Source organism: Oncorhynchus tshawytscha, linkage group LG13, assembly GCF_018296145.1.
Source record: "Oncorhynchus tshawytscha isolate Ot180627B linkage group LG13, Otsh_v2.0, whole genome shotgun sequence".
In the NCBI taxonomy this organism is placed as follows: Eukaryota; Metazoa; Chordata; class Actinopteri; order Salmoniformes; family Salmonidae; genus Oncorhynchus; species Oncorhynchus tshawytscha.
In genome coordinates this window covers 46,676,080-46,820,258 of record NC_056441.1, presented here as the reverse complement: position 1 = coordinate 46,820,258, position 144,179 = coordinate 46,676,080, and the positions used below count along the sequence as shown (strand labels likewise).

The 144,179-nt window shown below is 42.8% G+C and overlaps 3 protein-coding genes across 14 annotated transcripts in view; all 3 read right to left on the bottom strand.

The window, feature by feature from the left end:
* abcc5 (ATP-binding cassette, sub-family C (CFTR/MRP), member 5) overlaps positions 1-32,436 on the bottom strand; it is a 69,801-nt gene extending 37,365 nt beyond the window's left edge. For 2 of the 4 annotated variants that reach the window (XR_002955710.2, XR_002955711.2), the window contains exons 1-15: positions 32,286-32,392; positions 31,404-31,475; positions 31,084-31,268; positions 14,734-14,879; positions 14,271-14,426; positions 13,785-13,929; positions 9,283-9,516; positions 8,740-8,913; positions 8,309-8,456; positions 5,868-6,016; positions 5,337-5,444; positions 2,645-2,947; positions 1,899-1,970; positions 1,047-1,171; positions 656-728 (exon numbers count right to left, since the gene is read on the bottom strand). Coding sequence is in view for 2 of the 4 variants with exons in the window: in XM_024442006.2 (XP_024297774.1) it covers positions 656-728; positions 1,047-1,171; positions 1,899-1,970; positions 2,645-2,947; positions 5,337-5,444; positions 5,868-6,016; positions 8,309-8,456; positions 8,740-8,913; positions 9,283-9,516; positions 13,785-13,929; positions 14,271-14,426; positions 14,734-14,879; positions 31,084-31,212 (1,962 nt within the window). In the remaining 2 variants the exon portion in view is untranslated. Of the gene's footprint in view, positions 1-655; positions 729-1,046; positions 1,172-1,898; positions 1,971-2,644; positions 2,948-5,336; positions 5,445-5,867; positions 6,017-8,308; positions 8,457-8,739; positions 8,914-9,282; positions 9,517-13,784; positions 13,930-14,270; positions 14,427-14,733; positions 14,880-31,083; positions 31,269-31,403; positions 31,476-32,285 lie in introns of all 4 variants that reach the window. The other 2 variants (XM_024442006.2, XM_024442007.2) reach the window with 2 other exon arrangements.
* Positions 32,437-34,518: 2,082 nt separating this feature from the next.
* Positions 34,519-45,260, bottom strand: rpl35a (ribosomal protein L35a). The gene is made up of 5 exons (XM_024442005.2): positions 45,184-45,260; positions 44,677-44,716; positions 39,989-40,141; positions 38,912-39,056; positions 34,519-34,586 (listed from the first exon to the last, which is right to left on the bottom strand). Exons 2-5 carry the CDS (start codon positions 44,685-44,687, stop codon positions 34,563-34,565), a joined length of 333 nt encoding a protein of 110 aa, XP_024297773.1. The 5' UTR covers positions 44,688-44,716; positions 45,184-45,260; the 3' UTR covers positions 34,519-34,562.
* A 17,651-nt stretch (positions 45,261-62,911) lies between these two features.
* On the bottom strand, positions 62,912-140,679 carry LOC112265016 (DISP complex protein LRCH3). 9 transcript variants are annotated; one of them, XM_042295791.1, is made up of 22 exons: positions 140,332-140,677; positions 126,336-126,480; positions 106,361-106,487; positions 106,079-106,184; positions 104,270-104,406; positions 103,988-104,097; positions 99,667-99,760; positions 94,284-94,416; positions 88,957-89,099; positions 87,860-87,936; positions 87,511-87,550; positions 87,106-87,246; positions 86,790-86,837; positions 79,416-79,469; positions 77,213-77,293; positions 76,568-76,645; positions 75,842-75,878; positions 75,470-75,583; positions 74,674-74,774; positions 74,248-74,385; positions 73,867-73,944; positions 62,912-63,986 (listed from the first exon to the last, which is right to left on the bottom strand). In XM_042295791.1, the coding sequence occupies exons 1-22, from the start codon at positions 140,573-140,575 to the stop codon at positions 63,843-63,845; spliced, it is 2,370 nt and encodes a 789-aa protein (XP_042151725.1). In that variant the 5' UTR covers positions 140,576-140,677; the 3' UTR covers positions 62,912-63,842. The 9 variants fall into 9 exon arrangements, with proteins under 9 accessions (XP_042151725.1, XP_042151728.1, XP_042151722.1 ...); XM_042295794.1 differs by having other exon boundaries at positions 62,913-63,986; positions 94,296-94,416; positions 140,332-140,676; XM_042295788.1 differs by lacking the exon at positions 62,912-63,986 and adding an exon at positions 71,933-73,302 and having other exon boundaries at positions 140,332-140,679.
* Between the last annotated feature and the right edge of the window lie 3,500 nt (positions 140,680-144,179).

The window sequence follows — 144,179 nt, the reverse complement described above, 5'->3', positions numbered from 1 at the left end:
TTTAAGTCATTCTAAGGTTTGTATCATTCACTAAAGTTGCCAAATAACTCTAAATCTAGCATATAGGACTTGTTTCAAATGATCACTTTTACACTCAACACAGCCAAATGCATTCTCGCTCCCGGAATGGGACAAATATCCTTTCTATTTTATATAGCTGAGTTCAGGTATATTCAACTTATTATAAAATCATATAATATAAGATAATGGCACGGGACTTATAAGTATATCCTATCTGCTAAATTAACTAGCCTACAGCATGGCACATAGCCAGACAACATACATTAAGGTCAACTCATATTCTGTTCTTCTAAAACACATTGTCCTCATATTATGTTTCTTTAGATCTGCCTAAAATAAATAATGGATTTATTGTGATGGTTTATATTAAATGGATTTATTAGACTTTTTAAAAATATAGATGTTCCAAAAGGCCCTCATTAGTGGCTTGTATGAGGCCTGAATGCCTGGAGGCCTGGAGATGCTAAACGTGTTGATATTAATTTAATTCAATGAATTAAACAATTAATTACTGTAACAAAATGTCATGACCGCCACAACAGCCTTAGTACGGACTATAAAAATTTTTCTCATCTAGACAAAATAAATCCCAGAGTAGTATTTCCATGGTGGATAAACAATTCATAATGCTCACCTCAGTCAGATCGGCGTTGGGCAGGATAGCCAGGTCAGGTCTCAGACAGCATGCACTCAGAACAGCCTGGAACCTGGAAAATACACAGTGGAATTATACTTCAGAGCTACATTGGGTGGAGGAGCGTCTTAGAAATCACTATGTACATGAATCCAATCGATTCTCACAGTAGTATCATTCCTGTGGCCTGTGTGCACCAGTGGTTAGTGCTGTGGAGCCCAGTACCCATGTACAGGCAGCCTAGGCTACCAGTGTAGGCATGGGTTTGAATCCGACCCTCTGCCCTTTTGACTTGCAATCTCACCGAGCTTTCTGGTCTCCTCTTCACTGTCCAACTTCAATGAAATAAAGATATACTTGAACCGCCCCCCAAAAAAAACTGTTCCGTTACCTTTCCTCCTCGTACTCTTTCCCAAAGAGGATGTTGTCCCTGAGCGTGGCATTGAGGATCCAGGCCTGCTGAGCCACATAGGCAAAGTCCCCGTTCACCGCCACCTTGCCCTCCAGCAGGGTCATCTAAAGGTCATAAAGGTCACTACAGGTCATCCGCCAATCACTCACTTGCTCCGCGGTGAAGTTTGCCCCTAAGTACAGATCTAGGATCAGCTTCCACTCCACTAGTTTGAACCTTAATCATTAGTGGGGCAAATGCAAAACTGACCCCAGATCAGCATCTAGGGGCAACTTCACCCTAAAACCATTCACACCCGGGGGTTATATTGAGTGAAGTGAAACGTTCAGATAGAAATGTGAACGATAGACCAACAATTCCCCAGTCTACCGGACAGGGCAATCTTGTGCTCTACATAACACAGTTACGTATAACGTTCAGTAAAGTTGCACCCTCTCCAACATGCCCCAGGGCATCATCCAGCTTCGTCAGCGGGTGTCTATAGAGTAAGGGAGGGCCACAGGGGCTGCAGTGTGTGCCTGTTATTAAATTGGTGTACTCATGGGCCAACAAGAGTTTACACCATATTTCTTACAACAGGGGGCCGTTGCTAAAACAGTACGTTTATCGTTTGCCGTTTGAGCAGAGCGCATATCACTTTATCAAGTTCTCTCAGACGTGAGCTGCACCGTCGGATTCTTAAACATAGAACCGGAGCGCAATTTTACGCTGAGCAGCTCGAGCCTCTCACGGAACTGCTTACAGCCAGGTTTCATTTGAATGAATAGGGGCGCCTAAACGCTCTGCAAAAATGACACGTCCAGTGTAGCAGGCCTGTTAGACGTATTTTACCTGTCCAAGGATGGCAGAGATCAGAGAGGTCTTCCCACTGCCCACGCTTCCACAGATCCCAGTCAGCTTCCCCTGGAGACACAGGGTAGTATGGTGGATATTTGTGTTGTACAATGTGTTACCTCGAAATAACACAACGACAAGGTTCCAGTTTAACAAAGTGTACTATACCGTATGAACACACTACAAGGTAGCCATTCCACTCAAGGCTAGGTCCATTGACAACCAAACTTCCTGCGCAGGCGCACTCTTGACAGAGTGATAGCCCCGTATTAACAGAAATATAGGGATACTTAAAACATGAACTTAAAACAATGTACACATTGGCAGTGAAAAGATGAATCGCAGTGCACAATAAAACTAACTCTAATTTATGATGTTTTCTTACCCCTAGTTTTAGCCTATAAATAGAGACCTGAATTTTCTCTGGTCAGTTAACCACAATAACTCTTCAAACTGTACAGCCCATTGGCCTTTCAGCCACACATAGATACGAAGACCACAGTCTTATTTGACTTTTTGCTGAACATGGGATGCATCCCAAATGGCACACTATTCCCCACCTACTGTACGGGCCCTGGTCAAAAGAAGTGCACTATATAGGGTAGCAAATGGGACGCATCCCATATTCTTTGACCTCCACCACCTGCTTCAAACCCCTGAATGTGTGCACTGTGTACTACTGTACGTGAAATGTTCTCTGTCCTTTCACAACCATACACTCCCGTCCGCGGCTAGTTAGCTACCTGCCGAACGGTGAGGTCCACACAGTGCAGGGTCCTCTGCAGCCGCTGGCTGACGGAGGGGATGGGAGGGATCTCCCCCACCTTCAGCAGACGCCCTGCCTGCTCCCCTGCCTCGTCCTCCTGGGCGGGCCTCCGGCGCCCGTGCCTCTGGGTGGAGCCAACCGAGGGGGTGCCGCGGGGCGTGGGCTGGGCACTGTGACCCGCCGTCTCCCAAGCTAAGCTGGCGCCCATCATCTCCACTGCAACCTGGGGGTTCAGGGGCTTGTCCCGGATCATCTCCACCTCCGCCATCAGGAACAGGCTCTGGTAGGCCAGGGAGAGAGGAGAGAGGTGTCAGAGAACAAGCACACACAGTACAGGCTCTAGTAGGCCAGGGAGAGAGGAGAGAGGTGTCCGAGAACAAACACACACAGTACAGGCTCTAGTAGGCCAAGGAGAGAGGTGTCAGAGAACAAACACACACAGTACAGGCACACATGCATGTAGGAGTCTAGTCATGATGACAATGTCAAGGTCATTGATGTAAAGGTTAAAGCAGTTCAAACCTATCTATTTGGTTTATGTAAAACTCTTTCTTTCCACTGCATCTAGAGCCGCTTGGCACCGCATCGCCCCCTGCCCATAGTTCAGGGAGGTGCTGAATTGCTGTGTGTCTGTGAATGTGTGTTATGAATTAATGTGGGTGTGTGTGTGTGTTTCTCAGAGGATCGAGAGGGGGATTAGGAGAAACACAGCCCCTTCCTGGTCCAGGACAAACACTGTCCTGCCAACATACCCAGACTCAAACACACCCCACTTATATTCCACAGAGCCAACCAGACCAACAGACAGGCAGAACCAACACATCCCACTCACATACCACACAGAGCCAAATGAACAGACAGCGCCAGACAAACAGGCAATGGCAGACAAACTGAGAGTGACAGCCAAATAGACAGCGACAGACAAACAAGCCGGCGACAGCCGAATAGACAGCGACAGACAAACAAGACAGTGACAGAAACAAGACAGCGACAGACAAACAAGACAGTGACAAACAATACAGTGACAGCCGAATAGACAGCGACAGACAAACAAGACAGCGGCGGCCGAACAGACAGCGACAGCCAAACACGACAGCGACAGCCAAAACAAGACAAGCGACAGCCAAACAAGACAGCCAAACAAGACAGCCAAACAAGACAGCAGACGGCCAAACAAGACAGCGACAGACAAACAAGACAGCGACAGACAAACAAGACAGCAGACAGACAAACAAGAATAGACAGCAGTGACAGACAAACAAGACAGCGACAGCCGAATAGACAGCGACAGACAAACAATACAGCGACAGACAAACAATACAGTGACAGCCGAATAGACAGCGACAGACAAACAAGACAGCGACAGCCAAACAAGACAGTGACAAACAATACAGTGACAGCCGAATAGACAGCGACAGACAAACAAGACAGTGACAGACAAACAAGACAGTGACAGACAAACAAGACAGTGCCAGCCGAATAGACAGCGACAGACAAACAAGACAGTGACAGAAACAAGACAGCGACAGACAAACAAGACAGTGACAAACAATACAGTGACAGCCGAATAGACAGCGACAGACAAACAAAACAAGACAAACAAGCAGCGGCCGAACAGACAGCGACAGCCAAACACGACAGCGACAGCCAAACAAGACAGCGACAGCCAAACAAGACAGCCAAACAAGACAGCAGACAGCTAAACAAGACAGCGACAGACAAACAAGACAGCGACAGACAAACAAGACAGCGACAGCCGAATAGACAGCGACAGACAAACAAGACAGCGACAGCCGAATAGACAGCGACAGACAAACAAGACAGTGACAGACAAACAATACAGTGACAGCCGAATAGACAGCGACAGACAAACAAGACAGCGACAGCCAAACAAGACAGTGACAAACAAACAGTGACAGCCGAATAGACAGCGACAGACAAACAAGACAGTGACACAAACAAGACAGCGACAGACAAACAAGACAGCGACAGATCCGAATAGACAGCGACAGACAAACAAGAGTGACAGACAAACATACAGTGACAGCCTGTAAATAGACAGCGGAAGACAAACAAGACAGCGATTTGTTTCAGACAAACAAGACAGCTTCTGTCATTCAAATCAGACAAATCCTGACCTGGAGAATAGACAGCGACAGACAAACAATACAGCTGACAGACAAACAAGACAGCAATACGGTCAATAGACAGCTTTTCTTCTCACAGACAAACAAGACAGTGACAGACAAACAAGACAGCGACAGCCAAACTGGACAGCTACAGCCAAACTAGACAGCGACAGCCAAACAAGACAGCGACAGGCGAATAGACAGCGACAGGCGAATAGTCAGCGACAGGCGAATAGACAGCGACAGACAAACAAGACAGCGACAGCCGAATAGACAGCTAGGACAGACAAACAATACAGCGACAGCCGAATAGACAGCGACAGACAAACAAGACAGTGACAGACAGACAATACAGCGACAGCCAAATAGACAGCGACAGCCGAACAAGATAGCGACATCCAAATAGACAGCGACAGCCAAACAAGATAGCGACATCCAAACAAGACAGCGACATCCAAACAAGACAGCGACATCCAAACAAGACAGCGACATCCAAACAAGACAGCGACAGACAAAGAAAGAAAAGGGGAGAGATCTTACCTTGAACCTCTCCATGGCTACTGATGCTTCTGACAGGGACTTGACAGAGAAAGGGGTGACCTTCAAGGCAAAGGTCATGGCGTTGAAAACAGTCACCACTGTAAATGCCTGCGAGGGGAAGAAAGATCCAATACCGTCCATGATTTGTTTCAGTAGTGCAGACCTGGTTGACCAGCTTCTGTCATTCAAATCATCCATCAAATCCTGTCCTGGAGAACCCCCCCTGTCCTGGAGAACTACCAAAGAACATACCCCCCCTGTTCATAATGTTGCTGTACTTGGGAGGTGAAAATGTTGGCTGTATCAAGCAATATGGTCATCACCTCAACATGCTTTTCTTCTCACTGGCAGGGTTGGAGTGTTGCTTTCAATACTCTCAGATCTACTGTAGTGTCTAGGGAGAATCAAACGGCATCTTATTCCCTATTTAGTGCACCAAAGTAAAGCCCTGGTCAAGTCTAGTGCACTAAATAGGGAATAGGATGCCATTTGGGAGGCAGACTGGGATTGGACCAGAGACCTGGAAGCTACCTGAGCGGCGGTGAGGTCGTAGCCCAGCAACATGTGAGTGGAGAACGTGGCAACGCTGGCGATCACCACGACGATGGGAGCCACGCCCACCGTGATGCTCTGGAAGTAGCCAGTCCTCTCTAGGATGATGCGCTCTTCCTCTCGAATCCCTGCAGGGGCAAATATATCAGTCAGTCAGACAATCAATGAATTAGTCCGTCAGTCGAACAACGAGTCAGTCAGTCAAACAACGAGTCAGTCAGTCAAACAACGAGTCCGTCAGTCAAACAACGAGTCCGTCAGTCAAACAACGAGTCCGTCAGTCAAACAACAGTCAAACAACGAGTCCGTCAGTCAAACAACGAGTCCGTCAGTCAAACAACAGAGTCCGTCAGTCAGTCCGTCAGTCAAACAACGAGTCCCAGTCAGTCCGTCAGTCAAACAACGAGTCCGTCAGTCAAACAACGAGTCCGTCAGTCAAACAACGAGTCCGTCAGTCAAACAACGAGTCCAGTCAAACAACGAGTCCGTCAGTCAAACAACGAGTCCGTCAGTCAAACAACAGTCCCAGTCAAACAACAGTCAGTCAAACAACGAGTCCGTCAGTCAAACAACGAGTCCCGTCAAACAACAGTCAAACAACGAGTCCGTCAGTCAAACAACGAGTCCTTCAGTCAAACAACGAGTCCGTCAGTCAAACAACGAGTCCGTCAGTCAAACAACGAGTCCGTCAGTCAAACAACGAGTCCGTCAGTCAAACAACGAGTCCGTCAGTCAAACAACGAGTCCGTCAGTCAAACAACAGTCCGTCAGTCAAACAACGAGTCCGTCAGTCAAACAACGAGTCCGTCAGTCAAACAACGAGTCCGTCAGTCAAACAACGAGTCCGTCAGTCAAACAACGAGTCCGTCAGTCAAACAACGAGTCCGTCAGTCAAACAACGAGTCCGCAGTCAGTCAAACAACGAGTCCTGCCAGTCCGTCAGTCAAACAACAACGTCAGTCAAACCAGTCGTCAGTCAGTCCGTCAGTCAAACAACCAGTCCGTCAGTCAAACAACCAGTCCGTCAGTCAAACAACCAGTCCGTCACTCATCAGCCAGCCAGTCAAACAACGAGTCCGTCAGTCAAACAACGAGTCCGTCAGTCAAACAACGAGTCCGTCAGTCAAACAACGAGTCCGTCAGTCAAACAACGAGTCCGTCAGTCAAACAACGAGTCCGTCAGTCAAACAACGAGTCCGTCAGTCAAACAACGTCAGTTAGTCAGTCAATCAAACGTCAGTCAAACAACGAGTCCGTCAGTCAAACAACAAACAACGAGTCCGTCAGTCAAACAACGAGTCCGTCAGTCAAACAACGAGTCCGTCAGTCAAACAACGAGTCCGTCCAGTCAAACAACGAGTCCAGTCAAACAACGAGTCCGTCAGTCAAACAACGAGTCCGTCAGTCCGTCCGTCAGTCAAACAACGAGTCCAGTCAAACAACAGTCCGTCAGTCAAACAACGAGTCCAGTCAAACAACGAGTCCGTCAGTCAAACAACGAGTCCGTCAGTCAAACAACAGTCCGTCCGTCAAACAACGAGTCCGTCAGTCCGTCCGTCAAACAACGAGTCCGTCAGTCCGTCCGTCAAACAACGAGTCCGTCAGTCCGTCCGTCAAACAACGAGTCCGTCAGTCCGTCCGTCAAACAACGAGTCCGTCAGTCCGTCCGTCAAACAACGAGTCCGTCAGTCCGTCCGTCAAACAACGAGTCCGTCAGTCCGTCCGTCAAACAACGAGTCCGTCAGTCCGTCCGTCAAACAACGAGTCCGTCAGTCCGTCCGTCAAACAACGAGTCCGTCAGTCCGTCCGTCAAACAACGAGTCCGTCAGTCCGTCCGTCAAACAACGAGTCCGTCAGTCCGTCCGTCAAACAACGAGTCCGTCAGTCCGTCCGTCAAACAACGAGTCCGTCAAACAACGGGTCCGTCAAACAACGGGTCCGTCAGTCATCCAACCAGCCAGCCAATGAATAAGACAGCCAGCCAATCAATGAATCAGTTAGTCAGTCAATCAAACAATGACTCAGTCAGTCACTCATCAACGAGCCAGCCAGCCAGTCAAACAATAAATCAGTCAGTCAGTAAAATAATGGTCGTATCCCATGCATACGACTACAAATGGAAGTCGACAGGAGAGGTACATTTTGCTAATTGTTTATCCCCATAATGCAACACAACTTTGCAAGGCGGTGACCAACGTTGGGCACAGACTTCACAAAACTTAACAACTCGAATGCGCCCAATGAGTCAGCCAGCCAGTCCGTCAGTACCTAGTCTTCATCTAAGAACATTGACCTGAGATTAAAACACCAGATCACATCTGATATTCTGCGAAAATGTTTACATGGAATACCACTCGTCATTCAGTCAGTAATTAATCAACCAGCTAATTGTTCAATTAAATCTCACACACGGCACTTACTGCGCACATCCTGGGAGAAGGCCTTGACCCAGGCATACATCTTGATGAATTTGATGTAGTTGAGTATCTCGTTCATCTTCTGGACCCGACGGTCCGTCACGGCCACGCCCTTCCTCCTGAAGTAGGCCGTCAGCCTCGAACTGAACATCTGCAGCAGGGAACACAGAGAAAGGTTGTCTTTTCACTGTTCTGTGTGTGTGTTTTTGTGTTTGTTAATATCCAAGTCTGCATGCATGTAGAGTACCAGTCAAATGTTTGGACACACCTACTCATTCAAGGGTTTTCCTTTATTTTTTAAAACTATTTTCTACTTGATGTCTTCACTATTATTCTACAATGTAGAACATAGTAAAAATTAAGAAAAACCCTGGAATGAGTAGGTGTGTCCAAACGTTTGACTGGTACTGTATGTATGCAAGTGGGCTGCTCACCATAGCAGGGTAGAAGAGGATAAAGACTGCAGAGCCCAGTAAGGAGGTGGGCCCCAGGATAGCCAGGTTGAAGCCCATCCCCAGCACAGCAATAAGAGGCCCGCCTGCCAGCAGACTGCCCACAGCCGCCGCCTCAAACATCCGCTGGCCGTCATTAGAACACATGTTGATCAACTGCAGAGAGAGCAACAGAGAAAGCGAGAGACACTTTACAGCAGTATAGAACTACACCATCTTTATCTCTTACTCTGCATGCACATGTACTGTGTTGCAAATCATGTGTTTTGGCAACAACAGCAGACTGTTTTGCCCTTGCTAGCATTGTATTAAAGGTGTGTCTCAAATACAATAAAAGGAGTGCTTGGCACTTTCTCAGTCACACTAACAATAAGCAACATCTGAAAACCCGAAACACAGCTTAGTCTAAATGGGAGCTAGCATTATTGTGAGGCTGACCATTATCTCACCCATTTCCCCCCCACCCCACCTGCCCAGTTCTCTTAAAGAAAAAACATTTGCGTGAACCCTGTCTGGTGATCTCACCTGTCCCATGGATTTGTCTCGGATGCTGCGGAGCCGCAGGATCTTGTGGAAGGCCATGGTGAGGATGGCTCCCCGCAGGCGGGTGCCTGTGCGGTAGTTGAGGGCCCAGGTGAGCGCCAGTGACCAGGAGCGGACCAGCTCGGTGCATAGCAGCCCCACGACCAGCAGCAGGCCGTAGGGTAGGTCGGGCTCCGCCTGCTCTGTGTACTCCAACAGCCGCTTCACCACAAAGGCCTAGCAGGAGAAGAGAGGGCAGGAGAGGACGGGGATGAGGAGAGGGAAAGATGAGAGCACAGGCCACATGACTGACAGCAGCACCATGTCCAAGAGACATCTACATAACCACCACTGCAGTCATTATCATGGACATCTACTAAATCAAGACTAGCTAAAGCCGTCATGCCATGACTACCGATAATCATCTGAAGAGGCTCTACTGATTTGAGATAGAATACAATTTTCCTTTAGTTTCAGCTCTCACCCTTTACCTCTGTTGTCCTTTTACTAAGATTTTGATAAGATCCTTTAAAAGAGAACGAGAGAAACAGTGAAAGATTTTGACACGGCTGTTTTTTGGCACAGACACAGAATCCCATTCCAACATATAATTTCCTATTGTTTGCATCATCATGTAAGCGGATCCAAACATTCAGAGATGATACCTTCAGACATTATACCTACAGTCACAGCAGGTATGGGGCCATTCAGTTATGCTTAAAAGGTCTGGAAGTTAACGGCAGCAGACTATACAGACGGAGAGCGACAAAGCATAACGAATAGGGGAAAAAAGTGTTGAATCTCGCACACACATACTGACACACACACATACGATGGACCAACAATCAATTCCACAGTAAAGTGAATCAGTCCACAAACAGGGAGTGTCAGCAAACCTACATTGTTGATAAATGCATGTTTTATTGAAATAGGCAAAAAGAAACCGTGAAACCATGTGTAAACTATTTTTTTTAATTGCACAAACAGCACTCATGTAAAAATAATAATTAGCTGATCAGATCCAACAGGAAAGAGTAACAAACGCAATTCACATTAGAGGCACAAGTTCAGGTCAACAGAGTCTTTTGTAAGGTTCAGCCTCAGTTTTTAATTTATTTACGTTTCTAGTCCTCTGGGTTGAGATAAGTGACATCTCATATTTAGTTGCGTCTCCCCTTAGGTCATTGTCCAAAGATCCAAAGAGGAGGAAGGCCGAAGCCCCTCTGCCCTGCCTCACTGGCACTGATCCTACAGGAATTGTGTTCCAACAGCGGACCAGGCCAACAAGGCTTTTAGTGAGAGGTAGAGTCTGTTGATACAAGTCAAGTACTTTTTTCACCCCCCCCAGCCTGAGAGGTTAAACAGTCCAACAGCACCTCGCATTTAAGGGGAAAACCGGTCCGATTCTCTGAGACACTAATATGAAAGTCTGACTGATCATTTGGGTGAAAGTTTCAGGTTAACAGTAGATTTTTTTATCAGCAATAAAACAAAACAGCGTTGGACATTGGATATAAACATCAAAATAAAAACAATGTTAACATCGAACAGCATTTTACAGTGCATTGTGGTAACCTATCAATTATTTTTATGAAAACATATTTATATGAGAGAGAGAGAGCAAGAGCGAGCAAGAGAGAGAGAAAGCGAAAGAGAGAGAGAGAGCGAGAGAGCGAGAGGGAGGGAGAGCGAGCAAGAGAGAGCGAGAGGCAAAAGCATTTCAGAGAAAGATAACTTTGATCCATCCCTGCATGAGAAACATGCCCTTACCTCTCCGGCTTTCTTCCCCCAGGGTCTCTGCCCGCTTCATTCTCTATTTCTCGCCGAGGGGTTTAAACGGACACCCTGTGGAATCTGAAGAACAGCCTCTGTCACACGCCACCTTGCATGGGGGGAGCAGTGAGCACAAACACTTGTATGCCATGCCCTCACCCCACCCCTAACTGCCCATCCATATTATCTTCCCAGCTAACAAATTTTGGTTTACGTTCTAGGAAGGAAAAAAAATGAAGTTGTGGGAAGGTTCCTGAGCCAACATAACGTTACCAAAACGTTGTAGGCAAATTATTTTTCTAATTACCAAAGGAGAACCACGAGGAAACGTTACAGGAACGTTCTGTGCTAGCTGGGTTGATTTAACCTGGGTGAGAGACACAGGTGTGTTGCTGTGCTGCTATAGTAAGAGCAGATGAGACAGTAGTTGGGTTGCATAATTCCTGAAACTTTCCCAAAGTTCCTAGGTTTTCATGAAAATTCAGTTTCAGAATTTAGCAACCCTTCACAGCACAGAGGTAGTGACGGCTCACTGTGTTCCCTGTGGAAGAGAGGAGGATGACAGAGGCTATCCTAGGAAAAATGGAACTGATTAACCCTAACACCTGGGTCGTGTTCATTAGGACACGCAACAGAAAGCGCTTTGCAACAGAAAACTAAAATTAGCATTTCTTATTGGGCAAGTCCAGGTAGTCCCTCCCTGTTTCTCTGTTTTCTTCCATTTGGTACCTAATGAACACAACCCTTCCCTCTAAAGCACCTGTTCTCATCTAGGACAGTCCTACAAATACCAGAATAACATTAAAAAACAGCTGTAGGATGGACAATTGCAACAAGTGTCATCTATCTATTCACAGAGACCCTCCAGAGGGTGACAGACAGGAGTACAGTTTCTGACTAGGTGTTGTTAACTAAAGAACAAAGATTCACAATTTCCATAACCCAGAACATTTCCTTAACATCTCCTTAAGCCACACAATGGATCCAAGATGCCACCATTGAATCAAAAAGAAACTGAGTGGGACTGGTAAAAACACAAAAACAATACCCTACCCAATAACTCTCCTCCAGTATCCAGTTCATTTGTTTCGAATGAGTCGTCAGTAAGGCAATTTTAAGAGCCCAGTGTAGCCCTTTACACTCATAACCGTATACGGGTTGAAAATGGCAGAGTTGGACACTGTTAAGCACCTAAATTGGAACACAGTGGCTGTACAGTAACTGGACACAGCCCTTAGCCGTGGTATATTGGCCATATACCACAAACTCACGAGGTGCCTTTTTCCTATTATTAACTGGTTACCAATGTAATTAGAGCAGTAAAAATAAATGTTTTGTCATAACCTTTACGGCATTTATAAACTGGGTGGTTCGAGCCCTGAATGCTGATTGGCTGACAGCAGTGGTATATCAGACCGTAAACCATGGCTGTCAGTCAATCAGCATTCACATTCAGGCCTTGAACCACCCAGTTTATAAATGACGTTGGAGCTTCCCAACGCTGTGTGGGTTTTGAATGACAGCCTCTCGGAACTTGAGCACCGCTCACGACAAGAAGTTGGCCCCCACCCATCCCGCTAATTGCGCAACTTTTGAACAAATAAAATAGTTGTCGGAGTGAGGGGAATGCTGTAAATTAAGAGGACTCTGAGGATTATAAATACCGTTTTGTTTAAGCCAAACACCCGTGAGTCCAAATGTGCACTTCACATTTCAATATCATATATAGTGTTTTGATGACTATGTTTGACATGCAGTTCCAAGGTGACGAGACATCATACCATGGGTTGTTCTGAACAGAATGAGCCTAAGTTTATCTATTGTGGAGAAAATTCACTGCAGAATACACACCTGGATGCACTCCCGACTCCTTTCTACGCACACTAAAATGACCAGCTGTTTCTCTGAATTGCCTCGCGAAAGCCTAACACTAAGATCTTATTTTATAACTTAGCTGGTCATGTTGCCAGCAGAACAAGCTATCAAATGATGCCCACCTGACCCGGATTGTGTAAACAGTAATTGTGTGATGGCAGGGATGCAGGTTTGTGTTCCAAACAAAATAAATATAAGTGTGCTTGCTCTAGTTCATCAATGGCACATTTAGGAAAGCTCAAAAATACAATTCTTTGAGTCATAAAAGTGCATTGAAATCATCTAGGAACTGCCCACTTTGGAGAGGTGTGTGGCCCCTTGGAAACACTAGTTAGACCCCTCACTCAAACCCTTGTCATGTTGCATCTTCCCCAACTTTCCCATGAATATTCTTATCATGTTACTGAATGTAACCAGAGTTTTTTCAGACTTTGATATCAACAAATATGGGTGAAAAATACAGTAAATATTAAATGCATATAAAATCAACAGTGTAATGTTTGGATTCAGTCTGGTGTCAGGTGAAAGATTGTGTACTCAACTTTGGTCCAAACTCTTCCCTTTCAATAGCTACCATGCTTATGCTTTTCATATTTCTGTAAGAAACATTTCAATTGAGCCCCATCCATATAGGCCAATTCCCACGACGAGTGTAAAGGGTTAACATTGAGACAGAAGAATCTTAACACATGTAACACTCACCTGTAGGCCTCAGCCTTGATGGAGGGAAGGGGACAGAGGCAGGGGATTGACACACCCTGCTAATAACATTTGAGAGAGCGAGAGTGAGAGAGAGCAAGAGCGAGCTATTGAACGACAAAAGCCTCCCCAGGGGAGGGTGAGATGGCGTTACTTACTGGGCCACTGAAGCCGGCTAGCTGGGTGACCATGAGGCAGAGGATGGAGAGAAGCAGGCGCGTCCGACAGAAGGCCCAGACCACACCGCACAGGGAGGCCTCGTCCCCTTTCACCCTGCGCTCCTCCTCCCACAGCCCGGCCAACCTGCGCACACACAGGCGATCAAACCACAGTCGACCAACAATCACTGGCTGGAACTGTTGTGCCGGAGTCAGGCACCACAAATGGATACAAATCCCGTCTCAGCCTTTTCTCGGTCATCCTCTACATTCTGGTTATCACAGTTCATAAACTGGAACTGTCGAGATCTCCGACCTAAAACCTTGAGACCAAAACTCAGGTGTAACGAGAACAAGACCGGTTATAACGTTGAGAAATAAGACCGAGGCAGAGACCCAGGCCAAGCACAATCGTGGTATTTTTCAATAAACTGTCCTTGGAAGGGTGACCTTTTTGACCCCGTATATACAGCGACCAGTACTGACCTGCGGTGGTTAACCTCGCAGCTCTCAAACTGGGACACAGACCACACGTCCTCCAGCAGTAGCTGGCCTTTGCGGTGGGCGTGCACAGCCAACGGGGTCAACCAGTTGAAGGTCATGAAGGAGAAGAGGCCCGCGTTGTCCACTGGGTGCTCGTGCCTGTGGGGGGGGCGTGGAGTTGTGGGGGACAGATCATTTAGAGAGAGGAATGTCTACACTGGTACAGCAAGAGGAGTCTCCCTCAAGATTTCCTGCTTAGTTATCCCTTGCCACCATGTTGCTGCTTGCTCTTTGGTGGTTTAGGCCGGGTTACTGTAAAGAACTGTGTGACAAATATTATTTTAAAAAGGGCTATTTCAATAGAGGTGAGAGAGCACCTATAACTAGGACCCAGTCTTTCCTGACCACTTGGCCTGACAAGGAACAACTATAGGCCTTACCAACAGTGGTGGTGCTGCTTGCTTACTTGCTGGTGGAGCGGATAGGTTTGAGGACGCCGACGCTGTGTAGGTATTTGCTCCGCACTGCTTCCTCCTCCAGCTCTTTCATGTAGGGAGCGCCACCCTCCAGGGACAAACCGCCCTCTGCCCTTGCTGCCGTCTCCAAAGCATCCTGGGATTGATTGAGATAAATGTATTGTCGATAAGAGAAGATACATTTTAAAACATTGACATGTTGAATTATCAAGAGTTGGATGCATTTAGCTTGTGGCGGATGTTACAGTGCTAGCCATACCACTTTCTCCCACTGAGACTAGAGCCTGGGACCTTTTCATCCAAACACACGTGACCACCTCCTAAAACTTCCTTAGCCAGTTGCGCCACCAAAAGGGATTCAAATTAGCAACAAGTGGATACATCAGGCTCAGGAGTGAGTCTACAAATCCCCATCTGTTACACTTGCACTCATTTATTTTTGTTGCATCAGTCCTAGTTTGATGACAGTAAATTTGATAAATTCACTCAGACATGACTTGAGAGGAAAATACTGGTCGACAGTCATCAAGTATTAGGGCATTAGAGAGCAGAGAAAGCAGAACATTGTAGCATGCATCCCATATGGCACCCTAAACCCTACATAGTGCTCTACTTTTGACCATAGCCCTAGTCAAAAATAGTGCACTAGGTTCTAGTATTGATGTGAGCCGTCCTTAAAAAAGCCCCCCGGCAGATTAAACACGAGAGCCACGGTGCATCCACAAACACAGGTATGATAAAATATGTATTTTTACTGCTCTAACTCGTTGGTAACCTGTTTATACTAGAAATAAGGCCTCCGTGTTGCGTCGTGGGTATGTACAGCCCTAAGCCGTGGTATGTTGGCCATATACTGTTAATTAAAGCTCCCAATTCACCGCTTTATTGACACCGTTTCGATCCGAAACGGATCTTCGTCAGGTCAAAACACAGTGTTCACATCCCAAAAAACATTCACTGCACATGACCATAGCGGATATGATGCACGGAGTGGTATGTGCAGATGAGGATGTGCAAGTAGAAATACCGGTGTACAAAAGAGCATTGATGAAGTACCTCTGCTGTGCCCTGGAATAGAACCACGTCATCAATTTAGCGTTTCCAGAGTCTAATATGGCGCAAGAATGGGTTATTAGGGCTGACAATCACGTTCTTCTAAAAAAATATATATGTACTTAAGCATCAAAAGTAAATGGAATTGCTCAAACCATTTCAACATTTCTTATATTAATCAAACCAGACCACACTATTTTTTTTAAATTGACAGATATCCAGGGGTACACTCCAACATTCAAACAATTTATAAACAAAGCATTTGTGTTTAGTGAGTGCCAGAACAGAGGCAGTAGGAATGACCAGGTATGTTCTCTTGATAAGTGTGTGAATTAGACCATTTTCCTGATACGCATTCAAAATGTAACAAGTACATTTGAGGTCTCAGGTAAAATGTAATGTACATTATTTTCTTTAGGAATGTAGTGAAGTAAAAGTCAGCTAAAATATAAATAGTAAAGTACAGATACCCCTCAAAACAACTTAAGCAGTACTTTAAAGTATTTGTACTTAAGTACTTTACACCTCTGCTAATTTGTGACCTTAATTATTCAATCAAGTACAAGGGAGGAGCAAAAACCCACAGACACTCAGCCCTCCGTGGATTGAGATTTGACAATGTTTTATGGTAACAAAAACACCCTAATTTGTTTTATGATTGGGAAATGTTGGAATTGGGCCATGTCAGTTTCTAAAAGAAATCGCAATAGCAATTTTTTTTCACATTACTGTAAAGGTGTGGCCAGAATGGTTCATCTTTTGCAGTGACTTTTTCAAAACAAGAACTGCATGCCGTGGCCGCCTACAGTGATTTATTATCTATTCAAACCATTTAAAAGTAAATGCTACAGCCCACACTTCTATGCAAAAGACAATCTTGTTCAATTCTTTTTTAATCCATAGATGATTGCGTTTCCATCTCCTGTCTTGGCAACCTGGTCTCAAAGCATTTCGTATTATGTCCGTAAACCCGAGACACTCCATTTAGTATACGTTACGTTTTGTATGGTGTGTATTAATTTGTGGATGTCCATCAACCATTTCATATTATTTGTTACGTATTGGCAAAATTTGTAATCAATTTATAAAAACTTACGAAATGTTACGAATTCTAGCTAGGTGACTAACATTAGCTAGGATAGGAGTTAATGTTACATTTAGGAGATGGGTTAAAGGGTTATGGGTAAGGATATAGGGGAAGGGTTAGCTAACATGTTAATTGGTGCAAAGTAGCTAAAAAGAAGTAAGTTGGTGAAAAGTTGCTAATTAACTAAAATGTTTAAGGTGTCCTTGATGAGATTCAAACTGGGTTGCTTGACATGCACTTTATACGCACACCCATCCTCTCTGACCTACCACCTTACTTAGTTTTTGCCTTAAGTAACCATTTATCTTATGCAACCATACCAAACGTAATTTGCCAATTTGAGTGTCCCGGATTTGCATTTACTATGTTACGTCTAGTCTATGAGACCAGGTTGGTCTTGGTATCAGCTCCAAGTTTAAAGAGGCTATGATGTCATGCTCCTATCTCACAGCAATAATGTAGCTTGGCCATACCATCTAGGCTACCGGTCCACTTCCTTTCGAGCATGCTTAGCATTTGAATGAGTGATGGCGCAATGGTAACCTAATACAGTGCCCTCCTAATTATTGGGACAGTGAAGCATTTTTTTCTTTTGACTCTATACTCAAAGTTTGGATTTTAAATAAAATAATGACTGAGGTTAAAGAATGTAGATTGTCTGCTTTAATTTGAGGGTATTGTCATCCATTTTGGGTGAACCGTTTAGAAATTACAGCATGTTTTGTATATGGTCCCACCATTTTATTGTAAATAAGAATAGAATGTTTCTAAACACTTCTACATTAATGTGCATGTGACCATGATTATTGATAATCCTGAATGAAGACTGAATAATGATAAGTTAAAAAGTTAGATGTACAAATATCCCACCCCCACTCAAAAAAACCTAGCCTCCCCTGTTATTGTAATGGTTAGATGTTAGCATGTCTTGGGGTATGATATTAGTGAGTCTAACTTTCACTCATTTATCACAATTCATGTAGAAGTGTTTAGAACCACGTTCTTATTTCCAAAATGACAATACATTATTTACCATTAATTTCTGTTGGGCACAAAATAATCTGAAACACAATTTAAACAAATAGCAAAAGCATCCAACAAGTTTGTAGAGTCACAAGCTTGATGTAAACATTGCATGCTAGGAATATGGGACCAAATACAAAACTTGACTACTTTAATACACACATTAGTGAATTAGTCCCAAAACTTTTGCTCCCCTAATATGGGGGACTATGTAAAAAAAAAAAAAAAAAAGTGCTGTAATTTCTAAATGGTTCACACAATATGGATGGCAAATACCCTCAAATTAAAGCAGACAGTCTGTACTTTAACCTCAGTCATTGTATCATTTTAAATCCAAAGTGCTGGAATACAAAGCAAAAACTATTTAAAAAATGTGTCACCCTCTCAATACTTTTGTAGCTCACTGTATTTGTTGGGTAGCAGGAATAAACCAGTCGTGATGATTTAAGCTGATAGCCTAATATGTTTCTTTGACTTTTCTATGTAATCTGACCTCCGTACCACTGGAAAATTCATCTGCTTTATCATGACATTTTAATGGTTTTATTAGCCTACCATTATTACAATTCCTGTGCATCAAACACCTCCATTATCCAAAAACAACCATATTTGATTGCGATACAATTCTTCAACCACTAGAAGTTCTGCGTACGCGTGGCCGGAGCTGGGCATGGAGATACGCACATTTTCCCCGTCAAGTTCAATATGAATAAATACCAACCTTTGCAGGAAAACTGATGCATGCAAGGTTTAAAGTAATTTTTGTGTGCACGCAGCTTTGATAAATGAGGCCCCAGGAGACTATTTGTGGCCTCCAGGTCCTTATATGAAGGTCCATATGAGACCAGTTCTTCCTGTCCAGCTCAGAACAGAGCAGGGGTAGCCCATCTCAGAGAGTTGTGCAAGTTTTGAATATGTGACATTGTTGGTGAGCAAGTCAGGGTAAGAACCGCCACAAAAAGCGGCCAAGCGGAGATGCAGAGCTCGTTCAGGCGGAGAGCAGGACGAGAACAATGAGCACCCATGCTGGAGTCAGCCGTACGAGGAGCGTACGTCTCAAACACACACACACAATCACTAAAACACATGTCATGTGACGAGGCAGTATGTAACACTTGTACAACTTTTTTTTTTTGAACCAGCAGACAAAGACAAAAAGGGTCATTTGTTGCACCAGCTGAGCTATGACTCAGCCCTGATTGAGTAATTCTGTCACAGAGGAGGCCTGGGGAACGACTAAGGGACAGCAAAGATGTCAGCTCACACTGCTCAGAGGAGTGAGGGAAACAGAGGGAGGTAGAAATCAGAGAGAGATCATTTTTAAGGATAAATTATTGCAGAATATGGATTGTTTGCTAGATTTGAGTTTCCCTTTACTGTAGTGTGAAAATGCCTTTAATTAGTAAATTATATTAATACATGGCAGTGTTTCCCCTATATGCATTTAGCAGCGGTGCATCGACACAGAGAGAGATCTCTATATACAGTGGGGAGAACAAGTATTTGATAACCTGCCAAATCGGCAGTGTTTCCTACTTACAAAGCATGTAGAGGTCTGTAATTTTTTATCATAGGTACACTTCAACTGTGAGAAACGGAATCTAAAACAAAAATCCAGAAAATCACATTGTATGATTTTTAAGTAATTAATTTGCATTTTTATTGCATGACATAGGTATTTGATACATCAGGAAAGCAGAACTTAATATTTGGTACAGAAACCTTTGTTTGCAATTACAGAGATCATGTACATTTCCTGTAGTTCTTGACCAGGTTTGCACACACTGCAGCAGGGATTTTGGCACACTCCACCATACAGACCTACTCCAGATCATTCAGGTTTCGGGGCTGTCACTGGGCAATACGGACTTTCGCTCCCTCCAAAGATTTTCTTTTGGGTTCAGGTCTGGAGATTGGCTAGGCCACTGGCTAGGCCACCTTGAGATGCTTCTTACGAAGCCACTCCTTAGTTGCCCTGGCTGTGTGTTTCGGGTCGTTGTCATGCTGGAAGACCCAGCCACGACCCATCTTCAATGCTCTTACTGAGGGAAGGAGGTTGTTGGCCAAGATCTCGCGATACATGGCCCCATCCATCCTCCCCTCAATACCGTGCAGTTGTCCTGTCCCCTTTGCAGAAAAGCAATCCCAAATAATGATGTTACCACCTCCATGCTTCATGGTTGGGATGATGTTCTTGGGGTTGTACTCATTCTTCTTCTTCCTCCAAACACGGCGAGTGGAATTTAGACCAAAAAGCTCTATTTTTGTCTCATCAGACCACATGACCTTATCCCATTCCTCCTCTGGATCATCCAGATGGTCATTGGCAAACTTCAGACGGGCCTGGACATGCGATGGCTTGAGCAGGGGGACCTTGCATGCGCTGCAAGGTTTTTAAACCATGACGGCATAGTGTGTTTCTAATGGTTTTCTTTGAGACTGTTGTTCCAGCTCTCTTCAGGTCATTGACCAGGTCCTGCCGTGTAGTTCTGGGCTGATCCCTCACCAACCCCATGATCATCGATGACCCACGAGTTGAGATCTTGCATGGAGCCCCAGACCGAGGGTGATTGACCATCATCTTGAACTTCTTCCATTTTCTAATAATTGCGCCAACAGTTGTTGCCTTCTCACCAAGCTGCTTGCCTATTGTCCTGTAGCCCATCCCAGCCTTGTGCAGGTCTACAATTTTATCTCTGATGTCCTTACACAGCCCTCTGGTCTTGGCCATTGTGGAGAGGTTGGAGTCTGTTTGATTGAATGTGTGGACAGGTGTCTTTTATACAGGTAACGAGTTCAAACAGGTGCAGTTAATACAGGTAATGAGTGGAGAACAGGAGGGCTTCTCAAAGAAAAACTAACAGGTCTGTGAGAGCCAGAATTCTTACTGGTTGGTAGGTGATCAAATACTTATGTCATGCAATAAAATGCTAATTAATTACTTAAAAATCATACAATGTGATTTTCTGGATTTTTGTTTTAGATTCCAGCTCTCACAGTTGAAGTGTACCTATGATTTAAAAAAATACAGACCTCTACATGCTTTGTAAGTAGGAAAACCTGCAAAATCGGTAGTGTATCAAATACTTGTTCTCCCCACTGCACGTATACATACAGTGGGGCAAAGAAGTATTTAGTCAGCCACCAATTGTGCAAGTTCTCCCACTTAAATAGATGAGAGAGGCCTGTAATTTTCATCGTAGGCACACTTCAACTATGACAGACAAAATGAGAAAAAAAATCCAGAAAATCACATTGTAGGATTTTTATGAATTTATTTGCAAATTATGGTGGAAAATAAGTATTTGGTCAATAACAAAAGTTTCTCAATACTTTGTTCTATACCCTTTGTTGGCAATGATAGAGGTCAAACATTTTCTGTAAGTCACAAGGTTCACAAGGTCACAAGGTTCACACACACTGTTGCTGGTATTTTGGCCCATTCCTCCATGCAGATCTCCTCTAGAGCAGTGATGTTTTGGGGCTGTTGCTGGGCAACACAGACTTTCAACTCCCTCCAAATATTTTCCATGGGGTTGAGATCTGGAGACTGGCTAGGCCACTCCAGGACCTTGAAATGCTTCTTACGAAGCCACTCCTTCGTTGCCCGGGCGGTGTGTTTGGGATCATTGTCATGCTGAAAGACCCAGCCACGTTTCATCTTCAATGCCCTTGCTGATGGAAGGAGGTTTTCACTCAAAATCTCACGATACATGGCCCCATTCATTCTTTCCTTTACACGGATCAGTCGTCCTGGTCCCTTTGCAGAAAAACAGCCCCAAAGCATGATGTTTCCACCCCTATGCTTCACAGTAGGTATGGTGTTCTTTGGATGCAACTCCACATTCTTTGTCCTCCAAACACGACGAGTTGAGGTTTTACCAAAAATTTATATTTTGGTTTCATCTGACCATATGACATTCTCCCAATCTTCTTCTGGATCATCCAAATGCTCTCTAGCAAAGTTCAGACGGGCCTGGACATGTACTGGCTTAAGCAGGGGGACACGTCTGGCACTGCAGGATTTGAGTCCCTGGCGGCGTAGTGTGTTACTGATGGTAGGCTTTGTTACTTTGGTCCCAGCTCTCTGCAGGTCATTCACTAGGTCCCCCCGTGTGGTTCTGGGATTTTTGCTCACTGTTCTTGTGGTCATTTTGACCCCACGGGGTGACATCTTGCATGGAGCCCCAGATGGAGGGAGATTATCAGTGGTCTTGTATGTCTTCCATTTCCTAATAATTGCTCCCACAGTTCATTTCTTCAAACCAAGCTGCTTACCTATTGCAGATTCAGTCTTCCCAGCCTGGTGCAGGTCTACAATTTTGTTTCTGGTGTCCTTTGACAGATCTTTGGTCTTGGCCATAATGGAGTTTGGAGTGTGACTGATTGAAGTTGTGGACAGGTGTCTTTAATACTGATAACCAGTTCAAACAGGTGCCATTAATACAGGTAACGAGTGGAGGACAGAGGAGCCTCTTAAAGAAGAAGTTACAGGTCTGTGAGAGCCAGAAATCTTGCTTGTTTGTAGGTGACCAAATATTTATTTTCCACCATAATTTGCAAATAAATTCATTAAAAATCCTACACTGTGATTTTCTGGATTTTTTCTCTCATTTTGTCTGTCATAGTTGAAGTGTACCTATGATGAAAATTATAGGTCTCTCATCTTTTTAAGTGGGAGAACTTGCACAATTGGTGGCTGACTAAATACTTTTTTGCCCCACTGTACATATACATCCATAAATACACATATATACACATACACACACACATATCAAATCAAAGTTTATTTGTCACGTGCGCTGAATACAGCAGGCATGGGTCCTGAGATCCTCAAAAGAGATCCTCACCTTACAGTGAAATGCTTAATTCCAGGCTCTAACCAACAGTGCAAAAAAGGTATTAGGTGAACAATAGGTAAGTAAAGAAATAAAACAACAGTAAAAAGAAAGGCTATATACAGTAGAGAGGCTATAAAAGTAGTGAGGCTACATACAGACCCCGGTTAGTCAGGCTGATTTGAGGTAGTATGTACAGTGCCTTGCGAAAGTATTCGGCCCCCTTGAACTTTGCGACCTTTTGCCACATTTCAGGCTTCAAACATAAAGATATAAAACTGTATTTTTTTGTGAAGAATCAACAACAAGTGGGACACAATCATGAAGTGGAACGACATTTATTGGATATTTCAAACTTTTTTAACAAATCAAAAACTGAAAAATTGGGCGTGCAAAATTATTCAGCCCCCTTAAGTTAATACTTTGTAGCGCCACCTTTGCTGCGATTACAGCTGTAAGTCGCTTCCCAGGGGTATGTCTCTATCAGTTTTGCACATCGAGAGACTGAAATTTTCCCATTCCTCCTTGCAAAACAGCTGGCGAGCTCAGTGCCACTCTTCCATAAAGGGTTGGATGACTGATTGTTGAGCAGTTTGCTGAACAGTTCATCCAGTTTTCAGTTCTTTCCAGCAGATTCTCTGATACTCCTTCCACTTCAATATATGCTTGCACAGTTCAGGTCTTTTTGGACTTTGACTTGGCCATTCATGATGCTCTCTGCGCTTTTAACGGACCTCTGAGACTATCACAGTGCAGGTGCATTTATACGGAGACTTGATTACACACAGGTGGATTGTTGTTACGTTCCCCAGATTATGTGTTGTAGTTTGTGTATTTGCATGTGTTTATTTCAGGAAATGGCTTCCTGAAATCCCTCAAGCAGCTGATTGGTCGACTCCAGGGCTAATTGGAGAGCTGACCCCGCCCCCTCGTCAAGACACAGCTGTCTCCAATTACCCATTCCTTCAGAAGCTATATAAAAGCCAGTGTTCTGTTCAGGAGATCTCTTTTTGTAGAGGATTTTGCTGGAGGTAGATCTGCTAGAGAGATTTGCTGGGAGGTCATTGTAGAGATTTTTCGAGAGAGATTTTGCTAGAGGTTGATTTTGCTGGGAGTTCATTGCTGAGAGTTGGTATGTTTTGTGAGTTTGTTGCTCAGATAGAACTTATTTGATGTCCTTTGTTTCTTAGTTTGTTTGTGAAATTGTTTAATATTCTGTTTCATTTGTTCCCAGGGGGGAAGGGGAAGGCACCTAGGGAGTGCTTAGGCAAGAGGCCCGCGGGCATACATATACCCGTAGCATATTCGCTGTCTAGGCACACTAGGTAAGACCTGGGCGGACCACCCCTTGTATTTTGGTTAGGGCACCAGGTGGTGCTAAATTAGGTAAGTAGTGGGTAGGCAGGTAAGATAGGAGAGGGGGGGGCTTTGAGATTTACTTTATTTGCTTTGGTTCCGTCCAGCCCCTTTTCCCCATATTACCGTGTAAAGGAATAAAGTCCTTGTAAACGGTACCACATTCTGCTTGTTGTCATTTTTACTCGCACCTACAGTCCATACCTTTTTCGCTTCACAGAGAGTTTAGTTGTAGCAGGGTGTTGCGTTCCCTCTTCATAGAGGCGTGCGTAACAATTGTATTGATCATCATTAGTCATTTAGGTCAACATTGGATCATTCAGAGATCCTCACTGAACTTCTGGAGAGAGTTTGCTGCACTGAAAGTAAAAGGGGCTGAATAATTTTGCACGCCCAATTTTTCAGTTTTTGATTTGTTAAAAAAGTTTGAAATATCCAATAAATGTCGTTCCACTTCATGATTGTGTCCCACTTGTTGTTGATTCTTCACAAAAAAATACAGTTTTATATCTTTATGTTTGAAGCCTGAAATGTGGCAAAAGGTCGCAAAGTTCAAGGGGGCCGAATACTTTCGCAAGGCACTGTACATGTAGATAAGGTTAAAGTGACTATGCATATATGATGAACAGAGAGTAGCAGTAGCGTAAAAAGAGGGGTTGGGGGTGGCACACAAAAATAGTCCTGGTAGGCATTTGATTACCTGTTCAGGAGTCTTATGGCTTGTGGGTAAAAACTGTTGTGGGTAATAAAAAAAGCCTTTTTGTACTAGAATTGGCACTCCGGTACCACTTGCCATGCGGTAGCAGAGAGAACAGTCTATGACTGGGGTGGATGTGGTCTTTGACAATTTTTAGGGCCTTCCTCTGACACCGCCTGGTATAGAGGTCCTGGATGGCAGGCAGTTTAGCCCCAGTGATGTACTGGGCCATACGCACTACCCTCTGTAGTGCCTTGCGGTCAGAGGCTGAGCAATTGCCATACCAGGCAGTGATGTAACCAGTCAGGATGCTCTCAATGTTGCAGCTGTAGAACCTTTTGAGGATCTCAGGACCCATGCCAAATCTTTTTAGTTTCCTGAGGGGGAATAGGCTTTGTCGTGCCCTCTTCACGACTGTCTTGGCGTGATTGGACCATTCTAGTTTGTTGTTGATGTGGACACCAAGGAACTTGAAGCTCTCAACCTGCTCCACTACAGCCCCGTCGATGAGAATGGGGGCTTGCTCCGTCCTCCTTTTCCTGTCATCCACAATCATCTCCTTAGTCTTGGTTACGTTGAGGGATAGGTTGTTATTCTGGCACCACCCGGCCAGGTCTCTGACCTCCTCCCTATAGGCGGTCTCGTCGCCGTCGGTGATCAGGCCTACCACTGTTGTGTCGTCTGCAAACTTGATGGTGTTGGAGTCGTGCCTGGCCATGCAGTCGTGGGTGAACAGGGAGTAACGGAGGGGACTGAGTACGCACCCCTGGGGAGCTCCAGTGTTGAGGATGTTGCTACCTACCCTCACCACCTGGGGGCGGCCCGTCAGGAAGTCCAGGATCCAGTTGCAGAGGGAGGTGTTTAGTCCCAGGATCCTTAGCTTAGTGATGAGCTTTGAGGGTACTATTGTGTTGAACGCTGAGCTGTAGTCAACGAATATCATTCTCACATAAGTATTCCTTTTGTCCATGTGGGAAAGGGCAGTGTGAAGTGCAATAGAGATTGCATCATCTGTGGATCTGTTTGGGCGGTATGCAAATTGCAGTGGGTCTAGAGTTTCTGGGATAATGGTGTTGATGTGAGCCATTACCAGCCTTTCAAAACACTTCATGGCTAAGGACGTGAGAGCTACGGGTCTGTAGTCATTTAGGCAGGTTGCCTTTGTGTTCTTGGGCACAGGAACTATGGTGGTCTGCTTGAAACATGTTGGTATTACAGACTCAATCAGGGACATGTTGAAAATGTCAGTGAAGACACCTGACAGTTGGTCAGCACATGCCCGAAGCACACGTCCTGGTAATCCGTCTGGCCCCGCGGCCTTGTGTATGTTGACCTGTTTAAAGGTCTTACTCACATCAGCTACGGAGAGCGTGATCACACAGTCGTCCGGAACAGCTGATGCTCTCATGCATGCCTCAGTGTTGCTTGCTTCAAAGTGAGCATAGAAGTGATTGTTGGGAAAATTATGATTAAATGACTGAACAAATCATTTTAAATGGAACTGTAACTAAGTAAACTTATACTCTGTTTTATTATATCTGATTAACAATTTGAGTTCATAAGAAGGGATTGTGTGATACGGACAAGGAGTAATTAAAGTTAATGAACACCATTCCAACTAGGAAGAAAGAAATGGTTTGTGGATTAAGTAAACAGATAAGGTAGTTATAACCTATGGTTGAACCGACGAAACTGAGCTCTGGGGTGTTTTAGATAAGGCTGTGAGTGCATTCCTAGGTTCTCTGTTTATTAGAACTGTCAGCTAAGTGGTGATCGATAATGTTGATGGGTCAAAAGTTAATTCAGTTACGTTGTGTGACCTGTGTGTGTGTTAGTAAGTTAGAATGAACTATTAAAGTCACTTTGTCCCGGTCGAGAGGAGGGGATTCTGTTAAGCAATGAAATGACGTCATGTTATTGTATATAAACTGTTGCTCGTGGGAACGTGGCAGCGTGCTCCGAGAATAAATTATGTTACCTATTATTGAGAAGACTGGTCTCCGTCTATTTTATGCAAACAAGAATCTTACAAATTCTCATGAAATAGGTTAAGGGAATTCAATTAATGAAAACACATTGGTATAATTAAATTACAGTAACAGTGATTTAGCTCATCTGGTAGGCTCGTGTCACTGGGCAGCTCGTGGCTGTGCTTCCCTTTGTAGTCTGTAATAGTTTGCAAGCCCTGCCACATAAGACTGGCGTCAGAGCCGGTGTCGTATAATTCAATCTTAGCCCTGTATCGACGCTTTGCCTGTTTGATGGTTTGTCGCAGGGCATAGCAGGATTTCTTGTAAGCTTCCGGGTTAGAGACCTGCACCTTGAAAGCAGAAGCCCTTTAGCTCAGTGTGAATGCTGCCTGTAATCCATGGCTTCTGGTTGGGGTATGTATGTACAGTCACTGTGGGGATGACGTCCTCGATGCACTTATTGATAAAGCCAGTGATTGATGTGGTGTACTCCTCATTGCCATTCGAAGAATCCCGGAACATGTTCCAGTCTGTGATAGGAAAACAGTCCTGTAGTTTAGCATCTGCTTCATTTTACTACTTTTTTTATAGACCAAGTCACTGGTGCTTCCTGCTTTAATTTTTGCTTGTAAGCAGGAATCAGGAGGATAAGAGTTGTGGTAGGATTGACCAAATGGAGGGCGAGGGATTGCTTTGTACGCGTCTCTGTGTGTGGAGTACAGGTGATCTAGAATTGTTTTCCCTCTGGTTGCACATTTAACATGTTGATAGAAATTTGGTAGAACTGATTTAAGTTTCGATGACCCCAAGCATACTTCCAAAGTTGTGGAAAAATGGCTTAAGGATAACAAAGTCAAGGTATTGGAGTGGCCATCACAAAGCCCTGACCTCAATCCGATAGAAAATTTGTGGGCAGAACTGAAAAAGCGTGTGTGAGCAAGGAGGCCTACAAACCTGACACCAGCTCAGTTACACCAGCTCTGTCAGGAGGAATGGGCCAAAATTCACCCAACTTATTGTGGGAAGCTTGTGCAAGGCTACCCAAAACATTTGACCCAAGTTAAATAATTTTAAGGCAATGCTACCAAATACTAATTGAGTATATGTAACCTTCTGACCCACTGTGAATGTGATGAAAGAAATAAAAGCTGAAATAAATCACTACTATTATTCTAACATTTCACATTCTTAAATTAAAGTAGTGATCTTAACTGACCTAAGACAGAGTATTTTTACTCGTATTAAATGTCAAGAATTGTGAAAAACTGAGTATTTGGCTAAGGTGTATGTAAACTTCTGACTTCAACTGTATGTATGTGTGTGTGTGTGTGTGTGTATATATATATATATATATATATATATATATATATATATATATATATATATATATATATATATATATATATATATATAAAATAAAATAAATGTAATACATAAATGTATCCATAACTGTAATGTGGTGCAAAGGTGTATTGGGTACTGCTTCAGCAGGAGCTAGCTACCATTCATAGCCACGTTGTAGTCTTCGAGTCCTTGAACTTTTGGTTGTTTACGTACAATTGTTCATCTAGTGGTCAATAATTCTGCTTCTCTGCTCAGAGCCTTTTGAAAGTGGGGCACAGGGCACGTCGTCTCCCCACTATTTCATGAGGAAATAGTTCATTAATAGAGAACGTGGTGTTCTTCAGCTCCCTACCCTGTTGTAACAAGGCAATCTCCATTTTGTAGTGAGTTAGCATAGGTGAGTGGTGGCTTTCAGATTGAACATGGGTGGGCGTGAAAAATACACCCCTTCTTTATGTGAATCAGTTAAAGTGTGTGTATATATATATATATACATATATACACACACACACACACACACACACACACACACACACACACACACACACACACACACACACACACACACACACACACACACACACACACACACACATATATATATACAGTGAAGAGGTGACTCCGGGATGCTGGCCTTCTAGGCAGAGTTGCAAAGAAACAGCCATCTCTCAGACTGGCCAATAAAAATAAACATTAAGATGGGCAAAAAAAAGCAGACACTGAACAGAGGAACTCTGCCTCTAAGGCCAGCATCCCGGAGTCACCTCTTCACTGTTGACGTTGAGACTGGTGTTTTGAGGGTACTATTTAATGAAGCTGCCATTTGAGGACTTTTGTGAGGCGTCTGTTTCTCAAACTTGATAGTCTAATGTACTTGTCCTCTTGCTCAGTTGTGCACCGGGGCCTTCCACTCCTCTTTCTGTTCTGGTTAGAGCCAGTTTGTGCTGTTCTGTGAAGGGAGTAGTACACAGAATTGTACGAGATCTTCAGTTTCTTGGCAATTTCTCGCATGGAATAGACTTAATTTCTCAGAACAAGAATAGACTATGGCTATTCTGAGCATGTAATCGTACCCACAAATGCTGATGCTCCAGATACTCAACTTGTCTAGAGGAGGCCAGTTTTATTGCTTCTTTAATCAGAAGTTTTCGGCTGTGCTAACATAATTGCAAAAGGGTTTTCTTCTAATGATCAATTAGCCATTTAAAATGATAAACTTGGATTAGCTTACACAACGTGCTGTTGGAACACAGGAGTGATGGTTGCTGATAATGGGCCTCTGTACGCCTATGTAGATATTCCATTAAATATCAGCTGTTTCCAGCTACAATAGTCATTTACAACATTAACAATGTCTACACTGTATTTCTGATCAATTTGATGTTATTTTTATGGACAAAAAAAGTTGCTCTTCATTCAAAAACAAGGACATTTCTAAATGACCCCAAACTTTTGAACAGTAGTGAGTATATATAACACTTTGAAAAATACCAAATACACTGACAATAGTGACTGGGAAAAGAATTCAAACATCTCAAACCACATGGTACAAAACAGGAATAGGGTTGAAGAATGTTGCGTTGTAGCGGTGGAGGAAGCCAAGGAAATACCCACCCAGTATCTACTCCTCTAAATCAGATAACATAGGCCAAGGAGGGGATATAGAAAGAGGGGGCATGCCCAGCTTAAATAACCTCAAATAACCTCATAGTGATGTGCAGATTTAATGCCCTGTCATGAAAAAAAACTGTACCTTGTTGTGAAAATCTATATTTAAATCTGCCTGAATGAATGTGGCACATAGCGTGTCAGTTTCATCAAAGCGCTTCTCTGCACGTGTGCCCTCCCCTTCCCAATCACCCACAGCTCACGTTTCTACTCTCACATTGCACAAACAGCCATTATAGCCATTCAGCCAACCCACAGCCAATAGGGTACCTAGTAGTCCCCTGCATCACAGGAAGCAAACATGCTATTGGCTGCCACTGCCAGTGAGGCTGTAAGTGGGAGGGTCTAAATTATGTAAACAATTTAAGCCAGGCAGCAGGGGGATGTAGGGGCTGCTAGAGATAGAGAACAACGAATAATATACTGGTGAGTATGTTGAGAGATCTAGTGTGGTTGAGGACAGATGGAGATTAAAAAAAGGACAGGGAACAAAATAAAATACTTTGAACAATTTACCATGAAAACGTAAGAGAAAACCCTTTCCCATCCTGCTGACTAATGCTGACAGGGAACGAGGAGGGTGGTGGGGGGGGAGTGACAAAAATGAACAAACACAAAGGGTTGAGCACTTAGAGCGACAAAACAGCTGTTCCTCCATTTTAACGGGGAACTGACACAGGTCCTTATCACGGTGGTCCACTCCGCATGTGCATTTGTCAGGATGACATTTGTTTTTCCCAAAAGGGGTCATTCCTCTCCCCCCCCCCCATCATCAAAACGACCCCGCCAAGAGGCGAGAACAGCCACTGGCCCCACTAAACAATTAACATTTAAAAGAAAGATAGGATGATTATGAATAACAGTTCACGACATGCCATAATGAAATGCAATAATGAATCATTTTGTCAAATAAGGTGCCACAGAATTGTTGTGACAGAACTAAGCTTGAGAAAAGACTACGTTATGACTAGGACAACCGCCAACACTTGGGATATTTGAATAATGGCAAGATGTTTAGCTGACTCTTCACAATTCTACAGACCTCTCCCAGTACCTCAACTACATCAACTTCAGGCTCATTTACCCTTATGCCACAAACTAGACAGTGGGTGCTTTAAACTTGGATGCAGAAAACAAACAAGTTAAATAGCATGTGCTTTTCAAAGTATTCAATATTTTATTGCAATTACTCCAACACTCCCAGTCTGAGTGACAAGTTGTGCAGAGAAAGAAACATCTCATTCATCCTGGCCATTATGATAACAGAGCATCACAAACATTCAACTACCACCACACAGACTCACCTGGATCTTGGCGAGCTCCAGCTGGTATGGGGTGACCTCTGTGCCTGGTAAAGTAGTGTCTCTGCTCGGCACGGCCCGGTACACAGGCCCAGGTACCAGGTAGTCCTTTCCCAAATCATGCTCTTTCATCTTCTTTCACCAACATAGGAGCTGACTGGCGTTTCCACTCTGTGCTTTGTTTTCAACTAATTGATATGGAGCAAGGGGAGTCATGTTTGGAAAAAATGGACAATTAGACAATCAGTATTGTTATTAACAACGTTAAGTTGGATTGCTTGGTTGCATTTGCCAGGTTTTTGATGAAATGGTCAGCACCTCACCATCAAATAGGGTATTTTCCAATTAAGGACAGGAACGATGATCCCATCCTATCCATGAGCCTTCTAGGCTGCCTGGTATGGGGTGAGCGAGTGGAGATGGATGACTCAGAAATGCTCATGTTTTTTTTCGATAGCACAGCAATATAACTGGTGATGCAGAGGCTGTACCGGTTACCACTGATACTGTCCCAAATATATACAGATGTTGCAGAGGGGCCAACTGCAAACTAGAAGGGTTATCCTCAAATGTTTTTAGGCCAGCTATTTCCGACATGGATTAGGGGGGTATTTTTGAAAAGCTCGTCTATTTCCAAGCTTTCTTGGTACGCATGTGTCAGATTCCCTGCCCATATATTACAAAAAACATAAGGGTACATGAAGTTCCGGATTATTATTTGTATTAGGGTGGGGGGGATACGTGACATAATCGGAGGATTCAATAATGTCGATGTGGCCATTTGAATTGATACATTTGAGGACATTATGTAAACCAACTTCATAGTGTCATCACACGATTCTTCAATTTGTCCTCTATTTATAAAATCGACATAAAAAACTAAAAGGGAAAACAACAATTTCTTCACGAACCCCGTGACATACGACACCGTTTCGGAATGAGCTGTACAACATGAGCATCGTTGCAAAAGAAGCATCCTCAAATATCTTAAAATCATCAAATTATGTATGGCCGCTTTGGCAGAACCCGATTGACGGAACTAACAATCAACCTTTTCAGGACTATGCGCAAAACGTTTAGGTTTTATAAAACGTAAGCATGCAAAATGTCACTATAAAATATGAAGTCTACCGATTATACAATCTTGTACGTCTAAAAATATATATTTTTTAAGTGAATAAAATGAGAATCTCGTTGACAAATACCTGCGTCTCGTTGTCAGCCAGCAGAACCCGATCAGTGGCCACAGAATAACAATTTATTTATAAAGCTGCTCTTTGATGCAGTCGCTGTGTTACTGTAACGGAAATGTAGTTCAAGAAAAATACCTAATAATTTACGGTAAGAGGTGGCTACAATCCAGGAGACTACAGTTCCCAAGTGCGCTTGATGGCGAGCACAGAAATTGTAGGTGTAATTTATGCTCTGCTATCATCCTGCCCCTGTGGTCTGGATGCTGCATTGGCACATTGAAGTAGAATATTCATTCAACAAATGTTTATTTTTCTATTCCGGGATTTTTCTATTCCATCGGTTGATCTCCTTGGCACAAATTGGGTCCTTGTGCGCTGCATACTTAGGCAGTTTGCCGTTATTTTTACAATTTAAGGTACACGGAAAGACGCAGTCAACAGCATCAACGTTTTGAGTGCAAAAGAGCGTAAATTCACAAACACCGAGTAGTGTATGCCAATTTTAGTCATTAGAATCTATTTAAAAAGTTCTATTTGTCATATTCGCCATGTTGCCCATTTATATTGTGTTCCTTTTGACTCACCTGATGTCCTCCCAACCTGGCCTCAGAGCATTTCGTATTGTTCTGTATGTAAATCCGAGATACTCCATTTAGTATGTCCATCACCCATTTCGTATTATACGTTAAAAATTTGCTAAGCGTTTATGTTACAAATTCTAGCTAGGTGGCTGAAGTTAGCTAGGCTAGGAGTACGTTTAGGAGTTAGGTTAAAGAGTACATGTTAGCTAACATGCTAAGTCATTGCAAAGTAGAAAGTAGTTGAAAAGATTTACATACAGAATACGAAACGCTCTTAAAACCAGGTTGGCTCTATGGGAGCCGCAGTATTCCCCCTTGAAATCATAGTCCTATATGCGATCGAAAACAGGTAGGCTGCAATTGTTAAATATATATCCCATTTGACTGAAACCTTAGTTTCAGCCCAATACATTATGAACTAAATCTTTAGCTAGTCTATTTAGCATTAGGAAGGTCATAATCTCACATTTCTATGCTACAAACGACCCACGCCATTTATCCTATTTATCCTATGTCGTTTTAGAACATTTGACAGTACCTCCAACCGGCCTCACATCCACAGACCACATGTAACCACACCAGCCCAGGACCTCCACCTGCAGGGTTTTCAGACCAGCCACCCGGGACAGCTGATGAAACTGGAGGAGTGTTTCGGTCTGTAATAAAAACCCTTTTGTGGGGGAAAACTCATTCTGATTTGCTGGGCCTGTCTCTCAAGTGGGTGGGCCAATGCCCTCCCAGGCCCATCCATGGCTGCGCCCCTGCCCAGTCATGTGAAATCCATAGATAAGAGCCTAATAAATTCATTTCAATTTACAGATTTGCTTATTTTAACTCAGTAAAATTGTCATCAAAAATACAATATTAGTTTGATTTGGCGTTAAACAGTGGTTTGCTCCTCTTGTAATATTTTCATATGTATGATACCTTTTGAATGTGCAGCTGGGCTTTTTGCCAAGAAATAACATAACGCTGGTCAGCGCATCTGGATTGCAATACAGTAAAGTTAAATTAAATTATGTGCCAAGCTTAGCAATGAAGCAGTGAAAAAAAATAGTTGCTAGTTGTGTCATATTGAAATAATTAAGTGCAGGTGCCAATTGCAAAGTAGAGGTTTGAGTTATGGAGACTTGGCACCCCCATAACAAATCCTGGACGTCCGTGTTTTGTCAATATATGTTTGTATGTTTTTGACACCATAGCCGGCTTTGAAACACTGAGGAACAGAATTTAGATCTGTACACAAAGAATACCCTGTCCGGCATTAAAACATTTGAGGTTTTAAACTAATACTATGAAATAGCCATCCCTGAGGTTTAGAATTGAGACCCTGTTACCAAACTGTGCATATGAAAAATGTATTAGCAAGGCAAAATTATTTCCCCTGATTAAACTAACAAAGACATTGACCTATACCTTTGTCCAATCTTAATTTTCTTTGAGTTTAATCCAGCACTATTCAGGAAGCACAACAGTAACTTGTTTATGTGTAAAAACACTTGACTGGTCAAGAAAGAATGAAGGTTAACTAAACAATAAATATTGTAAAGCCCTGAAAATAACATCATTCGAAAATGTGTTCACCCCTCCCCCATGCCATGCTACCGTAGAGGCCAGTGATGGATTCCCACCCTCCCAACTGCCAAGAGATCACAGAACACCAATTGTGGACCTGACTTGTTTATTGTATGTACACAAAAACAGCACATTACACACGAGATGGGTACAGCATCTGAAAGACAAAAGCAGAGAGAGCAGTGAGTGGAGTTCATAGGCACCAAATCAATACAAACCACAGCAATACAGTGAGTGGGAAATTGGCTCTTCCAGATGTTTTTCCAAGTACTTGCCCAATATGTATTGGTCATGTAGGAAAGGTGGAGAGGGTAAGTTTTAAAATGGGGCCTACATCATTCTTATCACTAAAAACAATCCATTAAGTAGCATTTAAATAAACCTAATGAAAAGGTTAGTGATTTCTTTGCTTTAACTTTTGTAAGGAAAACAGATCCTTTATTTTTCAGCAGTGGGTTTCCCACAGCGTTTGTAGCTTCAGTAGTACGTTGTTTCTCCCCACAACAATAATAAGTAGTGCCCCACGGTGTAACGCTGCCAATGAAACATTTCAAGGAAACTGACGTGCCTTTCAGGGAAATCCTACCCTTTCTCAACATAAAATGTATGATCTACAACACCACCCCAACATCTGAAAACTTCATTTTTTATTAGCACCTCCCAGCTGGCCTCATACACAACCAGTCACTGGACATGTCCGAATACCCATACAAGTGTACTATATACTTCAACTGCATACTCGTTTTGGCGTTTGATGTAGTAGAATTAACTAGTCTTTACCAACTCCCATGCCTTGACAACAGCCGATAAGCAGCGCATATGGGGCGGCAGATAGCCTAGTGGTTAGAGCGTTGGACTAGTAACCGAATGTTTGCAAGATCAAAATCTGCCTAGTTAAATAACTGTAAAATAAATAAAAAATATATACACTCACACAATTTAGTACCCTACAGGGCTTGACAATTAACTTTTGCCACTTGTCCAGAGGACAGAATTTTATTTTTAAAACTTGTCCACTAACCCTAACCCCCCAAAAATGGTCCGCAATACAATTTTTACATCATTGTATGATGCAGGGAACCACTTTCCTACTATTTCACATAGGAAATCAGACAAAAATGAAGGCTACACTCTGCTTATTGGATTTGCATATTCAAGCCTGTCTCAAAATACAACAACTGCCCCTTTAAAACCCCTGGAGTCGATTGATGGACCAGTGCGTCAATCAAAAAAAAAACACTAACAAATCCGTCAGTTTAAGTTAGACATGTTTCTTTGAACGGGCTGTGTCTCAATTCGCATCCGCCAATGGCAGCCTTCCACATCTGCAGTGGAAGGCAGCCGAGCAAAAGCAGTGTTTGTCAGACTGAGGAGTCCTAAAAATAAGCATTTTCACGAAAACGTATACTGTATGAACAGTTTGGCCTACAAAACTATTATGACTACTATATGGAAAATGGGAGACTCACAAACACAATGGTGTCCTCAGTTTTGCTCTATGACCCCCACAAGTGTCACGGGACTCATTTTAAGGTTACAGTTAAAAGAATAATAAATGGAAGTATTGAGGTAGTTTTGTGCCTAACCAAAAAAGGGTTGTTAACCTCTTGAGCTTATGGCTCAATACTGCCCCCGTTGGAGGAAGTGCGTGCCCATAGTAAACTGAAAATATTTTTTTCCAAAATTGCTAATATATGCATATAATAATAATTATTGAATAGAAAACACTCTAAAGTTTCTAAAACCGTTTAAATTATGTCTGTATGTAAAGCAGAACTCTCAGGGCAGCCTTTCTCCCAAACTCTCTTGTCAAGAGAAAAGTTGGGTCAACTTTGACGTCATCGCCCCCACCCTTCCCAGGCAGCTACCGATCTGGGAACAGTATGTATTTGTTCAGCGCGATGTCTGCTTTCAATTGGCACGTTCATTGTTTGAATTTCGCACTCCCTCATCCTTTGGCGGGCGAAAATGCCCGGTTCACTCTCACATACATGCACTCTATTGCGCGCGGCCGATTTGGGGAACGTTCTTTTCCAATAGACACCAGTTGAAGCCGGTTCGTTTGTTTGCGATTATCATTGTTTTACATGATAAAAACATCATTTTGCTCGATTCTGCACTTAGTTTGACCAGTTTAGTCGACATATAATATGTAATTTTGAAGTTTGATTGCGCAAGAGTGCGGGACCAGAAGGAGCAGAAGTTATTTTGGGTGCATTTCAGCTGAAGCTGTTAGCATATGCTAATACAAAGACGCACAACTTGAAACCAAACGATGTATTGGGTAAGTATGACTCCTTCTACGTCTTCTGATCGAAGAACATCAAAGGTAAGGGAATATTTATGTGGTTATTTTGGGTTTCTGTGGACTCCAAACGTAGAGGAGACACTGCTAATATCTGAGCGCCGACTCATAGCATAGACTAGTGAACGAATTCTGTAACGTTAAAAATAAATGTAACACAGCGGTTGTATTAAGAAGAAGTGTATCTTTGTAACTATATGTAGAACATGTATATTTAGTCATGTTTATTGCTTGTTATCTGACGTTATCTGTCCGAGCTATCATAATTTCTCCGGACATTTTGAGTAGCATTTTTTGAAATGTCGTCATTGTAAACAGAGATTTATGGATATTAATGGCATATTATTGAAAAAAAAAAAAATGTACTGTGTAACATGTAATATTACTGTCATCTGATGAAGATTTTCAAAAGGTTAGTGAATTATTTATTTTTTAATCCTACTTTTAAATTTTATATTTTCTGGGACAAAATGGCCGCCGTTTGCCTTTTGTTTCGGTGGTGGTCTAATATAAATGTGTGCTATGTTTTCGCCGTAAAACATTTTAGAAATCTGACTTGCTGGGTAGATGAACAAGGTGTTTATCTTTCATTTGAGCTATTGGACTTGTGTAGGTGTGGAGGTTAAATATGTCTAAGAATATTTTTTCACATTTTGTGTTATGCTAATGAGCTTGAGCCGTAGTCACGATCCCGGATCCGGGATGGGTAGCATCAAGAGGTTAAATAGTGTAAAGAAATTACATTTAAAAAATCCTGAGCTTTCTTATATCTCCTAGATATAGGACAGAAACAAACTTGTTCCTAAGATTATTTGACTGTCTTTTACCATTTATTAATGTTTTATTCAATGCATTTCTATAGACTACAGTAGTAAAAGCCAAATTCAATATTTTATCAAATAATTTTGGGCTACCTAAAGGGGTGCTAAAATTGAACATCAAATAGCTAAACGATCCACAGTATGACCATCTTAAAACAATTCCGTAAAATAATTCCCTCCAAGCTCAAAATTAGCGGCGTTCCGTCGTCCCTGGGACAAAAAAACAACAACATTCGAAAGACTGGAACGACAGATACAAAATTCATAGAACTATGTAAAATTTTAAAAGCAATGAGGCTGATGCAACAGATTAGACAGTTTATCTTAAAGTATTGATCAAGTTTAAATTTCTTCATATTATAAGCCAATGCACACAATGCACACATTGGCTGTGCGAGAATGTTCCAAAATGCAATTAGCAGGAAAACACTGTCCTTCAGTCTCTGGTCATGAGCATTTGATCTAAATGAACCATGCCTCGAGTATGTCGAATGAATCAAGCTTTTTGACATTAATGATAATTAACCCTCCTTACATTTTTCAAACATGACTGGCGTTTAGCCTTCAATCTATATTCTTTCAACATGTCGAGCCCTGCGCTGGTATGGGTATTCGGACATGGCCACTGTCTGCAGCCCAGAACCGGACTGCAGCGAGACTGGGCAGGTTAATAAGCTGCAGGAAACAGTGGGATTCTATCTTTCATAGTCAAAAAGATTGAAAACAAGTTACACAATGATCGAGAGATACTGAAGACATCTAGAGTGCATCATGTGATTTTAAACAACTATGGGCAGGTAAAGTGTAGTAAAGTGATTTGCCTGCTCAAAGGTGGTTAAAAAACAAATGTGCCAAACCAACCAAATTTGGGAAATGAAGCACTTTGCCATTCTACAAGTTATTTGTAATGGATGTTGCATACAAAGTCACATACTTTTCATCCAAAGTTTAAACCAATGAACAGAAGGCCTTTCCCCTGACAAAATATTTTTTAAGAGGGGATCTGGAATTACATGGTAGTTCCTTGAACTAACAAAAGTTAAAGTATATCTAAATTCATTCCTAAAGTACCTCTGATATTAGACATTGTTATTCAAGCCCTACAAAAAGCACACCTGAATTAAGTAATCAAAAGTCTACAGATTAGCTGTGTAGTTTAAAATCGGGTAGGGTTGGATAAAATATTCTACACTGTTGGCTCGCAGCACTTCCTTTGAGCTGTATTAGTTTTTGCTCGAACCCAGCACAGTGCAAAAAAAGGGCTGTGCAGGGCTAGAACAAAACTGGACTGCCTGCTGGGTCTGGAAAAAACCTTGCGCTTATCATCAGCGGAGAGCAGAAGAAGGTACCACTCACCACTCTGACTCTGTGTCCCATGGCCTTTGCTGGGAGGTTACTGCTGAACTTGGCCCGCACCATTCCACTGTTGCCATGAGCACGCATGACTTTGCCCCAGATTACCCGCGTCTTGTTGGGCTTGCCACCAGGAGTCACTGTGTTCCTGATGAGATTGAAGGAGACAGTGAGCAGAATCTGTCTTGTGTCATGGAACTAAATTAAAACAAGAACAAATTAACTAAAAACAAGCTTGCTAGAAGGTGTGTGATGTGCATCCTGAGTGGACGCATGTTAAAGAGTGAGCGAGATATGTTGAAACCTCCTTTGGCTAGTCTTAAGTGCCACTTTGCAGGGTGGGGCCATGCTCCCAGAAGTTCCATGACATGTACGCTGAATGCAAAGTGACAGTGTGAAATATGTTTTTGTCCTACAAATCTTTAGTCTCTGAACAGTTGTGTTTTGTATCTTATCTCTTTAAATCGGTCTCTAATACTTGTTATATTCACTGAGTTGTCAAAGTAGGCTACTATTTCAACATTGTGTCAGGCCTAGTCTATACTAAATCTATTTGAGGTTATCTACATTTTGAAAGTCTCTGAATAGTTGTTTGCATTTTTACAGAAGTAAGAATAGCAGTCAATCAAATAGCCTACTTTGTGTGGGTTTTGAAATAGTTTCTGAATATTGTCCTCTGGTCACATTATAACATTTAAATATTACAAGTATAATATATTTGGTACATTTTAAGTGAGCAATTTAGTGACATTTACTCAAATTGTTATTAAAGAACAGGTTGTGCCAACTTGTAATTGTAATTTGAGAAAATGACCTATATCTTATTCTCAGTAATCTACAGCAGCATTCTATAATTCTATTGGGGTCCTGTTATTTTTGGGAAACTGTGTACATAGCGATTTAAATGTTATGTAAATGCCAGCTGAAAGTACCAGCAGCCCCAAGTCAAAGCAGGTCCACTGAGGCCATGTGACGCACTGGAGGCAGGCCATGGAGGTGGAAACGCAAAAGCCCGTATTTTTGTTAAACTACTGTGTTCTTAGTTGAAATTCGCAATGAAACAGAAGATGTAAAACTTACTTCTTAGCCTTGTAGACGTAAGCACAGCGCTTGCCTAGGTAGAAGTCAACCTCCTCCCGTGTGTACACTCCCTCCACCTTCAACAGGGCGGTGTGCTCCCGCTGGTTCCTTAGGCCGCGCTTGTACCCGGCAAAGATGGCCTTGCTCCACAGTCTGAAATATTAAAAGAATACATAAACCAGAGCACTCAACCGGTGTATCATCAGTCCCACATTCTGGAGCCATAGTAATCCAGTCAGCAGTCAGTCAACCATGTACCCTAAACACTCAGCAGAATCAAACAACTCACAATTAAACAAACTACATTTAAAATTCAGTATAAACTAGCTTGAAACATTTACCTTAGCAACAAAAAAAATCTTGGTCGACAGTCGTTGTCCTGTGCTATTGACCAATCGATTGGTCTAAATGTTTCAACATATATATACAGACACTGTTTCAATCAAATAAAAACAAAGCATCAGACAAGCTTAGTGTAAGCACACTGATTAATGATAATGGACACAAATGACTTAAAAGCCCAATGGTCACACTTAAAAAAGAAAAGGTGAGTGCCTGTGTGACTGGCGCAGGTTGTCTCGTTCTCCTCCCTACTGCAGCTAAAAGGCACCACAGCAAGTGTATATTGCGCTGGCTATGCTTTAGCTAAAACAATTTAAGCCATTTAGTTTGTTTCTTTGGTTATCGAAATCCTTAAATTGGTTTACAAAAAATATTTATTGCCTCAATCCTTGCTCTCTTTACGTGACCAATAGGGCTTGACCTTCAGTGCATTTGGAAAGTATTCAGATCCCTTGCCCTTTTCCACTTTGTTACATTACAGCCTTATTCTAAAATGGATTAAATACATCTTTCCCATCTCTCAATCTACACACAATTCCCCATAATGACAAAGCAAAAACAGGTTTTTAGAATGTGAAATATAACATTTACATAAGTATTCCGACCCTTTTACTCAGTACTTTGGTAAAGCACCTTGGGCAGCGATTACAGCCTTGAGTCTTCTTGGGTATGACGCTACAAGCTTGGCACAACTGTATTTGGGGAGTTTCTCCCATTCTTCTCTGCAGATCCTCTCAAGCTCTGTCAGTTTGGATGGGGAGTGTCGTTGCACAGCTATTTTCAAGTCTCTCCAGAGATGTTCGATCAGGTTCATGTTCTGTCCGGGCTCTAGCTTTGCCACTCCAGCGTTGTCTTGGCTGTGTTCTTAAGGGCATTGTCCTGTTGGAAGATGAACCTTAGGACTGGGGCTGAGCAGGTTTTCATCAAGGATCTCTGTACTTTGCTCTGTTTATCTTTCTCTCGATCCCGACTAGTCTCCCAGTCCCTGAAAAACATCCCCCACAGCTGCTGCCACCACCATGCTTCACCGCAAGGATGGTGCCACCAGAAGTAACTTATGGCATTCAGGCCAAGGAGTTCAATATTGGTTTCATCAGACCAGAGAATCTTGTTTCTCATGATCTGAGAGTCCTTTAGGTGCCGTTTGGCAAACGTCAAGCGGGCAGTCATGTGCCTTTTACTGATGAGTGGCTTCCTTCTGGCCACTCTACCATAAAGGCCTAATTGGTGGAGAGCTGCAACAATGGTTGTCCTTCTGGAAGGTTCTCCCATCTCCACACACGAACTCTGGAGCTCAGTCAGAGTGCCCATCGGGTTCTTGGTCACCTCCGTGACCAAGGCCCTTCTCCCCTGATTGCTCAGTTTAGCTGGGCAGCCAGCTCTAGGAAAAGCCTTGGTGGTTCTAAACTTATTCCAATTAAGAATAATGGAGGCCATTGTGTTCTTGGGGACCTTATATGCTGCAAATATTTTTTTGGTACTCTTCCCCAGATCTGTGCCTCGACACAATCCTGTCTCGGAACTCTATGGACAATTGCTTCGACTTAATGGCCGTTTTTTGCTGTCAGCTCAATATTGAGTCTCAGGTTTGAATACTTATGAAAGCAAGGCAAAAAAATTTATTAATAAATTTGCAAACATTTCTAAAAACCTGTTTTCCCTTTGTCATTATGGGATATCACTAAATTAGTTATAACACAGTAATGTCGACAGCAAAATGGATGCGGAGGACGAGAAACTAACAAGCTAATGTTTACTTGTTGCTCAGGGGGTAAAATGGGAAGTCAGATCTGTGTTAGACATTTGGGGCGGCAGGGTAGCCTAGTGGTTAGAGCGTTGGACTAGTAACCGACAAAGTAACTGACAAAGTACAAATCTGTCGTTCTGCCCCTGAACAGGCAGTTAACCCGCTGTTCCTAGGCCGTCATTGAAAATAAGAATTTGTTCTTAACTGACTTGCCTAGTTAAATAAAGGTTTTTAAAAAACGTTTGACTTAGTTGTGAAAAAAAAAGGTGAAATAAAAAAGGCTAAACTAGTCAAGTCGGTTAAGAACAAATTCTTATTTACAATGACGGCCTACAGGGGAACAGTGGGTGGGCAGAACGACAGAGTTTTACCTTGTGAGCTCAGGGATTTGGTCCAGCAACCTTTCGGTTACTGACGCAATGCTCTAACCACTAGGATACCAGTCTGTTGTAATGTGGGCAACAAGAAATTTTGCAAAGCCTTTATTACAACATAGCAAAGATTAAACAGCCAAATCTGTGGAATTACTTTATCCTAGGCTTTTTGCCACGGAACCAGTAGGCTACTAAACACTCAAACAGGCAACAGAAGCAAGAGCCATCTTATTTCTGTAGATAGTTTGGACACCTACTCATGCAAAGGTTCTTATTTCCACAATTTTTTGTTTAAGGACTATTTGACCAAGGGGTGATGAGTGCTGCATCAGATGATCTAGCCGCCACAATCACCCGACCTCAGCCCAACTGAGCTGTTTTGGGATGAGTTGGACTGCAGAGGTTAGGAAAAGCAACCAACAAGTGCTCAGCATGTGGGAACTCCTTCAAGACTGTTGGAATTGCATTCCAGGTGAAGCTGGTAGAGAGAATGCCAAGAGTGTGGAAAGCTGTCAAAGGCAAAGGGTGGCTACTTTAAAGAATCTCAAATATATTTAGATTTGTTTAAGGGATGCACGATATATCGCTAAGCATATCAGAATCGGACGATATTAGCTAAAAATGCCAACATCGCTCCGATGTCCAGTTTAACGCTGATGAGCAAAACCAATGTCAAAGCTGACGTGCATACCTATATAACGTAGGCCCATGACCTAATAACGCCACGACAAATAGAGCGACATGCGCATCACCGCATTCCTAACCTAGCCAAAAATGTCTGCTGTGTGGATCGAGCAGTCAACAAGTGCAGCAGTCATTTGAAAAAGTAATAACATTTCAGCGAGACAACGCAAAGGCTAAATCCTTTAACGCCAAGATAATGGAAATCATTGCCTTTGACAATCAACCGTTCTCTGCCTAGGATGAGGTTGGCTTTCGCCGAATGGTCGAGCACTGGTACACACTAGCAAGTAGGCGCTATTTTTCAGATGTTGCCCTACCGGTGTCACACAATACTGTTGAAACGCACATCCATGAGCTACTTGGTTTGGGCATCACTGCTATTAGCTTCACAACTGACATTTGGACCAGCCTTTTTGAAATCTGACATGTTGGCTGGATTCACAACAGGTGTAGCATTAATTTGCTATCTTGCATGTGTGATTTAATGAAAGTTAGATTTTTATAGTCATTTATTTGAATTTGGCGCTCTGCATTTTCCCTGGCTTTTGGCCAGGTGGGACGCTCCACATATCCCAGAGAGGTTAACTGACTTGCCTAGTTAAATAAATAAGCATTAGGCTATTGATTATAGACATAAATAAATTGGGGTTTCCACTGTCCTCAATTGTCTTAGACAATTACATGTTGATCACACTGCTTGCGGCACGTGTGCAAGTGTTGCAAAATAAATTAACAAACATATTTTTTCAATCATTGCACCCACACTGCTCGCGAGCGTCTGCCCTACCAGGCGCAAAAATAGAGGTTGCTTCTATTTGTGGCGAAGAACGCACTTGCAAGTCCTGCCTCTCATCTCCTCATTGGCTTTTAGAAGCATTTGCGCACATGCCATCTCCTCATTGGTTATACCCACGTGGGTGACTGAAAGATGAATGGAGGTCAGTGGTGGTAATACACTGTATGGAAGTTAGTTGCCAATCGCCATATAATGTCCAAAAGAAAAAGCCTGGAAGGAGATCTGACTAGAAACAATTCGGTTGACTGTTTAATGTGTGGATTAATAGTCGGTGTATAGGATTTTGTGCATTTCATTTTAAAATAATGTTTATATCCCAAGACAAATTAGCTTACGTAAATTGAATGGTTTTCGACCTGTCCCCAAATTAATATAATTGGTTCAGAGATTGTTTTGATATTTCAACCTGCATGTTGTGATCGCGTTTGGTGTGGGGGGACAAAATCAAATTTGGCACAAGCGTCCGGTTTGGGTAAGCACATTTGTTAGAAAATAATATTTAGTGTTACACCATTCATTTTTACATAATCTATACTATTTCAGTACCACATATCTTGTTGATGGCCTGTGCCACCCACAATGCATTAGTCCACTGAGACAGGCGAGAATCAGACAGGGGTCTTGCTCACCATAGAAAAATATGCTCGACTAAAGAAATCTCGGTCGACCAACAGCCTATCAACCAAATGGGGTCAGCCCTAAACAACTCAGTATCATTAGTGGTAGGCTAACATTGGCTACTCACCTTCCTGGCATCTTGAGTCTATTCCCAGGCACGGAAAAACCTAATGAGAAAAAATGTAATGTAGTATGGTCTCGACGTGAACGTGATAACTTAGAACACTACATAGCTTACGTTAGCTAGCTACAAAAACGTTAAAGACTAGGACATTGACGAGATCTCATTGGGTCTAGATGGCTGTCGCTAACTAGCCACAGTGGCAGTGTTTGTCCGTTAAATCACCAACACACAAAATAAGGGAATACTGTTGTATCCTAATTAACATTGAAATACTTAGGCTAACTAGAGATGCATTTCGTTAACCACATCCCTGCAGTCCGGCGCTTGCCCATTAGTTTCGTAAAACTATCCAAGTTATATCTTTGTCATCACACCCTCTCGGACTCAAAAACCAGACTACATGACAAGCGTAAGTATATTTATCGTTAAAATGACGTACATTTATGCCCAAAGTAGACTTAATAACGTTGACATTTCGATTTTAGAAAATTGACTTTTTATATTTCTCACCTGCACTGTAAGAAAAATGGAGGAAAAGGAAGTCGGAACGGAATGCTGGGAAATGTACGTAGTCGGTGACGACAGAGGCGCATGATTGTGATTGGTATTCCGGCTCTTTTCAGTGAGCCGGCTTGTTCGGCTCAGCTCACCAAAATGAGCCGTCTCTCTTGGCTCTCAAACGGCTCTTTAAAAAAAAACATGTTTTGTATTTTTTCAAGTCAAACAGTTTGGGGTAGTTTGACTATGATTGGTGTTAAACAATTCGAATTAAATTATTAAATGAAAACATACTCTACCTTAACCACAATGTATTTAAAAATGCATTGGTTTGTTATGAAAAAGAATGCTATTAAACATTTGCATTTAATGTATAACTTTTTAATGTATATAAACAAAGTGCGTATAAATCTAACCATTCTAAATGAATACAATCTGAACAGCATAATAGAATATTGCACCATATCAAAGAAAAATACATAACAATTTGCAAAATTGCAGCATCCCACAAATTGAAATAAACGTAAAAAAGAAGGATGCTATTACACATGTGCATTTAAGGTAATTTAAAAAAATGTATATAAACAAAGTGCATATAAATGTAACAATTCAATATGAGTGTGTCTAGGGTTTCTGGTATGATGGTGTTGATGTGAGCCATGACCAGCCTTTCAAAGCACTTCATGGCTACAGATGTGAGTGCTGTGGGTCGTGTTTTTGGGCACAGGGCCTATGGTGGTTTGCTTGAAACATATTGGTAATACAGACTCAGACAGGGACATGTTGAAAATGCCAGTGAAGACACTTGCCAGTTGGTCAGCACATGCTCCGAGTACACGTCCTGGTAATCCGTTTGGCCCCGCGGCCTTGTGAATGTTGCGTCGGAGCCAGTGTAGTACGATTCAATCTTAATCCTGTATTGACGCTTTGCCTGTTTGATGGTTCGTCGGAGAGCATAGCGTGATTTCTTATAATCGTCCGGGTTAGAGTCCCAATCCTTGAAAGCGGCAGCCCTTTAGGTCAGTGCGGATGTTTCCTGTAATCCATGGCTTCTGGTTGGGGTACGAGTGTACGGTCACTGTCGGGACGACGTCATCGATGCACTGATTGATGAACCCAGTGACTGATGTGGTGTACTCCTCAATGCCATCAGAAGAATCCGGGAACATATTCCAGTCTGTGCTAGCAAAACAATCCTGTAGCTTAGCATCTGCGTCATCTTAACACTTCCTTATTGGCCAAGTCACTGGTGCTTCCTGCTTTAGTTTTTGCTTGTAAGCAGGAATCCGGAGGATAGAATTATGGTCAGATTTGACAAATGGAGGGTGAGGAAGATCTTGTACGCATCTCTGTGTGTGGAGTATCGGTGGTCCAGAGTTATTTTCCCTCTGGTTGCACATGCTGGTAGAAATTAGGTAAAACGGATTTAAGTTTCTCTGCATTAAAGTCCCCGGCCACTAGGAGCGCCGCCTCTGGGTGAAAGGAAAGGGGGATACCAAGTCAATTATACAACTGAATGCCTTCAACTGAAATGTGTAACCCAGCCCCTCTGAATCACAGAGATGCGGGGGGTTGCCTTAATCAACATCCATGTCTTCGGAGCCCAGGGAACAGTGGGTTAACTGCCTTGTTCGTGGGCAGAATGACAGATTTTTACATTGTCACCTCGGGGATTTGATCCAGCTACCTTTCGGTTACTGGCACAACGCAGAGGCCATATCACTGTAAAATGCTGCACAGCCAATGCAGACATCAGATTAACCATGAAGAGCCATTAAGTCTTCTGTCTGGTGGTACATGTTCGTCACTGTCACCGACCGGGTAGAAAACATTTTGTAGAAAGTTGTTCCATATGCTAGCTAGTTTGCAACATTGCTGAACATTGAAGATAAAATGGGGGGGAAATTGAATTATGCTCTATACACAAATTATACAACAGGTGGGTCTAATCCTGAATGCTGATTGGTTAAAAGCACATTCCAGGTATCTATTCCACAAATGAACTCTGACGTTAAAATGCATATTTACTCTGTTCTATCGGACTGTGCAATCCACTGTCTCATCAGCCCAGCCAGGCACTTTATATTCACTATAAAAAGCATTTAGACATTCTCACATTTATTTTAGACTAACATTTAGTTTAACAGTGAAGAGTTGTATAAACCTTGCTGTATGTCTCTCGACATTTGCAACATCTCCTTCTGTCCCATAGTAATGAACGTGTCGGGACGAGACAGACAGGCGGGCTGCGTTTCTCAGCTGGTCGAAATCATGAATCTGCTGGCATCATGTTTATGGATATATACAAAGAAATGTCAATTGATTAAAGGTACATTTCAGTTTGAAAAGATTGTGGTCGATGTGGGGCGGCAGGTAGCCAAGTGGTTAGAGCATTGGGCCAATAACGGAAAGAATGCTGGATCGAATCCCTGAGCTGACAAGGTAAAAATCTGTTGTGACACAAATGTCACTTGAAAACAGCTTAAACATTCTGGCTGTACTGTTTTACGTGACTGTAAGTTAGCCATAGTTGGCTAGCTAGCAAGCAATAAGAACGTTTCCAGCCAGTATGGAACATTTAGAACGAACGACTGGGTCGCGTTCATAGATACTGAGCGACAGGGTCGCGTCTCTAGCAACCGAACCGATAGCAGGAACGACCAGCCAGTTTGGGTAGCAACCCTAGATTTGTGTCGGGACTATATTTTGTTTGCTTGCTAGCCAACTACGACTAACTTACAGTCATGTCAAAGTATGAACCTTATCGCCTCTAAAATGTAAATAAAACACTATAAAGAGTTTATATAATGTGTCATTACATACCTATTTGAAGGTTTGTGTCGAATTTGAAATTGGGTTTTTAGGGCAGTGCTAAAGTGATCTTAGAAGTAAACAGCGGCTTTGAGAATGATGATCGCATGCAATGATGACGAAAAAAATGACGAGGTATCCCCCTTACCCCCGTCACTGTCCATTTCTTGTTTTTAAACGATGAGAAGTGCTACACCTGGTGGAGAGAGATTGTAAGAAAGAGATAGTTGCTTTATGCCTGCTGTACGTTACGGCATGTCACGATGTAACGGAGGGTCCGTTTTTTGAACTTTTCTCCAATAGTATAGAGCCATTACCATGTCGATCAACGCTTGAATAGAAACATAGTTCACATCCCAGATTTTGAAGTCAACACAGTTGCTACAGTCCCATTATTTTTCTTTGCAGCCTCGCATGAATGTTGCAGTTGTGCACATTTGTACGGAATGGGGTGAGCCGAGACGAATATATCATCCAAACACCGGCTTCGAGGGCATTATCCCTTAAATAGTCGATGAAGGCATTACAGCTCCTCTGCGTTAACACTAATTTACCAAAGAAAAGAGACGTTTTGGTAAATGTTTAGTGTAAATGTTTAGGACTTGCAGCCCATCATGCGTATAAAAAACTAGAACCAAGTTCTATTTTAGCACCTGGCTACGCAGACGATCGTGAGTTTGGATGACATGATTGATATGTACATTTTATTTTGCATTTTGTCATTGTACTCTTCCTGAACAGACAGACAGCGAGTGTGGATAGTTGTTCAAAGCATTCCATCTTGATGCATGACAAGCGCATTACGAAACATTAGTGCACACATACATTTCGAACGTGCAGGGTGGCACCTGCCACGGCCATTGTGCAGTTCTTTGCGCAGTCTGGAGGCCTCTTCCTTGTTCCTGTAGCCACAGCCATGGAGAAAGTGCTTACACATTGCAAAAACTTTTTTTTTACTCATCTAAAACCTTATCCCATGAACACTCTCAGTGCTGAGGAACTGTTGCGGTATTGAGTCCACCTTAATACTGGCCAATCCTATACACTCTTCACCCACAATATTCAGTGCTTGCTTGATAAAAACCTGTGACAAACCTGGAACTTCCTTCAAATACTTTGGTATTTTTCTGGGTGAATTACCTTGAAGACATACCAATTCTTTCCAAATTACCTCTTTGTATCCAAGACTTTGTTCCAGAAATAGTTGTAAGAGTGACCTTAAATCAAAGAATAATTGCTGCGACTCGTCATGCATTATGCAATACATTTGCAATCATACACTTTGTATGTGCAACATAAAATGGCTTTATCAGTTACTTCACTGTCAAGAAAAAACACTAACTGTATAAATGATCTAGCCTACAAATTGTCACCATGATCAACTAAAGATATTATTAAATGCATTCTACAATGTGAGCCTAGGACTTGTGCAACATTTGTCTACCTACTGTATATGATAAGTCTGAAGTTTGCAATGATTAATACTGGGATTAATAACAAACAATCAAACAACCTCTAGCTATATGGCCTATTGCAGTGACAAAAGTTAGCTGTAGATAGCTATGTTGTTCCAAGGTAGAGCACTTTAATGATGTGGTGATCACTTTCGTTGTTATCACAGCCGATGATGCACCAAAAAATGGTGCTTGTAGCGATTGAATTCCTATATCTGGCGGCTGATCATCTGTCTCAGGGTCCATGAATAGGCTTAGTCTCGACAGACTCTGCTTTCTTCAACAAACACTCATTTGGTACTTCTGGGGGTCGAGACAGCCGGCGATATATTTTTGTTCTAACTCTAGAATTTGCTCTATTACAAACAGGACAGACAATTCTTTCAACGTCATTGGCACTTCTTTTAAATTTGAGTAGAAGATTGGGACAGGACCACACCCTGCTTTTGAAAACCTATCACTCAGTGTGGCAGGTCCCGTTATCTCTTCTAAAGCCAATGTGTAGTCCGATTGCAATAAAGACGATTTACCTTGCAAAAGGTTGTTTGTTCCTGTTACAGCCATACACAAACACGGCACACATCAACATATTTTGATGGAGTTTTACTCTCCGATTTCATAGCCATTCTCATGCACTGTTGCTAAATTTAGAGTGCACCTTTGGTGCTCCATCCAAGCAAGGCATTTGGTTGGTTTGATGTGTTGTGTGGCGTCACTGATTTTCCACCGGGTTTCCACCATTTCTTTGCTGATTTTGTGCTATGGGCTTCCCGTTTCAGGGAAGCCTGTTTTTCAACGAAGCTAGGTGAAATCCAATAGAGCACAGAGTGAGACCCTTTTTATTTTCAAGTAGTGGTGGCAGCATCATGTTATGGTTATGCTTGTCAACGGCAGGGATGGGGGAGATTGTTAGGATAAAAATAAATATTAAAGGAGCAAAGCCCGCCTCAGTCTTCAGAAAAAGTAACCCTGGGATAGTATATAGTATTTTTCAGCAAGACAATTACACAAATGTTAATGCCAAGGACACACCAGAATAGCTCTCCAAGAGGTGATGAGTGTTCCTAAGTGCTCTATTCTCAGTCCTCAGTCAAATTTGCTTGAAAATCAGAGACATGGTTTGCGTATTGCTGTCCATCAATGATTCCCAACCAAATGTAAAATGAGCTTGAACAATTTTGACAAACAATGGATAATACCTTCCTAATATTTAGTTGCACCCCCTTTTACCCTCAGAACAGCCTCAATTTGTCAGTGCATGGACTCTACAAGGTGTAGAATACGTTCCGCATGAATGCTGGCCCATGTAGACTCCAAGGCTTACCACAGTTGTCAAGTTGGCTGGATGTCCTTTGGGTGGTGGACTATTCCTGATACACATAGGAAACTGTTGAGCATGAAAAAAACATGGTGTGCCTGACACCTACTTCCATACCCTGTTCAAAGGCACTTAAATATTTTGTCTTGCCCATTCACACTCTGAATGGCACACTTACACAATCCATGTATCAATTGACTCAAGGCTTAAAAATCCTTCTTTAAACCTGTCTCCTCCAGTTCACCTACACTGATTTAAGTGGATTTAACAGGTGACATCAATTAAGGATCATAGCTTTCACCTGGATTTACCTGGTCAGTCTGTCTGTCATGGAGCAGGTGTTCCTAATGTTTTGTACACTCAGTGGACGTTGCCCTAAGAGTTGAAAATGAAAATAATTCCCAGCTGTAATGGCTGCCAAAGGTGCTTCCAAATCAAATCAAATCAAATTTATTTATATAGCCCTTCGTACATCAGCTGATATCTCAAAGTGCTGTACAGAAACCCAGCCTAAAACCCCAAACAGCAAGCAATGCAGGTGTAGAAGCACTTCCACCAAGTATTAACTCTGGGGTGTGAAGACTTATCCAAGTATGATAAAACATTTTGAGGGGGTATCTTCAATAACTTTCTTTTACTTTGAAAAAGTTGAGTAGGTTATGTAGATCTGTAGGGGGAAAAAAATCTAATTTAATCCCTTTTTAGATTTAATTTTAAGGCAGCACTTGTTGATTGTGCCATCTCATTCTGTTCTGCTTTGAATATCTTTATAGATATGATAGGGTCAGACTACTCATGCTTACACATTGGGCCTGATTGCTGTCTGTGTGTATTGCAGGGAAAAGTTTCTTGAGGGTGTCAGATGTTGATGTCTTTGAAAATCGGGGTGAGAATTAGCCTCTCTGTTTCTCGATCTCGGGTAAATGCATTAAAGGACTGGCAACTTAAATAATATTTGGAGCAAACTCTCTTGATGTCGTCCCTTTAGCGACGGGAGGAAATGACTGCCCACCTGAAAGACCAACTACAGGAGATGAAGGCTAAGACTGGCCTGAAGAGGAAGTATGTGAAGAGCAGCGCGGAGCTGCTGGTGTACCAGGGACAGAAGATCAACACACTGAGAAGCATCTGGAGGATGAGATCAAGGTGTGAGTGTGTGTCTTTGTGGCACTGTCCAGAATAATTCCCTAGCTCCTAAGGCTGTGTTTACACAGGCAGCCCAATTCTGATCTTTTGCCCAATTAGTGGCAACCAAAAGACCAATGGCGAAAAATCTGAATTGGGCTACCTGTTTAAATGCAGCCTAAGCGCCTCATGCAGGGGCGGATTGGCCATCTGGCATATAGATGGGCTGGAATTTTTTTGTTGTTGGGTGGGCTGGTTGACATTGACACAAAAATAAATAAAAAAGGTGAAATGGCAGGCGGCCCATGGGCCTGTTAAGATTTGTTGTGCAGATTCTTGCGCAATTTCTCTGTTATCCTCCATGGGATCGGTGTCCCCCCACGGGACGGTTGAGCTAACATTGGCTAATGTTATTAGCATGAGGTTGTAAGTAACAAAGAAAATCCCAGGACATCGACATATATGATATGGGCAGAAAGCTTAAATTATTGTTAATCTAACTGCACGGTCCAATTTACAGTAGCTATTACAGTGAAAGAATACCATGCTATTGTTTGAGGAGAGTGCACAGTTATGAACTTGAAAATGTATTAATAAACCAATTAGGCACATTTGGGCTGTCATGATACAGCTTTCTGAACAGATATGCAATGGTTCATTGGAGCAGTCTAAAACGTTGCACATACACTACTCCAGTGGCCAAAATCTAAATTGCACCTGGGCTGGAATAATACATTAAGGCCTACATTTCAAAGATGATACAATACAAAAAAAGCATGTTTTGTTTGTTTTATATTTTACCAGATCTAATGTGTTATATTCTCCTACATTAATTTCACATTTCCACACACTTCAAAGTGTTTCCTTTCAAATGGTATCAAGAATATGCATATCCTTGCTTCAGGTCCTGAGCTACAAGCAGTTAGATTTGGGTATGTCATTTTAGGCGAAAATTGAAAAAAAGTTGGATCTTTAAGATTTATTCTAATCTATAATGAGCCTTTGGCTGATCAGTGGGCAACAACCAGCCTACCTACCAAGATGGGCCGGCCTGGTTTTCTAATAGGCCTAGGTCATGCAAACTCACATTCAAATTTAAACAGAGTTTATTAAATGCTTTTTTGCAAATATCTACACATTTCTTGTAGCTATCACATCCTTTCAGATCTACACAAGTGGCTAGGGGCCTGGGGGTGTTTCTGGACAGAGCCTTTGGTGTGACTTGGCTACAGACTTTGTAGTAACTGTGAGGTTTGGCTGTACAGAGATGGTTACCACTACATGTGCATCTGCGTAATCATTGTTCCTCTGTCCTCAGCTACAGCAGGAGAGGTTGGAGGAGAAGAGCAGACTTTCCTCAGAGATGGTTGGAAATTGGCATGACTCGTGAATAGGAGAATAATTGAACTTGTGTGATATATACAGTACCAGTCAAATGTTTGGACACCTACTCATTCAAGCGTTTTTCTTTATTTCTAACCATTTTCTACATTGTAGAATAATATTGAAGACAAACTATGAAATAGCACATATTATTCTACAATGTAGAAAATAGTAAAAATAAAGAAAAACCCTTCAATGAGTAGGTGTCCAAACCTTTGACTGGAACTGTATATTGGGTGTAGTAGGGTGACTTATTACGTTCTTTGAGCTGCCATCCTAAAACTTCTGTAACGCTGTTATTTTATTGAGATAGTCGAATCCCAAAATCAATCCCTAGCCCCTATTTAGGGGCTGGCAACCTTTACAACAAGATTTTTTTTTTTCAAAAGTACACGAGAAACGAGAATTGAAGGAGCCGTACAAGAAATTGATGAGCCCTTGTTTCGAGCAATAACGGCCATCGCTGAGATTCAGCACCACGGACAGCAGCCCATCAAATCACCACAAAATCAGACATTCAGAACCACAGAACATTGGACAGCAGCCGTCAGCAGAGCCATATTTGGCTGTTAGGGGAAGCTGCAACAAGTGGTAATATGTGTTTGTGTGTGCCGCTCCGTCTGGGGGAGAAGCTGGAGGTGTGGATGGAGAGTTATGAGAGAGACATGGACGACAAGCAGCAGGAGATCAACAACCTGGGGAACAACAAGGCTAACAATCTCTTCCAGCTCTAGGAGCTGGCCAAGAAGGTGAGGACAGATCGCCTGGGTCAATTTCATTAGGCACCAAACAGAGAAAAACTGACTGAAACAGGGAGGGTCCACCTGGACTTTTCTAAAAAGAAACGCTCATTTGTTTTCCTTTGCATAATGTGTTTCTATGGTGTGCCTGAATGAATACAGCCCTGGTCTGCATGTTTTGCAACCCATTGCTCTCTGGAGTATACGGTTCAGGGCACTGACACTAGAGAATAAATAGCATAGTAGGCCTAATGTACACTAAGTATACCAAACATTATGAACACCTTCCTAATGTTGAGTTGCACGCACCCAATGATATTGTAGACAATCCTGTGCTTCCAACTTTGTGGCAACAAATTGGGGAAGGTCCTTTCCTGTTTCAGCATAACAATGCCCCCAGGCACAAAGCGAGGTTCATACAGAAATGGTTTGTTGAGATTGATGTTGAAGAACTTGACTGGCCTGCACAGAGCCCTGACCTCAACCCTATCCAATACCTTTGGGATGAATTGGAATGCATTTCGCAACACTCGCAATAACATCTGCTAACTATGTGTATGTGACTAATAAAATTTGATTTGAATGCCGACTGTGAACCATGCCTAATCGCCCAACATCCATGCCCAACCTCACTAATGCTCGTGGCTGAATGGAAGCAAGTCCCCACGGCAATGTTTCAACATCTAGTGGAAAGCCTTCCCAGAAGAGTGGAGGCTGTTAAAAGCAGCAAAGGGGGAACAACTCCATATTAATGACCATGACCTTGGAATGAGATGTTCGATGAGAAGGTGTCACATACTTTTGGTCAAGTGTATATACCCATTGATTCTCTAAGAATAACTTATAAATGTGCATGACTTCATTAACTCCAATGTTTGTAAACATTTTAAATGTAAACAAACACTGTACAAAACATGGTCAACTATATAATTTTGAAATCATGGATGGTCAGTCCTTGCATACATAGCCGTCTATGAATTTGAGATTCGTTACTTCTCTCCAGCCCTATCCTTCAGCTTCTTACTAAAACTGAATGAAAACTGCCGCTTTAAGAAAGTATACCTGTATGGAACTGAAATTGTACACTGGATATTGACTCTGATCTTTCTCCTGTTCCAGTACAGAGACAGTGAGCAGGTGGTCATCAAGGACAGGATGGAGAAAGAGGCCCTACACAGGCAGCTGGAGAAGGAACACATGGAGCGAGACGCAGCCACCAAGGTAATCATTAAACACTCTTTAATAAACATTGGGTCATGGTCAAAAGTAGTGCAAAAGTAGGGAATATGGTTTAATTTGGGACATAGGTTTCCTTGCTAGACAAGTGTGGTTTAAAGCCTATCACATCTAGTGGCAGTGCAGTGTTTTATGCAATCCATCTTTTATTTTATGACACTATTGACAAAAAAACCCATTCTGAATTCAAAGGGGATAACCAATGCCACATTTTTATTCCCTCCTGTTACTGTTTGTTTGTTTAGATGACCGGCTTATTGTTGCTACAGTTGATGTCGGAGTATGGAAGTATGCTTGAGGTCAAAGTCCATTTGGAAGAGCCATTTGTGACCAAGCTTTATCTTCCTGACTGATGTCTTGGGATGTTGCTTCAATATATCCACATACCTTTCCCACCTCATGATGCCATCTATTTTGTGATGGTAAAACAAGTCCTATATCGACATAACCTGAAAGGCTGCTCAGCAAGGAAGAAGCCACTGCTCCAAAATCACCTTAAAAAAGCCTGCATATGGGGACAAAGAATGTACTTTCTGGAGAAATGTCCTCTGGTCTGATGAAACAAAAATGTAACTGTTTGGCCATAATGAACATCATTATGTTTGCAGGAAAAAGGGGGAGGCTTGCAAGCCGAAGAACACCATCCCAACCGTGAAGCACAGGGGTGGCAGCATCATGTTGTGGGGGTGCTTTGCTGCTAGAGGGACTGGTGCACTTCACAAAATAGATGACATTATGATGCAGGGAAATTATGTGGATATATTGAAGCAACATCTCAAGACATCAGTCAGGAAGTTAAAGCTTGGTCGCAAATGGGTCTCCCAAATGGACAATGATCCCAAGCATACTTCCAAAGTTGTGGCAAATGGCTTAAGGACAACAAAGTCAAGGTATTGGAGTGGCCATCACAAAGCCCTGACCTCAATCCCATATAAAATGTGGGCAGAACTGAAAAAGCGTGCGAGCAAGGAGGCCTACAAACCTGACTCAGTTATGCGAGCTCTGTCAAGAGGAATGGGCCACAATTCACCCAACTTATTGTGAGAAGCTTGTGGAAGGCTACCAGAAATGTTTAACCCAAGTTAAACAATTTATAGGCAATGCTACCAAATACTAATTGAATGTATGTAAACTTCTGCCCCACTGGGAATGTGATGAAATAAATAAAAGCTGAAATAAATCCTTCTCTCTACTATTATTTTGACATTTCATTCTTAAAATAAAGTGGTGATCCTAACTGACCTAAGACAGGGAATGTTTACTAGGATCAAATGTCAGTGAAAAACTGAGTTTAAATGTATTTGGCCAAGGTGTATGTACATTTTTGACTTCAACTGTAGATATTTTGGACCGGTTTCCTCCAGCATCTTCACAAGGTCATTTGCTGTTGTTCTGGGATTGTTTTATACTTTTCGCACCAAAGTACGTTAATCTCCAGGAGACAGAATGCGTCTCCTTCCTGCGTGGTATGACGGCTGCGTGGTCCCATGGTGTTTTTACTTGTTCATCTGTACAAACAATAGTACACGTGGTACCTTCAGGTGTTTGGAAATGGCTCCCAAGGATGAACCAGACCCAATGATGAGGTCTTGGCTGATTTCTTTTGATTTTCCCATGATGTCAAGCAAAGAGGCACTGAATTTGAAGGTATGCATTGAAATACAGCCACAGGTACACCTCCAATTGACTCAAATGATGTCAATTTGCTTTAGAAGCTTCTAAAGCAATGACATCATCTGGAATTTTCCAAGCTGTTTTAAGGCAGTCAACCTAGTGTATGTAAACTTCTGACCCACTGGAATTGTGATAGTGAATTATAAGTGAAATAATCTCTGTAAAAAAATGACTTGTCATGCACAAAGTCCTAACTGACTTGCCAAAACTATAGTTTGTTAGCAAGAAATTTGAAGAGTGGTTACCTAAGTGTATGTAAACTTCCAACTTCAACTGCATGTTCCCTCTACCAAGTATTTTCAGCTCTTATTCTCTGAAAGCAAAAAATAAGTCACAATTGTCCCCTCTTTTGTTTATTACACCCCAACAGTCTTATTCCCTGTCTGTCGCCTGCAGATCCAGTCGCGGTGGAGAGGAATGTTAGTACGACGCAGCCTGGGCCCCTGTAAGAAAAGCAAGTAGCCCAAGTCCAATAAAGGAAAGAAAAAGTTACGTTTTCAGGCTTCAGATGCTCCAGTGAAAGTAAACTCCAAAAAAGTATTGATCCCAATACAGACATGTTACTTTTCAGTGGTGAATTCCTGATTACAGACAATCGAAGTTGACACTTGGCCTGTAGTTAAATATATATTCAATGAGAACTGCTGTTTTTCTTTGATCTATAAAGATCTTTGAGAATAAAGTTGGCATGGCTATTTTGAATACGACTACCACCAAGGTCCTCACAGTCCAACAAGGTCCTCACAGTCTACAAGGGCAAGAATGGTAATAAAGAAGCACAATCAGGAGACTGAAATGGAAAACTTTTATTAATGCACTTTAATGATAAAGACATTAATTCCAGAAAATAATTAAGTTTTCGGGGACAATTTCAGCAAACTGTAAAAATGTAAAGACCATGTTACGGTCATTACAAAGGTCCTCTCTGTATGTGGGAAGTAGTACATACTTGTAAACAAATGGAATGCATCTATTTTACTGTACAAATGTCACAGGGTCCAGACCCAGCAGTAGGGTCACATGATTTCTGCTGGAGAAAGTCCAAGTCAGGCAGGGGGAAAAACACTAAAATATCTATACAAAACATTTATATTTATACACCTTTAAACTTCCATTTTCACAACTCAGTCTATCCAAAAGAAAGTTCATGGTAAAAACATACCAATGATATTTTTTTCCCTTCAGAAGCTATGTCGGCAGAATCCCAGCCTACATCGATGCACATCCTTACAGTAAAAGCTATGTAGGCTGCCTACATAGAGATATTACCATTTTAACTTGATTTTCAATAGACCACGAGTTCTGAAAAGGGAGACTGGGAATCTGCCAACAAGAGCCAATTCAATCAGTTGTCCTCGGGTCAGCCCTGACCAGTATTATTGTCAGCTCTGTGGCTAGCACTCCCTCATCCCCCTCCCTGGGAACGAGAGGTTGTGTCTGCCTCAGAACTAAGAGTCAGTCCGTTAACCTGTCTTTCTGTAGGTAACACTGCAACTGAAAATCTTTTGCAATGGATAACAAAAATTAACATTTCTTATTGGACAAAAACAGGTAGTCCCTGTTTTTTTAATCTTCTGTTTGGCACCTAATGAACAGACCAACTTAGCAACGTATGCAGCAAGAGCCACACTTGTGTCCATAAAAAAATGATTGAACCATACACTAAAAACAACTTGATCATGAGAATCGGAAGGGTGTCTTGAACACTGTCAATAGCAAAATCTATAGACCGCTTTGAATCTCATGCAAATTTAGCAACATGTAGTGATAAAAGATGAGTTCCGTGCATGATGCAGACAGTGTCCTATTCACTACTACTTGTCTATGGTCTCAACTCTCCATGTTGAACTCAACTGTGAAGGTGATGAGGTGGTTTGTAAAAAATACAAAAATAAAACAGACTTTTATTTTCTACAAAGTTAGTGTATGTTTAGCCCCAGACCCTGGCCAGCCCCAACCGCTCATCACTAGAGTGGACAATAATAAGTAAGAACCGTTACTTCAGGATAGAAACACGGAGACGAATGCAAAGGTGCAGGCTATGATGTCATGCTGTCAGTCAACCTGCCCATACATAGGTCCTTGATAAGAGACTTGATTGAGCTGCACTCAAGGAAGAACTTGCCTGTAAACACTGGTCTAGGATCAGCTTGAACCAATCCCACTAAAAAACACAAACCTTTAAAGAGGCTTGTTTTGTTAAAGAACTTTTTATTTGACTTGCCCTGGCACAGCACTTAGGGACAGTGTCTACCTACACCCTGGGGTGCGGTGTCCAATTAATGTAGCTACACGAGACTGCAACTCCTTGTGGCAAAACACATAAATTGAAGCTTTATATACGAGTGATTCTACAGAAGTGGTGCAAATTGCAGTCCCACCCCCCAAAAAACTATATATATATAAAAAAAACGTTTTATTTACTTAATGATACTTAATGTATTTCAATCCAAGGCAATAACAAATATAGTTCAATTCATATAGTACAAAGTCATTTTTTATACACCTATTTCTATTGAGTTGGCTGTCCTACACCGATTCCTAAACGTCATGTTTGAAAATAAAGCATTTAAGTAGTTTTTATTATTTCAATAGAACATCTTGAATGGTTCTATTATTACATTGAAAGATACTGATCTCATTTGTACTAAACATCTTTCTATAAAAAATGCTGTCCTACCTTTTGATGTCACTACCGAAACGCACACATTAAAAGACAATAGAATTAATGTACCTTAAGCCACACCCCTACAAGTATCACCAGGTGATGGGATTGCACCCTTCTCCATCATGGCCATATGGTAAGTAGTCCATCTGCAGACATTTTGGAGAAAATGAGTGAGCAAGTTGGTAAATCATCTATTTTGAATTAGTGTCATTAATTACATGTTTGGTGGGATGTACATCTGTCCATATGAAAGAGAGCTATGGGGATTCTTTGAAGTCCGAAACAGTCACAACCAAAACAATTGACACCATATAAACTCAGCAAAAAAAGAAACGTTCTCTCACTGTCAACTGTGTTTATTTTCAGCTAACTTACCACGTGTAAATATTTGTATGAACATAACACGATTCAACAACAGACTTAAACTGAATAAGTTCCACAGACATTTGACTAACAGAAATGGAATGATGTGTCAAACAACAAAGGGGGGTCAGTAACAGTCAGTATTTGGTGTGGCCACCAGCTGCATTAAGTACTGCAGTGCATCTCCTCCTCATGGACTGCACCAGATTTGCCAGTTCTTGCTGTGAGATGCTACCCCACTTTTCCAAGGGACCTGCAACTTCCCGGACATTTCTGGGGGGGAATGGCCCTAGCCCTCATCCTCCGATCCAACAGGTCCCAGACGTGCTCAATGGGATTGAGATCCGGACTCTTCGCTGGCCATGGCAGAACACTGACATTCCGGTCTTGCAGGAAATCACGCACAGAAAGAGCAGTAATGGTTGGTGGCATTGTCATGCTGGAGGGTCATGTCAGGATGAGCCTGCAGGAAGGGTACCACATGAGGGAGGAGGATGTCTTCCCTGTAACGCACAGCTTTGAGATTGCCTGCAATGACAACAAGCTCAGTCCGATGATGCTGTGACACACGGCCACAGACCATGACAGACCCTCCACCTCCAAATCGATCCCGCTCCAGAGTACAGGCCTCGGTGTTACGCTCATTCCTTTGACGATAAACACAAATCTGACCATCACCCCTGGTGAGCCAAAACCGTGACTCGTCAGTGAAGAGCACCCTTTGCCAATCCTGTCTTTTCCAGCGACAGTGGGTTTGTGCCCATAGGCTACATTGTTGCCGGGGATGTCTGGTGAGGATCTGCCTTACAACTGGCCAACAAGCCCTCAGTCCAGCCTCTCTCAGCATATTGCGGACAGTCTGATGGAAGGATTGTGCATTCCTGGTGTAACTCGGGCAGCTGTTGTTGCCATCCTGTACCTGTCCCGCAGGTGTGATGTTCGGATGTACCGATCCTGTGCAGGTGTTGTTACACGTGGTCTGCCACTGCGAGGACGATCAGCTGTACATCCTGTCTCCCTGTAGAGCTGTCTTAGGCGTCTCACTGTACGGACATTGCAATTTATTGCCCTGGCCACATCTGCAGTCCTCATGCCTCCTTGCAGCATGCCTCAGGCACGTTCACGCAGATGAGCAGGGACCTTGGGCATCTTTCTTTGTGTTTTTCAGAGTCAGCAGAAAAGCCTCTTTAGTATCCTAAGTTTCTGTGATCTTAATTGCCTACCGTCTGTAAGCTGTTAGTGTCTTAACGACTGTTCCACAGGTGCATGTTCATTAATTGTTTATGGTTCATTGAACAAGCATGGGAAACAGTGTTTAAACCCTTTACAAGGAAGATCTGTTTAGCTATTTGGATTTTTACAAATGATCTTTTAAAGACAGGGTCCTGAAAAAGGGATGTTTATATAGAGGTCTCGTTTTTGTATCTATGCCATTATGGCGTCTGACAGCATGGGCAGTGCCATTGAGGCTATCTCCATTTTAAAGTTGCATGCGACATGCTCTGCCGACTGAGCTACAAGAGGACCACCATGTGGGTAGGGGACAAGTCCACACTTTATGAAAAAGTGTAGAGTATTGAGATACATATCCAGCAGGGCGATCCAACCATCCAAGACCCCAAACATTAGCATCGATTTAGCCAAAACATAAACGTCTATAATGTACTATGCTCTACTGCAGGGGTTCCCAAACTTTTCACTCAGGCCCCCTTCCAGCATTGGGTAACATCTGTGGCACAAGAACATTACTGACAAACTGTTCACACCCCCCTTGTTGGCTGAGAGAACATTTTTGCCATTTTAAATCCTATTTCCTGCAAATCAATAGTCTAAAAAACATTGCAAAAATATTTTAGCTGACATGGGCTAGTTGATCTGGACATTTCTGACATAGACAGCTCTCTAAAGTCTGCAATGACAAGAGAAACTGCTTTTGCACTATCCACTTTCAAAATGGCACCTTGTGCAATACACTACTACGACTTTAAGGGGTAAGTTGAAAGCCAGACTGAGCCTCCCCCATAAAACACTCAAGACCACAAATTTGGTCCTTATTTGTCATCGTCTCAACTCACTGGGTCTGGATCTTGGGACCAATGTCCTGGTATAAATATCGGTCTTGGCTCCTTGATATTACTTTCGTCTTTGGTTTTCAATTTGAAGAAGACAATGCTGTCTGATCATTGGCTGAACTCCGAACCCATAGCAATACACACCCAGTTCACTACTTTTAAATGGTTGAAGCCCTCAATAGCAATGTCTATACTAAAACAAATTATATCCATCTGAGTCCTCTATTGACACTGAAACAGGTTATTTTGTTAATTTGGTATGCAAATCATTTCTCAAATGAATGTGTAATAAGGTTAATCAAAATTATCACTACTGTGCTGGTTCTCCCTTTTACACTGTGTTCCAGAAATGACATCTAGTGTTAAGGTAAAGATTTCAAATATGCAATACAAAGTGTGAGTAGTGTGTGTGTATGTATATATATCTCCCTGACACATGCTGGAAGACGTGTGCAGAAGGTTTGGGGGAAAATAGGATACAAATTTGCATTTTTTTCCAACCCCCAATTTGCACCACTTCTGTATAATGACCCATATACACTGTGTACAAAACATCAGGAACACCTCTTTCCATGACCGACTGATCAGGTGAAAGCTATGATCCCTTATTGATGTCTCTTGTTAAATCCACTTCAATCAGTGTAAATGAAGGAAGGAGACAGGTTAAATAAGGATTTTTAAACCTTGAGACAATTGAGACATGGATTGTGTATGTGTGGCTTTCAGAGGGTGAATGGGCAAGACAAAATATTTAAGTGCCTTTGAACTGAGTATGGTAGTAGATGCCAGGCACACCGATTTGAGTGTCAAGAACTGCAACGCTGCTGGGTTTTTCATGCTCAACAGTTTCCCGTGTTTATCAATAATGGTTCACCACCCAAAGGACATCCAGCTAACTTGACAACTGTGGGAAGCATTGGAGTCAACATGGGCCAGCATCCCTCAGCCCCAACAAATTGAGGCTGATCTGAGGGTAAAAGGGGGTGCAACTCAATATTAGGATAGTGTTTCTAATGTTTTGTTCTCTCAGTATATATTTGTACACAACATTGTGAGAAAGAATAAAACAGAGATTCCCAGAGCTCCCTCTCTCTTTCTACTCCAGCATCGCTTTTGAATCAGCTAGCTTGTGATTTGACCACATAATAGAAAATGGAGAAGACGGGTTCATTTCATAACAGCCATTGTAAGTGTTGGCAGCATCAACGTGGCTGTTGCTCACATGACTGTGTTACTTAGACAACCGACAAGTTCCTAGTCTCCGAACCCTTCCCCCTACCTGACCCCGCTGACCTGCAAGGATCTGACATGTGACAGTAAAATGAATATGAGAAATGAGATGCAATAATAATAGTAATGGTGTAAAATAAAACAATCCCTGGTGAACATCAGTAAAAGGAGGATGGAGAGAAAAGTGAGAGAAAAGAACTGACTAATATTAGAAAATAAAAGAACCCTCTTCCTTGCCGTCCAAATGACCGTTTGTCTGGAACAATCTCGGTTGTCTGTCTCTCTTTAGAGGCTGCAAGTCATAAGCAGTCTGTGTGGGGACACTGGGGGAAAGACAGTCAACCCTTTCTTTTACCTACTTGTGTTCCCTCTCTCTCTTTCCATTGGGGAAGACCTGTCTGGGAAGGCTGGGGTGCCCCTGTATGGCTGAGGAGGCTGGGGGAAAATGGGGTAGCATTTTTTAGGGTGTCTTTTCTTCACACCCTTGTGCCAGGGGTGGTCGAGAGGGAAAGTCATGTAACATACCCTCGGAGAGGGAGAGAGTGGGTCCTGTGTCTGTCCATCCATGAGAGTGAATGTCGACGAATGTCCGCTGCACTAAATGGCCAGAGGGGTAGTAATGGTCGTGGCGGGGGAAGTTGTGTGTTTGGGCGGGGCCAGCTCCAGGAGCGCACACACCGTCCCGGCCACCTGGGGGAGCCCTCTCTCCTCCAGGATGTGGAGGGGCAGGCACAGCTGGGTCTGAGGCCAGACGAAGAGCACATGCACACACATACATAAAAACACAAACACACACACACAGAAACACACACGCAAGGCAAAAGGAGGATGGAAAACAGGAGAGGGGAGAACAAAAATGGATATGTCAATGGATGGGTAAATAATAATATCAAAAACCACCACCAAAAGATAACAGAAATCATCATCAACAAAAATGTAAAAACATCAAACGCAACATAATGGAAAAGGTGAATGGGATCCAAAGGCATGACCTTGAGGAGAGCATGGAAAAGGAGCAGAGGTGTGATTAGGGACTGGTGCACTGAGATACCCACTGAACAACATATCCCACAGGAGCAAATACAAGTGTGAGTGAGTGAGAGAAAATGTGGTAACACAATCTAAAGTAGCGCAGAGAGAAGACAGACTGCAGAGAGAAAGGAAGTAACACCAAATATTTGGTTGATTTTATTGTGAAAGGAGCTCTGGGAAAGAGTTGAAAGGTCAACAACAGTAGAGATCGGCACGTGGGTACACATCCTCTAACCAAACAGACCACTGACACAGAGAACATACACACCGCTCTTGAGAGCCAAAGGAGACATTACTCCTTGTCATTCAGCATAGACCAACAACAAACTACACACGCAGCCTGCGCCCCGATGGCACCCTATTCCCTATTGAGCGCACTACTTTTAACCAGGGGGCCCATAGGGTTCAGATCAAAAGTAGTACACTCTAAGGAATAGGGTTCCATTTGGAACAAACCCAGAGTCACTTGCTCGCTCTTTCTCAGAATATGTGCTTTGTCTATAGAACAGTATAAGAGCACTCATTGCAATATGCAGTGCCTTCAGAAACTATTCACACCCCTTGACTTTCCACATTTTGTTGTGTTACAGCCTGAATTTAAAACTGATTACACACAACACCCCATGTCAAAATTAGATTTTTTACAAAATAAGTCTGAAATATCTTTAACCCCTTTGTTAATTGCAAGCCTAAAATAAGTTCAGGAGTAAAAATGTCCTTAACAAGTCACATATTAAGTTGCATGAACTCACTGTGTATAATAATAGTGTTGATAATGGTTTTTAAATGACTACTTCATCTCTGTACCCCACACACACAGAATTATCTGTCCCTCAGTTGAGCAGTGAATTTCAAACACAGATTCAACCACAAAGACCAGGGAGATTTTCCAATGCCTCGCAAAGAAGGGCGCCTATTGGTAGAAGGGTAAAATAAAACAAAGCAGATATTACATATCCCCTTGAACATGGTGAAGTTATTAATTACACTTTGGATTGTGCATCAATTCACCCAGTCATTACAAAGATACAGGTGACCTTCCTAACACACAACGCCCCAGGAAGGAAGGAAACCGCTCTGGGATTTCACCATGAGCCTAATGGTGACTTTAAAACAGTTTAATAATGGCTGTGATAGGACAAAACTGAGGATGGATCAACATTGTAGTTTCTCCACAATACTAAGCTAATTGACAGTGAAAAGGAAGCCTGTACAGAAAAATATTCCAGAACATGCATCCTGTTTGCAACAAGGCACTAAAGTAATACTGCATAAAAAAATTACAAATCAATACACAATTTGTCCTAAATACATTACTCTGTAATGCATTCATTACTCTGTGCCACTCCACATATTTTCAAGCATAGTGGTGGCTGCATCATGTTATGGGTATGCTTGTAATAATTAAGGACTGTGGAGTTTTCAGGATAAAAAATAAATGGAATGGAGCTAAGCACAGGTGAAAACTTGGGAGACAAATTCACCTTTCAACAGGACAATAACCTAAAACAAAAGGCCAAATCTACACTTTAGTTGCTTACAAGGAAGAAAGTGAATGTTCCTGAGTGGCATAGATGTAGTTCTGACCTAAATCTGCTTGAAAATATATGGCAAAACCTGAAAATGGATGTCTACGAATGATCAACATCCAATTTCACAGAGCTCACATCTGTAATCGCTGCCAAAGGGGCTTCTAACAAGCATTGGACTTATGTATTGAATACTTACCTAATCAAGATTAGGGTTTGATTTTTCATAATTCCCCCCCCACTTTGTCAGAGTATTTTCTGTAGATCGTAGACAAAAAAATGACAATTAAATCCATTTTAATCCCACTTTGTACGACAGCAAAATTTGTAAAAAGTCACAGGGTGTGAATACTTTCTGAAGGCAGTCCAGTCATATCCTGACACTGATCGTGGGTCAGTTTTCTCTACTAATGGTTAAAGACGAACTGAAACATTTTATTAAGTCAAATGTGGTAAAGAAGCAAGTTCCTACCCTTAAAATAGCTGAAAAAAACATTAGAAAATTGGCTCATTGACTAATGCGTGCCGCCATAAATGACATCTCTTGAATGGTTCATCTGACAGGCAGCCCAGATTACAATGTATGTTAGTAGCTTTATTGAGAATGTTTTCATTTCCAAGCTGCAGGATTAGTTCTCTCTATCTTTCACCCCAGCTGCCAAACCCTGAATCAGATTACCAACCCACCCATGCTAGATTATGGAGACATCATTTATAGATCGGCAGGTAAGGGTGCTCTCGAGCGGCTAGATGTTCTTTACCATTCGGCCATCAGATTCGCCACCAATGCTCCTTACAGGACACATCACTGCACTCTATACTCCTCTGTAATCTGGTCATCTCTGTATACCCTTCGCAAGACCCTCTGGTTGATGCTTATTTATAAAACCCTCTTAGGCCTTACTCCCCCCTATCTGAGATATCTACTGCAGCCCTCATCCTCCACATACAACACCCGTGCTTGCCAGTCACATTCTGATAAAGGTCCCTAAAGCACATACATCCCTGGGTCGCTCCTCTTTTCAGTTCGCTGTAGCTAGCAACTGGAACGAGCTGCAACAAACACTCAAACTGGACAGTTATCTCTACATTCAAAGACTCCCACCATTGACACTCTTACTGACACTTGTGGTTGCTTTGAGTGATGTATTGCTGTCTACCATGTTGGTGTTGCTACCATGGTGGTGAATGTTGTCATGATGTGTTGCTAATATGTTGTATTGTCATGTGTTGCTGCCATGTTGTGCAGTTGTCTTAGGTCTCTCTTTATGTAGTGTTTTTGTCCTACAAATAAATACAAAACAAATATACTGTGCAAGGTGGGCTATCATAGCTAGCTAGCAAGTCCAAAACCATGGCAAGCTCAGCTATCATTGATGGGTCAGTTAGCTACAGTAGCTCGTGATGTTATCAGCTTGCTTCAGTGCAGAATTTTACTATGGATGATTAATTTCACTATGGATACTGGCAGGATCATTTGGTAAATCTCACAACTAGCTGCAATTGATTTAATAGGAGTGGACATCTAACAACCTACATGTCTACAGCTAACATTAGCTTGCATTAACTGAATAGCTAGCCCCTCTAAGGTTTGGCACATCTTAAGTCCCTCACCGTAAGCTCGAAAAGCTATTGCCAGTTTTGTACAACGCGACTCAGACCAGAACATACCGGACCTATTTTTCTCTCCATATCCCCGGATTTCAACCGCAAGCTCTGGACATTTACAACTGGATCTCGCAGATGGCTAGCTGCTATCCATGTGACTATTGGCTTACGTCGATCCCGGAGCAAACATCAATTATTCCGGAGCTAGCCAGCTGAAGACTTCCATCAGTCACTCCTGGGCTACAATCACCGATCCGGACCCGTTTTACTGCCGATGCGGAGGCACACCAGGCCTTCACGACTGGACAACAGACGTTATCTGCCCGAGGGAGTTATCCAACTGGCCCCTCCATCGCGACGTTACCTGAACGCCCATCTGCGGCCCACTAATCGTTAGCTGTCTTATCGGCTGCTATCTGAATAGGTCTATCGGACAATTTTTCTTGGGTCACCATAACTATATCTATTTTGCCAATTGGATTGATCCCCTCTACCACACGGAACCCCACTAATCTACCGACGGAAATGCACGAGGTGGCTAAAAACAGACCTCCATTCTCTGCCAGCCTGCTACCGATGGCCCGGCGAGCTGTCTGAATCACCGTGACCCCAACCAACCTCACTACTCACCGGACCCTTATGATCACTCAACTAAGCATGCCTCTCCTTAATGTCAATAAGCCTTGTCCATTGCTGTTCTGGTTAGTGTTTATTGGATTATTTCACTGTAGAGCCTCTAGCCCTGCTCACTATACCTTATCCAACCTTTCAGTTCCACCACCCACACATGCGATGACATCACCTGGTTTCAATTATGTTTCTAGAGACAATATCTCTCTCATCATCACTCAATACCTAGGTTTACCTCAACTGTATTCACATCCTACCATATCTTTGTCTGTACATTATACCTTGAAGCTATTTTATCGCCCCCAGAAACCTCCCTTTCTCTCTGTTCCAGACGTTCTAGACGACCAATTCTCATAGCTTTTAGCCGTACCCCTATCCTACTCCTCCTCTGTTGATGTTGAGGTGAATCGAAGCCCTGCAGTGCCTAGCTCCACTCCTCCAGGCGCTCTCTTTTGATGACTTCTGTAACCGTAATAGCCTTGGTTGTATGCATGTTAACATTAGAAGCCACTAGGAAGCCATTAGGAAGACCACCAAAAATTCTGAAATCTTCATCCCTAACTACAACATTTTCAGACAAGATAGAACGGCCAAAGGGGGAGGTGTTGCAATCTACTGCAAAGATAGCCTGCAGAGCTCTGTCCTACTATCCAGGTCTGTACCCAAACAATTTGAACTTCTACTTTTAAAAATCCACCTCTCTAAAAACAAGTCTCTCACCGTTGCCGCCTGCTATAGACCACCCTCTACCCCCAGCTGTGCTCTGGACACCAAATGTGAACTGACTGACCCCCATCTATCTTCAGAGCTCGTGCTGCTAGGCGACCTAAACTGGAACATGCTTAACACCCCAGCCATCCTACAACCTAAGCTTGATGCCCTCAATCTCACACAAATTATCAATGAACCTACCAGGTACCACCCCAAAGCCATAAACACGGGCACCCTCATCGATATCATCCTAACCAACTTGCCCTCTAAATACACCTCTGCTGTTTTCAACCAAGATCTCAGCGATCACTGCCTCATTGCCTGCATCCGTAATGGGTCAGTGGTCAAACGACCGCCACTCATCACTGTCAAACGCTCCCTGAAACACTTCAGCGAGCAAGCCTTTCAAATCGACCTGGTCGGGTATCCTGGAAGGATATTGATTTCATCCCGTCAGTAGAGGATTCCTGGTTATTAAAAAAAAAGCCTTCCTCACCATCTTAAATAAGCATGCCACATTCAAGAAATTTAGAACCAGGAACAGATATAGCCCTTGGTTCTCCCCAGACCTGACTGCCCTTAACCAACACAAAAACATCCTATGGCGTTCTGCATTAACATCGAACAGCCCCCGTGATATGCAACTTTTCAGGGAAGCTAGAAACCAATATCCACAGGCAGTTAGAAAAGCCAAGGCTAGCTTTTTCAAGCAGAAATTTGCTTCCTGCAACACAAACTCAAAGTTCTGGGACACTGTAAAGTGCATGGAGAATAAGAACAACTCCTCCCAGCTGCCCACTGCACTGAAGATAGGAAACACTGTCACCACCGATAAAACCACTATAATTGAGAATTTCAATACGCATATACAGTGGGGCAAAAAAGTATTTAGTCAGTCACCAATTGTGCAAGTTCTCCCACTTAAAAAGAGCAGAGAGGCTTGTAAATTTACCATAGGTACTCTTCAACTATGACAGACAAAATTAGAAAAAAAATCCCAAAATCACATTGTGGAATTTTTCATGAAATTATTTGCCAATTATGGTGGAAAATAAGTATTTGGTCACCTACAAACAAGCAAGATTTCTGGAGGACAAAGAATGCTGAGTTGCACAGACCTGTAACTATTTTTCTGCAAAGGGACCAGGAAGACTTCTTTAAGAGTCATTTTTGGTAAAAACTCAACTCAACGTGGCTGGGTCTTTCAGCATGACAATGATCCCAAACACACCGCCCGGGCAACAAAGAAGTGGCTTCTTAAGAAGCATTTCAAGGTCCTGGAGTGGCAAGGTCCTAGCCAGTCTCCAGATCTCAACCCCATAGAAAATCTTTGGAGGGAGTTGAAAGTCCGTGTTGCCCAGCAACAGCCCCAAAACATCACTGCTCTGGAGGAGATCTGCATGGAGGAATGGGCCAAAATACCAGCAACAGTGTGTGAAAACCTTGTGAAGACTTACAGAAAACGTTAGACCTCTGTCATTGCCAACATAGGGTATATAACAAAGTATTGAGATAAACTTTTGTTATTGACCAAATACTTTTTTCCACCATAATTTGCAAATAAATTCATTAAAAACAATGTGATTTTCTCTAATTTTGTCTGTCATAGTTGAAGTGTACCTATGATGAAAATTACAGGCCTCTCTCATCTTTTTAAGTGGGAGAACTTGCACAATTGGTGGCTGACTAAATACTTTTTTTGCCCCACTGTATCTACAGCTGACCATGCTTTCCACCTGGCTACCCCTACCCCAGTCAACAGAACTGCACCCCCCACAGCAACTCGCTCAAGCCTTCCCCATTTCTCCTTCTCCCAAATCCAGTCAGCTGATGTTCTGGCAAAATCTGGACCCCTACAAATCAGCCGGGCTAGACAATCTGGACCCTTCCTTTCTAAAATGATCTGCCAAAATTGTTGCCACGCCTATTACTAGCCTGTTCAACCTCTCTTTCATGTCGTCTGAGATTCCCAAAGATTGGAAAGCAGCTGCGGTCATCCCCCTCTTCAAAGGGGGGGACACTCTTGGCCCAAACTGCTTCAGACCTATATCTATCCTACCCTGCCTTTCTAAGGTCTTCGAAAGCCAAGTCAACAAACAGATTACCGACCATTTCAAATCCCACCATATCTTCTCCGCTATGCAATCTGGTTTCAGAGCTGGTCATGGGTGCACCTCAGCCATGCTCAAGGCCCTAAACAATATCTTAACCGCCATCGATAAGAAACAATACTGTGCAGCCATATTCATTGACCTGGCCAAGGCTTTCGACTCAATCACCACATCCTCATCGGCAGACTCGATAGCCTTGGTATCACAAATGATTGCATCGCCTGGTTCACCAACTACTTCTCTGATAGAGAGTTCAGTGTGTCAAATCGTAGGGCCTTTTGTCCGGGCCTCTGGCAGTCTCTATGGGGGTGCCACAGGGTTCAATTCTTGGACCGACTCTCTTCTCTGTATACATCAATGATGTCGCTCTTGCTGCGGGTGAGTCTCTGATCCACCTCTACGCAGACGACACCATTCTGTATACCTCTGACCCTTCTTTGGACACTGTGTTAACAACCCTCCAGGCGAGCTTCATTGCCATACAACTCTCCTTCCATGGCCTCCAATTGCTCTTAAATACAAGTAAAACTAAATGCATGCTCTTCAACCGATCGCTGCCTGCACCTGCCCGCCCGTCCAACATCACTACTCTGGACGGTTCTGACTTATAATATGTGGACAACTACAAATACCTAGATGTCTGGTTAGACTGTACTCTCCTTCCAGACTCACATCAAACATCTCCAATCCAAAGTTAAATCTAGAATTGGCTCCCTATTTCGCAACAAAGCATCCTTCACTCATGCTGCCAAACATACCCTTGTAAAACTGACCATCCTACCAATCCTCAAATTCGGCGATGTCATTTACGAAATAGCCTCCAATACCCTACTCAACAAATTAGATGTAGTCTGTCACAGTGCCATCCGTTTTGTCACCAAAGCCCCATATACTACCCATCACTGCGACTTGTACACTCCTGTTGGCTGGTCCTCGCTTCATACTCGTCGCCAAACCCACTGGCTCCAGGTCATCTACAAGACCCTGCTTGGTAAAGTCCCCCCTTTTCTCAGCTCGCTGGTCACCATAGCAGCACCCACCTGAAACACGCGTTCCAGCAGGTATATCTCTCCGACTTGCCAAGTTAAATAAAGATTTTTTTTTTTAAAGAAGCTTGTGCTAGGCACTCTACGAATCTATCATATTATGTTTGAAAAGTATTTTCAGAACATCACCTTCAACAAGGTTACATACCTTGTAAAATGTAGGGTGATTTGAGCGTTTCAGTTCCTCTTTAAAGGTTAGGATTGGGGAGGTGTAGCTGATCCTAGATCTGTATCTAGCGGAAACATCTCCCCGGAGCCACAAAATGAGCATTATGACAGAGGGGGGCTGGATCACAGACAGTCAAGGAAATAAAAAGGGGTCCTGTCGGAAACTTGATTGTGCGTCAGCAAAGACTCAAAGGCTAACATGACCCTCACCGACCTGCTCTCTTGATTAGGCTAAAACTTCAGACTGACTTTGTAGCTTAGGCTAAGCTGTGCTAGAGTCAGGAGAGAAGAGAAGCGCTCGGCATTGATTAGTCAGATTACTCGTGGTTGGTTCTTCTCAGGGACAGGAGGAGGGAGGAAGCAGCATGTAGGCTACATTGGACAAGCACTCTGACTTGATTGATGTTATTAGTGCAATGGAAATGGCTTCGGGTGGGAATGTTCCATCTAAAACACACACGTTGGCAGGCGGACAAACTTAAGGCACAGACGGAGGTTCAGTAGGTAGGTACAGTAGCGGACAGTTCAGTGACAACACAGCCACCTCCAGGGTCTCGCTGTCTCTCTCAAATGGGGGAAGTGCCAGTACATGACAGAAGGGTAACGAGGGAGCATTGAAGGTCCACCTTGCCACTCCTTGAGGAGACGCAAGTAACCTTCCCCAACAAACAACTGGAACAACAAAAGATAAAACCTACTATATGGTATTTGGCATATGGAGTTGTGCCCGTTTCAGTGGATGGGAAACCAGGCAGTGGCGAGCGCTCCTCTTTGTTAAGGCAGAGTGGGACAGAGAGGGAGTGGTCCACTCATTCTTGTGTTTTTCCCTTGTTGAGTTCTGCTGACTGCTGTGTCTGAATAGATAATGCTGCAGTGATGGAAAACATCGCAATATGAAATGAGAAGCACAGAGGAGTGCGAGTGGTGTGTGTTTGAGATAGTGTGTGTGCACAAGTGGTAGAGAGTCCGTTTGTTGTGGGACGAGGAATGTGAGGAAGGGATTGTGTTGTCCAGACACAGTTCAGAGGTGGGGCACCAGGTGGCAGTACAGGGCACACAGTACAGACATGATGGACAGATAGAAGAGGGCGAAGCCTGCCAGCTGGGCCGGAGGAGAAGGCATTAGGAGGGGGGGAGGAGCCATGGAGAGCAGGACCCCCAGCGTCCCGTAAACACAGCCTCCCCGGCCATCCAGAACCTCCTCCACTGTGCACAGCCTCTCCTGTCCCACGGGAGGTGAAGTGGGGGAAGAGAATGGTGGAGGAAGGGGTTAGGTGGGGTGGGGGGGGCAAAGGATAAGATCAAACAGATAGGGGAGTTTTGTGTTTGGATGGAAGATGCATTTGAGAGGGAAGCGGAGGAACGGAAAGAGAGAGAGAGAAAGTCACTGTTATTAAGCGGTTTACAAAAGCTATGCAGGTGGCCCGTTTGTCAATTGAGTTAGCTGGAGTCAACTGATAAACAGCAGGGACAGAGAAGTAGGCTAAACTGTTGTTGATACAAAAAGCAGAGTAGTAGAGGGAGTCTGTCTCCCTACTATGAACAAAATATCTTATGATAGAAGAGAAAAACCTGCACTGTCTGAAAATAGCCTTCAGGTATTTCATTCATTTTTTGAGGTCACTGCCTGCTGCTAGCAAATTAAAATCTGAAGAACAGTCAGTCAGTAAAGGTTCTCTTGGATCATATACTTTTTCTAACCCATCACAAACACACAGACGTTTTAGCATGAAGACTAGTGAGTTGAGTATGCCAGTCATTTATTCAACTAGTGTGAAGGTCTTACCTGTGGAACCCCGATCCTGCGACACGCCTCCAGAAAGTTCTCCACGTTCCGCCGACATTTGGCCATCGTCAGTTTGGGCTTGATGGACAGAGACAGAAAGGGGACAATGGTAAGCACAATGACAGCGGTTGTGTCCCAAATGGCACCCTATTCCCTGTCAAGTGCACTACTTTTGACCAGGGCCTATAGGGCTATGTCACAGCATATAGGGAATAGGGCTCCATTTGGGATGTAAGCAGTGTCTGATCATAACCCAAATGCAAAAAGTGTAGTGTTCCTGACAGAAAGACACACTGACAAAGTGTATTCTAAAACTGATATCTCACCAATGCACACATGGTTGGCACGCACAGCACACGCACAAAGTGCGCAAACACTCACCACAGCAGGGGAGGGCACATGGATGCTGGGTACGGATCGTGGCCGCACGTGATTTGCCAGATGGCAGAGGACGACCCCGTCGGTCAGTGCTGCTCCCAGGTCGCTTGGCAAGGACACTTTCAGACGCGACTCTATGTTCTACAAAATAGAGCCGGACACAATTACAGGGGGATCAGCCCATGTCGGGACTGGAGTTTTTCCTGACCTTGTGATCTGACCTGGGCTCATGAAGCATCTGAGAGTAGGAGTGCCGATCTAGGATCAGGTCCCGTGTTCATATAATTGTACTCATTACGATCTGAAAGGAAAGACTGATTCTGGTTCAGCACTTCTACTCTGAAATGCTTTATGAATACGGGCCAAGGAACTCAGTAGAAACTCCAGGCCCTAATGGCTTGTTCAAAAGGGGGGGGAGAATCTGTTCACCTTCCGCAGTTGCTCCACCAGAGCAGCCTCCTCTCCCATGGGGCCTTGAGCCTGGGTAGGGGTCACATCTTCAGGATCTGGCCTGGGGGCGGCACCATCACCTGGCGAGGAAGGCAGAATCAGACAGGCTCAAACATACACACACAAGATCAAAAGCTGGTGAAAGCAGAATGGCTGCTAATCAGTCATCCTGAAGACGAGGAAAGTCCAGCTCTACGGATACAAGTGCATGACCAGACGGCTGGCAAACAATCCAGAAGGCAAACTACAGCAGATAGAACTACAGCAACAGAAGGAACTTGAAGTAATAGAGAGTCGGAACAAAACCAACAGAAAACTGAGCTACGAAACTATAAGCCACAGATGCATGTTAGTCACTGAACCAAACAGACAAAACTCTGACAGAAATCAAAGTCATAGATGGGATCACAAAACCAACAGAGCAGACCAGCATACATAAGTCAAAACAAAAGCAGACAATATCCCCTCCCCTATTTAAAACATAGAAATCTTTCCATACGCAAAATGATCTAATACTACTACCCCCCCTCCCTGACCCCCAAATAAATTCTAAGGGTGTGAAGCATCTATTTTGTTTGACTATCCACAGTATCGCTCAGTGACTGTGCAGGATCCCATCCAGACGTGTCTATCAGCCCAGCTAGTTACCAGAGCAATGTCACATGACACTAAATTGCGACATGCGCATTGCACACTCAAGAGGTACCAACACTCTCTTCTGAAAGCTCCCCAGGCCATGCAGCCAAGATCCAGAGGTTGTAATCCAGTGACATACCTCTCCTCTGCTCTTCCTTCTGGCTGAGGCGAAACAAGAAGCTGTCCGGCCGCTGGGCGGGTCCACAGCAGGAGGGTGGAGTAACAGGGCCGGGGTAAGAAGGTGATTGGAGGGCTGCAAGTAGAACAGGAAGTGAGCAGGTGGGAGAGTGGTAGAGTGAATATGGCGTGTTATAAAACCCTTTCAGATCCACAGGAACGTCTAGGGAGTTGTAGTCAATTTGGGATACAGAAAATGAGTAAGGAGAAGGGAAGGGTGTGTTGGAAGCTGCTCTCGTTCACAGCCATTTACACTCTGGTTTCCCTGGAAGCCAATGGGACTAGCTGCACCTAGCAGTGAAGGGCAGTAGGAATAGTGTGACTGGTGTCTTACCTGTGGGAGACAGGGAGGAGCAGCGATCCTCGCCCTGCTGGGTGGCCAGTCAAGTCCCGGCAGAGAGCAAACAGAGGGAGAGAGAGAGGGTTCATTTCATCCCACTTTCAACTGGAGTCAGGAGTGAAACTCCGGCATTCATGCACATACAGTTCTCTCAACAATACTCAGGTATATATCATGCCTCTGTCAGCACCAGAGATGTAATGAGGGAGAGTAAAGGCCCGCAAATATCACGAGAGCACCTTTTGACACCAACATTAGCGCTGTTAGCATTAGCATTAATCTTTTACTGTTTGGTGTTAACAAACCTATCTTTTACCACTACATCAAAGATGGGCAACTGTTACAGAGAAGAGGGTGGACTGTGGGCATAGAGCCATGGAGCAGACTCTCGCTGCAGGTAGGTAGAGTGGCCCCTTAGGATCAGCTTATTTTATAGACACCTAGTGCTTTCCTAATAGGTGCTCAACGCGTTTCCATTATGCAGGGGAAACTCACCTCATCCACAGCCAAAGTGTAGCTCACACCTGGGTGGTGCCACAGCAGGCACTTTGCACAGGGGAGCGCACCACACATGCACGAGCCAAACTCTAACCATCACCAAACTGGCCCTGGACCAGTGTTTAACAGCATGCTCCAAAATCCAAAGCATAAGGAAATAAAGAGAAAGAGAGACAGAAAAGGGAGGTTGCTCTGAAAAGACGACGCGCAAGGTTGCAGTACCTGCAGTAGACAAGTTGGGGCAATATCGGCAGGATAGGAGAGACACCCATCTATGGACATCCCAGACACAGTAAGAGACTGGGGGGAGGTGGTTGGAGAGAAAGAGTGCAGGAGGACAAAAATAAAAGGAGAAATAAGGAGAGAGACGAGGGAAGGAATGGCAACAGGTGGATTGAGGGATTTAAAAATAAAATAAAACGACAATTGAGGAGAAAGAGTAACAAGGAAGTGTGAAGGAAAATAAAAAGACGTGGAATAATGAGAAATTTATAAGCAGAGAGAGATAGAAAATGGAGTACTGTTCTGTTAATTGAGTGAAGCACAGTGCACACACAGCATGCTGCAGATACAGGCCACAAAACAACAACTGTGTGCATGTATGTGTGTGGGATGTTATGTTTGCAGACAGCCCGTATATCATTTTATATTTCAGTAATTTAGCAGATGCTCGTATCTAGAGTGAATTAAAGGAGCATTTGGGTTAAGTGCCTATGACTTGGTTGATTTGTTTGTTTGTATGTATTGCTGTGCTCCAACAATGTGCGACTGTGTGTATGCTGTGTACACATAGTTGCTCCCTAAATGTGCATGTGAAACAAGTCACATGTGTATATGTGTAGGACTGTAACCAAAGGTGTGTTTCACCTGCTTGTGAGTGCCAGGCTTCCTCTTTATGGTGTTGGTGTCAGTGTCTATCTCAAACACCATGCGAGGCTGGTACTCGCTCTAACAGTGAACCAGCCGGAGAAGGGAGAGAGAGAGAGAGAGAGAGAGAGAGAGAGAGAGAGAGAGAGAGACAGAAAATAAACACATACAGAAAGAGGGGAATCAGAAGAGAAAGAAGTGGAGGAGGAGAAGAGGGGTTAAGCCAGGACAGGTGTAAGCTACAATGCACCAGGAAAAAGGAACTATTTGTTATGCCCTACAGGCATTGGTAAAATGTAGTGCACTATATAGGGAATAAGGTGCCATTTGGGACACAACTCCTGTCTCTGGAACAGGTTAGTGAAAAAGTCAGAAAGCAAGGGGACAGGCAAGGATTCCAACAGCCAGCTGAAACCCAGAACCAAGCAGCAGGTCATCTCATAACTAAACTAACAGCGTTTTCACACGACCGTGCTGACCCAAACCATTCCATGCTGGTGAAGATATTTCCATTTTCCTTCCATGCACCCGATTAGGTATCTGATGCCAGCCCCCTTTTAAAGGGACATTATACAAAAAAAATTGTATTTTGTTCATTAGTCTACTGTTGACAGTCACAAATTGTGCATGTCAACAGTTTAACATTTCAAGACGAAGGACTGGAATGAAAGTGCTCTGACTACTTGAAGTTGCTGTTGTAAAATAAACAAGTCACGCCAAACCAGGCTGTAAATAAGCCATGTGTAACAAAAGCAGGCTGATACTTGGGTTACACTGTACTGTGCTCAGAGAAAAGTGAGCCAGAGGGGTAGAGTTTGGGTCGGAGGAACGTTACTGTGAAAAAGTTATAATACCCAGGGTTGTGTTCATTAGGGCACTTGACAGAAAATGAAAATGTGAGTTTTATCCTAGTCCTACATGGAAGTTCTATCCGCTTTTTTCCATTTGGTGCGTAACGAATACGACCCAGTTAATGATGTCAAACGCCACTTCTTTTACAGTGGCAGTGAATGGCGGAACGCATCGCTCACTGACTAACAGATTGTTAGATGCAATCAGAAAAAACAGATTTCCACACAGGCATATGACGAAACACAGGTAACTGCCAAAATAAAGGAAACTCCAAATGAAAGCGTCTTAGTAGGGCGTTAGGGCACCACGAGCTGCCAGAACAGCTTCGATGCAACTTGGCATAGATTCTACAAGTGTCTACAACTCTATTGGAGGGATGAGTCAGCATTTTTCTAATGAGAAATTCCATCATTTGGTGTTGGAAAAAGCTGTCTTAGGTGCCGCTACAGAATCTCCCATAAGTGATCAATTGGGTTGAGATCTGGTGACTGAGATAAACACCCTTTAAACTCTGTATGCTCCTTTGAGACCCCTCTTTCAAAGTCATCAAGATCTCATCTAACCATGGTAGCCAAAATAATGGGCAACTGGGCATGTTTATACATGACCCTAAGCATGATGGGATGTTAATTGCTTAATTAACTCAGGAACCACGTGTGTGGAGGCACCTCATTTACTCACGTTTCCTTTTTTTGGGCAGTTACCTGAAAGTCCATAGATTCATTCTCGTGTGAATGTGTTTAGCTATATAACCAAACAGTAGACAAGAGTGTTAGACATGGAGGGGGAGGACTATGAAAGGTTATTGGGTGTTGACTGGTGGGTAGATGGTGGATAGAGAGCAGGTGAGACACAGGTCGTGTTCCCATTTCCTACTGTTTTCCTAATGTGGGCACTTGTTTACTCCGCCACAAGGGTTTAGAAGCATAAAGATTAATTTTTGTTAAAAAATATATATATAAATTCCCCCAGAACAGCTTTAGATTGGTGTAAGCATGCCATGGGCTACAATATTTCTTTCCCCAGTTGCTCCCTTTTAAAACAGTGTTATTCAAAGTCGGGGTCGAGACCCTTTGTGTGGCCGACCGGAAACTGCAGTATTATTTCTAAATTAACATGACAGATTATTGTATGGAATGATACGTTTTGAAAAAGATACCTCGAAAAATAAATGTATTTATTGGTTTATTTTCATTTTGATAAGAGATGAAAATGCAATGAATTTAAGGTCATTTGTTGATGTAAAAATCTAAATTGACCACTGTTCTAAAATTAGTGGAGAGAGAGTGAAGTAGTGCACACTTGTTGGCTTAGGGAAGAAGAGAAGGGGAGCACAGCAACGGGGCCTTACCATGAAGAGGGCCGAGTCGTCCGTGTGGGTGGAACGCCTGGAGGGGTACGCGTTCTGGCAGGGAGGAGTGGAAGAGGGGGAATGAGGACAAGAACACACAGGGAAGACAGGAGGTGAGGATGGAGAGGGGGTGAGGGGAGATCGCTAGGATATATAGCCAGGGCTCTATACTAACACTTTCCCCTGGTGGCACAAACATTTTTAGTTGGTGGCACCAGCACATGATGTGGTGGCACCCCCCCAAAAGAATTGTGCAGCGTCCCACAACAGAATACATTTGAGTCAGCATCTTAAGTCATTATAAAGTCATTTACAATGCTTTATTAATTAGTGTCAGACTACAGAGATGGCATTCAATAAATAAGTTACTACATCTAACATGTCCAAGCAGGAATGCATGATAAAAAAATACGGGGATATACAACCCTAAACCAGTGATGGTCAGGAATTTTGGGTTGACAGTTAAGCTACTTTTGTTATATTTTACTGTCACTATAGGGCTCCAGAATTCAGATGTTTTTTTGTCTTGATGTGCTCTAATATTATTGTGTTATAGTATATGCATTGGTTGAAGCTCAATGTTACATACCATCATATCTAAACCAATATGACACCAATGTCGATGAAAATGAGCAAATTAACTTGTTTGGCGGTACACAACACACTCCACGCCTCTGGTCATGATTTGTCCGGCCGTTGGCGGGAACCACTATACCGGATCTTTGACCGTTAGCATTAGGGTCGTCAGACAATTTTTTCCAAAAACATAGCTCAAATTCTAGACGTCGGATTCATACGAGTCCACAGCGTCCATAAAATGAGCATCAGACTTGCCACCTTTCGGATTGAATAGGTTTGTAGGTGCAACCGTTAATGAAACGTATAAGGTATCCAGTGGCGACCCGTCATTCAGGGCATGTGGGGCTGATTTGCTTGTTTTTTTTGGCATTAATACCTGCCACATCAGTTTTCAAACAATTTCAAATAAAAAATAAAAACAAACATTCATTGAGTTCATAAAGCCCCATACAAATTAGTCTCATTTTGGTTTTCTTGAGTAAGGCAGCTCCAAAATGCAGGTGTTTCAGCCTAGCTCAGGGCTTTCAGTGGTGGTGGGGCGGGCCAGCAGAAAATACAGAGCGTTGCGTAGACTCAGTTTTCTACCACTCATGGGACAGTACAAGTCTAAAGTTAGAGCTAGAAAATGTATATTAGAAGTGTCCATCCAAGGAGGCTCAAGGTCATTGGCCACAGAAATTACGTCAAATCACGTTATTTGTACAGTAGCTTTGATTGGACTGATCATGTCAACATCTTACTTTCAAAGTCTTAGCTAGCAGTCATCATCATGAATCAAGTCGACAATCTACTGGCAAATCCTTTTTAATCCTTGTCATATGAAGAGAAATAATGAATAACGAAAACGTATCGGTACTCATCGGCTATTGGACATTAATATTACACAACACGTTGAAAATCGCAAATTTAACAATGAGTGGTTTGGAAGGAATCAGCGGCTAACTGCAAGCAGTGCAAAGCAATCAGTAACATTAGCCTGCTATTCAATGGAGTGGCTGTTGGTGTCTCAAGTTTCCAAAACTGTCAAAATATTGTCTGTGAGTATAACAGAACTGATATTGCAGGCGAAAACCTGAGGAAAATCCAATAAGGAAGTGCTATTTTTCCTGAAAGCTCTCTGTTCCATTGCATGCCTTCCCTCTATTTAAAGGGATAGCAACCAGATTCCTTTTCCTATGGCTTCCTCAAGGTGTGAACAGTCTTCAGACATAGTTTCAGGCTTTTATTCTGAAAAAATGAGTGAGAACGACACATTGCATCAGTGGATGGCTGGGTGCCAGCAGAGTTTTGCATGAGCAACAGCTTGGAGCAGACATTTTCTCTCTCTCTCCTATTGAAAAAGCTACGGTCCGGTTGAAATATTATTGATTATTTATTGTAAAAACAACCTGAGGATTGATTATAAAAAAACGTATGACATGTTTCTATGAACTTTACGGATACTATTTGGAATTTTCGTCTGCCCTGTTGTGACCGCTCGAGCCTGTGGATTACTCAACAAAATGTGGCAACCAAATGGAGGTATTTTGGATATAAAAATAATCTTTATGGAACAAAAGGAACATTTATTGTGTTACTGGGTGTCTCGTGAGTTCAAACATCCGAAGATCATCAAAGGTAAGTGATTTAATTTATTGCTTTTCGGACTTTCGTGACCAATCTACTTGGCTGCTAGCTGTTTGTAATATTTTGTCTACTGAGAGAGATGTCCTTACATAAACGCTTGGTATGCTTTAGCCGAAAAGCTTTATTGAAATCTGACACGCCAGGTGGATTACCAACAAGCTAAGCTATGTTTTGCTATATTGCACTTGTGATGTCATGAAAATTAAATATTTTTAGTCATCTAATTTGAATTTGGCCCGCTGCAATTCAGCGGATGTTGATGAAAATGATCCCGGTAACGGGATGGGTGCGTCAAGAAGTTAATCTAACACCACTGTCCAATTTACAGTAGCTATTACAGTGAAATAATACCATGCTATTGTTTGAGGAGAGTGCACAGTTATGAACGTGAAAAGTATTTAATAAACCAATTAGGCACAATTGGGCAGTCTTGATACAACATTTTGAACAGAAATGCAATGGTTGATTGAATCAGTCTAAAACTGCACATACACTGATGCCATCTAGTGGCCAAAATCTAAATTGCGCCAGGGCTGGAATAATACATTGTGGCCCTTCTCTTGCATTTCAAAGATAGTACTAAAAATATAAAAAGCATGTTTGTTTCTTTATATCATCTTTTACCAGATCTAATGTGTTATATTTGGGGCGTAGGTAGCTAGTGGTTAGCGCATTGGACTAGTAACCGGATGGTTGCAAGATTGAATCACAGAGCTGACAAGGTAAAAATCTGTTGTTCTGCCCTTGAACAAGGCAGTTAACATTTCCACAAACTTCAAATTGTCTCCTTTCAAAAAATATCAAGAACATGCATATCCTTGCTTCACGCCTGAGCGACAGGCAGTTACATTTGGGTAAGTCATTTTAGGTGAAAATTGAAGAAGAAAAAGGGTCCGATCCTTCAGAGGTTAACTCGACTGGATCTGTGTCCACGTAAAATCATGCACATGTCTTTTCATTCTCAATTGCTTTCATTCAGTAGGCCATTGCAAAACAATTCAGTGGGTCATGTGTAGAAAAGGTGACAGTTGTCCCTCCCAGCTGTCCCTAACAATGTCATTCTATTATCCTCAATTTCTCAACTGTAGGCTAGCTAACGACTAACGTCAGATGGATATACAGAAATTCTTCAAGAGAGGCAGTGCCAGCACCTCTGCCGAAGGCCAATCCGGTGAGAAATTAAGATTTGACCAGTTCACACAAACAAATTAAGACTAAGATTAATCACCTATTAAACCTCGAGTTATTGTAAATATGAGTTTAATAACAATACATGTAACAACACAGCAGACACGAATGAGGGAAAGAAGCTGGAGGCTGACAGGGCTGAGGGAGCATGTCTGATGAAGGTTAGTGAGAAAAAATGTTTAAGCTTTAAGTTAAATGTGTACAGCATGTCTTACTTTTGTTAGGCATAAATAAATTATGTTCATGATAACTTAAAGGGTCATGCAGAAAGAGAGAATTCTCTGCAAGGCGGAGATCAACATGCGAGCTGTATAAGTGAGAGAGAGCAAGCATGCCCAGAGAGGGAGGGACAACAAACAGATCCAGAGAGAGAGGGACAACAAACAGATCCAGACAGGGAGGGAGGGACAACAAACAGATCCAGACAGGGAGGGACAACAAACAGATCCAGACAGGGAGGGAGGGACAACAAACAGATCCAGACAGGGAGGGAGGGACAACAAACAGATCCCAGGAGGGAGGGACAACAAACAGATCCAGACAGGGAGGGACAACAAACAGATCCAGAGGGAGGGGAGATCCAGGACAGGGACAAAAAAGATCCAGAGAGGGAGGGACAACAAACAGATCCAGAGAGGAGGGACAACAAACAGATCCAGAGAGAGAGGGACCCAGACAGACAGAGAGACAACAAACAGATCCAGACAGAGAAGAGAGACAACAAACAGATCCAGACAGAGAGAGAGACAACAAACAGATCCAGACAGAGAGAGAGACAACAAACAGATCCAGACAGAGAGAGAGACAACAAACAGATCCAGACAGACAGATCCAGACAGAGAGACAACAAACAGATCCAGACAGAGAGAGACAACAAACAGATCCAGACAGAGAGAGACAACAAACAGATCCAGACAGAGAGAGACAACAAACAGATCCAGACAGAGAGAGACAACAAACAGATCCAGACAGAGAGAGAGACAACAAACAGATCCAGACAGAGAGAGACAACAAACAGATCCAGACAGAGAGAGAGAGACAACAAACAGATCCAGACAGAGAGAGAGAGACAACAAACAGATCCAGGCAGGGAGGGAGGGACAACAAACAGATCCAGACAGGGAGGGAGGGACAACAAACAGATCCAGACAGGGAGGGAGGGACAACAAACAGATCCAGACAGGGAGGGAGAGACAACAAACAGATCCAGACAGGGAGGGAGGGACAACAAACAGATCCAGACAGGGAGGGAGGGACAACAAACAGATCCAGACAGGGAGGGAGGGACAACAAACAGATCCAGACAGGGAGAGAGGGACAACAAACAGATCCAGAGAAAGAAAGAAATGAAGCCGCTGCAGCAACTCCTTCCAGAAATGAGTGATTTAGGGGATAAAGACACTGGGCCCAGACAAGTGAAGCTGAATAGCTACCCCTAAGGTTTTGGTACACAGAAAATGGCATTTCAGCACTGCTGGTTTGAGAAATACAACTGGGTAGAGTACTCTGTTCAAAAAATGCAACTTTCTACTTTCCATGTAGAGTTCGTGGAAAAAACATTCCATTTGATTATTCTGTCAGTAATGGCTGCAAAAATTGGAAAAAGCTTTGTTTATCTTCTGGTAAACATGAAATGGCACAAACACAGAGACAGTGTTGTGGCATGGCAAAGCTACCAGGCAACTAGCAGTCATGGTGCTAGTGATAGTGATATTGCAGAGAGAAGGGAGTATCTGAGGAGAATTGTTGCCGTCACCTCAATGTTAGGAAGACAGGGACTCTCTTTCTGTGCCAATGATGAATCTAGTGAAAGCACAAATAGAGGGAACTTTATTGAATGTATGGAGCTTTTGAAGGAGTTTAACCCTTTCCTGCAAAGGTACAATACTCCATCAAACACGACCAATAAAAATGGACCAATAGAAGTATGAGAGATTCCTTCAGATTTAATGAAACCTTGATTTAACTAGGCGGAACTAATTATTATTTACAATGACGGCCTACACCGGCCAAACCCGGACGACGCTGGGCCAATTGTGGGCCGCCCTATGGGACTCCCAATCACGGCCGGTTGTGATACAGCCTGGATTCGAACCAGGGTGTCTGTAGTACTGAGATGCAGTGCCTTCGACCGCTGCACTACTCGGGAGCCCTAAAGATGCAGGAATGTCCATACGCAGGAACGCCCCAAATTATGGACTGCAATTGCACCGTTCTCCATCTTGCTACTATGGAGGGAATGGTGTAGACTTGAGACCAACTCAAGGAATACGTCATTGCCCTCTTCCGTCAGATGCATTCCACTCCTACATCCCAGGGTGGGGTGGCGGATTGTGTTCCCTGCTGATTGACTGAGCGCCAGGCCACCTCCATGCACTTCTGGTCCCACTGGGACATCCAGCTTCTCCGCTGTGCGATATCAGACCACCGTTGTCCAGGGAAACATTCGGATGACCATCTGTAAATCTCTGCATGTGCCGCACCAGTGCCGTCCCCTTGGCGTATCCCAAGTCGTTTCCACCGAGGTGGATGACCAGGATGTCAGGGGGAGAAGTAGCACAGGCCCTCTGCTGGCGCAGAACACTGAGCAGTTTGTGTCACTTCATGCTTTGCTCTCCGAGCCACCTAATGTGACAGTCAATAATGAGAGTAAATAAATAATGGGTTGGCTACATGTTGATTATTTCTGTATTTTCCAGGAGCTCTCTCGATTGGCTTGTTAAAAGAGTTTACTCCATATTCGCTTCAATGGGTTTCTGTTTTTTCACCTCCCTCTGGAAAATAAGCTGTTAATATGAAATAATTACTAATAACTACATTACTTTGGTTGCCATTTGTCACTGTGTAATTTTACTTTATTTGTATTGGTGTCATGCTGGACAATCACCTAATGTGTAAAAAACCATGGAAATTAAAAACTGTTTGAAGTGAGACGTAGGCATTGGTCTGAAGCCAAAACATGATTAATATGACCACCACAATGCCTTCCCCACCCCATGCTCTACCAGGGGTTTCTAGCACACAGTTGTGACCTACTACAGTAGCTATGTTAGTCTACTGTACTTCAAACAATGTGCATGCAGGTTGCTTAGGATTCAAACCCAATTCATACTCTGAGAAAAGGTGCTCCCACAATAATGTCATCTGTACCGCATTCAGACCCTCCTCCCTTTAATATGGACAACTAGTTGCTCCCCGTATTTGCATATTGCAATGTAATACAATCACAAGAGGCCCACAAGGGGGTAGAGCGAGTGCCCCAACGAAACAGGCTGTACCAGCAGCAGGGCAGACATGATGAGGGTAATGTACTTTATTGTTTAACAAATTCATGGTTTTATCCTCCCATAAAATAGGACGTTTTGATTGAGGTGTCCAGGTAGAATGTGCGACCAATAAAAAACGTAACTCGCACAGCGAGGTTAAAGGGTCGCAAGATGCGACTAAATGGTTGCAGTCTAGAGCTCTGCCTATTTTAAAGAAGGCACAAAAAAAGACGTCTTACTGTTATTGTTAAACGACAATACATTGCTGGGGTCGTAGATGTTTCGTCTTTACCCTCAAGAATCAGTGATGGTATAACTGAAGGGGAGGGAGTGTGAAGGAAGGCAGGTGACCACAATAGGAGCAAAAGAGAGGGGTGTGTGTGTGTGTGTGTGGGGTGTGTGTGTGTGGGGTGAGGTGGAGGATTAATGGAGGACAATTGAAAGGGGGATGACATAGAATTCATGGGGGGAATGAACACTGGACATGACTGCTGAAGAAAATGCGTAGTCATGTTAACAGAGAGCCCCTGTGAAATTGTATTAAAACTTGTGCTTTTTGTTGTTTTTCTAGAACCTTTCATGCCAACACATACATTAACTCAGCATGGCGAGACCTTTAGAGTGAGAGAAAACAGAGGAAAGAGGTGAGAGAGAGCGAGTTAGAGAGAGAGAGAGAGAGAGAGCGCGAGTTAGAGAGCGCAGTGTGTGGACTCACCTCGTTCTCTGTGGGACTCAGCTTGGTAGGACTTTGAGACACTTTGTGCTGTGGAGACCGAGAGACCAGTCTCAGTCATACACAATGCTCTCCAACAGGTCTACTTAGAAAATGCGCTAGAGAATGTCATTCATTTGAGGCCATTCATATTTATCTTTTACTTAAATTTTTTTAAACATAAGGCTACTGCAGACATACACAGCATCAGTGTAAACTCCAATAACGTTCCACCAACTCCCCCACTAAATCCACCACTAACAGAGATACAAGAGCAAGACATAAATCAACAATAAAACTGAATAGTAGTCGGAGGAACCTTGACGTAGGTCATGACGGCGTCCCGCTGCACTGAGCGTGGCTTCTGCCTCTCCTCCTCGTACCGCAGGGCAGCCAACTGGGCCATCCTCCGCACGCGCTCCACACTCGGACCTGCACCAACCCCAGCCCCTGACCCTCTCTGAACACAAAGAGGGAGGGGGGGAGAGAGGAAGGGGAAGGAAACACAGCGAGAGGAGAGAAACCAAGAGAGAGGAGAAAGATGAAGGATGGAAGATAGGGGGAAACAGAGGGAGAGGAGGCGGAACGAGGAAGAGAAGAGCGGAGTTGAAGAGAGGCGGTATCAACATTTAGACAATACATCAAGATTAAAAACATGGTAGTAATTACGTAGTAATAAACAGTATTGGGAGCTGTACCCAGCATTTAGACATACTCTGGTTACCTGATTATGAGAGGTAGAAGAGGTTGGATCATGGACAGTCCTGAGGGAGGGGGGTGGGTGGGAGACAGAGGGAGGAAGGGAGGGGGTTAGATGTGTGATCTAACTAAATACAGATTAGATTAGGGATCTTTATTTAGACTGGAGACTGTATGGTCTGTTGAGCACAGTCATTTGGTAAGTCAATTTGTTTTGTTAAAAACCAAACAGAGACACGACAGTAACGCAGGCTGAGAATCTGCAATAGAGATTGGCTCATGTGTTTGTGTGAGAGTGTTATACGTCACATACAACACTGCTATAGGTCAAGTTACAAGAAAGATAGGGTGTGTGTACACACACGTCTCCCTACCTGTTCTGCAGAGAATTGTGTCGCCTCGGGTCGTCTGTCCTTGAGTCTCTGGAGGAGTTGGACTTGACTGGAGAGCTCTACAAGACAGAGACAGTCATCAATACACCAGCCACGATCTCGCTGTAACGCCACACACCACCAACGTGCACACACAGACGGAGTGTGTTCAGTTTGGTTCAATGTTTACTATGTTGCGTGAAGACTTGCCCTGATTGACACGTTTCCCTAAAACGATGCGCACCATTCTTCAACAGCCTTTTGGAGTTACGTTTGCTCCTGTTTGGAGAGTGCGGCCTGATCAATACAAATTGCAAAACTCATGCAGCACACCATACACTACCGCTTCCTGGTCACCATAATCAGGTTCTTCAACTGGTCATTCAGAACAGTAGTTTCGGTTGAATTATTTAAAAATATATATTTTTTTTTCTCCCTCATGATGTATAATTGTGATCTTGTCTCATCGCTACAAATCCAACGGGCTTGGGAAAGGAGAAGGTCGAGTCATGAGTACTCCGAAAACATGACCCACCAAGCCTCGCTTCTTAACACCCGCTCGCTTAACCCATAAGCCAGCTACCTCAATCTGTTGGAGGAAACACTGTTCAACTGACGACCGAAGTTTGCAGGCACCTGACCCGCCACAAGGAGACGCTAGAACGCGATGGGCCAAGTAAAGCCCACCCAACAAACCCTCCCCTAACCCGGACGACACTGGGCCAATTGTGCGCCACCCTATAGGACTCCCGGTCATCGAACCTCAGGCTGTAGTGACGCGACAACACAACGATGCAGTGCCTTTGACTGGTGCGCCACTCGGGAGGCCGTTTCTGTTGAATTAAACATGGCATACTGTTCTGTCGTGATGAACAGGCCCGCAGCCTTCTACATACAGTCCTGTACTCACTGGCCAGTCTCACGCACAAGCGCACTCATGAACACACACACAGTTGGTCCAGTTGGCGGAGTATGGCGCTTGTACGGGTGAGTGATTCCCACTGGGGTCACCCATACAAACATGTCCAATTGGATGAAAGACTCTGATGAATGGCATATATTCTATTTTATATCACACACACACACACACACACACTTACCTCTCCAGTGATGCGGCGCTCGATGTATGCCATGAACTGGGAGCTGAGGCTGATGGTTTCTGCTACTTCTCCTCTCCTACCCTCCTCTTCCTCCTCTCCTGCACAACTGTCTATAAAGTCTATCTGCTCCAGCTCTCCCTCTACTACAGACAGACACAACAGAAAGACAGATTACCACCAGTTCAAAGTAAAGATGAAGAAAGATGTCGAATATACACTGAACAAAAATATGAATGCAACATGCAACAATTTCAAAGATTTACAGTTCATAAGGAAATTGGTCAGTTGAAATAAAATTAGGCCCTATTCCATGGATTTCAGGACTGGGAATACAGATATGCATCTGTTGGTCACAGATACCTTCAAAATAAAAAGGTAAGGGTGTGGATCAGAAAACCAGTCAGTATCTGCTGTGACCACCATTTGCCTCATGCAGCGCGACATCTTTGCATAGAGTTGATCAAGCTGTTGATTGAGGAATGATGACCCACTCCTTTTCAATGATGTGCAAAGTTGCTGAATATGGAACACACTGTCGTACACGTCTACCTAGAGGATGGAAATATGCTCAATGGGTGACGTCTGGTGAGTATGCAAGCCATGGAAGAACTGGGACATTTTCAGCTTCCAGGAATTGTGTCGAAATCCTTACGACATGGGGCCGTGCATTATCATGCTGAAACATAAGGTGATGTGGGCGGATGAATGGCATGACAATGGGTCTCAGGAACTCGTCACAGTATCTTTGTGCATTAAAATGACCTATGATAAAATACAATTGTGTTCTTTGACCTCTTTTCCCTCCCCATACCATAACCCCACCGCCACATTGGGGCACTCTTTTCATAAAATTGACATCAGCAAACCGCTTGCCCACACGACACCATATGCTGTCTTGCCGGTACAGTTGAAACAGGGATTCATCCGTGAAGAGCACACTTCTCCAGCGTGCCAGTGGCCATCAAAGGTGATTTCCCCACTGAAGTCGGTTACGACACTGAACTGCAGTCATGTCAAGACCATGGTGAGGATGACGAGCACATAGGTGAGCTTTCCTGAGACGGTTTCAGACAGTTTCTGACAAATTCTTAGCTTCTGCAAACCGACAGTTTCATCAGCTGTCCGGGTGGCTCGTCTCAGGTGAAGATGCCGGATGTGGAGGCCCTGGGCTGGCATGGTTACACGGGGACTACGGTTGTGAGGCCGGTTGGATGTACTGCCAATTTCTCTAAAACAACGTTGGAGAGAAATTAATTCAATTATCTGGCAACAGCTCTGGAGGACATCCCTGCAGTCATCATGAAAATTGCCCGCTCCCTCAAAACTTGAGACATCTGTGGCAATGTTTTGTGTGACAAACTGCACATTTTAGAGTGGCCTTTTAATGTCCCCAGCACAAGGTGCACCTGTGTAATGATGTTTAACCTTTTTGGGATAGGGGGCAGCATTTTCACTTTTGGATGAATAGTGTGCCCAGCCTCCTACTCTGTCCCAGATGCAAATATATGCATATTATTATTAGTATTGGATAGAAAACACTCTGACGTTTCTAAAACTGTTTGAATGATGTCTGTGAGTATAACAGAACTCATATGGCAGGCAAAAAACTGAGAAAAATCAAACCAGGAAGTGGGACATCTGAGGTTTGTAGTTTCAACTCTTGGCCTACCGAATACACATTGAGATATAGATAAAGTTGCACTTCCTACGGCTTCCACTAGATGTCACCGTCTTTAGAAACTTGAATGAGGACTCTACTTTAAAGGAGGGGCTCATGGAACCTCTTTGAGTCAGTGGTCTGACAGAGAGCCTCGGTCTCATGATGCGCGCTCCCAACACAGTTACTTCTCGTTCCAGTGCGAAAGAATTCTCCGGTTGGAACATTGTTGATATTTTATGTTAAAAACATCCTAAAGATTGATTCCATACATCGTTTAACATGTTTCTAAAGGACTGTAATGGAACTTTGAGATTTTGTCTGGATGAAGTGCCTGCGCCTCATGAAGATGGATTACTGGGCTGAACTCCCAGCTGCCCACTGCTCTGAGGCTAGGGAACATTGTCACCACCGATAAATCCGCTATAATTGAGAATTTCAATAAGCATTTCTCTACAGCTGGCCATGCTTTCCACATCGCTACCCCTACCCCTGTCAACTGCCTGGCACCCTCCACAGCAACCCGCCAAAGCCCCCACCATTTCTCCTTTACCCAAATCCAGATAGCTGATGTTCTGAAAGAGCTGCAAAATCTGCACCCCTACAAATCAGCCGGGCTAGACAATCTGGACCCTCTCTTTCTAAAATGATCTGCCGAAATTGTTGCAACCCCTATTACTAGCCTGTTCAACCTCTCTTTCGTATCATCTGAGATTCACAAAGATTGGAAAGCTGCCGCGGTCATCCCCCTCTTCAAAGGGGGTGACACTCTAGACCCAAACTGCTACAGACCTATATCTATCCTACCCTGTCTTTCTAAGGTCTTCGAAAGCCAAGTTAACAAACAGATTACTGACCATTTCGAATCCCACCATACCTTCTCCGCTATGCAATCTGGTTTCAGAGCTGGTCATGGGTGCACCTCAGCCACGCTCAAGGCCCTAAACAATATCTTAACCGCCATCGATAAGAAACAATACTGTGCAGCCATATTCATTGACCTGGCCAAGGCATTCGACCCTGTCAATCACAACATTCTTATTGGCAGACCTTGGTTTCTCAAATGATTGCCTCGCCTGGTTTACCAACTACTTCTCTGATAGAGAGTTCAGTGTGTCAAATCGGAGGGCCTGTTGTCCGTACCTCTGACAGTCTCTATGGGTGTGCCACAGGGTTCAATTCTCGGGCCGACTCTTTTCTGTATACATCAATGATGTTGCTCTTGCTGCGGGTGATTCTCTGATCCACCTCCACCCAGACGACACCATTCTGTATACTTCTGGCCCCTCCTTGGTCACTGTGTTAACTAACCTCCAGACGAGCTTCAATGCCATGCAACTCTCCTTCTGTGGCCTCCAACTGCTCTTAAACGCAAGTAAAACTAAATGCATGCTTTTCAATCGATCGTGGCCCGCACCTGCTCGCCCGTCCAGCATCACTACTCTGGGCGGCTCCGACTTACGTGGACAACTACAAATACCTGGGTGTCTGGTTAGACTGTAAACTCTCCTTCCAGACTCACATTAAGCATCTCCGATCCAAAATTAAATCTACAATCGGCGTCCTATAATCGCAAAAATGCATCCTTCACTCATGCTGCCAAACATACCCTCGTAAAACTGACCATCCTACCGATCCTCGACTTCGGTGATGTCATCTATAAAATAGCCTCCAACACTCTACTCAACAAACTGGATGCAGTCTATCACAGTGCCATCCATTTTGTCACCAAAGCCCCATACACTACCCACCATTGCGACCTGTACGCTCTCGTTGGTTGGCCCTCGCTTCATACTCGTCGCCAAACCCACTGGCTACAGGTTATCTACAAGTCTCTGCTAGGTAAAGTCCCGCCTTATCTCAGCTCACTGGTCACTATAGCAGCACCCACTCGTAGCACGCGCTCCAGCAGGTATATCTCACTGGTCACCCCCAAAGCCAATTCCTCCTTTGGCCGTCTTTCCTTCCAGTTCTCTGCTGCCCATGACTGGAACGAATTGCAAAAATCTCTGAAGCTCGAGACTCACATCTCCCTCACTAGCTTTAAGCACCAGCTGTCAGAGCATTTTACAGATCACTGTACCTGTACTTAGCCCATCTGTAAACAGCCCATCCATCTACCTACCTCATCTCCATTCTATTATATATTTATTTATTTTGCTCCTTTGCACCCCAGTATCTCTACCTGCACATTCATCTTCTGCCGATCTACCATTCCAGTGTTTAATTGCTATATTGCAATTACTTCGCCACCATGGCCTATTTATTTCCTTAACTTACCTCATTTGCACTCACTGTATATAGACTTTTTGTTTTCTTTTGTTCTACTTTATTATTGACTGTATGTTTTGTTTATTCCATGTGTAACTCTGTGTTGTTGTATGTGTCGAATTGCTACGCTTTATCTTGGCCAGGTCGCAGTTGCAAATGAGAACTTGTTCTCAACTAGCCTACCTGGTTAAATAAAGGTGAAATAAAATTTTAAAAACACGCTAACAACAAGTGGCTATTTGGACATAAATTATGGACTTTATTGTACAAATCGGTCATTTATTGTCGACCTGGGATTCCTGGGAGTGCCTTCTGATGAAGATCATCAAAGTGAATATTTATGGTGTTGTTTCTAACTTTGTTGACTCCAAAATGGCAGATATTCCTCTGGCTGTTTTTGGTTCTGAGCTCCGTCCTCAGATTATGCTTCTTCCGTAATAAAAAATAAAAAATCTGACACAGAGGTTGCATTGAGGAGAAGTCTATCTTTAATTCTGTGAAAAAAAAGGTATCTTTTATCAATATTTATTATGAGTATTTCTGCAAAATCACCGGATGTTTTGGAATCAAAACATTACTGCACGTAAGGCACCAATGTAAACTGAGCTTTTTGGATATAAATATGCACATTATCGAACAAAACATACATGTATTGTGTAATATGATGTCCTATGAGTGTCATCTGATGAAGATCATCAAAGGTTAGTGATTCATTTGATCTATATTTCTGCTTTTTGTGACTCTTATCTTTGGCTGGAAAAATGGCTGTTTTTTCAACTTGGCTATGACCTAACAATCATATGTGGTGCTTTCGCTGTAAAGTATTTTTGAAATCGGACATGATGGGTAGATTAACAAGATGTTTATCTTTCATTTGCTGTATTGGACTTGTTAATGTGTGAAAGTTACATATTTCAAAAAAATATTTTTTAATTTCGCGCACTGCCTTTTCAGCGGAATGTTGTCAAAAGGTTGCGCTAGAAAGGTTAATCAGCTGCTTGATATGCCACACCTGTCAGGTGGAAGGATTATCTTGGCAAAGGAGAAATGCCCACGAAAAGGGATGTAAACAAATTTGTGCACAAAATTAGAGTGAAATAAGCTTTTTGTGCGTGTGGAACATTTCTGGGATCTTTTATTTTTGCTCATGAAACATGGCATGTTGCATTTATATTTTTGTTCAGTGTATATTTCCACTGATGTATAATATTATTAGCCTGAAATCCAGACCCATTGTGCTACCATTCCACTCCTTGTACTCCGTGTCATATGCCAAAAAGTCTGGCATGACAAGGAGTGGCAGGGAGAGACATGCTAAACCAACAGACTGGTTCCCAAGCTAGAAAACCAGAGAACAATACTGGAGATACACTAGAGTACAGTTCACACACAGACATGCCTTGATTCTCACATGTGCCGTTGGTAACAGGAAGGGAGCCAGTTGTCCTGTGCTCCTCCCTCTCCCTCCGCTGTCTCTGTTCTTTGGTGATCTCTGCCACACGCAGTGGCAGGTCCGGCAACTCATCTGTGGGCTGTAGGTACACAAGGAATGAAAGCGAAAATGGATGGGAGAGGAATAAACACATGAATGGAGAGATTAGCTTCAACATAACTGAAATATTACACTACCTTGCAATCATAGAACCTTTGTGATTGCTCTTTGTTTCCATTCATGATAACTGACGTGTGCACGTGTGTGGTGTCGGGCTGTGATGATTATGGAATTTTGGATAATGTATATCACCACAGTTGTCATAATTGTCATCTGTTAAATGTTTTGCGCTTGTAATGCAACATAATGCATCTTTGACAATTAGCGACAACACAGCTTTGGAGACACCCCTGTCTTAAAATGTAATGGTTTTGACCGCTTGGAACTCAGTCCATCTGTCATTTGGGACACACTAAGAACCTTCAGCGGTGTCATTACATGTAAAAACTTGATATGGAAAAGAGTTCCATGTAGTCATGTCTCTGTGGAGTAGTGTACATTTCCTGGAGTCTGTTCTAGAATTGGGGACTGTGAAGGGACCCGTTGTGGCATGTCTAGTATGCATGGGTGTCTGAGCTGTGTGCTAGTCGTTTGAAAAGACAGCTGGGTGTGGTCAACATGTCAATACCTCTAACAAAGACATGTACTGATGCAGTCAGTATCTTCTCTACTTTGAGCCAGGAGAGGTTGACATGCACAAAATTGATGATCATTTTCTGTGTACATTTAAGGGTCAGTCATGTTGCTTTGTTCTGGGCCAACTGTAATTTGCTTGACCACCACTTGACCATATGACTGGTCCAGGTGACAAAATTAGGGCCTGTAGGACTTTTGTTGATAGCAATGTCAAGAAAGAAAAGCAGCGCTTTATTACGGACAGACTTCTCCCCATCTTAGCTACCATTACATCAATATGTTTTTACCATGACAGTTTGGAACCCAGGTTTACACCAAGCAGTTGTCTACTGTCCATGACGTTGGCCTGGGGATAGGTTTATGACAGTCATAAATACCTCTTCCCCCCCCTTTTTCCTCTCTCTACCCTACTGATATTACATTTGCAAAACCCTTGGTTAACATAGAGATGCAGGGAACATCAGAAGGTGGGGGGAAATTAACTATATTCTGGTAATCTGACCAATTGAACATATGCGGTGGTACTTAATGAATATGATGTCAGTTCGGTTGTCATCTGAGACATTCTCATCAATGATAAGATGACAAACTCTACAGTGGAAAGTCTACACATCAGAGTTATCGGATTCACATGGAATTGTTGTTCAATTTAAATGTTTGAATATTAAATTATTCGTGATGGGATGAAATGTGATTTTAGCTTCTAAAATGTAAGATAGGGCCCTGCTCAATCAGTGGCCCACCCCTGTGAAGGGACATGGGCTATACAACTTTTCAAACACGCCCTCCTCTCCCTTCCTATATAAAGCCTTGACGACAATGTAACCTGCTGTTCCGAGGATGTGAGGACGATGGTCCGATGTCAGAATGGTTCAGATAATAACTACAGAATGAAGCCAACATCAGCTTTGGTTGCAAATGGTATGAACTTTGAACTCTTATTCACTACAGAAGTGATACCTCCTAGCCGTTGTGTTAGCAACAGCAGCTGCAAACGCAGGTTAGGAAGGAACAGACAGAGTAACCCGTCTACCACACAACAACGTTACTACAACGTATCCAATTTATCAGCAGAGACATTCTTCAAAGGACAAAGGACTTGGTTGGGCAACATGGCCTTCCATCTAGAACCAACCTTCCGAAGCGCAGCTCAGAGTAAATATTTATTGCATTTTCCTTGACCAAATGGGAGGTAATTTAGAATGCATCAGAGTGTATTTACGATAGCACAGCTTCTCCCGGTATCCTATAGTCTTCCCGCTCTTTCACTCAAACCCAGCCCCTTTTCTTTTGTGTAACCAGCTGTCATATGTTCCGCCCGCTAAGCACGTTTTCCTTTATGACGTAATTTGTAATCAGTTATGATTAATTATGTGTATATGTAATTCTGTGTGATTAGTTAGGTATTTAGTAAATAAATAATTAAACCCAATTTTGTATTGCCGATTCAATTTGTTAGCCAGGGTTTGTGCAGATAACCAAGAATTTACAACTTTCAGATGAGACAGAATTAAGGTGACGATTAATATCGACTGCTATTGATGTAAAATATTACTAGGTCTTTAAGAGTTTATTCGGAAGAAAACAGCTCTATAAATATTCTTTCACGGTGCCCAGACTCTCAGACTCTCTAGTTAATTACATTTACACGATTAGCTCAATCAGGTAATCAGGGATATGTTTCGTATTGCGTCAAACAACAACATTGACGAATACGCTGATTCGGTGTGCGAGTTCATTAGAACGTGCGTTGAAGATGTCGTTCCCATAGCAACGATTAAAACATTCCCAAACCAGAAACCGTGGATTGATGGCAGCATTCAGGTGAAACTGAACGCGCGAACCACTGCTTTTAATCAGGGCAAGGTGACCGGTAACATGACCGAATACAAACAGTGTAGCTATTCCCTCCGCAAGGCAATCAAACAAGCTAAGCGTCAGTATAGAGACCAAGTAGAATCTCAATTCAAAAGCTCAGACACAAGAGGTATGTGGCAGGGTCTACAGTCAATCATGGATTACAAAAAGAAAACCAGCCCCGTCACGGACCAGGATGTCTTGCTCCCAGGCAGACGAAATAACTTTTTTGCCCGCTTTGAGGACAATACAGTGCCACTGACACGGCCTGCAACCAAAACATGCGGCCTCTCCTTCACTGCAGCCGAGGTGGGTAAAACATTTAAATGTGTTAACCCTCGCAAGGCTGCAGGCCCAGACGTCATCCCCAGCCGCGCCCTCAGAGCATGCGCAGACCAGCTGGCTGGTGTGTTTACGGACATATTCAATCAATACCTATCCCAGTCTGCTGTTCCCACATGCTTCAAGAGGGCCACCATTGTTCCTGTTCCCAAGAAAGCTAAGGTAACTGAGCTAAACGACTACCGCCCCGTAGCACTCCGTCATCATGAAGTGCTTTGAGAGACTAGTCAAGGACCATATCACCTCCACCCTACCTGACACCCTAGACCCACTCCAATTTGCTTACTGCCCAAATAGGTCCACAGACGATGCAATCTCAACCACACTGCACACTGCCCTAACCCATCTGGACAAGAGGAATACCTATGTGAGAGACAGACATATCCTGTTCAATGCTGTTCATCGACTACAGCTCGGCATTTAACACCATAGTACCTTCCAAGCTCGTCATCAAGCTCGAGACCCTGGGTCTCGACCCCACCCTGTGCAACTGGGTACTGGACTTCCTGACGGGCCGCCCCCAGGTGGTGAGGGTAGGCAACAACATCTCCACCCCACTGATACTCAACACTGGGGCCCCACAAGGGTGCGTTCTGAGCCCTCTCCTGTACTCCCTGTTCACCCACGACTGCGTGGCCACGCACGCCTCCAACTCAATCATCAAGTTTGCGGACGACAAAACAGTGGTAGGCTTGATTACCAACAACGACGAGACAGCCTACAGGGAGGAGCTGAGGGCCCTCGGAGTGTGGTGTCAGGAAAATAACCTCACACTCAACGTCAACAAAACTAAGGAGATGATTGTGGACTTCAGGAAACAGCAGAGGGAACACCCCCCTATCCACATCGATGGAACAGTAGTGGAGAGGGTAGTAAGTTTTAAGTTCCTCGGCATACACATCACAGACAAACTGAATTGGTCCACCCACACAGACAGCATCGTGAAGAAGGCGCAGCAGCGCCTCTTCAACCTCAGGAGGCTGAAGAAATTCGGCTTGTCACCAAAAGCACTCACAAACTTCTACAGATGCACAATCGAGAGCATCCTGGCGGGCTGTATCACCGCCTGGTACGGCAACTGCTCCGCCCACAACCGTAAGGCTCTCCAGAGGGTAGTGAGGTCTGCACAACGCATCACCGGGGGCAAACTACCTGCCCTCCAGGACACCTACACCACCCGATGTTACAGGAAGGCCATAAAGATCATCAAGGACAACAACCACCCGAGCCACTGCCTGTTCACCCCGCTATTCCAGAAGGCGAGGTCAGTACAGGTGCATCAAAGCTGGGACCGAGAGACTGAAAAACAGCTTCTATCTCAAGGCCATCAGACTGTTAAACAGCCACCACTAACATTGAGTGGCTGCTGCCAACACACTGACTCAACTCCAGCCACTTTAATAATGGGAAATGATGTAAAATATATCACTAGCCACTTTCAACAATGCTACCTAATATAATGTTTACATACCCTACATTATTCATCTCATATGTATACGTATATACTGTACTCTATATCATCTACTGCATCCTTATGTAATACATGTATCACTAGCCACTTTAACTATGCCACTTTGTTTACATACTCATCTCATATGTATATACTGTACTCGATACCATCTACTGTATCTTGCCTATGCCGCTCTGCACCATCACTCATTCATATATCTTTATGTACATATTCTTTATCCCCTTACACTTGTGTGTATAAGACAGTAGTTTTGGAATTGTTAGTTAGATTACTTGTTGGTTATTACTGCATTGTCAGAACTAGAAGCACAAGCATTTCGCTACACTCGCATTAACATCTGCTAACCATGTGTATGTGACAAATAAAATTTGATTTGAGTTAATTAAGGAGAAATTATTTTATAGAATAGCATGTCATATCACTTTATCCGGCATAGCCAAAGACACGACACCATCTTGTGTGTGTGTGTCTTACCTAGTTGCCTGACCATCTTGTGTGTGTGTCTTACCTAGTTGCCTGAACATCTTGTGTGTGTACTTACCCAGTTGCCAGTTGTCTTACCCAGTTGCCTGACCATCTTGTGTGTGTGTGTCTTACCTAGTTGCCTGAACATCTTGTGTGTGTGTGTCTTACCCAGTTGCCTGACCATCTTGTGTGTGTGTGTGTCTTAACTAGTTGCCTGAACATCTTGTGTGTGTGTGTGTGTGTCTTACCTAGTTGCCTGAACATCTTGTGTGTGTGTGTGTCTTACCTAGTTGCCTGAACATCTTGTGTGTGTGTGTGTGTGTCTTACCTAGTTGCCTGAACATCTTGTGTGTGTGTGTGTCTTACCCCGTTGCCTGACCATCTTGTGTGTGTGTGTCTTACCCAGTTGCCTGACCATCTTGTGTGTCTGTGCCTTACCTAGTTGCCTGACCATCTTGTGTGTGTGTGTGCCTTACCTCGTTGCTTGACCATCTTGTGTGTGTGTGTGCTCATTCTCACCTCGTTGCCTGACCATCTCTTGTCTCCACTGTCCACGCTGTTGAAGCCAGAGTCCAGTGCGCCGTATGGCCGGCCAGGGTATAGCTCCTCCACACTAAGAGTACAGAAGATAAGATCACCTTGAGAACAGGACGTGGGTCAAAACACAACATCAAATGATTTCAGACACTTGAGCTGCGCTGTACTTTAATTTTACTTTAGCAGGGAGTCATGCAGAGATCACGGTTTCTTTTGCAGATGAGCCCTGCATGAACACATCAATAAACAACATTACACTTAACATACCTATATACACAATATATCAACAGGAAACAAAACACTAAAAGCAAAACACAATCATTTGAAACAAAGCAATTTATTGAGTTGCAGTACAAGTGCAAAATCAAGGAAGTCCCTTGACCCAGGTACGGTTTGTGTCACTGAGGAGTGGATATGTCTGTCTGTCAGAGAATGGGGACAGCGATAGTATCTACAGTGCACTTGGAAACATTTTCCACATTTTGTTACGTTACAGCCGCATTCTAAAATGGACTAAATTTAAAAAACATTCATCGGTAATCTACACACAATAACCCATAATGACAATGCAAAAAAATATGTATTTATAAGTATTCAGACCCTTTGCTATGAGACTAAGGTGCATCCTCTTTCCATTGATGATCCTTGAAATGTTTCTACAACTTGATTGGAGTCCACTTGTGGTAAATTCAATTGATTGGACATGATTTGGAAAGGCACACACCTGTCTTTTTAAGGCCCCATAGTTGCATATCAGAGCAAAAACCAAGCCATAAGGTCAAAGGAATTGTCCATAGAGCTCCGAGACAGGATTGTGTTGAGGCACAGATCTGGGGAAGGGTAATAAAAAAATGTCTGCCGCATTTAAGGTCCCCAAGAACACAGTAGCCTCCATCATTCTTAAATGGAAGAAGTTTGGAACCACCAAGACTCTTTATAGAGATGGCCGCCCGGCCAAACTGAGCAATCGGGGGAGAAGGGAGGTGACCAAGTACTCGATGGTCACTGACAGTTCCAGAACTCCTCTGTGGAGATGGAAGAACCTTCCAGAAAGACAACCATCTCTGCAAAACCACCAATCAGGTCTTTATGGCAGGGATATCGACATGATTCCTCCAGATGTGACGCTTGGCATTCAGGCCAAAGATCTCAATCTTGGCTTCATCTGACCCGAGAATCTTGTTTCTCATGGTATGAGAGTCCTTTTGGTGCCTTTTGGCAAACTCAGTGGGCTGTCATGTGCTTTTTACTAATGAGTGGCTTCCATCTCGCCACTCTACCATAAAGGCCTGATTGGCGGTGTGCTGCAGAGATGGTTGTCCTTCTGGAAGGTTCTCCCATCTCCACAGACGAACCCTGGAGCTCTGTCAGAGTGATCATCGGGTTCTTGGTCACCTTCCCGACCGAGGCCCTTCTCCCCCGATTGCTCAGTTTGGCCGGGCAGACAGCTCTAGGAAGAGTCAACTGTGGGCCCTTAGACAGGTGTGTGCGTCTTTCCAAATCATGTCCAATCAATTGAATTTACAACAGGTGGACTCCAATCAAGTTGTTGAAACATCTCAAGGATGATCTATGTAAACAGGAAGCACCTGAGCTCAATTTCGAGTCTCATAACAAAGGGTCTTAATACTTACGTAAAAAGTATTTTTGTTATTTTTATTTGTAATACATTTGCAAAACATTCTAAACCGATTCCGCTTTGTCATTATGAGGTATTGTGTGTAGATTGATGAGGCAAAACATTTATTTAATACGCTTTAGAATTAGGCTGTAATGTAACAAAAATGGGGAAAAGGGGAAGGGGTCTGAATACTTTCCGAAACTCAGCAAAAAAAGAAACGTCCTCACTGTCAACTGTGTTTATTTTCAGCAAACTTAACATGTGTAAATATTTGTATGAATATAAGATTCATCAACTGAGACTAAAACTGAACCAGTTCCACAAACATGTGACTAACAGAAATGGAATAATGTGTCTCCAAACAAAGGGGGGGTCAAAATCAAAAGTAACAGACAGTATGTGGTGTGGCCACCAGCTGCATTAAGTACTGCAGTGCATCTCCTCCTCATGGACTGCAGCAGATTTGCCAGTTCTTTCTGTGAGGATGTTAGCCCACTCTTCCACCAAGGCACCTGCAAGTTCCCGGACATTTCTGGGGGGGAATGGCCCTAGTCCTTACCCTCTGATCCAACAGGTCCCCGATGTTCTTAATGGGATTGAGATCAGGGCACGTCGCTGGCCATGGCAGAACACTGACATTCCGGTCTTGCAGGAAATCACACACATAATGAGCAGTATGGCTGGTGGCATTGCCATGCTGGAGGGTCATGTCAGGATGAGCCTGCAGGAAGGGTACCACATGAGGGAGGAGGATGTCTTGCCTGTAACACACAGCTTTGAGATTGCCTGCAATGAAAACAAGCTCAGTCCGATGATGCTGTGACACACCGACCCAGACGGACCCTCTACCTCCAAATCGATCCCGCTCAAGAGCACAGGCCTCGGTGTAACGCACATTCCTTCGACGATAAACGCAAATCCAACCATCACCCCTGGTGAGACAAAACCGCGACTCATCAGTGAAGAGCACTTTTTGCCTGTCTGGTCCAGCGACGGTGTGTTTGTGCCCATAGGCGATGCTGTTGCCAGTGATGTCTGGTGAGGATCTGCCTTACAACAGGCCTACAAGCCCTCAGTCCAGCCTCTCTCAGCCTATAGGGAACAGTCTGATGGAAGGATTGTGCATTCCTGGTGTAACTTGGGCAGTTGTTGTTGCCATCCTGTACCTGTCCTGCGGGTGTGATGTTTGGATGTACCGATCCTGTGCAGGTGTTGTCACATGTGGTCTGCCACTGCGAGGACATCAGCTGTCTGTCCTGTCTCCCTGTAGAACTGTCTTAGGTGTCTCACAGTACGGACATTGCAATGTATTGCCCTGGCCTCATCTGCAGTCCTCATGCCTCCTTGCAACATGCCTAAGGCACATTCACGCAGATGAGCAGGGACCCTGGGCATCTTTCTTAGTGTTTTTCAGAGTCAGTAGAAAGGCCTCTTTAGTGTCCTACGTTTTCATAACTGTGACCTTAATTGCCAACCGTCTGTAAGCTGTTGGTGTCTTAACGACCGTTCCACAGGTGCATGTTCATTAATTGTCTATGGTTCATTAAACAAGCATGTTTAAACCCTTTACAAGGAATATCTGTGAAATTATTTGGATTTTTACTTATTTATCTTTGAAGACAGGGTCCTGAAAAAGGGAGGTTTGTTTTTTTGAGATAATTATGTGACTGAAGGAAAAGGTGTGTGTGTAAAACTACTAGAGTGACAATGCAGGTCTGGATAAATAAACTTGTGAGTTGCTTGGTTAGCTTATGTAAAGGAAATGTTACTTTGTGCATCTTGTCTTTGGTGTCATAAACATTCCTTGGTTCCTGCCTGTGCCTGGTAAAGATATGAGGGGCTGTCATGACCTCCTCCTTTAAACTATTTGGCAGAAAGCCCAGAACATGTTCTTTAAGTTAAGATAGGAGACGGTGCCAGAAATGCCGGAACCAACTCTATGAAATATGCCTATATAAGGGAACTAAAAAGGACTGGCCTGTTAGTGCTCCTGACAGACGTTCACTATAGTGCATCAAGTTCGTTGGAACCTCTCCAGCGCGCGGATAATAAGCAATGATTCATTTAAGTTTGACTTTGAGTGTCCCTGTGTAAGAATGTCCACAACATCCACCTGTCGCAGAACTTTTTGAATTGGAAGATTATTTGCAAGGACATGTAGTTTTCTTATTGGACAAATTCAGGTTGGTCCCTCCCTGTTTTGACCTGCTTGGTTTCTAGTAAATACACCCCTGGGATCCAGTGAGCTTGATTCATTTTGTATTTCTTAGTGTTTGCAAGGTTGTTGTTATAGTACCTCCCATTCTCAACTCCCTCTTTCAGCTGTGCTCCTCTCATAAACTCTACCCACCTTTCCACCTTCTCTTTTTAACACTCCCTCACTTCCCCATTGATCTCAATTTCTATCTCTCCTCCCCAAACAGTTTCTAGTAAAGTACCTTTAAACATCTACAGAGGGCTCTGAGAAAGCAAGAGCGATTATAGAGCACAAAATATAAAAATGACAAGGGAGAGATAAAAGTAGAGATACTGACAGAAAAAAGCAGGGGCAGGGAGATGTAGAGGAAAGAGTGCCCCCTCTTTCTGCCTCTCTCCAGCTGTTCCTCTGCACACAGCTGCTTCCAGGACAGGCTTCTGCCTTATTATTGGCAGTGGAAGCGTGTGTGTGCAAGTGTGTCTCACCAGGATCCGAAGGGGAGGGGTCTCCTGTCGTAGTCTGGGAGCTCAGGTGGAGTCTTGCTGGCCTCATTGTTCAGATACTTAAATATATGGATCATCCCCTTTATACAAATCTGGGAATGACAGGGAAAGAAACACATTATAGACAATAGAAGGAACAGTTTCACTAGGTTATATTAACACGTGTGGTGCAGGTCAACTGTTTTGTCAAGCTGAGTGTGTATCCTAGTCACTGACTAGGAGCAAAAGGTGTGTTTGTATAGTCAGACTGTGTCCGTGTGTTACCTGTGCAGGTGGGTTCTGTAGTGGGTTGTTGTCCAGCACGATGCTCTGTAGGTGGCGCAGGTTGCGGTAACACACAGGGATGGATGTCACCTTGTTACAAGAGAAGTCCAGACGCACCAGGGGCAACTCAGACAGCTCTGTATGGACATAGGACACACAGGTTACCTTTAATCCCATAGAGTCCATGTCTCCAATGCTTCCATTCTTGATACACACGGGAGACTGTTGAGCATAAAAAACCCAGCAGCGCTGCAGTTCTTGACTCTCAAACCTGGAACCTTCTACTATACCCAGTTCAAAGGCACTTAAATATTTTGTCTTGCCCATTCACCCTCTGAATGGTTCATATACACAATCCATGTCTCAATTGTCTCAAGGCTTAAAAATCCTTAAACCTGTCTTCTCCCCTTCATCTACACTGAGGGGCGGCAGGGTAGCCTAGTGGTTAGAGCCATCATTGAAAATAAGAATTTGTTCTTAACTGACTTAGTTAAATAAAGGTAAAATTAAAAAATTTAAATGAAGTGGGTTTAACAAGTGACATCAATAAGGTATCAGATTTCACCAGGTGTCATATGTCATAAAAATATCATAAATGTCATAATAAGAGCAGGGTACACTGTATACTCAGTGTTAAGTGCCCAAAAAAGGGGGGTTAAATATTGGTCAACTAAATCCTGATCCTTCTTATTTAACCCCCCAATGTGTGTTGTCATGCCAGATTTATCTAATCAAGCAATTATGGTATTTTTTTAATTTCAAAATATACTTGTGTGTGTGGTCCAGGTGGTTGTGTGTGTGTGTGTGTTATTTTCAATGACGGCCTAGAAACAGTGGGTTAACTGCCTCTTTCAGGGGCAGAACGATAGATTTTTACCTGGTCAGCTTTTTTACCTTGTTACAAGTCCAATGCTCTAACCACTAGGCTACCTGCCGCCCCACCCCACTCAAAAGAGAGAAAGACAATCGTTGAACAGTTTTGAACTAATTCATTTCTTCCAAAATTAAGAAGCAGCAAGAGAGAAATAGAGATTGAAAGTGAAAAAAAAAAAACAGCTAACTAATTCGGCCTACTGAAACACCCTGCTCAAACAGAGGGATGCCATGTTAGCTAGTTGGATATGACTATCCAACACAACACTGGAACTCTTCCAAGTCAAGGTAAGCTTTTGGTTTTACTAATGTATTGCCACTGGGGCCTGCCAGTGTAACTGTTTACTGACTGTACACTGTCACAGCATGATTGTATGGGTTGACTAACACTAGTGCTATTAGCTATGTTGACTAAGACGTTACTTTAGCTAATATGGTTAAAACGATGTAGGCTCTGTGCTTAAGTTATGATATGGTTTGGCTTGGTTTGATTTGTTGTGCATTGAAGTCCTCAAGTGAAGCGAAGAAGAAAACAACGTGGCTGTTATGAGAGTGAACTCTATTCATTCCACCGATACTGTTGAAAAACGTTTCTTAAACAGAACGGGGATAAACATACCTGAATTTCTCCAATAGAACCTCGTTTGCAACTGTTGGACTAATGATTACACCCTATATCAGCTAGATGCTGGTAAAAGTGTGCAAAGCGGTATTCAAAGTCACCTCAAATTCTCTCTCAGCCTGTGTGCACCTACGTTGTACTGGGTGAATGGAATATGAATGGGAGTCATCCAACATGCTGTCATAGAAATAAGGCCATGCTCATAAAAAAAAAAATCATCCCCATTTTAAACAGCACTGCACGCCACTGGTGTGTGTGTGTGTTGAGCAGTACAGACACTGCGTTGGGCCAGGTGGTTGAGTGTGTGTGTTGACCTGGGGGCAAGCAGGCCAGGTGGTTGCGACGGATGTTAAGGTCTCGCAGCGAGTCCAGTCGACCAACCTGAGGAGGGAGTGTCTGGATCTCATTACAACTCACGTCCTGGAGAGAGGGATGAGAGAGAGAGGAGAGGAAAGGATGACCTGGTTAAACAGTAATCAAACCACAACACAAAGACTACCAATAAGGGGGTAAAAACAGGCAAATCAACATGGTGGTTTTGACACTAAAACCCACGGTCAATTAAGCCCTAACTGTGTGTGTGTGTCTGTACTGACCAGTTCTGTGAGCTGTAGTAGTTGGCCCAGCTCTTCGGGAAGGGAGACAAGCTTGTTGTTACAGGCAATCAGGACCTTCAACGGCAGACTGCACACCGGGCTGGGCAGGGTCGACAACTGGTTTCGACTGAAATCCGGATGAAAGAAAAACAGGAGAGAGGGCGGAGAGAAATTGTTAGAGAGGTTTTTGACTAAAGCTTAGTAGATTTATGTCCATTCAAATAGTTGTGATGGATGTTTTTTTAAGTGTACTGGCAAGATGGCAAATGTTGATTATTATTAAACAAAGTTACAATGTTCCAACGATGTTCTTGACATTCTTTTGCTATTGTCTGGGAACACTTCCTACCAAACAGGTTGATGTTACAGACCAAAAGTCTTTCAAACCTGTTAATCAGATATGTTGTGACGTTTCTCTATGCCCAAAACAGATCGCTTTAATATTGGTTTATGAATGAACATGGGTTTTGTTCCAAATGACACACTATTCCATATTTAGTGCACTACTTTTATAGTGAATAGGGTGCCTTTGGGATGCTGACAATCTGTTTAAGGCATCACACATCTTCACACAGGTGTGTGTAATATGCATGCATAGGCCGTCTTTCTATGGTTAAGTGTACAAGTGTTATGTCAAATTTGTAAACAGATGTGTCCATCAGAGTTCACTCTGTGTTTATCACCATATGTTCAGGTATGTGAGTGTCAGTGGTGGAAAAAGTACTCAACTGTCATACTTGAGTAAATGTTATAGAAAATGACTTAATTAAAAGCGAGTCACCTAGTGAAGTATTACTTGACTAAAAGTATCTGGTTGTAAATGTACTTAAATACAGTGGTGGAGAAAGTCCTCTACTGACATATTAAAAAAAAATTAAAAAAATAAAAAAGTAAAAGCCATACATCAAATTCTTTATATTAAGCAAACCAGACAGCACAATGTTCTTTTAATTTTTATTTATTTATGGACAGAGGGGGCCACAAACACTCAAACGTAATTTACAAACACAGAATTTGTGTTAAGTGAGTCTGCCAAATCAGTGTCAGTAGGGATGACAACGTGTTCTGTTGATATAGGACCATATTGCTGTAATGCCTGAGCAGTTTGATGGGGTTGAGGTCAGGCTCTGAGCAGGCCAGTCAAGTTCTTCCACACTGATCTTGAAAAAAAACATTTCTGTATGGACCCCATTTTGTGCACGGGGGCATTGTCATGCTGAAACAGGAAAGGGCCTTCCCCAAACTGTTGCCACCATGTTGGAATCACAGAATCGTCTAGAATGTCATTGTATGCTGTCACGTTAAGATTTCCCTTCACTGGAACTAAGGGGCCTAGCCCGAACCATGAAAAACAGCCACAGACCATTATTCCTCCACCAAACGTTACAGTTGGCACGATGCATTGGGGCAGGTAGCGTGATTCATCACTCCAGAGTCCAATGGAGGCGAGCTTTACACCGCTCCAGGCGACACTTGTGCGGCTGCTCAGTCATGGAAAACCATTTGAGGCTCCCGACAAACAGTTCCTGTGCCGACGTTGTTTCCAGAGGCAGTTTGGAACTCGGTAGTGAGTGTTAACACATAGGACAGGCTTCAGCACTCGGTGGTCCTGTTCTGTGAGTTTGTGTGGCATACCACTTTGCGGCCGAGCCATTGTTGCTCCTTGACGTACCCACTTCACAATAAAAGCACTTACAGTTGACCGTGGAAACTCAAGCCGGGCAGAAATTTGACAAACTGACTTTTAATCAGGGCAAGGTGTCTGGTAACATGACTGAATACAAACAGTGCAGCTATTCCCTCCGCAAGGCTATCAAACAAGCTAAGCGCCAGTACAGAGACAAAGTAGAATCTCAATTCAACGGCTCAGACACAAGAGGCATGTGGCAGGGTCTACGGCTGAGCTAAACGACTACCGCCCCGTAGCACTCACATCCGTCATCATGAAGTGCTTTGAGAGACTAGTCAAGGACCATATCACCTCCACCCTACCTGACACCCTTGACCCACTCCAATTTGCTTACCGCCCAAATAGGTCCACAGACGATGCAATCTCAACCACACTGCACACTGCCCTAACCCATCTGGACAAGAGGAATACCTATGTGAGAATGCTGTTCATTGACTACAGCTCGGCATTCAACACCATAGTACCCTCCAAGCTCGTCATCAAGCTCGAGACCCTGGGTCTCGACCCCGCCCTGTGCAACTGGGTACTGGACTTCCTGACGGGCCGCCCCCAGGTGGTGAGGGTAGGCAACAACATCTCCTCCCCGCTGATCCTCAACACTGGGGCCCCACAAGGGTGCGTTCTGAGCCCTCTCCTGTACTCCCTGTTCACCCACGACTGCGTGGCCATGCACACCTCCAACTCAATCATCAAGTTTGCGGACGACACCACAGTGGTAGGCTTGATTACCAACAACGACGAGACGGCCTACAGGGAGGAGGTGAGGGCCCTCGGAGTGTGGTGTCAGGAAAATAACCTCACACTCAACGTCAACAAAACTAAGAAGATGATTGTGGACTTCAGGAAACAGCAGAGGGAACACCCCCATCCACATCGATGGAACAGTAGTGGAGAGGGTAGCAAGTTTTAAGTTCCTCGGCATACACATCACAGACAAACTGAATTGGTCCACTCACACAGACAGCATCGTGAGGAAGGCGCAGCAGCGCCTCTTCAACCTCAGGAGGCTGAAGAAATTCGGCTTGTCACCAAAAGCACTCACAAACTTCTACAGATGCACAATCGAGAGCATCCTGGCGGGCTGTATCACCGCCTGGTATGGCAACTGCACCGCCCTCAACTGTAAGGCTCTCCAGAGGGTAGTGAGGTCTGCACAACGCATCACCGGGGGCAAACTACCTGCCCTCCAGGACACCTACACCACCCGATGCTACAGGAAGGCCATAAAGATCATCAAGGACATCAACCACCTGAGCCACTGCCTGTTCACCCCGCTGTCATCCAGAAGGCGAGGTCAGTACAGGTGCATCAAAGCTGGGACCGAGAGACTGAAAAACAGCTTCTATCTCAAGGCCATCAGACTGTTAAACAGCCACCACTAACATTGAGTGGCTACTGCCAACACACTGTCAATGACACTGACTCTACTCCAGCCACTTTAATCATGGGAATTGATGGGAAATGATGTAAATATATCACTAGCCACTTTAAACAATGCTACCTTATATAATGTTACTTACCCTACATTATTCATCTCATATGCATACGTAGATACTGTACTCTATATCATCGACTGCATCCTTATGTAATACATGTATCACTAGCCACTTTAGCTACGCCACTTGGTTTACATACTCATCTCATATGTATATACTGTACTCGATATCATCTACTGTATCTTGCCTATGCTGCTCTGTACCATCACTCATTCATATATCCTTATGTACATATTCTTTATCCCCTTACACTGTATATAAGACAGTAGTTTTTTTGGAATTGTTAGTTAGATTACTTGTTCGTTATTACTGCATTGTCGGAACTAGAAGCACAAGCATTTCGCTACACTCGCATTAACATCTGCTAACCATGTGTATGTGACAAATAAAATTTGATTTGATTTGATTTTGTTGTAAAGGTGGCATCCAATGACGGTGCCATGTTATAAGTCACTGAGATTAAATAGCAGAATCCACTCATTTGAAGGGGTGTCCACATACTTTTGTAGTGTATTTCACAGTGGTTTAGATGGTACAATGACGCTCAACACCAGGGTTCGTTCATCAACTAGGTTTGGCCTCAGGCCAAATGTTTTCTGAGCTAATAGTCGGTATGTCAGAACATAATTAGCATACAATATTAGCACACTACATTTTTAACACTTCTGACTAGAACATAAATTCAATGCCAATAATTTCGATCTGATTTCACTCAAAATCACCAATGTCTCTATTCAATTATTATTTTGAATACATTGGTGGGGAAAAACAAGTCTACAATACTTTAACATCAACATTCATTAAAAACAATTAGCTTACTAGCAAGAGGAAATCTTAATCTCAAACATCAAAAGGTGGAGAATAAAAATGGAAGTTTAAGGGATGAATGGTTTCAATTTTTGCCTAAAATGACATAACCAAATCTAACTGCCTGTAGCTCAGGCCCTGAAGCAAGGATATGCATATTCTTGGTACCATTTGAAACACTGAAATGCGGAATTGTGAAAGGAATGTAGAAGAATATAACAATAGATCTGGTAGAAGAAAATACAAAGAAAAAAAACAAACGTTTTTTTATTTATTTAAATGCAACAGGAAGGTCCCAGTTCTAGCCATCACTCTGGTTGTAATTCCGATGGTGTCCAAAAGATGACAGCAGTGTATGTGCAAAGTTTCAGACGGATGAGCGAACTACATGACATTTAGTGTGAAGTCACCCAGATACATTTGGGAAAATCGTGTAGGAGACATTTGCATTCATATTACATTTTTCTGAAAGAATATCGTCAAATCTGTATACTTGGACTTTGATTTAGCTTTTCCAGTATTAGTAGCCATATTATAAGTTCAACATTTGCAAAACCAGTTTTCATAACTTCATAACTTTTGCCCAAAAGGAAAAGGTACACTGTCGCACAAGGTTAGTAGCTACATTTTACAACAGATACATGGTTTCCGGATGCTCCCATAAAGCCCAGCTCATTGGCGATCTAGCTAGCGCTGTTTGACCCCGATTGGTGCTTATTTGACACAGTTTTAGTCATTCAGGTGAAGACCGCCTGCGTCATCGGCGTGCCATGAAGGCGTTGCTTTCTGACCAGATATGGTGTTCTATAGGATATACTACACCACTAATGATACAGTGAAGTCTGGTTACGTTCCATGATCTCTGAGGAATACATACAAATGTAATTTGACTGGTTGAAACAACGTTTAGGGTTAGATTTTCAGATTCCTTTCTTTGCAAATGGAACAAGTGGAAATACAAAATCTATGGTGCATGCAAAATGGACCTTTTTAGGATATGAAAAATTATTTTATCCAACAAAACAACACTTCATGTTATCTCTGGGACCCTTCGGATGATAAATAAGAGCAAGATTTCAGAATGTAAGCACACATTTCACCTTCAGAGGTGAATTTATCAAACATATCGCTGTGAAAAGTTGTTGTTACGAGCTCTCCTCAAACAATAAAAGCATGGCATTTTTTCGCTCGAATAGCTACTCTAAATTGGACAGTGAAGTTACATTAACAAGAACTTCAGCTTTCAGCCGATATAAGACACTTATACGTACCAACATTTATTGTTTCTCTAAAATCTGCTATCGTGACAAGGCACTGCATGATTTACAACGGTCCTGTTGACGGGACGCCGATCCCTAACTAGCAAGAGGAAATTTTAATCTCAACTATAGTTGGAGAATAAAAATAACCCCCAATGCCAAACCTGTGGGTTATTTGCAACAAAAATGTTGTTTGCAAAGAATTCAATCTCATAAATCATTATGCATCTAAGCATGGTACTTTCAGTGGTCTTCCCACTCCAGAGAGAGGCATGATGTAGAAAAATGTAAGAGTTAACACACAGAAGCAGAATCCTCCTTTGTGACCTGACTCAACAACAGGTCACAAGTGCCTCCTGGGTTCTAACCCAACACAACATGCCCATCACAGACGTGGAGGTGTTTAAAAAGTGCATGGTGACAGCTTTGGTGGAATTGGCTACGGACAAGTCTATGGATAGCAAAATTGAGACTGTCAAACAGGTGCCCCTGTCTGCATCAACAGCAGGCCGCCACATCCATGCTCTGGTGGATGATCTGCATAGGATTGTTCTGGAGGGGCTCAATCAGGCTGAGCATTTTTCCCTGGCTATTGATGACAACACTGATGTAGCACAGTTGTGTGTGTATATGTCCGTTAATTAGATTATTTTTCCATTTCTTAAAGAACATTAGACCAGTGCCTTTGTAATTTGGAACATGACCATAAATGTGTTAGGGTGCCTGTATAAGTTGTATATTTAAGACACTGAGGAGAGGACGGGGGGCTAAAAGCAAGTCTGGCATTCTGGGATATATGCAATCTGTGTATTATTCTTAATTTGATTGCTCAAGTACCATAACAGATAGTTTTTGCACATCTCCAAATGTCCTCCCACATCTCCTCGTCAATAATAACAGACAATTATTTCTCCCACACCTGCTTGACCACCTGTGTGTCAACAGTAGAAATGGACCTTAAAGCATCATAAAATAATTATTTCAATGACAAGACATCAGGGTTGCCAATGAAGGTGGTGCTCTTCAAAATAGGTCTAACTTGTAGAAAGTGAAAAGAGTCCTACTTTTGGAGTTGATATTTCTCAACCATCTGCTCAAATAACAATAAAATCCTATCAGTAACAAAATCATTTAGTCTGCCTATGCCCTTATTAAGCCAAACATTAAAGACAGCATCCAGCAATCCTGATACAAATATGGGTTGTTAAGAATTGGGGTAAGAGCAGAGGTTAGTTTGGACCTTCCCAAAACACTTTGAACTGCCCTCCTCCATGCTTTGAGTGCATTAAATAGAATGGGATTATTGCAGTAATCTTACACAGATTTGAAGCTTCGAGATGAATATCAAAGCATCAGCATACAAGCTTATTTTTTGACAAACGTCACCAATGAGCAGACCCTGTATAGCAGGCGTTACTCTGATGGCCTCGGCCAATGGTTCCATACTGAGCGCAAATTGGCGAGGGGAATAAGGATAGCCCTGTAAGGTACCCTGGTGTGTGGAGAAGCTATTTGACCTTAGTAAGGATAGCAGCATTCGTTGTTAGTCTTGCATAACATTAAGATACGCCTGACATTATTACATCACCTTTTACAATTAAAAAAATCTAATCAAATGCTATTTGTCACATACACATGTTTAGCAGATGTTATTGCGAGTGTAGCGAAATGCTTGTGTTTCCAGCTCCAACATTGCAGTAATATCTAACAAGTAATATCTAACCATTTCATAACAATACACACTTATCCAAAGTTATGGAATTAAGAATCTATAAATATTTGAGTGAGCAGTGTCAGAGCGGCATAGACTAAGATACAGTAGAAACATGAGATTAGTAATGCAAAATGTAAACGTTATTAAAGTGGTCAATGAATTCAAGTCTATGTATATAGGGCTGCAGCCTTTAACGTGCTAGCGATGGCTATTTAACAGTCTGATAGCCTTGAGATTGAAAAACAGCTTCTGTCTCTCGGTCCGTTTTGATGCACCTGTACTGATCTCGCCTTCTGGATGATAACGAGGAGAACAGGCAGTGGCTCGGGTGGTTGTTGTCCTTGATGATCTTTTTGGCCTTCCTGTGACATCAGGTGCTGCAGGGCAGGTAGTTTGCCCCCGGTGATGCGCTGGGCATTCTGCACAACCCTCTGGAGAGCCCGGAGGTTGCGGGTGGTGCAGTTTCCATACCAGGCAGTGATACTGCCTGAAAGGATGCTCTCAATAGTGCATCTGTAAAAGTTTGTGAGGGTTTTAGGTGCTGAGACAAATTTCTTCAGCAACCTCTCAAAATAAAAAATAAATAAAAACATTTTCACCACAGTCTGTGTGGGTGGACCATTTCAGTTAGTCCGTGATGTGTACACCGAGGAACTTGAAGCTTTACACCTTCACTGTGATCCCGATGTGGATAGGGGGGGTCCTCCCTCTGCTGTTTCTTGACGTCCACGATCAGCTCCTATGTTTTGTTGACATTGGGTGAGAGGTTATTTTCCTGGCACCACACTCCCAGGGCCCTCACCTTCTTTCTCCCTGTAGGCTGTCTCGTCATTGTTGGTAAGCAGGCCTACTACTGCTGTGTCATCTGAAAACTTGATGATTGAGTTGGATGTGTGCATGGCCACGCAGTCATGGGTGAACAGGGAGTACAGGAGGGGGCTGAGAACCCATTATTGTGGGGCCCCAGTGTTGAGGATCAGCGAAGTTGAGGTGTTGTTTCCTACCTTCACGACCGGGGTACGGCCCGTCAATTAGTCCAGAACCCAATTGCACAGGGTGGGGTTGAGACCCAGGGTCTCGAGCTTAATGATGAGCTTTGAGAGTACTATGGTTTTAAATGTTGAGCGAGAGTCAATGAACAGCATTCTTACATTGGTATTCCTCTTGTCCACATGGGATAAGGCAGTGTTCAGTGCGATGGCATTGTCTGTGGATCTATCGTCTGTGGGTCTAGAGTGTCAGGTAAGGTAGGGGTGATATGATCCTTGACTAGTCTCTTAAAGCACTTCATGATGACAGAAATGAGTGCTATGAGGCAATTTTAATTTAGTTCATTTAACTTTGCTTTCTTGGGTACAAGAACAAGGGTGGACATTTTGAAGCATGTGGGGACAGCAGACTGGGATAGGGAGAGATTCCGGACATTTTCAAACACTCCGGCCAACTGGTCTGCGCAAGCTCTGAGGACGTGGCTAGGAATGCCGTCTGGGCCGGCAGTCTTGCGAGGGTTAACACGCTTAAATGTCTTACATCGGCCTCGGAGAAGGAAAGCCCACAGTCCTTGATAGCGGGCCGCGTCAGTGGCAGTGTTATCCTTAAAGCGGGTGAAGGTATTTTGCTTGTCTGGAAGCAAGACATTGGTGTCCACGATGTGGCTGGGTTTTCCCTTTGTAGTCAGTGATTGTCTGTAGTCCCTGCCACATGAGTCTCGTGTCTGAGCCGTTGAATTGTGACTCCACTATGTCTCTACACTGATGTTTTGCATGCCGATTGTCTTACGGAAGGAATAACTACACTGTATTCGGCCATATTCCCAGTCACCTTGCCATGGTTAAATTAGATGGTTCACGCTTTAATTTTTACACGAATGCTGACATCTATCCACGGTTTTAATAGTCAGTGTATACAACATCTCCTATACACTTCCTGATAAACTCACTCACCGTATCAGTGTATTTGTCAATATTATTCTCAGAGGCAACCCGGAACATACCCCAGTCCATGTAATCAAAACAATCTTTAAGCGTGGATTCCGATTGGTCAGACCAGCATTGAATTGTCCTTAGCACAGGTACTTCCTGATTGATTTTCTGCCTATAGAGTAAAATGGAGTCATGATCAGATTTGCCAAAGGGAGGGTGGGGAAGGGCCTTGTATGCATCCCGGAAATTGGAGTAGCAGTAATCGAGTGTTTTCGCAGCTCAAGTACTAGTCATTGTCTTGATAGAACTTCAGTAGTGTTTTTCTCAAATTAGATTTGTTAAAGTCCACAGCTACAATAAATGCAGCCTCAGGATGTGTGGTTTTCAGTTGGCAAAAAGTTCAGTTAAGTACCTTGAGAGCAGTCGTGGTATCGGCTTGAGGGGGGAATCTACACGGCTGTGACTATAACCAAAGAGAATTCTCTTGGGGAGGTAATACGGTCGGCATTTGATTGTGAGGTATTCTAGGTCAGGTGAACAAAAGGACTTGAGTTCCTGTATGTTATCACAATCACACAATAAGTAGTTAATCATAAAACATACACCCACGCCCTTCTTCCCAGAGAGATATTTATTCCTCTCTTCACGATGAACTGAGAGAGCCATGTTTCCATGAAACAGAGTATCGTCAACTTTATTATCCAGACACTTAACAAAATTGAATAATATACTCGGAAGCGGTGGGCGGTGTGCTCGCCTCCCGAGTCGAACTAGAAGTCGACTACCCCTCCTCCGCCAGCGGTGTTTTGGGTCAGTCTCTGGAATCAGTTCAATTGCCCTGTGGGTACAAACAAAGGATCAGATTCCGGAAAGTAGTATTCCTGGTTGTAATGCTGGTGAGGTACCGCCGCTCTGATATCCAAAAGTTCTTCTCGGCTGTATGTAAAAATACAATTATGGGCTAATAATGTAAGAAATTAAAAAAAGTTGAACTAGAATCATGGCAGCCCTACCTGTCGGCACCATTTTGTCAGATATGTGGCAATAAGTCCACTAGTCGTGTGGCTAAGATTTTAGAAAGACATTTCCTATCCATGTACAGAAGGGCAATAAGGTCTGTTGGAGGAACAAGACTCTGGGCATTTCCCCTTTTTGAGAATAAGTGATATGTTACCATCCCTCAGAGTTTGAGGGAGGTCGTCATTTGAAAATGAGTGGTTAAACATATCAAGCAATGGCTCAAGGATTAGGCCTTGGAACTCCTTATAGAACTCACTACAAAACCTGTCTGGTCCTAAAGGCCCTACCATTTGGCAAATTCTCAATTGCAAACATCTCTTCCTTAGTAAGGGGCATTAAGGAGACCGCTGTTCTTCAGAAATAATAGGGAGTTCAATCTTATAAAATAAGTCCTCAATTAGTTTGGGTGCATCATTGTCAGTTCTGAGGCATAAAGATATGCAAAAAAAAATTACAATCACATCCATCTCCCCGACATCCACAAGATCATGTCGAAGGGGAAATGCTACTTTTTCCATTAAGTCAGTCACTTAGTAGCCCATATAACTGCATTATGTAAATACTAACATTATTGTGAGTGCTTATCCAGGGCTATTTAGGTCTCATGCTGAAAGTATTTTCTGTTTGTTCCGTTGTGAAAGGAGGGGGCTATCCCAAGACTTTTCTTTAAAAGATTGTAAAACGCAGGTCAACTAATGATGAATTGTCACGCCCTGGTCTAAGTATTTTGTGTTTTTCTTCATGTATTGGGTCAGGCCAGGGTGTGGCATGGGGTTTTTGTATTGTGGTGTGTTTTGTCTTGGGGTTTTGGTGTGTATGTATTGGGATTGTAGCTAGTGGGGTTATCTAGCAAAGTCTATGGCTGTCTGGAGTGGTTCTCAATCAGAGGCAGGTGTTTATCGTTGTCTCTGATTGGGAACCATGTTTAGGCAGCCATATTCTTTGAGTTTGTCGTGGGTGATTGTCCTTAGTGTCCTTGTTCCTGTCTATGTGTTAGGTTACACAAGTATAGGCTGTTTCGGTTTTCATTACGTTTATTGTTTTTGTAGTGTTTGTATTTAGATTCGTGTCACGTTGTTCATTAAACATGGATCGCAATCTACACGCTGCATTTTGGTCCGACTATCCTTCACCACACCTAGAAAACCGTAACATGAATATTTATCATTACTAGGGAGATTCCAGTAACCAATCATATGAGATGTTGACAGCTATTACAAAATCAGTTATAAGCTGCATGACGAGCAATTTATTTTTAGAATTATTGAGTTTTGATTGGCTATCTTAGTCCCTCTCCTAACGTTCTACACCAGTGGGCGCCAACATGTTAAAAAGGAGCTAGAACGGAATGTGAAGAGCTACCGCCATTCTATGGAAGAAAAACTACGTTTCAAATCGTTGTGAGAAGTTATAAAAACTGGGTTGAGGGATAGATTGACACCAGGATATGGTGAGTTTTCATAAGGAGAACGAGCTACTGGCGATTAGGCTAGCTAAGCTATTGCTAGCATTTTGAGAGTGTTCATACTGAACCAAGCATAGGCACAAGCCATTAACATTTAGGCTAGCTCAGTTATCGATCAATCAATTGAAATAGCAAACGTGTATAGGTGTAAGCTCTAGTCATTTGCATTGCCCAGGTTAGTTTAATGTTTAGTTCATGTGAACCTAGTGCTGTAGTTTAAGTGTAAAGCATTTTGACTAAGTTTAATTTTTCATTCCTGTAAGCGATAAAAGCGCTATATTCATGTTTATATGAAAGGTACTCATGGAAAATATAGTGTGTGATCCTGTTTGTAAAACAGGTTAGGTTTTTTGAGCGTGGATTCAGTTCCACCAAGGATGGTGAGCCACCAGAACCCAGGACATCCAAAAATCTATTGCCCTTATCCTTGGAGGACAACGAATTTGCACTGCCACACTACAGTGTGGTAGGATTCTTTGTTGCAAGACATCATTACACCATCCCATGGGACTGTCGTAAGCCCATTTAAGCACCAGCGTTTGATATGTACAGTCACTCACATTTGATTCCATCTCATAGTGGTTTATAAGTCAGTATTTCTGAATTGGGTTGTGTTTTTCTGTGGATTCATGTGAATTGTATTTCAATTCAACTTTGAACATTGAAATCTGAGATACCCTCAAGATTATAATCGAGTTGGCCTTCTGAGTGGTGCAGTCTAAGGCACTGCATTGCAGTTGGTAGATGTTCCACTTGAGATCCTGATTTGAGTCCAGGTGCTGTCGCAGCCGTCCGCAAAACGGCAGACCCATTGGGCGGCGCAGGGATGTCCTTGTCACATCGCTCTCTAGCGACTCCTGTGGCGCATGCACGCTGACACGGTTGCCAGGTGTACGGTGTTTCCTCCGACACATTGGTGCGGTTGGCTTTCGGGTTAAGCTGGCATCGTGTTAAGAAGCAGTGGTTAAGGAAGCATGGCTCTTGACCTTCCCCTCTCCCGTGTCCGTACGGGAGTTGCAGTGATGAGACAGGACTGTAACTACCAATTGAATACCACAAAATGGGGGAGAAAAGGGGTAAAAAATAGAGTTGAGTGCACACTAGTAAACTATAGGCGGGATTAAGGCTGCACATTTTGGGGAATATTCAGAAGTGTAAACTTTCCATGGGAATTAATGGGAATATATGCAAATTAATATTAATAAAATGTAGATTTTTTTTTCATTTGATATATTTACCATATCATACTGGGGCGGCAGAGTAACCTGGTGGTTAGAGCGTTGGACAAGCAGCCAAAAGGTTTTTACCTTGTCAGCTTGGGGATTTGATCTTGCAACCTTTTGGTTACAAGTCCAACGCTCTAACCACTAGGCTACCTGCCACCCGAAATATGTTGGCACGACTGCCATATTGCATCTTCATCCCAAAGCCCTTGCTTAGAAGTGTAATTAACCAGACTGCCAAGAATCTTGCCCTCATCCAGCCTCATCTAGACATGGTAGTCATGACAACCATAGGCCTTGTTGATATATGTGCCAGCATACTTGGGGTCCAACATGTACTCTGCGGCGTGTATGGGCTTCAGGCAGAAGTCTTCAGAACTGCAGTTTCCTCTGCTTGGAGGAACAGTGAATTGGATAGGGCAGTACAGATTTCTTCTCTTACATCTGCAAGCAGAGTCTGAACATCAGACAGGATGGCATTGTCTCCCTCATTCCATGCAATGGCTACTGCTATAGGTTTCAGGCTGCTTACCAATCTCTCCCAAAATACATCATCCAGGAGGAGCCTCTTGATGGGGCTGTCCATATCGGCAGACTGTGATATGGTAATTTCTTGGAGACTCCTTCCCCTCCAGGAGACTGTCAGACATGATGAAAACACCACACAGGTGTTGCTGGGCAGCTTCAATGTGGTGCTCTTATTCTTCTCACTTTGCTTGGTGAGGTAGATTGCTGCTATAAATTGATGACCCTTCACATACCTAACCATTTCCTTGGCTCCCTTGTAGAGTGTATCCATTGTTTTCCATGCCATCCATGATGTTCTTGAGGAGCAGATTCAATGCATGAGCAGATTCAATGCATGAGTAGCACAGCCAATGGGTATGACCTGAGGGTAGTACTCCTCCACATTAGACCAAGCAGCCTTCACGTTTGCAGCAGCCATTTTTTATTTAACTAGGCAAGTCAGTTAAGACTAAATTCTTATTTACAATGACGGCCTACCAAAAGGCAAAAGACATCTGCGGGGACGGGGGCTTTGATTAAAAATACATTTAAAAAATAACAAATGGGACAAAACACACAAGAGAAACAACTAGAGGTCGACCGATTAATCTGAATGGCCGATTAATTCGGGCCGATTTCAAGTTTTCATAACAATCGGAAATCGGTATTTTTGGGCGCCAATTTTTTTTAATACATTTATTTAACTAGGCAAGTCAGTTAAGAACACATTCTTATTTTCAATGACTGCCTAGGAACAGTGGGTTAACTGCCTGTTCAGGGGCAGAACGACAGATTTGTACCGTGTCAGCTCGGGGGATTCAATCTTGCAACCTTACAGTTAACTAGTCCAACGCAATAACGACCTGGCTCTCGCTCATTGCACTCCACAAGGAGACTGCCTGTTACGTGAATGCAGTAAGCCAAGGTAAGTTGCTAGCTAGCATTAAACTTATCTTATAAAAAACAATCATAATCACTAGTTAACTACACATGGTCAATGATATTACTCGATATTATCTAGCGTGTCCTGCGTTGCATATAATCTGACTGAGCATACACGTATCTGACTGAGCAGTGGTAGGCAGAACACAAAAGGTACAAATATTATTGGGCACACACAACAGCAAAGGACAAGAAGGAAGAGACAACAATACATCACGCAAAGCAGCCACAACTGTCAGTACGTGTCCATGATTGAGTATATGAATGAAGAGATCTAGCATGGGTAGGATGGTCATCTGAATCAGGGTTAGTTTATCAGCAGGGGTGAATGACGAGCGATTACGATAGAGGAAACCAGGTCTAGATGTAACTTTAGCCCGCAGCTTTGATATGTGCTGAGAGAAGGACAGTGCACCGTCAAGCCATACTCCGAAAGAGGTGATTACCTCAAGCTCTAAACCCTCAGAGGTAGTAATCACACCTGTGTGGATAGGCATTCTTCTCACCAAACCACATGACCTTTGTTTTGGAGGTGTTCAGAATAAGGTTAACTTCATCGGGCTAGGGGGCAGTACTCGGAAGTTTGGAATAATGAGGTGCCCAAAGAATACTGCCTGTCACTCAGGCCCAGAAGCTAGGATATGCATATAATTGGTAGTATTGAATAGAAAACTCTAACGCTTCCAAAACTGTTAAAATAATGTCTGAGTATAACAGAACTGATATGGCAGGCAAAAACCCGAGGACAATCCATTAAGTATTTTTTCCCCCAGCTCACCACTGATTACAATGGCTGGGAAGGGGAATATAAAAGGAAGACCTCCAAGATTTCAGTTCAGAGGGCTTCCACTAGATGTCAACAGTCTTTAGAAAGAGCCAGGCTTGTTTGTTTTTTATGAGCTAGAATTTGTAGTTCTGCTAAGTGGCTCCCATTTTGGCTGTAGTATTTGCTGCGCGTTCTGGTGAGGGCGTGCACTTCGTTATTTATCTCCGGTATTCTCTGTGTTAAATTTGATCTTTTATTTACATATTAGGGAATCTGAGGATTGATTAGGAATGTTGTTTGATATGTTTGGAAGAAGTTGATTGGTAATTTAAAGGATTCATTTGTATGCATTTTGAACGAGGGAAACCGGTGGATTACTGAGCAAAGTGCACCAATGAAACTTACTTTTTTGGGATATGAAGGACTTTATCGAACAAAATGACTATTTGTTATGTAACTGAAATGCTTGTGATTGCAACCAGATGAAGATCTTCAAAGCTAAGTGATTTATTTTATTGTTATTTCTGACTTTCGTGATACCTCTGCTTGGTTGGAAAATGTATGTAATGCTTTTGTGTGCGGGGCGCTGTCCTCAGATAATGGCATGGTGTGCTTTCGCCGTAAAGCCTTTTTGAAATCTGACAAAGCGACTGGATTAACAAGAAGTTAAGCTTTTAAATGACGTATGACACTTGTATCTTCATGAATGTTTAATATTACGATTTCTGTAATTTCACCAGATGTTGTCGAGGTGGGAAGCTAGCGTCCCAATGATCTGTAAGAAGTTAAGGGTAGAGAAAGCTTGTTGGACACTAAGAAAGCTTTGTGGTAGAGCATACGACACAAAATCTATGGAGGGGCCAGCTGAGTACAAGATTGTATCATCTGCATATAAATGGATGAGAGTGATACCTACTGCCTGAGCTATGTTGTTGATGTAAATTGAGAAGAGCGTGGGGCCAAGGATCGAGCCTTGGGGACTCCCTTGGTGACAGGCAGTGGCTGAGAAAGCAGATGTTCTGACATTATACACTGCACTCTTTGAGAAAGGTAGTTAGCAAACAAGGCCAAAGACCGCTCAGAGACACCAATGCTCCTTAGCCTAACGTATCAAAAGCTTTGGCCAAGTCCATAAAGATAACAGCACAACATCGCTTAGAATCAAGGGCAATGGTGACGTCATTGAGGACCTTCAAGGTTGCAGTGACACATCCATAACCTGAGCAAAAACCAGATTGCATACCAGAGTGAATACTATAGACATCAAGAAGGCCAGTCAGTTGAGTTTTTCCAACACTTTTGATAAATAGGGTAAAATAGAAATAGGCCTATAACAGTTAGGATCAGCTTGATCTCCCCCTTTAACCTGTTGAGTGTAGGGGGCAGTATTTTGATGTTGAAAAACATACCCAAATGAAACTGCCTATTTCTCAGGCTCAGAAGCTAGAATATGCATATAATTGTCAGATTAGGATAGAAAAACTGTCAAAACCAAAACTGTCAAAATATTGTTTGTGAGTATAACAGAACTGATATTGCAGGCGAAAACCTGAGGAAAATCCAACTAGGAAGTGCCTCTTATGTTGAACGCTCCCTGTTCCATTGCATGCCTTCCCTCCATTTAAAGGGATAGCAACCAGATTCATTTCCCTATGGCTTCCACATGGTGTGAACAGTCTTCAGACATAGTTTCAGCCTTTTATTCCTGAAAAATGAGCGAGAACGACACACCGCGTCAGTGGATGGCTGGGTGCCAGCAGAGTTTTGCATGAGCAACAGCTTGAAGACATTTTCTCTCTCTCTCCTATTGAAAAAGCTATGGTCCGGTTTAAATATTTATTGTAAAAACAACCTGAGGATTTATTATAAAAAAACATATGACATGTTTCTACGAACTTTACGGATACTGTTTGGAATTTTCGTCTGCCCCGTCGTGACCGCTCGAGCCTGTGGATTACTAAACAAATTGTGCCAACCAAATTGGAGGTATTTTGGATATAAAAATAATCTTTATGGAACAAAAGGAACATTTGTGTAACTGGGAGTCTCGAGAGTGCAAACATCCGAAGATCAAAGGTAAGCGATTTAATTGTATTGCTTTTCTGACTTTCGTGACCAGTTTACTTTGCTGCTAGCTGTTTGTAATGTTTTGTCTGCTGAGAGAGATGTCCTTACATAAACGCTTGGTTTGCTTTAGCTGTAAAGCTTTTTGAAATCTGACATGCCAGGTGGATTAACAACAAGCTAAGCTGTGTTTTGCTATATTGCACTTGTGATTTCACGAAAATTAAATATTTTTGGTCATTTAATTTGGGCGCACTGCAATTAAGCGGACGTTGATGAAAATGATCCCGGTAACGGGATGGGTGCGCCAAGAAGTTAAATAAAGGACAAACCGTGGCTGCTTTCCAAGCAATGAGAACCTCCCCAGATAGGAGAGACAGATTAAAAAGGTTGGAGATAGGCTTGGTGATCATAGTGGCAGCAAACTTAACTTGGATATAGGGGGCGCTATTTTAATTTTTGGATGAAAAACATTCCAGTTTTAAACAAGATATTTTGTCACGAAAAGATGCTCGACTTTGCATATAATTGACAGCTTTGGAAAGAAAACTCTGACGTTTCCAAAACTGCAAAGATATTGTCTGTGAGTGCCACAGAACTGATGTTACAGGCGAAACCCAGATAAAAATCCAATCAGGAAGTGCCGCATTTTTTGAAACCGCCTCATGCCAATGACTCCTTATATGGCTGTGAATGGGCCACGAATGAGCTTAGGCTTTCTGTCGCTTCCCCAAGGTGTCGACAGCATTGTGACGTATTTGTAGGCATATCATTGGAAGATTCACCATAAGAGACTACATCTACCAGGTTGCGATTATTGCGTAATCTCCAGCTGCAGTATTTTTCCGTTCGCTTCTGATGAGAAACCAACTGTCACGACTGATATATTATCGAATAGATATGTGAAAAACACCTTGAGGGTTGATTCTAAACAACGTTTGCCATGTTTCTGTCGATATTGTGGAGCAAATTTGGAAAAAAGTTTGGCGTTGTTGTGACTGAATTTTCCGGTCTTATTCTTAGCCGAACAAAACGGAGCTATTTCTCCTACACAAATAATCTTTTTGGAAAAAATGAACATTTGCTATCTAACTGAGAGTCTCGTCATTGAAATCATCCAAAGTTCTTCAAAGGTAAATGATTTTATTTGAATGCTTTTCTTGTTTTTGTGAAAATATTGCCTGCTGAATGCTAGGCTATCAATACTTGTTAACTTGTTAACAGTACCACTGAAAATATAAAAAAAGAAGGTCCAAGCATCTTTGACTGAGGGGATCAAGCTGGTTCTATACAATTTTACAGAGGCCAGTTCATGAAGGAAGGCTTGCTCATTAAAGTTTTTTAGCAAGCATCTATGACAAATCAGGACAGATCGTTTCACTGAGCAGCCATTACTAACACGGGTGGTAAAAAAACGTGATCACTAAGGTCATTACTGAAGAAACCAGACTAATACCTATCAGGATTATGTCTGTCACCAGTGCAAATACCTTCGGTTGTCCAAGGTCATTGATGACTGCCTTCAGCTCATCTGCAATGTAGAGACCGGTGTGTCTGTTGTCCCTTGTGTCTGTGCTCTTGTAGAATACTGGTTGAGGGGTGGAGATGATGTAGTTAATTATTCCTTGCCCACGAACATTCGACCACCCATCAGAGATGATTGCAATATAGTCTGTTTGCACCATGATTTGCGTGACCTTCACTTGAACTCTGCATCCATTAAATTAGTAGATAAAGCATGTCTGGTTGGAGGGGTGTACACGCTGGACGAAGAACATTCAGAAATCTCTTCCAACACACATTGCCTGTGAGGATCAGAGGTGAACGTGCATACACAGCTTGAGCAAGACATTAATCAGCATTTCTCTCACTACGTTCCGCCATTGAGTCAAAAAAACTTCTGGAAAACTTCTGATTCCAGGAGGACCATGAGCTGTTGCTATCGATAAGGTGTCTGATTCATCATTTTCACCTCAAATAGAAGTAGACAGACTTTTGTCAGAGGTTGCTTGTTGTGAGCACTGAGGGAACTTTATGCACTTGGCCAGATGATTCTGAATCTTTGTTGCATTCTTCACATATGATTTAGCACAATATTTGCAAATGTACACAGCTTTTACTTCTACATTAGCTGCAGCGAAATGTCTCCACACATCAGATAGTGCCCGTGGCATTTTCCTGTAAAGATTAGAAAAACACTTTTATTTATATATATATATATATTTACTTACACACAATTCCATGCACAGATAAATAGTTAAGCAATTAGATAAATGTATTCTTACAAAGGAGTTGTTTAAAAATTAAACATGTATGGAAACAGGTGAATTAACAATCCTCAGTTAGTAGGCTCAAGCAAGCTAAACCCCACGTGGTAGCAAAAACTAACTAGCAGAACTTGTTAACAAGTTAAAAGTGATTTAAACAAGCTTTGCTGTAGGCTACTATTTACTAGTTAACAAAAAATCATGTCATAAAATATATTCACCCCGCCCAGTATTGTAATCAAAACTTACCAGAAAGCATGTAGTCCTTTGCTCAGACAGTGTAGTAGTGTGGGCTCAATAGCATCTCATTAGTGCGCAAGATCTTGAGAATCAGCTGTACATGTGACGGAAGAGTGCACTGCACATGTGATGGAAGAATGCACTGTGCATGCAGAGGGTTGTAATTCCCTTGAACTGGGGAGTTTAACAAAAATATGCCACAAGATCTAGAATTGCCTTGTGTATCCCACCCACCAAAAAAGTCACTGTTATAAGCTAACTTTTTTTAAATGAATTTTAGCAAAATTCTCAGAATTCCCAGGCTGAACTTCCCATGGGATATTTACCTGAAAGTTTCAGACCCTTGCAACCCTACGCGGGATACATAGCCGATATCGAAGTCTATTGTACTGTTGATGTATTGAATTCATATTGAGCTCATTGTACAAATTTCACTCGAGGTGATACTTTTGTATTATTTTGGTGGGCTAACTTCCTTCTTGGGAAATTGCATTTGGGAGTTTTTCTATCTTGGGTTTTGGGGGGGGGCATAGCAATTTCTGTATATTACAACTAAGTAGCTTACACCACTGGTGTGTGTGCACGCCCGTTACCTTATGTTCAGGTAGGTGAGGGCCTGGAGATTGAGAAGACTCTCAGGCAGTGAGCGCAGGCAGTTCTGGTAGAGGTTAAGGTGTTCCAGAGAAACAAACATACACACCTCCACGGGCAGTTCTGGCAGACGGTTACGGGACAGATCTAAACAAGGGGAGAGAGACATATACGTCACGCCACAGTTTATTTCATTTATTCAACCCTTTATTTGAGCAGGTGATTTGGCTGGTTTTGTTTTCACACCTGTAGGTGTTCTAGTGTCAGGGCTGTTCGGTAGACTGAAGTTGGTTAAGAACACATTCTCAATGGCAAGAAAGGCTGTGTTGGGATCTAGCCAGGGTTGTATTCACTCGGTACCAAATAGAAGAAATTGTACTGAAACAAGGAGTGATTACTTGAACTTGGTATGCACTAACGAATAAAACGCAGGACATTTGGGCCCAACCCAACCCATACTCCTGTGACAAGTGCCATGGTATCTGTAAGGACATCGGTTGTCATCTCAACTGATGGACAGCACCCTTTATAGGGCAGTGTTCCCAGTCACTGTCCTGGGGAAAACCCTGCACAGCAGTTACATTTACCATGTGTTCTGTAGGCCTAAATGGTCAATGTCCTTAATGAATAAAAACAGATTTATTTTAGTTTGTTCCTTTCAAAAGTGTAAATCTGAATTGTTTATAGAGATCACGAATGCTTTGGTTTGCCAATAACCTAATACAAGTATACTAAATGTACATGTCCACTCAATTAGCAGGTTACATTTATAAACAGATGTGCTTATTGCCTGTGGAGTATGTGAAATGCAGTAAAATTGTTATTTTTACTTTCAGCTGTATCAGAACCAGTACAAGGAACAACACTGTAAATACCTTCAGCCCTGTTTCACGCTAACACGAGTACTCAAAATTATTTTCAAGAGAGTACTCCAACACAGACATTCTTTCAAACGCCCATCACTACTAAATATCTGACAAAAAACATCCCTGAACACCAGCTGTAAAGCCAAATTCAACCCCTATCCCCTCCCTCAATCCACATAGCTTCTGAGTCCACTCTGTTTGCTAGCCTAAAAGCTGGTCATTTCTTAGTGTTACGCTAGCTGCATAAAAATATGGTACAGTGAAGACATACATTTAAGTTAAAGATATCATTTGGTGATTTTGCTATCCTATTCCCAAGCATAGGTCTTTACTTTCTCCACTGCTTATCGTGATGTAATACTGTGATAAGAACTCGGGGTGAATGCTGGAAAACGTATCTACAGTAGTACTCATTTTACAACTACAGGTATTTTAATAGACCACTCATTCTGACTAAATGTGTTTTCTTGGGTGTTTAAATAAGAGTAGGCCTATGTTACAGACAGCAACACAAAATACAATTTCCATCACACACAGACAGTCACACACACCCGTGACGTCTGAAAATAGCCACCAAGCTGACAGATAAAGGGACGTTCTTCTCCCTCCAGTCAGAGCAAAGGCCTCAGTATCTTTAAGCAGCTCTTCTTGTACTTGTCTAAATAAGTAATGCCGAGCGAGCCTCCTAGCTCATTTTTATCTTCCTATAGTGGATCGCCGGGACCGCATTTTCCATTCATAAACCATGCCGTGGGCAGTTCTAAAACTACTTGCACGTTGTTAACCATTTGTTTACACTTTGCTCCGTCATGTTACCTTATTAGCTAACTAACTACCTGTTAACTTGACCAGTATGTGTCCCAACATTTTGGGCCACAGACAGAAAAAAGGGATAGCTTTTTCAGGAGTTAGTGATCATCAAGTATTTCTGTATGTGTGTCACATATTGTTCAGTAATACTGTGCAGTGAGTGTTGCAGTCCCCCGATGGCAATCCCAGCCAAGTCGTCTATATTTATCCCCTGCAGCTGTGTGAGGATCCAGGATACAGGAAGCTGCTGCTCTCCGCAACGCTGTCTGCTTCCTACCCCAGCCAGGCTCTCCCTCCAACCAGAGACAATCACACCGAAAGATGCCCAATGACAGAAATATGGGCTAAGTCCAAATTCTCTCTCCTTCATCCCAAAGTGTGCACACTTACTCACTTCCCTTCACTGATTTCAAGTTAATGTCACATGCACAGTGAAATGCCTTTCTTGCAAGTTCTAAACCCAAACAATCAGTAACCAATATCAATGTAGCAAAAATAACATGAGGTAAAACAAAAACACGAGAAAGTAAGCAACCTACGGGGACAGTTCCAATACCATATTTACAATGTTTGGGGCGGCAGGGTAGCCTAGTGGTTAGAGCGTTGGACTAGTAACCGGAAGGTTGCGAGTTCAAACCCCCGAGCTGACAAGGTACAAATCTGTCGTTCTGCCCCTGAACTTGTTGCCCCTGAACACTGTTCCTAGGCCATCATTGAAAATAAGAATTTGTTCTTAACTGACTTGCCTGGTTAAATAAAGGTTAAAAAAAAATTATAAAATAAAAATGTGCAGAGATACTGGAGTTATAGAGGTAGATATGAATAGGGGCAAGGTAACTAGGCATCAGAAGTTTCCATTCTGAAAATGTGGCGGCGGACATTTGAGAAATTGACCGGTCCCATATGCATTGGGTGTATAACCTGATTAGGGCGTGTTCAGAGTGACAGAAATGACATTAAGAATATGGTAATTAATCTTAACAGGAGACGGAAGTCGAGGATGCAATGACGTGTGTCCTTACCGGGTACTTTGAAGATGTTAGAATAACTGTCCACATTTACCTTTCCTCAACAAACAAGACCAGTAACAAACAAAATCATTAGCCTATGCGTAGGTGGTGTGTTCAAGTTGGGGGAAGCAAATGTTCAACAGAAAAATGCACCTTTAAAATAATGCATTCCATGCTGACTTGTATAAGACAGCCAACTATTCATAATGTGAAGAGTTGATTGGATAGTCATAATTTAAGCTAACTCAATCACTGTTCACAAAAAAAGAACGTTCAACGCATGGCCGAGCACATATAGCATGTCATGCAATTTTGCTACTCTTTATATGGCTGCAAAAATGAGCAGAACCTTTTTAAATATGACCAATTACAGGGTAGCCTACTCTTTATATGGCTGCAGAAGTGAGTAGAACCTTTTTAAATACGACTAATTACAGGATAGCCTACTCTTTATATGGCTGCAGAAGTGAGCAGAACCTTTTTAAATACGACTAATTACAGGGTAGCCTACTCTTTATATGGCTGCAGAAGTGAGCAGAACCTTTTTAAATACGACTAATTTACAGGGTACACTACTCTTTATATGGCTGCAGAAGTGAGCAGAACCTTTTTAAATACGACTAATTTACAGGGTAGCCTACTGTTTACATGAATACTGGGTGTGTCTTGGTGGTGGCAAGTATACAACCAAGAAACACTGACAAATCACAACCCCAAGCCAACTCACGTTTGGCTTCTGTCACGGCAGCCAGCATTTCTTGAGAAAGCCAAAAGAAACTATACCAAATGAGTGGGTGCAGTTCCCCTTTAATTTCTTCCAGCGAGCTCCTGCCTTAGATAACCGGGTGTGGACTGGCCACAGAGACGTGGGTCTGGCGGAACAAAACACAGAGGGAGAGAGAACAACAAGAGAGGCCTCTGCCAAGTTAACCAAGTCAGGCCTCAGTCTCGATCTCCGTTTTCCTCTTTTCCTTTGTAAGGGTCTGGCAGTGTGAACTGTGTCTGGATGTAGCCCCCAAGCATCGCCAAACTGGCAGGGCACATACACACTGCATTGACCACACTCCAATTCCTCAGTCAGTGCACACAGACAACACTGACCAGTGGAGCGCCCAGGCATGAGCATTACAGACTTAGTCAGACAAGGACATGTGTACCCCCTCTGTCTCGCTCTCTCTATACAGTTAGGGACGGCAATGTATCAAATTCATTTGAACGCATGTTTTAGCGGCATGTTCCAAATGCCTCTACTGCATTTTTATAAGCATTCCGTCTTTTTGGCCTTGTCTCCTTGGCCTTGCGACTCGCAGACACCAAGCCCCAACTGCCACTCAACAACAAAGACGAAAGCTGACTTCTTCCTCTCTGACAACAAGCCATTTAAACTAGCTATTTACATTTTAGGTTTGATCCAACAGGTAGGCCATTCTGACACCAAAAAGACATTATATCGTAGACTTGAACTAAACCTTTCTAACAATACCTTTTTTATGTCTCATCTCCCAAAATGTAGAACATACTAGGGTTGGGTGCAGTGGAGGCTCCTCAGTGGAGGAAGGGGAGGACCATAATTTTTTTTTAATGCATTGTAAAACATTTTTAAAAAGATACAACTATTCTAAATATAAATCATGCCAAAGAAGATCTACCAGTGGCCTCAACAGCACTCTGTAGGGTAGCACCATGGTGTAGCCGGAGGACAGGTAGCTTCCGTCCTCCTCTGGGTACATTGAATTCAATACGAAACCTAGGAGGCTAATGGTTCCCTCTCCCTTCCAGACTTACACAGTAATTATGACAACTTCCGGAGGACGTCCTCCAGCCTATCAGAGCTCTTGCAGCATGAACTAACATCTTGTCCACCCAATCAAACGATCAGAGAATTGATCTAGTACTGAAGGATAAGCTACAGCTAGCTAGCACTGCAGTGTACAAAATGTGGTGAGTAGTTGACTCAAAAGAGAGAAAGACAATCATTGAACAGTTTTGATCTAATTAATTTCTTCCAAAGTTAAGAAGCAAGAATATGCTCATAGATGTGTAAGTGGGTGCTATTTATTGTTTTTTTTTCTGTGTGCTTTGTCTCTGTTGTTGTATCTCTTAATATGGGTGAAAATGGTGAAATTCCAATAAAAATACTGTTACAAAAAGAAGAAGCAAGAGAAATAGAGAGATTGAAAGTGAAAAAAAACAGCTAACTAGTTCGGCCTACTGAAACACCCTGCTCAAAAAGAGGGATGACATGTTAGCTAGTTGGATATGACTATCCAACACAACACTCTTCCAAGTCAAGGTAAGCTTTTGGTTTTCCTCATTTATTGCCACCTGCCGGTGTAACGGTTTACTGACAACACTGTCACAGCATGATTGTATGGGTTGACTAACACTTTAGTGCTATTAGCTAGGTTGATGAAGATGTTACTTTAGCTAATATGGTTACAACGATGTAGGCTGTGTGCTGAAGTTATATGGTTTGGCTTGGAAAGGGTTTTGAGCCTGGTCACAAACAGTTGATGTGTTGTGCATTGAAGTCCACAAGTGAAGAGTTGAGGAGGAGAGTGCATAGATGAAACGGACGGTATTGAATGTCACCGTCTGTCCATGTGTCATTTCAAATTTCTCTCGACCTGTGTGCACCTACATTGTAAACTTCTCATATGCTTGGTTGTAGCAACCTCATAGGGAAAATTTGAATATCATGTAGTAGCCTAAACCTGTCACTGTTACATTGAACTGGGTGAATGGAATGAGTCATCCAACATGCTGTAATAGAAATAAGGTTATGCAAATAACCACTACTGGTTGAGTGTTAACCAGATTTCCATATCTTCATACCGTGCCTGTGCCATCCTGGGATTTACGGTATTACCGGTAGTGCACACAAGGGGTGCAATTTCATTTCAAATAAATAAAAGGCCAAAAAACATCCCTTACCAGAATGCTAACAAAATTCTAAGAAGTACGAAGGTATTCTCAGCGGATGCTAGGCAATTGCTAACGAGAGCATGCAAACATTCACTACAAGGACAGACAACCCAACTCAAAGTTATGAAGTATCTCAAACACAGTTTGCAGCACGCACAAAACAAAAATTAGGCAGCAGCGATCTCAATCCAGGAGGGGTTTGTCTCTGCTGCCATTACCAGGAAGCTTGATCTTGCAAGCTCACGTTAGCCACTGAGCAAACATTAGCAAAACCCAGCTGGAGAGAATGCATTTGGCACATCTTAGATAATTAACTTAATAGTTATGATATATATAGCTGGCAAACAGTGAGTTTCACACAAGTGTAACTTGATCAAATTAAGACAACTTCCCAAGCTCCCATTTTACTTAATTATGACATAACATTGAAGGTTGTACAATGAAACAAGAATATTTAGACTTAGGGATGCCACCCGTTATATAAAATACCGAACGGTTCCATATTTCACTGAAATAAACATTTTGTTTTCGTAATTATAGTTTCCGGATTCGACCATATTAATAACCAAAGGCTCGTATTTCTGTGTGTTATTATGTTATAATTAAGTTTATGATTTGATATTTGTTAGAGCAGTCTGACAGAGATGGTAGACAGCAGCAGGCTCGTAAGCATTAATTCAAACAGCACTTTCGTGTGTTTTGCCAGCAGCTCTTCACCAGCACAGCGCTGTTTATAACTTCAAGCCTATCAACTCCCGAGATTAGGCTGGTGTAACCTGTGTGAAATGGCTAGCTAGTTAGCGGGGTGCGCGCTAATAGCATTTCAAACGTCACTCGCTCTGAGACTTGGAGTGGTTGTTCCCCTTGCTCTGCAAGGGCCGCAGCTTTTGTGGAGCGATGGGTAAAGCTGGTTCGAGGGTGGCTGTTGTCGATGTGTTCCTGGTTCGAGCCCAGGTAGGGGCGAGGAGAGGGACGGAAGCTATACTGTTACACTGGCAATACTAAAGTGCCTATAAGAACATCCAATAGTCAAAGGTATATGAAATACAAATGGTAGAGAGAAATAGTCCTATAAATACTATATTAACTACAACCTAAAACCTCTAAATTAAAAAAATATATATATTTTTGTATTTGTTTTATAAAATCGTCCGATTAATCGGTATCGGCTTTTTTCCCTTTTCTCCAATAATCAGTATCGGTATTGAAAAATCATAAAAATCGGTCAACCTCTTGTTCCCAAGTCCCAATCTTATCTACATTTGGTGTATAATTTTACTGCAAGAAATTGTTAATTCTACAGGAGTTAATATTAAGGCTCAGAGGTTATAGACCTACAGTCAGTGTCCAGATTTCAGTTTCCATTTAACCTCTGAACAGCAGGCTACTGTTACCTTGATACACCATAGGCCTATTTGAAGTCCCTGTCTTGTGACTGTCAAATTTGTATAGCTCCTCACAATCATCACATATAAGATAACTGGGACTGGCATCATGCTCTTTTACTACTTTCCCAAACAATGTCTGGCCCTCCCATTTACTTCAACTCTCCATTTCGCAGCGTTACTGTTTTTCAATTAAACTCAGATTATTTTCCGACGTGGACGATGTTCACTTTATCTGCTGTTCCCCAAAGCATTTGGCGTGTAGGTTATTTAACATCCACACGGTTATAGGCCCTAAAGCTTAGAGATGTACGCACTAATGCCAGATAGGCTTTTCTTAAATTATTTTACGTTAAATATATCCTATAGATATAAATTGCACAAGGAAAAAAACATTTCTGGTTTGTTTAAAAGGTATTGTTTTCTCTTTTGGCTATAAAAGTGGAACTGACAGCATTTTTACCTACTTTGCATATATGAAATAGAATCATAATATCAGTCAAAAATATAAAATTCATAGTTTACGCTACAAAACACACTTTATAAAGAGGTTTTACAAATACAGTACCAGTCAAAAGTATGGACATCTACTCATTCCAGGGCGTTTCTTATTTTGTACTATGTTCTACATTGTAGAATATTAGTTTAGACATCAAAACTATGAAATAACACATGGAATCAAGCAGCAACTAAAAAAAGTGTTAAACAAATCAAATTATATTTTAGATTCTTCAAAGTCGCCACCCTTTGCCTTGATGACAACTCTTGGCATTCTCTCAAACAGCTTCATGAGGTAGTCACCTGGAATTAATTTAAATTAAAAGGTGTGCCTTGTTAAAAGTTCTACCATGTCACAACACAACTGATTGGCTCAAACGCATTAAGAAGGAAATATATTTCACAAATGGAATTGTTCAAAGACCCTATTTGGTAAAAGACCAAGTCAATTTTATGGTAAGATCAGCTCAGATAAGCAAAGAGAAACGAAAGTCCAGCATTATTTTAAGACATGAAGGTCAATCAATCCGGGAAATTTAAGTTTCTTCAAGCACAGTTGCAAAATCCATCAAGCACTATGGTGAAAATGGCTATCATGATGACCGCCACAGGAAAGGAAGACCCAGAGTTACCTGTGCTGCAGAGGATAAGTTTATTCGAGTTAACTGCACCTCAGATTACTGCCCAAATAAATGTTTCAGAGTCGAAAAAATATATATTTTTTAACCTTTATTTAACTAGGCAAGTCGTTTAAGATCAAATTCTTATTTACAATGACAGCCTACCCGGCCAATTGTGCACCGCCCTATGGAACTCCCAATCACAACCGGATGTGATTCAGCCTGTATTCGAACCAGGGACTGTAGTGTCGCCTCTTGCACTGAGATGCAGTGCCTTAAGACTGCTGCGGCACTCGGGAGCCCAAGTAAGACATTTCAACATCAACTGTTCAGAAACTGGGTGGATCAGGCCTTCATCGTCGAATTGCTGCAAAGAAACCACTACTAAAGGACACCAATAAGAAGAAGAGACTTGCTTGGGCCAAGAAACACGAGCAATTAGAACGGTGGAAATCTGTCCTTTGTTCCAAATTTGAGATTTTTGTTTCTTTGTGAGAGCAGAGTAGGTTAACGGATGATCTCCGCATGTGTGGTTCCTATCGTGAAGCATGGAGGAGTAATGGTGCGTCGCTGGTGACACTGTTAGTGATTTATTTAGAATTCAAGGCACACTTAAGCAGCATGGCTACCACAGCATTCTGCAGCGATACACCATCCCATCTTTGCGCTGTGGGACTATCATTTGTTTTTCATCAGGACAATGACCCAACACACACCTTCAGGCTGTGTAAGGGCTATTTAACCAAGAAGGAGCGTGATGGTGCTGCATCAGATGACCTTGCCTCCACAATCCCCTAACCTCAACCCAATTGAAATGGTTAGGGATGAGTTAGACAGCAGAGTGATGGAAAAGCATCCAACAAGTGCTCAGCATATGTGGAACTCCTTCAAGATTGTTGGAAAATAATTCCAGGTGAAGCTGGTTGTTTAACACTTGGTTACTACATGATTCCATATGTGTTATTTCATAGTTTTGATGTCTTCACTATTATTCTACAATGTAGGAAATAGTAAAAAATAAAGAAAAACCCTTGAATGAGTAGCTGTGTCGAAACTATTGACTGGTACTGAAGGTTCTATTTGACTCAACATTCCATGACGTACACTAAATCACAGCTGGCCTGGTACATTGCTTACTGCCTCCATTCGGGATTCACAGTTTCAGTTTCACTGACTCAATATTTTGGACAAAAACAGATGAATGTAATTAAGGCTATCAATTAAATCTGACTAGCAAGGGAAATTATCACAAGTCAGTAATAATGTGTCTAATAGGTTAGCATATCTATTTATGTACCAAGCTAAGAACACCGAGCCCATCTGAGGCTGGTAACGAATGAACTTGGCTCTAGGTCTTCCTTTCCTGTGGCGGTCCCCATGAGAGCCAGCTTCATCATAGTGCTTGATGGTTTTGGTGACTGCACTTGAAGAAACGTTCAAAGCTCTTGAAATGTTCCATATTGACTGAGTAAGTAATGTAATGATGTACTTTTGTTTCTCTTTGCTTATTTGGACTGATCTTGCTATAATGTGGACTTGGTCTTTTACCAAATAGGGCTATCTTCTGTATACCACCCCTACCTTGTCACAACACAACTGATTGGCTCAAAAGCATTAAGGAAAGAAATTCCACAAATAAACAAGACACACCTGTTAATTGAAATTCATTCCAGGTGACTAATTCACGAAGATGGTTGAGATAATACCAAGAGTGTACAATGCTGTCATCAAGGCAAAGGGTGGCTACTTTAAATAATCTCAAATATAATATATTTTGATATGTTTAACCCTTTTTTGGTTACTACATGATTCCATGTGTTATTTCAAAGTTTTGATGTCTTCAACTATTATTCTATAATGTTGGAAATAGTAAAAATAAAGAATGAGTAGGTGTATCCAAACATTTGACTGGTTCTGGAGCTACTAGGGAAGATGTCATTGGAGGAGTGGGCAAGTGATATCGTTTTTCTGTGGCTATACACAGTTAGAGATGCAAGAGTCATTTGGTTAGCTAGGAAGAACTTGAAAGACTTTTCCAGTTAGCTAGCATCTTGTTTGCAAATTCCCTCTGGCTATCGAGCTCGCTACTCCAATTTCAGAGCACTCTGAGTGCCAGAGCACAGAATAACTGATGAATTTACAAACGCAAAACACCCGCTGAATATGACCGATGTCAGTAAACATAGGCAAAAAAGGAATAGTTTACATGTTATCGAGAGAGTTCATGACAAACAGCCTAACCAACTCTTCTAGGGCGAGTAAAATGGTCAGAGTGAGGTTGTTCTCATTTGTGTCGAAGTAGCTAGCTATAGCAAGAACTTTAGCCAGCTGGCTTGGGTGCAGGCAAGCTGCAGAAGGACAAGTAGGCTACAATTCCACATCGTTCAGTGAAATTTTGACGGACAACTAGCTGAAAAAGTTTGAAAGGGTTTATCTGATGTTACCTCATTAGATTTTAGCACACTTTGCTCTGGCTAGCATTCATTTTTATCTTGTTGATGTACATACAGTGGGGCAAAAAAGTATTTAGTCAGCCACCAATTGTGCACGTTCTCCCACTTAAAAAAAGATGAGAGAGGCCTGTAATTTTCATCATAGGTACACTTCAACTATGACAGACAAAATGAGAAAGAAAATCCAGAAAATCACATTGTAGGATTTTTAATTAATTAATTAGCAAATTATGGTGGAAAATAAGTATTTGGTCAATAACAGTTTCTCAATACTTTGTTATATACCCTTTGTTGGCAATGACAGAGGTCAAACGTTTTCTGTAAGTCTTCACAAGGTTTTCACACACTGTTGCTGGTATTTTGGCCCATTCCTCCATGCAGATCTCCTCTAGAGCAGTGATGTTTTGGGGCTGTTGCTGGGCAACACGGACTTTCAACTCCCTCCAAAGATTTTCTATGGGGTTGAGATCTGGAGACTGGCTAGGTCACTCCAGGACCTTGAAATGCTTCTTACGAAGCCACTCCTTCGTTGCCCGGGCGGTGTGTTTGGGATTATTGTCATGCTGAAAGACCCAGCCACGTTTCATCTTCAATGCCCTTGCTGATGGAAGGTTTTCACTCAAAATCTCACGATACATGGCCCCATTCATTCTTTCCTTTACACGGATCAGTCGTCCTGGTCCCTTTGCAGAAAAACAGCCCCAAAGCATGATGTTTCCACCCCCATGCTTCACAGTAGGTATGGTGTTCTTTGGATGCAACTCAGCATTCTTTGTCCTCCAAACACAACGAGTTGAGTTTTTACCAAAAAGTTATATTTTGGTTTCATCTGACCATATGACATTCTCCCAATCTTATTCTGGATCATCCAAATGCTCTCTAGCAAACTTCAGACGGGCCTGGACATGTACTGGCTTAAGCAGGGGGACACGTCTGGCACTGCAGGATTTGAGTCCCTGGCGGCGTAGTGTGTTACTGATGGTAGGCGTTGTTACTTTGGTCCCAGCTCTCTGCATGTCATTCACTAGGTCCCCCTGTGTGGTTCTGGGATTTTTGCTCACCGTTCTTGTGATCATTTTGACCCCACGGGGTGAGATCTTGCGTGGAGCTCCAGATCATGGGAGATTATCAGTGGTCTTGTATGTCTTCCATTTCCTAATATTTGCTCCCACAGTTGATTTCTTCAAATCAAGCTGCTTACCTATTGCAGATTCAGTCTTCCCAGCCTGGTGCAGGTCTACAATTTGTTTCTGGTGTCCTTTGACAGCTCTTTGGTCATGGCCATAGTGGAGTTTGGGATGTGACTGATTGAGGTTGTGGACAGGTGTCTTTTATACTGATAACCAGTTCAAACAGGTACCATTAATACAGATAACGAGTGGAGGACAGAGGAGCCTCTTAAAGAAGAAGTTACAGGTCTGTGAGAGCCAGAAATCTTGCTTGTTTGTAGGTGACCAAATACCTATTTTCCACCATAATTTGCAAATAAATTCATTAAAAATCCTACAATGTGATTTCTGGATTTTCTTTCCTCATTTTGTCTGTCATAGTTGAAGTGTACCTATGATGAAAATTACAGACCTCTCTCATCTTTTTAAGTGGGAGAACTTGCACAATTGGTGGCTGACTAAATACTTTTTTGCCCCACTGTAACTGAGGAAGAGAGCCTGCCTTTTCATGGTTGTTTGTTCAAAAGGACTGTAGTAAAGTTGCCAAATGTAAGGGACTCCCCTGGTATTTGCAGAAATCCATTCAGGTGTATTTTGTGTCTTTTGGCAAATGATTTCTAATTATGTAAAGTCACGCTGTTGCAACTGCCTGTAAACACACAGTCCAGATCAAAGTGAATTATCCCAGGCCTGTGGCAAATGGCTTGTTTTCATAAAGGCCTACTATAGTGCACAGGTAATGCATAGACTACGGTGCTGGACCAGAGATGTTTTTATTAGGTTTTATTTACTGCAGTGTCTATTCGTTGTCCAAAAGCAAGGCTGTTTCCCCATTCTATATTGCTACAGAATTTTCACAAATGTCTTTAGTATAGGTAATTCCCAAACATTGTAAGAATTTATGAAAACATGATAATGACCATATCTAAGTGCTCCCTTGTCAGAAAATATATATGTATATATATTTTTTAAGTGTCATATTATTCTTGGTGTGTATATGAGTACGATTTTAATAAGATTAAGTTGATAAAATAATGTCAGTTCCACTTTAATTACCCTAAAGCCACCTGGCCCATGGATATAACTGAGGAGACTTCGGGTTATGAGTCAACCCCTGCAAGTGTGTGTGGGGTAGGGGTCTGTGTAAGGGTCCAGGGGAGGGGAAAAAATCCAATAAGAGGCTAATTATTGCATTCATTATGCCTATAGGAGACAGAGAAAAAAAACGTGAAATGGGTAAAAGGGGAAAACGATATTTGCCAGAAATACTGGTACGGCATGAGCCATCCAAATTATACATGTCATGTGTGTGTTTAGTGGCCGTTAGTGACAGTCTGGAGCGAGTTCAGGAATGTGCGACATCGTGTCAAAGCCCAACCCCAGGCCTGCCACAGTCCCTCAAATTACTGTCCACCTCATATGAGCTGTGAGGGACGATGCAATGCACCATGCCAAAGATGAACATCGTATCACAAACAATAACAAATAGTTCACCGCATTCCCTCCCTCATTTTCTGTGCCACGAGTTACCTGCAAAAACAGGTAATGGTGACTAAACTGGTTCTTGATAAGAGTCCTACCACATTCCATGAGGGTGCACATCTGTCAATTCTCGCGCCACGTATTATAACGTTTTGAGTGCGCCTGGGAATGTATTTTCAGCATGTTATAACTACCTACATCCACATGAAAACATGAGCTGACGAAAGTTAGGCTGGCAAGTAAATAACTTAGGTAACTAGCCACCCGTCAAATAACTAACGTTGTGGTCTAGCTAGCCAGTTCTCTAACTTAAGGATACCGCTAACGTTAGCTAGCTGAGTAGCTCTCCAAATTAACAGGAGCATTGTTACATAGCGACATGCTTAACACGTTAGCTAGTTGAGCGATACTTTGCCAACTTCCCAAAGCAAATAGTAAGCTAACTAAATTAGCTAAATAGTTTGCTATCAGCCAAAACAAGCAACATCGTTCATCAGAAAATGTAACTCATTCAAACCAGTGTTGACCAACTCCGCTGTCTGGAGACGTCTGGACCCTCGCTAGCTGGCTGGCTAACGTCAGCTAGCTTGCTAATGTTGGCCGGACAGTGTCGTGACGTTAGCTAGCAGGCTAACTTGGTAGCTACTCCAAGTCAAAACAAGTCTATTTTCTAGCCTATGCTGGCTAGCTAGAAATCCACAGCCATCGTTGAAGTGCCTGTTCGGGTTTATTATAAACATTTCCATCTATTCTACTGCGCGAGTCTCGATCACCACTCACCGGCCCGAGTTGTGTCTGTGAGGTCGTGGTTGGCGACGCTCCTCGGGAACTCCTTCAGTTTCCTGCCGCTGAGGTTGAGACAACCAGTTGCCGAGGCTTCGTCTAATGCCCTGTCCAGAGACCGATTCCAAGACGCAGGACCCGGTGCCCCTACTCCATTACCGGGAGACCCGACCACTCCAGAATTGCCGACCGCAAAAGTCGGTCCGGTGTTCTCCGCAGACAGCAACACCGAAGCCGCCATTACACACCTAGCTAACTCCCACCGATTCTCCCTACCCTGCAGCCGCTAGGTTGATAATACGCAAGCGCAGAATGTGAGGGCAGACTGAAGCGTCGTAGAAGGGAGAGGCTAGTTTGGGAATTGGCCATGCGCAGTGATAATACAAATGTAAGCATCCCATCCATACTTTCAAAGTAATGATATATGAATGACATCATCTACCCTTGGTGTGACGTTCCTGACTGATTTGGATTTTACTCTCACAATCATCTTGTGTGAATGTTACTTTGAACTTTGTCACTGTTCACTAGGCTATCATTAGGCATTTCATAGCCTAAAAATTAGGTCTATTGAGCAGTGGTTCTCAATAGGGGGCCCAAAGGAGTTGTTTACAGGGGTCCCTGAAAAAGCAGAGATGAAACAGAAGAACCATAATATAAATCTAACTAAGTAGTGGGCCTCAGAAAGGAAACGTTTGAGAACCCCAGCAATAGCACTTAGGTCATGACCTATAATGATACTATAGTCCAACAATGCAAGTGTATCTGACCAACCATTGGTCTGCCTAACCACTAATGAAAACAGCTAGATTGGTTGAAACTTTTATAATCCAAAAGGTAACAAGGTCAAATCACATTCAAGAGCAAAACAAACAAACAAAACATAAAAACATCCTCCACTGAACTGTCCACTATCCAACTACAGTACTAATTAATTGTATTGCAACAATACGGAGTTTACTCAACAGGTATCAGTCAGTGCTCAAATGATCAATGAGAATAACCACAATAAGACAATGTTTACAAAGTTAATAAAAAAACAAGCCAACAGTAAACATGTTGTCCCCCACGAATGATGCAGAGCCCCCGTTGGGCCACTTAGTGTAATTTTGTAAATGATGGATCTCTATGACAAGACGTTTAGTCAACATCGTTTTGTCAAAATCAGGCCAGTGGTGTCTGAGATATTTCGTAGGTGGGCTATTTTAGCCAAAATTTCATCACTCTGCGCCCTTGCTTGTGCCCATGCGCCACCATGTGGTCGATATGAATCTTGTTGAGTCTTGACAGTGTTTGCAACATGTGCACCAAATTGAGTTACAATATGAATATCCTTGACTGATTTATATGCATTTATGTGCCAGACAATGTGAATTATTATTGGTCAACAGTAAACATGTTGACCCCCACGAATCATGTTGTTTTAGGTACAAGTCTGGAAAATATTGTGTTTTGAGAGACCTTTGTCCATAGATGCTTTCAGAAAGTTTTCATTCATACCCCTTGACTTGTTCCACATTTTGTTGTGTTTTACCACCTGGATTCAAAATTGATTAAATATTTTTTTTCTCACCCATTTACATACAATACCCCATAATGAGAAAGTGAAAACATGCTTTTCGACATTTTTGCAAATGTATTGAAATACAGAAATATCTAATTTACATAAGTAGTCACATGCGAGTCAATACTATGTAGAAGCACCTTTGGCAGCAATTACAGCTGTGAATCTTTCTGGCTAAGTCTCTAAGAGCATTCCACATGTGGATTGTGCAATATTTGCCCATTGTTCTTTTCAAAATTCTTAAAGTTCTGTCAAATGTGTTGTTGATCATTGCTAGACAACCATTTTTCAGGAGTTGCCATAGATTTTCCAGTAGATTTGTCAAAACTGTAACTCGGCCACTCCGGAACATTCAATGTCTTCTTGGTAAGCAACTCCAGTGTATTATTTATTCGATTAGATTTGGCCTTGTGTTTTAGGTTATTTTCCTGCTGAAAGGTGAATTCTTCCCCAAGTGTCTGGTGGAAAGCAGATTTAACCAGATTTTCCTCTAGGATTTTGCCTGTGCTTAGCTCCATTACGTTAAATTTTCATCCTGAAAAACTCCCCAGTCCTTAATGATTACAAGCATACCCATAACATGATGCAGCCACTACTATGCTTTAAAATATGGAGAGTGGCACAGAGTAATGTGTTGTATTGAATTTGCCACAACAATAACAGTTTCTATTCAGGGGGAAAAAAGTTAATTGCTTGGCCACATTCTTTTCAGTATAACTTTAGTGCCTTGTTGCAAAAAGGATGCATGTTTTGGAACATTTTTATTCTGTACATTCTTTTCACCGTCAATTAGCTTAGTATTGTGGAGTAACTACAATGTTGTTTATCCATCCTCTGTTTCCTCCCATCACAGCCATTAAACGCTGTAACTGTTTTAAAGTCACCATTGACCTCATCGTGAAATCCCTGAGCGGTTTCCTTCCTCTCGGTCAACTGAGTTAGGAAGGACGCCTTTATCTTTGTAGTTACTGGGTGTATTGGGAAAGGGAAAAGGCATACCTAGTCAGTTGCACAATTGAATGCATTCAACCGAAATGTGTCTTCTGCATTTAACCCAACCCCTCTGAATTAGAGAGGTGCGGCGCCCAGGGAACAGTTGTTGTTGTGGCTTAACTGCCTTGCTCAAGGGCAGAATGGCAGAATTCTAACCAGTGACCTTTCCTTTACTGGCCTGATGCTCTTAACCGCTAGGCTTCACCATACAAAGTGTAATGAATAACTTGACCATGTTTTACTTTTATTTTTATTTTTTTATTTCACCTTCATTTAACCAGGTAGGCTAGTTGAGAACAAGTTCTCATTTACAACTGCGACCTGGCCAAGATAAAGCATAGCAGTGTGAACAGACAACAACACAGAGTTACACATGGAGTAAACAATAAACAAGTCAATAACACAGTAGAAAAAGAAAAAAAGAGTCTATATACATTGTGTGCAAAAGGCATGAGGAGGTAGGCGAATAATTACAATTTAGCAGATTAACACTGGAGTGAAATGATCAAATGGTAATGTGCAGGTAGAGATACTGGTGTGCAAAAGAGCAGAAAAGTAAATAAATAAAAACAGTATGGGGATGAGGTAGGTAAATTTGGTGGGCTATTTACCGATGGACTATGTACAGCTGCAGCGATCGGTTAGCTGCCCAGATAGCAGATGTTTAAAGTTGGTGAGGGAGATAAAAGTCTCCATTTCAGCGATTTTTGCTATTCGTTCCAGTCACAGGCAGCAGAGAACTGGAAGGAAAGGCGGCCAAATGAGGTGTTGGCTTTAGGGATGATCAGTGAGATACACCTGCTGGAGCGCGTGCTACGGGTGGGTGTTGCCATCGTGACCAGTGAACTGAGATAAGGCGGAGCTTTACCTTGCATGGACTTGTAGATGACCTGGAGCCAGTGGTTCTGGCGACGAATATGTAGCGAGGACCAGCCGACTAGAGCATACAGGTCGCAGTGGTGGGTGGTATAAGGTGCTTTAGTAACAAAACGGATGGCACTGTGTTAAACTGCATCCAGTTTGCTGAGTAGAGTATTGGAAGCTGTTTTGTAGATAACATCGCCGAAGTTGAGGATCGGTAGGATAGTCAGTTTTACTAGGGTAAGTGTGGCGGCGTGAGTGAAGGAAGCTTTGTTGCGGAATAGAAAGCCGACTCTAGATTTGATTTTAGATTGGAGATGTTTGATATGAGTCTGGAAGGAGAGTTTACAGTCTAGCCAGACACCTAGGTACTTTTAGATGTCCACATATTCTAGGTCGGCACCATCCAGGGTGGTGATGCTACTCG

What these genes read in the sequence shown, in the direction of transcription:
- LOC112265016 (XM_042295788.1), bottom strand. Translation starts at nt 140,575, where the DNA reads ATGGCGGCTTCGGTGTTGCTGTCTGCGGAGAACACCGGACCGACTTTT. An exon ending in CACAGACACAACTCGGGCCG is followed by an intron (nt 126,481 to 140,331) that starts GTGAGTGGTGAT and finishes CCCCTTGTTTAG; the next exon opens with ATCTGTCCCGTAACCGTCTG. An exon ending in TACAGAACCCACCTGCACAG is followed by an intron (nt 104,098 to 104,269) that starts GTAACACACGGA and finishes TGTCATTCCCAG; the next exon opens with ATTTGTATAAAGGGGATGAT.
- rpl35a (XM_024442005.2), bottom strand. An exon ending in TACGTCTACAAGGCTAAGAA is followed by an intron (nt 39,057 to 39,988) that starts GTAAGTTTTACA and finishes CAATCTCATCAG; the next exon opens with GAACACAGTGACTCCTGGTG. An exon ending in TGGGACACAGAGTCAGAGTG is followed by an intron (nt 34,587 to 38,911) that starts GTGAGTGGTACC and finishes TTTGTCTTTCAG; the next exon opens with ATGCTGTACCCATCTCGTGT.